Here is a 144,179-nt window from a genome sequence, read left to right on the forward strand (position 1 = left end):
CCGATGATGAAAACAACTCGCCCATTGGCTGGTGCTACTTGGCAATCATTTCTCAATTTTAGCGAACCTCAAAGCCAATGTGGATATAACAGGCATTAGTTCTGAGATCTGAACATTGCACCATGTAGAGATTCAAAGAGAGACATCACAAGGGTGAAAGGGAGAACGCGGGCGTGCCAGAGAGAGAGAGAGAGAGAGAGAGAGAGAGAGAGAGAGAGAGAGAGAGAGAGAGAGAGAGGGGGGGGGGGTGGAGTGTTTGGGGGAAAGGGAGAGGCTGACAGCGACAAGCAGGCTGACGCAGACCGGAGGGTGAGAAGGAATAGAGACGGGCGAGCAGACAGGAAACTCTCTCTGAAATATACAATTACGCTCAGGCGGAAGATGTAATGCTATTATTCAGTCTCACATTTATTCTCGCTAGAACCATGCAGACAAATGTCGATTGGGGTCCAGGCTATCATGTAGTATTCCTTTCTGTTTTCCAGCAGAATTCCATGTTGTGAGAAACGTGCGCAATAAAATGTTTTGTCTCTGCGGCTGTTTCCGACAATCCAAGTGGTTTTGATTTTCTACAGCAGCACTGACTTGCATTCCACACCTTGAGTGTCTCTTTCTCCTTTTCACCATCCTCCCTGTTGCTGTCCTCAAACATATGGCTTGTAAAATGGCCAATACTCTATGAGAAATCCCTTTGCTCAAAGGACCACATTCCCATCCAGTTTGCAAATAGGATTCGCGTATTTCCATATTTTTCGAGGACGAGAACCATTCCCTGGGTTCGGTTTATACAGAGCTTTGGTGAAATGCTTCCTGATGTTTGTCTGAACTCTCCCTTTTACCAGTCTCCACCTATGCCCCGGTGCCTTTGATGATGGATGAACAATGAGGTAGTTAATCTTTACTTGGATCAGCTTGGATCTTTACTTAAAACCTTACTGATTTTGACGACCTGTATCATGTCTCTTTTAATTATATATCTACCCAGGCTAAACGACTTAGTTCTCATGGCCGAGAGTAAGAATGGCCTCATATTTGGAGCAGCGCAGTTGTAATAATCTGTTTGCTCCTCTGTTCAGCCAAGGTAGCACGGAGAGGGTACTGTTTTGTGATATGAACTTCAAACATGTTTTGTTAACGAACTTCAAACATTTGGATGTTTGATAAAATCAGCTGGCTCACTGTGATTTCTAATTTGTCTTCTTCCTGCATAATTCCTCATATCTATTTGAAGGAAACATTTCTTTTCAGACAACTATTCAGATAATGAAAGTAAGACTTGGTTGACTAATGACAAGTCCACTGAACAAAGTTCAGGACTGTGAAGCACACACACAGCGATCCTGAGTTAGACAGGAAATAGATTTGTGAACTTTATAAATAATCAGCAATGCCAAGAAACAAAACCAGTTCTAAACTGAATCCCAGACTGGCTGTCCGCTCTGGCAGGGCTTAAATGCTGTAACTATTCTGCAAAATAAAGCAGCATGGTTGACCACTGCACATCCTATCCCAATGGATTTTACACATTCGTGCATGTTTTCAACAGAAAGGCTTTGGAATGTCATCACTTCCCCTAACAGTGCTCCTGAACCTACAGTCATCATTGCAGACCTCCTATAAGTCTCGAGACTGAACCCACAGAAAGCATCTGGACCTGGTGGGGGGGCCCTGTGGTCAGCATGGACAGACTGGGCCAAAAGGCCTTCATCCATGCTGTAGTACTCTGTAACTCTACAAGATTGTTGTGAGTGCTGAACTGAGCCACATGGACTCCAAACTCGTGAGACACAAAAGAACTTTATTCAACACAGCAGTTGAGGAAATCTGTATCTGCTCTCTCCACACACACAACAGCACAGTGATATTTTATACTTTGTAAGTAAAAACACAACAATGTTTGATTCACAGCATTTTAATAGCTGTTGTTACTTAACACTTAACTTTAATTTTGAAAATTGACAGTCAATTTTTGAAGAATTGCAGATTTACAATGGAAGCACATCAGAAATGAATGGCACATGTGAATGTTAATGTACTGGTGGTTTCTCCAATAGCATCTGAGTCATTAAGTGTCATTTAATATCACCATAGAACCATAGAACATTACAGCACAGAAACAGGCCTTTTGGCCCTTCTTGGCTGTGCTGAACCATTTTTCTGCCTAGTCCCACTGACCTGCACCTAGAACATATCCCTCCATACCACTCTCATCCATGTACCTGTCCAAGATTTTCTTAAATATTAAAAGTGAGCCTGCACTCACCACTTCAACTGGCAGCTCATTCCACACTCCCCCTACCCTCTGTGTGATGAAGCTCCTCATAATCATAATCATAACATGATCATAACATGATGAGTTTTTATCTACAATTTGAAGTGATCATAACATGATAAGTTTTTATCTACAATTTGAGAGGGATAAGGGCAGATCAGAGGTGTCAGTGTTGCAATTAAATAAAGGAGACTGTGGAGCCACGAGGGAAGAGCTGGCCAAAGTTAAATGGGCGGATTTAACAGTGGATCAGTGTTCAGTGTTCAGTGGACAGTAGATCAGCAGTGGCAGATATTCTTGGGCATAATACAAAAGATGCAAAAGCAGTTCATTCAAATGAGAAGGAAGGATTCAAAGAGAGGGAAGGGACCACAGTGGTTGACAAAGGAAGTCAGAGATTGTATAGCATTAAAGAAAAAGAAGTATGACAGGGCTAAGATGAGTGGGAATACAGATGATTGGGAAAGTTTTAAGGAGCAGCAGATCTTAACTAAAAAAGCAATACGGAGAGAAAAAATCAGGTATGAGCTCAGTCTAGCCAGGAATATAAAAGGGGATAGCAAAAGCTTTTTTAGCTATGTGAAGAGAAAGAAGATAGTTAAGAACAATTTTGGCCCCTTGAAGAATGAATTGGGAGAAATTGTTATGGGAAACAGGGAAATGGCAACAGAATTTAATGCGTACTTTAGATCTGTCTTCACCAGAGAGGACACAAGCAATCTCCCAGATGTATGGATGGGCCAGGGTAATAAGATATCAGAGGAATTGAGACAGATTGACATTAGGAAAGAAACTGTGATGAGTAGACTGGTAGGACTGAAGGCTAATAAATCCCCGGGTCCAGATGGTCTGCATCCGAGGGTTCTAAAAGAGGTGGCTCAGGAAATTGCGGATGCATTGGTAATCATTTTCCAATGTTCCTTAGATTCAGGATCAGTTCCTGAAGGTTGGAGAGTGGCTAATGTTATCCCACTTTTCAAGAAGGGAGGGAAGGAGAAAACGGAGAACTATCGCCCTGTTAGCCTAACGTCAGTCGTGGGGAAGATGCTTGAGTCCATTATTAAGGACGAAATAGTGGCACATCTAGATGGCAGAAATAGGATTAGACCAAGCCAGCATGGATTTACCAAGGGCAAATCATGCTTGACTAATCTGTTGGAGTTTTTTGAGGGTGTAACAAGGATGTTAGATGAGGGTAAGCCAGTGGATGTTGTATACCTAGATTTTCAGAAGGCATTCGATAAGGTGCCACATAGGAGATTGGTGAGTAAAATCAGAGCTCATGGCATTGGGGGCAGGGTTTCAACATGGATAGAAAACTGGTTGGCAGATAGAAAGCAAAGGGTAGCAGTGAATGGGTGTTTCTCGGACTGGCTGGAGGTGACTAGTGGGGTACCAGAGGGCTCTGTATTGGGACCACAGCTCTTTACGATTTATGTCAATGATTTAGATGAGGGCATTGAAAACTATATCAGCAAGTTTGCTGACGATACTAAACTGGGTGGCAGTGTGACATGTGAAGAGGACGTTAGGAGAATACAGGGAGACTTGGATAGGCTGGGTGAGTGGGCAGATACTTGGCAGATGTCATTCAATGTGAATAAATGTGAAGTTATCCACTTTAGAAGCAGGAACAAGAGGGCAGAGTATTGTCTGAATGGTGTAGAGTTAGGTAAGGGAGAAATGCAAAGAGACCTAGGAGTCCTAGTTCACCAGTCAATGAAGGTGAATGAGCAAGTGCAACAGGCAGTGAAGAGGGCAAATGGAATGTTGGCCTTTGTTACAAGGGGAATTGAATACAAGAGCAAGGATGTCCTTTTGCATTTGTACAGGGTCCTGGTGAGACCACACCTGGAATATTGTGTACAGTTTTGGTCTCCAGGTTTAAGGAAGGACATTCTGGCAGTTGAGGAAGTGCAGCGTAGATTCACTAGGTTGATTCCTGGGATGGCAGGGCTGTCTTACGCAGAGAGATTGGAGAGATTGGGCTTGTACACGCTGGAATTGAGGAGATTGAGAGGGGATCTGATTGAAACGTTTAAGATAATTAAAGGATTTGATAGGATTGAGGCAGGAAATATGTTCCAGATGTTGGGAGAGTCCAGTACCAGAGGGCATGGATTGAGAATAAGAGGTCAGTTATTTAAAACAGAGTTGAGGAAGAGCTTCTTCTCCCAGAGAGTTGTGCAGGTGTGGAATGCACTACCTCGGAAGACGGTGGAGGCCAATTCTCTGGATGCTTTCAAGAAGGAGCTAGAAAGATATCTGACGGATAGGGGAATCAAGGGATATGGGGACAAGGCAGGGACTGGGTATTGATAGTGAATGATCAGCCATGATCTCAGAATGGCGGTGCAGACTCGAGGGGCCGAATGGTCTACTTCTGCACCTATTGTCTATTGTCTATAATGTTCCCTTTACACTTTTCCCTTTTCACACTTAACCCATGTCCTCTGTTTTTTTTTTTCTCCCCAAGCATCAGTGGAAAAAGTCTGCTTGCATTCACTCTATCTACACCCATCATAATTTTATATATATCTATCAAATCTCCCCTCATTCTTCTACGCTCCAGGGAATAAAGTCCTAACCTATTCAACCTTTCTCTAACTCAATTTCTCAATTACTGGCAACATCCTTGTAAACCTTCTCTGCACTCTTTCAATCTTATTAATATCCTTTCTGTTATTAGGTAACCAAAACTGCTTGCAACACTCCAAATTCAGCCTTGCCAATGTCTTATACAACCTCACCATAACATTCCAACTGTTATACTCAATACTTTGATTTATAAAAGCCAATCTGCCAAAAGCTCTCCTTACAACCTATCTACCTGTGACGCCACTTTGAGGGAATTATGTATCTGTATTCTCAGATCCCTCTGTTCTACTGCACTCCTCAGTGTCCTACCATTTACCTTGTATGTTCTACCTTGGTTTCTCCTTCCAAAGTGCAATACCTCACACTTGTCTGCATTAAATTCCATCTGCCATTTGTCAGCCCTTTTGCCAGCTGATCCAAATCCCTCTGCAAGCTTTGAAAACCTTCCTCACTGTCCACAACACCTCCAAACTTTGTATCATCAGCAAATTTGCTGATCCGATTTACCACATTATCATCCAGATCATTGATATAGATGACAAATAACAATGGACCCAGCACTCATCGCTGTGGAACACCACTATTCATAGGCCTCCACTCAGAGAAGCAATCCTCCACTACCACTCTCTGGCTTCTCCCATTGAGCCAATGTCTAATCCAATTTACAACCTCACCATGTATTCCTAGCAACTGAATCTTCCTAACTAACCTGCTATGCGGGACCTTGTCAAAGGCCTCAATGAAGTCCATGTAGACAACATCCACTGCCTTCCCTTTATCCACTTTCCTGGTAACTTCCTCGAAAAACTCTGATAGATTGGTTAAACATGACCTACCACACACAAAGCCATGTTCATTCTCCCTAATTAGTTCCTGTCTATCCAAATACTTGTAGACCCTATTTCTTAGAACTGCTTTCAATAATTTACCTACTACTGAAGTCAAACTTACCAGCCTATAATTTCCCGGATTACTTTTACAACCTTTTTTAAACAACGGAACAACATGAGCTACCCTCCAATCCTCCGGCACCTCCGCCGTGGATATCGACATTTTAAATATATCGGCCAGGGCCCCTGGAATTTAACACTAGTCTCCTTCAAGGTCTGAAGGAATACTCTGTTGGGTCCTGGGGATTTATCTACTCTGATTTGCCTCAAGACAGCAAACACCTCCTCCTCTTTAATCTGTATAGGTTCCATAACCTCACTACTTGTTTACCTTATTTCCATAGACACCTTGCCAGTTTCCTTAATAAATACAGATGCAAAAAACCTATTTAAGGTCTCCCCCATTTCTTTTGGTTCCATACAGAGCCGACCACTCTGATCTTCAAGAGGACCAATTTTATCCCCTACAGTCCTTTTGCTCTTAATATACCTGTAGAAGCTCTTTGGGTTATCCTTCACCTTGACTGCCAAAGAAACCTCATGTCTTCTTTTAGCACAATTCATCTATTGTCTTACCTGAGGTGTACAGAATCAGATGTTGCAAAGCTCAGTATGGAGAAGCAAAACCTTATATTCTGTTTGGGTAGTCTAAAACCTGATGGCATGAATATCAATTTCTAATTCCCACTCAGAAAAAAAATCCCTGTCATTGCCCTCTTTTTCTATTCCCCACTCTGTTCTTTAACCTATTCTCACCTGCCTATCAACACCCCTTGGTCCCCTCCTCCTTCCCTCTCTCCTCTGGCCCACACACCTCTCCTTTCTTTTTACAATATATTTATTCAGAAGAAAAAAACAAGATTTACAGATACAACACATAGATACATCTCAACATAAATAGTTTACATTCATATATTGTAATAAAATTGATCAAAATGTTATAGCATATCACATAAGGGTATACAACTCTGTAATCAAAAATTTAAAGATAGGTCATACATCATAAAATAATTTTTTTATATAAAAATGTCAACCCCCTACCAACTACCAAAGAAAAAAGCTGATGGATGATAATGGATAATTAGAAAAAAAAATATTTGCTTAAGAAGAGAAGATAGAAATATACATAAAAGTCTGTGCACTGTTAAACTTTATAAATTGGAAAAGTAATTTAGGAAAGGTCCCCAGATATCATAAAAAGAGTGTTTAGAATTTAAGACTGAGCAGCGGATCTTCTCTAAATTTAAAAAAGACATAATATCATGTAGCCATTGAAGATGTGTAGGAGGGGTAGACTCCTTCCATTTAAGCAACATTGCTCTCCTTGCTAAAAGAGAGGTAAAAATTAAACCTGTAGGTTTGGAGTATTTAAAGTTATATCTTCATTTGCATTAATACCAAACAAAGCTGTAAGGGGATTTGGGTCAAATTGGACTCTAAAAAGCTGTGAGAAGCTATGGAATACTTCCCGCCAAAACTTTTCAATTTTAGGGCAAAACCAAAACATATGAATTAAAGAGGCATCAGCAGAGTTGCATGTATTACATGGAGAAACGTTTGGATAAAAACTGGACAGTTTCTGTTTAGAAATGTAAGCTCTATGAACCACTTTAAATTGTAGAAGAGAATGACAGGCACAGAAAGATGATTTATTAACCCGTTTAAGAATTTTATTCCATCTTTCATCACAAATCTGACAATTTAGGTCATCCTCCCAAGCTTTTTTTAATTTTCCTGAACTCTACCATCCTTTTCCTGCCTCAATGGAACATACCTATGCAGTACTCCATGCAAATGTGACCTGAACATTTGCCACATTTCTACTGTGCATTTCTCTGAGAACATCTGCTCCCAATTTATGCTCCCAAGTTCCAGCCTAATAGCATCATATTTCCCCCATCCCCAATTAAATGTTTTCCCAAATTGTCCGCTCCTATACCTCTCCAGCGCTATGGTGAAGGCGATAGGGTTGCGTGTCACTATCTCCAAAATGCTCCCCATCGAGAGATCTGACACCTGACCAGGTTCATTTCCCAATACCAGATCAAGTATAGCCTCTCCTCTAGTTGGCTTATCTCCATATTGCGACAGGAAACCTTCCCTGAACACACCTTACAAACTCTACCTCATCAAAACCCCTTGTAATAAGGAGATGCCAGTCAATATTTGGATAGTTAAAATTTCCTGTCACAACAACCCTATCATTATTAGAAAAGATAGAAAATGTACAGCCGTGCTGAACATGTACTTCTTTAGAAATTACCTAGGATTACCCATAGCCCTCTATTTTCCTAAGCTCCATGTACCTATCCAGGAATCACTTAAAAGATCCTATCATATCCTATCCATCGCCTTTGCTGGCAGCCCATTCTATGCGGTCACCACTCTCTGCTTAAAAACTTACCCCGACATCTAACCTGTATCCTCTCATGTTGCCCAGTGTTCCAGAATCTGCCTCCCTGTCTGCTCCTCAATGTCACTGTTACTATTTGAGGGTCTTTTAAAAAACCCAGTAGAGTTATTGCCCCTTTCCTGTTTCTGACTTCTACCCACACTGACAGTAGACCATCCCTCAATGACTTCCCCCTTTTCTGCAGTCGTGACATTTCCCCTTATGAGCAACGCCACACCCCCAACCTCTTCTGCCTCCCTTTCTGTTCTTTTTGAAACATCTAAAGTCCAGCACACTCAGCAGCCATTCCTACTCCTGAGACAACCACGTTTATATAATGGCCACAACATCACAGTTCCACGTATTGATCCACACTCCAATTTCTAATATCTGGATTCCTGTCCTCCGTACAATCTTTCAGCCATACATTTATCCTCCACCTCATTTGATTCCTATACTCACTGTCGTGTGGTACAGGCAGCAATCCCGAGATCACTACCTTTGAGGTCCTGCTTCTCAACTTACTTCCTAACTCCCTATATTCTGGTTTGAGGACCTCTACCCTTTTTCTACTTATGTCGTTGATACCAATATGCACCACGACCTCTGGCTGCTCACCCTTCTATTTCAGCATATTGTGGACGCGGTCTGAAACATCACGAGCCCTGACACCTGGGAAGAAAACGATTATCCTTGTTTCTTTTTCATGTCCACAGAGTTGCCTATCTGTCCGCTAAATATAGAGTCCCCTGTTACCGCTGACCACCTCTTCCGTTCCCTACCCTTCTGAGCCACAGGGCCAGACTCAGAGCCAGAGGCACGGCCACTGTTGCTTTTCCCAGGTAGGTCGCTCCCCCCAACAGCACTCAAAAATGTGGACAGCCACAGGAGTGCTGTCCACTACCTGATGCCCTTCCTTCCCCCTACTGAAGGTCACCCACTTATCTGTCTCCTGTGACCCTGGGGTGACTACCTGCTTAAAGCTCCTGTCAATCTTTCCTCTCTCTCCCTAACAAGCTAAAGGTCATCGAGCTGCAGCTCCAGTCCCCAACTTGGTCCCCATGGTGCTGCGTCTCAATACAACTGGTGCAGATGTAGCTGTCAGGGAGGCTGGAAGTCTCATGGACATCCCACAGCCGATACCCAAAACAGAAAACGGGTCTCACAGTCATATCCAGTATTCTAATGCATCAATCTCATGAGACACTCCTTTTTTAAACTTTCCTCCTTGATCTGTGCAAAGATCTATCTCTCTTTCTTTGAATCAATTGGTCCGCTGCTAATGCGCCCAGCCCAGCAAAATGCTCCTTAAAAAAAAATTTCTTCCCCGACCTCTACAAAGCTCACTCTGTCATCAAATCAATTGGGCCAGACCAGACTTAAAATGATCCACCAGTCCTCCAGCTTCAGATCAGGACTAACAACCTTGACTGGTAAAACAAAATTGTTACAGAAACAGCAATGAAGATTCCCTCTATATCTGAGTGTGATGGTATTCTCGAACCTCTGCCCAGGATTTGCATGACTACCAGCAGAAAAAACTGAGAGGAAGCTACTGACATGATGAAGGAAACCCTGAACACCACCAGAGATGGAGGACCTGCACTGCTGCCCCAGACACAGCAGCGTAATGGGTAGTCACACAGAGATGATCTAGACTTAGACCCTCATTGCCAATGGAGAGGAACTGGAAAGCAGGGTTTACATAGAAACATAGAAAACCTACAGCACAATACTCTCGGGTCCTAAATTTGATTCCACGATTGATGTCGGCCAATGCACCGTACGCCTTCTTAATGACAGTCAACCTGCGCAGTTGTTTTGAGCGTCCTATGGACTCGGACCCCAAGATCCCTCTGATCCTCCACACCGCCAAGAGTCTTACCACTAATACTATATTCTGCCATCATATCTGACCTACCAAAATGAACCACCTCACACTTATCTGGGTTGAATTCCATCTGCCACTTCTCAGCATAGTTTTGCATCCTATCAATGTCCCACTGTAACCTCTGACAGCCCTCCACACTATCCACAACACCTCCAAGCTTTGTGTCATCAGCAAACTTACTAACCCATCCCTCCACTTCCTCATTCAGGTCATTTATAAAAATCACGAAAAGTAAGGGTTCCAGAACAGATCCCTGAGGCTCTCCACTGGTGACTGACTTCCATGCAGAATATGACCCATCTACAACCACTCTTTGCCTTCTGTGGGCAAGCCAGTTCTGGATCCACAAAGCAATGTCCCCTTGGATTCCATAACTCCTACTTTCTCAATAATCCTTGCATGGGGTACCTTATCACATGTCTTGCTGAAATCCATATCAACTACAACTACTGCTCTTCCTTCATCAATGTGTTTAGTCACATCCTCAAAATACGCAATCAGGCTCATAAGGTATAACTTGCCCCTGTCAAAGCCATGCTGACTATTCCTAATCATATTATGCCTCTCCAAATGTTCATAAATCCTGCCTCTCAGGATCTTCTCCATCAAGTTATCAACCACTGAGGTAAGACTCACTGGTCTATAATTTCCTGGGCTATCTCTACTCAGTTTCTTGAATAGGTTTGTGAAAGAAGCAGATCAGGATAAGCTTGACAAAGTAATTATGTGGATAGATTAAGGCAGAAGAGTTACACTTAGTGGCCACTTCATTCAGAACATCTTTGCACCTGCTCATCAGAGTAAATACCAAATCAGTTATGCGGCAGCAATTCGATGCAGGAAAGCATATGTGTCGGCGTGTTGTGCATTGAGAGGTGTTCTTCTGCAACATCTGTTGTAACAAATGTTATTTAACTTACTGTCAATTGAACCTCTTGTTCATATCTACATGCTTTTATGCATCGAGTTGTTACATGACTGGCTGATCAGATATTTTCATTGACAAGCAGGTGTATAGGTGAACTGAATAAAGAACATAACTCTTATGCCTCAATCTAGCCACATAACTACTTTTTCAAGCTTATTCCTCATCCTGTGGAGTAGCAGGAGAGAAAGCTTTCTGTTTGGGCTTTGCCCGATGGGTTTGAAATTTGATATCTGCATCGGTGATGTTATCCACATCAGTAACGGAGTGGACTGCTGTTGATTTCCTTTTATATTTCACACCTGCATACACAATTCCAGTTCCTTCTTTTGCCGAGTGGGCAGCTGTCTGTTTGTTTCGAATATGGTGTAGATCTGTATAAACAACATTTTCTTCCAACGTGGCCATTTTCTGAAAGAAAAAATGATATTCTGAAATCTGCTTTATGACTGATGAATATGAAATCTGAGTTTGTGAAAAGCTACAGGGAAAAGGCATCATAACAGTTGAGAGGGAAAATAAATCAGCTGTGATTGAAGGACAAAATTGTCTTAATGGGCCAAATGGTCTAATTCTGATCCTATACCACGTGGTGTCTCGTCTTAATTTCCTGGACTGTATTTTATTAAATATTTTATGTTTATATCCCAATTTCTACTCTCATGTGTAAGTGGAAACACCTTTATTCAATAAAATAGTTTGATACTCTTGCAGGCAACTACCAGATCATCCTCAGTTTTCTTTCTTTAAATAAACCCTATCCTTTCAATCAGCTTGTAGAATTTCATTTCCCATAATGTTTGATAACAGCTTATGGCTCAGAGGCTGTGATCCTTAGTGAGGACCCGCTACTAACTGTGCAACAACAACAGCCACAGTACGTGCGTTTGCAACACTGTGAGTCAGGCAGAGTGGTCAGCAGCACTGGGGCTCCACAAGGGACCGTCCTGTCTCCCTTTCTCTTCACCATCTACACCTCGGACTTCAACTACTGCACAGAGTCTTGCCATCTTCAGAAGTTTTCTGATGACTCTGCCATAGTTGGATGCATCTGCAAGGGACTTGAGGCTGAGTACAGGGCTATGGTGGGAAACTTTGTCACATGGTGTGAGCAGAATCATCTGCAGCTTAATGTGAAAAAGACTAAGGAGCTGGTGGTGGACCTGAGGAGGGCTAAGGCACCGGTGACCCCTGTTTCCATCCAGGGGTCAGTGTGGACATGGTGGAGGATTACAAATCCCTGGGGATACAAATTTACAATAAACTGGACTGGTCAAAGAACACTAAGGGTGTCTACAAGAAAGGTCAGAACTGTCTCTATTTCCTGAGGAGACTGAGGTCCTTTAACATCTGCCGGACGCTGCTGAGGATGTTCTACGAGTCTGTGGTGGCCAGTGCTATCATGTTTGCTGTTGTGTGCTGGGGCAGCAGGCTGAGGGTAGCAGACACCTATAGAATCAACAAACTAATTTGTAAGGCTAGTGATGTTGTGAGGGTGGAACTAGACTCTCTGATGGTGGTGTCTGAAAAGAGCATGCTGTCTAAGTTGCACGCCATTTTGGACAATGACTCCCATCCACTCCATAATGCACTGGTTAGGCACAGGAGTACATTCAGCCAGAGACTCATTCATCTGAGGTGCAACAACACTGAGCGTCATAGGAAGTCAACCCTGCCTGTGGCCATCAAACTTTACAACTCCTCCCTCGGAGTGTCAGACACCCTGAGCCAATAGGCTGGTTCTGGACTTATTTCCACTTGGCATAATTTACTTAGTATTATTTAATTATTTATGGCTTTTATATTGCTATATTTCTACACTGTTCTTGGTTGTAATGAAACCCAATTTCCCTCGGGATCAATAAAGTATGTCTGTCTGTCTGTCATGTTGATTTACAACACCAACACACAAAGTTGGTAGTTTGTGTTTCAGAGGGGTTCACTGAGAGAAGAGGTTGAAAATAAATTTGGGAATTATTTGGGCAAATTACAATACTTTTAGGGTTTACAGTATCAGTGATTTGCTGTAGCAGGTTAATTGATCACTCGGGTGTAATTGGGTGGCTCATGGCCCAGAAGGACCTGTTACCCTGCTGTATCTCTAAAGAACAAACGTTAAGAGGTCGGAATTGCAGGCGTTCATGGAGTTAAGTTCAGTGTGTGGGATTTGGGCAGCTGAAGCTACTGACATTGGTGATAGGATTCAGAGACTGGAAGATGCACACGAGGAACACACAGTCCTTGGAGGGTACAGCTCTTGGAGGGAAAGTAATGCCCAGAAGGGAAAATGTACGGTTGCAACAGGATGAACAGAAGAGAAAGGAATAAATAACCAGAAGGATATGCCAATAGGATTGAATGAGAGGAGTGTTTATGGGTTTGTGTAAAATATTAATACTGGGCATGACTGGTGGGATGAATGATCTGTAAACTCCTATGAAATCCAAATTTTAAACATTCTGAAGCATTCAGACAATTTATACTTCATGTCCATACCTGGGTTTTATTGTTGCCTTTTCTGTGAGAAGTTTTGGGCTTCATTTCTGGAAAATATAACATTACTGCTCACAATTCCATGTCTGTTATGGACATAAACATTTATTCATTCATTTATTTATTGATACAGCACAGAGTCAACCCTTGCAGCCTTTGAGCTGAAACCCAGGCTGCAACACAATAATGATTCTCCACTCAGAGCAAACTTCTGCTCTGGTTCCTACACAATATTCAGAAAGGATCATGTTGTTTTATACCCTACCTGATAATAACACACAGATGATCATGATGCTCACAATTCTCTTCACTGGTTTACAAAGTCTATTTAAAGGACAAAGTGATTTCTTTACTGATTTATTTGGTGATACACCACAGAGTAAGCCTTTCCAGACCTTTGAGACATGCCAACACAGCAAACCCAACAAGTCTGATTAACCTAAACCTAATCATGGGACAATTTACAATGACCAAGTAACCTAGGGTCATTTAGTTAAGCACATGAATGTGAAGAAAATGAAAGGATATTGGCATTGTGTAGGCGGAAGGGATAAGTTTATTTGTCCATTTGATTACAATTTTAAATTGTTGAACACAACTTTGCTGGCCAAAATGTTCTTTAATGTTCTATTTGATTCTCCTTGCAATTTTTCTGCCCCACCAACCATCCAAATGCCCCTGGGGTCAAAAGCTTTCTTTACAACACTGTCAATCTGTGCAGCAACTTTGAGTGTCTTATCAACACGGACACCAAGATCTCTCAGATCCTCTGCATTACTGAGAATCTTAAGATTAATATTATATTCTGTCTTCAAATTGGACCTACCAAACCGAATCACTTCACACTTAGTTGGGTTGACATCCAGCTGCTCCTTCTCAGACCAGTACTGCATATTATCGATGTCCTGTAGCGATGTGCTACACACAGTGCTGAAATACCGACACGCAGTCGGTAAGCCGTTTCGAGATTAGGTAATTCAGATACTCCTGGCAACTACTGCTGGCTATAAGGACGTCGTCCAAATAGATGAACGCAAAGTCCAAGTCGCGTCCCACCGCATCCATTAGCTGCTGGAACGTCTGTGCGGCATTCTTCAGGCCGAACAGCATTCGGAGGACCTCGAACAGTGCTGTTTTGGGGATGTCTTCAGGGTGCACCGGGATTTGATGGTATCCCCGGACAAGGTCCACTTTGGAAAATATTCTTGCCCCATGCAGGTTTGCTGCAAAGTCCTGTATGTGCAGCAAGGGGTAGCGGTCTGGAGTTGTAGCCTTGCTTTGTCTGTGGTAGTCACCGCATGGTCTCCAATCTCCGGCTGCTTTGGGCACCATGTGCAGAGGGGAGGCCCATGGGCTGTCGGGTCTCCGTACTATCCCCAATTCCTCCATCCTCTTGAACTCCTCCTTCACCAGGCGGAGATTTTCCTGGGGTAGCCTTCGTGCGTGGGCGTGGAGGGGTGGTCCCTTGTGGTGCTGAACCTCTGACAACCCTCCAGACTATCCACAACAGCCCCAACATTTGTGTCATCAGCAAACTTACTAACTGACCCTTATACTTCTTCATCCAGGACATTTATAAAAATCACAAGGAGGAGGGGTCCCAGAACAGATCTCTGAGTCACTTCACTGGTGACTGACTTCCATGCAGAATATGACCCATCTACAACCACTCTTTGCCTTCTGTAGGCAAGTCAGTTCTGGATCCACAAAGCAATATCCCCTTGGATCCCATGCCTCCTTACTTTCGCAATAAGTCTTGCATGGGGTACCTTATCACATGCGTTGCTGAAATCAGTATAATCAACACCGACTGCTCTTCCTTCATCAATGTGTTTAGTCACATCCTAAAATATTCAATCAGGCTCGTAAGGCATGACCTGCCCCTGTCAAAGCCATGCTGACTATTCCTAATCATATTTTTCCTCTCCAAATGTTCATAAGTCCTGCCTCTCCGGATCTTCTCCATCAACTTACCAACCACTGAGTTAAGTCTTACTGGTCTATAATTTCCTGGGCTATCTCTACTCCATTTCTTGAAAAGGTTTGTGAAAGAAGCAGATCAGGATAAGCTTGACAAAGTAATTATGTGGATAGATTAAGGCAGAAGAGTTAAACTTTGTGGCCGCTTTATTCAGGACATCTGTGCACCTGCTCGCGAGAGTAAATACCAAATCAATTATGCGGCAGCAATTCGATGCAGGAAAGCATGCGTGTCGGCGTGTTGTGCATTGAGAGGTGTTCCTCTGCACCTACCATTGTAATAAATGGTAATTTAACTTACTGTCAACTGAACCTCTTGTTCATATCTACATGCTTTTATGCATCGAGTTTATGCATCAGCCATGATTGACTGATTTGCATTAACGAGCAGGTGTACAGGTGAACTGAATAAAAAATGTAACTCTTATGCCTCGATCTAGCCACATAATTACTTTGTCAAGCTTATTCTTCATCCTGTGGAGTAGCAGGAGAGAAAGCTTTCTGTTTGGGCTTTGCATGATGGGTTTGAAATTTGATATCTGCATCAGTGGCATTGTCCACATCAGTAACGGAGTGGACTGCTGTTGATTTCCTTTTATATTTCACACCTGCATACACAGTTCCTTTTCCTTCTTTCGCTGACTGGGCAGCTGCCTGCTTCTTTCCAACGTGGCGTAGATCTGTATAAACGATATTGTTTTCCAACGTAGCCATTTCCTGAAATAAAAAAATAAATTCTGAAATCTACTTTATTACTGATAAATATGAAAGTTGAGGGTGTGAAAAGCTACAGGGAGAGGCAGCATAATACTTGAGAGGGAGAATAAATCAGCTGTGATTGATGGCCGGAACAGTCTTGATGGGCCAAATGGTCTAATTCTGATCCTATACCACCTGTGATCCTTGGTGAGGACCTGCTACTAAGTGTGCAACAAAAGCATGTTACTTTATACACAACACGCAAAGTTGGTAGATTGTTTTTCAGTGGGATTCACTGAGAGAAGAGGTTGAAAATAAATTTCGGAATTATTTGGGCAAATTACAATATGTTTAGGGTTTATAGTCAGAATGGTTTCTTGTAGTAGGTTAAGCGATTTGACGGGTGTAATTGGGTGGCTTGTGGGCCAGAAGGACCTGTTACCCTGCTGTATCTCTAAAGAATAAACGTTAGGAGGACAGAATTGCAGGAGTTCATGGGGTTAAGTCCAGTGTGTGGGTTTTAGGCAGCTGAAGCTACTGACATTGGTGGTGGGATTCAGAGACTGGAGGATGCACAGGAGGAACTCGCAGTTCTCTGAGGGTACAGCTCTTGGAGAGGAAGTGATGCCAACAAGGGTAAATGTATGGCAGAGCAGAATTCTTCAACAATCTCCATCCTGCAGTTACCAGGTATGTTGCATATTGTGGAATATATCACAAACAAAGACTGTTGATAACAGACCTAAGAGATAATAGACTATTCATACTTGTGTCAGGATTGAGGGGCAGAGTGAGAAAGTGGGTGGGTGAGGTCAGCACAGAACAGATATTTACTTATTTAGAGATACAGCATGGAAGCAGGCCATCCTGGTCCAACAAGATTGCATCAACCAATTAAACACATGTGACCAAATTAACATACTAATATCTTTGGAATGGGGGAGGAAACCCACAAGGTCACAGGGAGAACATGTGAACCAGTTTGTTACCAAGCCACTACGTTACCGTACCACCCCCTCTTTATTATTCTCATCAGATCTGTCCTAATTTTTTCTGATTTCACGTCTGAGTTTGAAACTCAGAGGGAATTTCTGAAATAAAAACTGTAAAGTTATTGAACCTGTTATGAGTGCTAAACAGACCTGATGGAAAATGGGGTCCAGAGTTAACTCCTCCCCCCCCCCCCCCCCGGGAACTATGCTGCTATTGAGGGTGAGAGATAAAGAACAGAGGTAGAGACATCTGCTACAGATAAGAGAGAGAGAGACAATTTGTTTTATGTATTTTGGCTCTTCACTGATTATATACCTTTTGTTGCAAGGACGTTTCTTTGCTCGTTAACATTCCTGAGGAAAGAGCAGGAGTGGCCTAGTTTGATGGACATAGACATGTTTAGTTGATGGATGGCTGATACCCCGTCCATGGGAATAAAAGCCAGGTCTGGGGAGACACCCCTCAGATACACCAGTGGACACTGAAAGAGTGTTGTGCACCCTCAGGAAGGTGGGGGCTTAGAGAAATTAATCGGGAGATGGGTCACATCGCTCACAGTGTGACGGCAGGGCTGGCGGGGGCTTGTGTGTGTGTCCACTCATGCTAGAGTGACGAGTCCACCACGGAAGAACAGTCTAGCTCTGAACGGAGAGGTCATAACCGAATGACCACTACAGTACAACGGAATAAGAAGACAACAGAAGGTTTGCCTGCTGCAGCTGTTACATCTCGCTCACTCTCTCTGTCTGTCCAACATTGCAACACAACAATTAACTATCTCAGCCCGAACTGAACTGAACTTTATATTCGTCTATGACAATTAAATTACCCCTAGACATTGATATAGCTTGTTTCTTATTATTGATTATTAGTCCTACACTTCTATGTTTATTATTGCTCACCTGTGTTATATGTATATTGGCATTTTTGATACTGTATTGTTTAGTTTACTAATAAACACCATTAGTTACAGTACCATCAGATTCCAACGGATCCTTCCATTTCTGCTGGTCTGTTAACCCAGTTACGGGGTACGTCACAAATTGCGGGCTCGTCCGGGATTCTACAAAAAATTGTGGGGGCTCAGTGAATCGGGATAGAAGTCCCTTACTTGATCTGGTTGTGTGGATAACCAGATGCGAAAATAGAAGAGATGGAGGTTGACAAATTTTTAAAAGACCCAACTTCTGCGGCAGGAATTGCTGCTGCAGCTCTATACTGCAGTCATTGAGTCTGTCCTGTGCACCTCCATCACTGTGTGGTTTGGAGCCGCCACCAAGCAGGATAGAACCAGACTACAGCGCACAGTGAGGACTGCTGAGCGCATCATTTGAGCCTCCCTGCCCTCTATAGTGGACCTGTATTCTTCCAGGTTGAAGAAGAGGGCAGGGAACATCATAAAGGACTCCTTCCATTCTGCGCACAGATTGTTTGAACTGCTTCTGTCTGGTAGGCGCTTCAGATCCCTCCAGACTAAAACTAATAGGCACTGGAGAAGTTTTTTCCCTACTGCGGTCACTTTGCTGAACAGTTGACTGCCGGTTAACTGTCGGCTAACTATTACTTGGATTGCACTACTTGTATGTATAATCTATATTTTCATTTATAGTTATCATGATTATTGTTATGAGCAGAGAGGCAACATCTGCCGGAAGTAAATTCCTTGTATGTGTACAGGTACTTGGCGATTAAAGTCTGATTCTGATTCTGATTCAGATTCTGATTAGAGGATGCCAGATGGGTGGAATTGTTGGATATTGTGGGACAACAGAATCCCTCGGAGGTGAAACCGGTGATGAGAAAGTTGGAGATACAGAGAGCAATAGCTGTGTATTATGTATCCCTGGAGGTGTTCTCGTCGGAGGTATTGGAACTGTTCCCTGAGAGGAAACCAACCAAGAGTGAGCTTCAGTTACAGTTGGAAAGATTAAGGTTGACTGAGGAGGATAAGAAAAGGGAGCATGAGATCTGGTTAAGGCAGCTGGAGGCAGAGAGAGAGGAGAGAGGTGATTGCAAGGTGTAGAAAGGATGCTGAAATGGAGAAGGAAGAAGCTGATAGGCAGAGTGAGGAAAGGGAGAAAGAGAGACAGTTTGAGCTGGAAAAGGAAAAGTTAAAGGCATCAAGGGGAGGGGACCAGGCAGCAGATTCAAACAAGGGGTTCAAGGTTGGTTAGGAGATTTAAGTTGGTACCCCCATTTGAGGAAATGGATGTTGATAGGTACTTCCTCCATCTTGAGAAAGTTGCTATGAATTAGAAGTGGCCTAAGGAGAAGTGGGCTGTTCTGTTACAGAGTGTAATTAGGGGGAAGGCTCAGCAAGCCTATTCGGCATTGTCTATGGATGAGGCTAAAGATTATGATGAAGTTAAAAGCGCTATATTGAGAAGTTATGAGTTGGTTCCAGAGGCATACCGGCAGAAGTTCCGGAATTTGAGGAGGCCGTGGGACCGCACGTATTTAGAGTTTGCCCGTGAGATGCAAATGTATTGAAATCGGTGGTGTGCCTCAAAAAGGATTAATGGAAATTTTGATAGGCTGCAACAGCTGAGCAATTTAAAAGTTGTGTCCCCGAGGGTATGAGGATGTTTTTGGACGAGAAGGAGACAGAGACTGTCTGCGATTGCCAAGTTAGCAGACGAGTATGCCTTAATCCACAAGATAAATTTCCCCCAAATAACAGCTATCAGGGAGGCAGTAGGGACGGTAGAGAAAACCCACCGGCTAAGGCAGAGAATAAGCTGGGGAATACCGGAAAAAGCAAGGAGGAGGAAAATCAGGCTGGCAAGAAGGTTCCCAGCTTTACGTGTTATAATTGTGGGAAAGCTGGCCACATAGCGTCTAAGTGCTTTGCTCTGACAGGAAAAGGAAAGACGGCAACTCCGACTGGTTGCATTGAGCCAGTCAACAGACCGATGAGGAAGGCGAGGATTGATAGAGCCCAAGAGGGGCGTGAGAGGTTCATTCCAGAAGGGAAGGTATCTGTGAAGGAAGGAGAAACCCCAGTACCCATGCGTATCTGGAGAGATACGGGGGCTGGTCAGTCATTGATTCTAAGGAAGGTGTTAGACTTTGGTGCTGAGATGGAGACAGGAGAGGTAAATGTGTTAAAAGGTATCGGAAAAGGGATTGAGGCCGTACCTTTGCACAGGATTTTTCTGAAATGTGACCTGGTATCTGGTCCAGTAAATAGCGGTGCGGTTGGAACTACCGATGGACGGTGTGGACATCCTACTCGGTAATGATCTTGCAGGTGGTGAAGTGTATTCAGCAGTGAAGCTGACAAGCAAGCCTGTAAGTGCTGAGGACCCGCCCATAGATTCCAAGATTTATCCCGCCTGCACAATAACTCGCAGCATGTCTAGAAAGGCGGCTGAGACAGGAACCAGTTTAAATGAGCCCAGTGTTGATTTAGCAGAGATGTTTTTACCAGCCCTGTACCAAGAGGGGTTAGAGGATGGTAAAAAGGAGAATGGTGGAGCTAAGGAAAATAAGGGAGATGAAACAGATTTAGTGTGGTCAAGGAACGAAATTTTGAACCTTTCCCATAAGATACCCCCTAGGTGAACATTTTGGAGTGAGAAAGGAATTTATGGAGGCCCAGAGTAAAAATGAGAAACAGATGTAGCAGTTAGAAGGTCCAGGTTGGGACACTGGTGCTTTATGTAGCTTGACACAACTAGTTGCAGTTGAAAAATTTAAGTGTGTTCCCAATGATGTGAGGGCAGTCCTAGATGAAAAGGATGCCACGACCTTGAGGGAGTCTGCTGGGTTAGCAGATGAGGTTGTTTTAACCCCCAAGGTTGAGTTTACTCCAGATAGGAGTTGCCTAGAGAGTAACTCTAGGATCAGGGGTACATGGAATTTGAAATGGGGACTGGTATTGAAAGCCTAGAAGAGGCAGATGTCCTGTTTGCCTGTGTTCAGGTTGTGAAAGTACCTGTGGAGTCACAGGGTACTGAACCTTGTGTTGAAACTCAGAAAGGGTCTGAGATGTCTGATTTGGTTGAAAAGGAATGCAGTCCTTTTGGGTCAGATTGACTTGGTTCAGTGAAGAAAGGGTTAACCTTGGCACCAGTGGAAACTGAGAATTCTCAGTCACTTGTGTTAAAAGTTAGTGATGAGATGAAAGATGGTGAGATGAATATTATTGAAGGAAAAGGGAAAAGTATTGTTACTAAACTTTTCAATAAGGAAAATTTTAAGTCTGGATTTGACCATGCTGAAGGGACAATGGTCTGTTAACAAGGTGTCTGCTAGTCAATTACGATTTGTTTTGAAATTTAAGGATAAACAACTTGATGTTGTTCAAGTATGTGATTTGGAGAGGCAAAATTTGAAGTGTTATTTTGATCAAGAGGGATCACCTGCAGGTGTTAAACTGGAAACTAATAGAATTAAAGATCCTGAAGATAAAATTAATGACTTGCTTAAAATTAATGAGTGGTGTGAAAGTTCAGCAAATGGGCTTAGTTTGGAAAACATTGATGATAAGCTAGCTTATCTGTGAAGTCTGTGTCTGTGAGTCTGTGAAGGCCTAATTTGGCCTGGTAAGCCAGCGAACCACTTGAGAGTTAAGTGGAAAAGAGACAATGGTTGACCAAATGTCACCTTGAATAACAGGATCTGGTTTTGTGGGAATTTGACTTTTACTTGACAAAGCTCGTGAAAGATAAAGACAATATTGTAGCAGATTGACTAAATGTTAAATTTAAAAGTGAAATACAGATTAGTATTTGCACAAACTTCAGTAATGTACGATATTATAATCACACGTGTATTGGTTCACACTTTATACACCTAAGCTAAGAATTAATTCCACTGTAGAAAAAGAATTACTAGCACTTATCCTGGTGTTACAGCATTTTAAGGTCTACATTTGTTCGGCACAGAGACCCTTGATCATTTACACTGATCATAACCCCTCGGTATTTTTGGCTAGCATGAAGAATAAAAATAGGCCATTATTGAGGTGGAGTCTGGTGTTACAAGAATTTGATATTAAAATACATGTAAAGGGGACTGACAATGTAATTGCTGATTGTTTATCCATATGTTAATTTGAAAGTATGTCTGTGTTACTCTTGTAGTTAATGACCACTTCTGTATTATATTAGATTCTGTAATGTGATTTACTAGTTAATTTTCACCCGGTGAAAATTCCTGGAAGGATGGGGATGTTATGAGCGCTGAACAGACCTGATGGAAAATGGGTTCCAGAGTTAACCCCCTGCCCCGGGAACTACACTGCAAATGAGAGAGGGAGATGAAGAACAGAGGTAGAGATATCTGCTACAGATAAGGGAGAGAGAGAGAGAGAGAGAGAGAGACAGTTTATTTATGTATTTTGGCTCTTCACTGATTATTTACCTTTTGCGGCAAGGATGTTTCTTTACTCATTAACATTCCTGAGGAGACAGCAGGAGTGGCCTAGTTTGATGGACATAGACATGTGGAGTTGATGGATGGCTGATACCCTGTCCATGGGGATAAAAGACAGGTCTGGGGAGACACCCCTCAGACTCACCAGTGGACGCTGAAAGAGTGTTGTTCACCCACAGGAAGGTGGGGTCTGGAGGACCGAACCAGGAGATCAGTCACAAAGTATAATGGCAGGGCTAGTGGGGCCTTGTGTGTGTGTCCACTCATGCCAGAGTGACAAGTCCACCATGGAAGAATGGTCTAGCTAAGAATGGAGGGGTCATAACCGAATGACCACAACAGTACAATGGAATAATAAGACAACTGAAGGTTTGCCTGCTGCAGCTGTTACATCTCACTCACTCTCTCTGTCTGTCCAACATTGCAACACAACAACTAACTACCTCAGTCCGAACTGAACTGAACTTTATATTCTTCTATGACAATTCATTTACCCCTAGACATTGATAGAGCTTGTTTCTTATTACTGATTATTATTCCTGCACTTCTATGTTAATAATTGTTAACCTGTTTTATATGTATATTGGCATTTTTGATAATGTATTGTTTAGTTTCCTAATAAACACCATTAGTTACAGTACCACCAGACTCAAACAGATCCTTCAATTTCTGCTGGTCTGTTAATCCAGCTACGGGGTACACAACAAACCCAAAGAGAGATTTACACAATTAGATGCTCTATCTCTAACAGTAGAGAAAAGACCAATCTCACTTTTCACCATTCAGTAGTGATAACCAAGCCTGGAGCCACTTTGAAGAATAGTCATTTAAAATATTATGGATAGAATTAAGGCAAATCAGGATGAGCAGAAGAGAAAGGAATAAATAATCAGAAGGATATGCCAACTGGATTGAGTGAGAGGAGTGTTCGGAGGGATGTGTAAAATATTAATACTGGACTGGACTTGAGGGATGTCTGATCTGTAAACTCCCATGTAATCCACATTTTAAACATACTGAAGCATTCAGACAATTTATACTTCATGTCCATACCTGGGTATCATTGTTGCCTTTTCTGTGAGATGTTTTGGGCTTCATTTCTGAAAAACACAACATTACTGCTCACAATTCCTTGCCTGTTACAGACATAAACATTTGTTCATTTATTTATTTGTTGATACAGCACAGAGTCAGTCGTTGCGCCTTTGAGCTTCACAAACCCAGCAACCCCCGACAAACCAGATTAACCCAAACTTAATCATGGGATATTTTCTATTGATCAATTAACCAACCTGGTATGTCTTTGGACTGGGATGAAACTGGACGACCTGGAGTGTATCCATGCATCCCACAGGGAGGACATTCAGAGACTCCTTTCAGAACGGCACTGGAATTGAACTGCAAACTCCGGAAAGCCCGGAGCTGTAATAGCTTCATGTGAACTGCTAGGTTACTATGGCCCCCGTACTGAATCTCAGAACCACGGGAACCCAGGCTGCAACACACCTCTGCTCTGGATTACTACACAATATTCAGAAATGATCATGTTGTTTTATACCCTACCTGATAATAACACACAGATGATCATGATGCTCACAACTTTCTTCACCGGTTTATAAAGTCTATTTAAGGGAAAGGATGATTTCTTTAGGGATTTATTTGGTGATACACTGCAGAGTAAGCCATTCCAGCCCTTCGAGACACGCTGACACAGCAGCCCCGACAAGTCTGATTAACAACCTAATCATGAGACAATTTACAATGACCAAGTAATCTAGGGTCATTTAGTTAAGCACATGAATGTGAAGAAAATGAAAGGATATTGACATTGTGTAGGCGGAAGGGATAAGTTTAGTTGTCCATTTGATTATGATTTTAAATGGTTGAACACAACTTTGCCGGCCAAAATGCTGTTTAATGTTCTATTTGATTCTACTTGCAATTTTTCTGCTCCACCACCCATCCAAACGCCCCTGGGGTCAAAAGCTTTCTTCACAACACCGTCAACTTGTGCAGCAACTTTGAGTGTCTTACCGAGATCACTCAGATCCCCTGCATTGCTGAGAATCTTAACATTAATATTATAATATTCTGTCTTCAAATTGGACCTACCAAACAGAATCACTTCATACATATCTGGGTTGACGTTCAGCTGCCGCTTCTTAGAACAGTACTGCATACTATCGATGTCCCACTGTAACACCTCTGACAACCCTCCAGACTATCCACAATACCCTCAACATTTGTGTCATCAGCAAACTTACTAACCGACCCTTATACTTTTTCATCCAGGACATTTAGAAAAATCATGAAGGTCAGGGGTCCCAGAACAGATCTGAGTCACTTCACTGGTGACTGACTTCCATGCAGAATATGACCCGTCTACAACCACTCTTTGCCTTCTGTAGGCAAGTCAGTTCTGGATCCATAAAGCAATGTCCCTTTGGATCCCATGCCTCCTTATTTTCTCAATAAGGCTTGCATAGGGTACCTTGTCACATGCCTTGCTGAAATCCGTACAATCGACACCTACTACTCTTCCTTCATCAATGTGCTTAGTCACATCCTCAAGATATTCAATCAGGCTCATAAGGCTTGACCTGCCCCTGTCAATGCTGACTATTTCTAAACATATCATATCCCTCTCCAAATGTTCATAAGTCCTGCTTCTCCGGATCTTCACCACCAACTTACCAACCACTGAATTAAGTCTCACTGGTCTATAATTTCCTGGGCTATCTCTACTCCATTTCTTGAAAAGGTTTTTGAAAGAAGCAGATCAGAATAAGCTTGACAAAATAATTTTGTGCATAGATTAAGGCAGAAGAGTTAAACTTTGTGGCCACTTTATTCAGGACATCTCTGTACCTGCTCGTCAGAGTAAATACCAAATCAATTATGCGGCAGCAATTTGATGCAGGAAAGCATGCGTGTCAGCGTGTTGTGCATTGAGAGGTGTTCTTCTGCAACAACTGTTGTAATAAATGGTAATTTAACTTACTGTCAAATGAACCTCTTGTTCATATCTACATGCTTTTATGTATCGAGTTGTTACATGATTAACTGATCAGATATTTGCATTGACGAACAGGTGTACAGGTGAACTGAATAAAAAATGTAACTCTTATGCCTCAATCTAGTCACATAATTACTTTGTCAAGCTTATTCCTCGTCCTGTGGAGTAGCAGGAGAGAAAGCCTTCTGTTTGGGCTTAGCACGATGGGTTTGAAATTTCATATCTGCATCGGTGACGCTGTACACATCAGTAACAGAGTGGACTGCTGTTGATTTCCTTTTATATTTCACACCTGCATACACAATTCTGGTTCCTTCTTTCACCATCTGGGCAGTTCCCTGCTTCTTTCTGACGTGGTGTAGATCTGAATAAACGATATTGTTTTCCAACGTAGCCATTTCCTGAAATAAAAAAAATAAATTCTGAAATCTACTTTATTACTGATAAATATGAAAGTTGAGGGTGTGAAAAGCTACAGGGAGAGGGCAGCATAATACTTGACAGGGAGAATAAATCAGCTGTGATTGAAGGACAGAGCAGTCTTGATGGGCCAAATGGTCTAATTCTGATCCGATACCATCTGTGATCCTTAGTGCGGAGCCGCTACTAACTGTGCATGTTGCTTTATAACACCAACACACTAAGTTGGTAGTTTGTGTTTCAGTGGGGTTCACTGAGAGAAGAGATTCAAAATAAATTTGGGAATTATTTGGGCAAATTACAATACATTTAGGGTTTATAGTCAGAATGGTTTATTGTAGTAGGTTAGTTGATCAAACGGGTGTAATTGGGTGACTCGTGGGCCAGGAGGACCTGTTACTCTGCTGTATCTCTAAAGAACAAATGTTAAGAGGACAGAATTGCAGGAGTTCATGGTGGTGGGATTCAGAGAATGGAGGATGTACAGGAGGAACACACAGTTCTCTGACGGTACAGCTCTTGGAGGGGAAGTGATGCCCGCAAGGGAAAATGTATGGCAGAGCAGAATTCTTCAACCATCTCCACCCTACAGTTACCAGGCATGTTGCATATTGTGGAAAATATCACAAACAAAGACTGTTGATAACAGACCTAAGAGATAATAGACTATTCATACTTGTGTCAGGATTGAGGGGTTGAGTGAGAAAGTGGGTGGGTGAGGTCAGCACAGAACAGATATTTACTTATTTAGAGATACAGCATGGAAACAGGCCATCCTGGCCCAATAAGACCGCATCACGCAATTAAACACATGTGACCAAATTAACATACTAACATCTTTGGAATGTGGGAGGAAGCCCACAATGTCACAGGGAGAACATGCAAACTCTTTACAGACAGCAACCGGAATGAACCAGTTTGTGACCAAACTGCTAGGCTACCATGCCACCCCCAATTTATTATTCTGAATACACCTGCCCTATTTTTTCTGACTTCACGTCAGAGTTTGAGACTCAGAGGGAATATCCAAAATTTAAACTGAAAGTCATTGAACCCAAAGAGTAATTTACAACAATTTGAAGCTCCATGTCTAACAGTAGTGAAAAGACCAATCTCACCTTTCACCACTCAGTAGTGATAATCAAGCCTGGAGCAACTTTGAAGAATAGTCAGGTAAAATATAATGGATAGAATTAAGGAAAATCAGGCTGAGCAGAAGAGAAAGGAATAAATACCCAGGAGGATAGGCCAATGGGATTGAATGAGAGCAGTGTTCATGGTTTTTTTGTAAAATATTAATACTGGGCATGACTGGTGGGATGAATGATCTGTAAACTCCCATGAAATCCAAATTTTAAACATTCTGAAGCATTCAGACAATTTATACTTTATGTCCATACCTGGGTACCATTGTTGCCTTTTCTGGGAGATGTTTTGGGCTTCATTTCTGGAAAATACAACATGACTGCTCACAATTCTGTGCCTGTTACAGACATAAACATTTATTCATTTATTTATTTATTAATACAGCACAGAGTCGAGCCTTGCAGCCTTTGAGCTTCACCACCCCAGCAACCCCCCGACAAACCAGATTAACCCGAACCTAATCACGGGACAATTTACATTGACCAATTAACCTACCTGGTATGTCTTTGGACTGGGATGAAACTGGAGGACCCGGAGTGTATCCATGCATCCCACAGGGAGGACATTCAGAGACTCCTTTCAGAATGGCACTGGAATTGATCTGCAATCTCCGGAAAGCCCCGAGCTGTAATAGCTTAGTGCGAACTGCTAGGTTACCATGGCCCCCATACTGAATCTCAGAACCACAGGAACCCAGGCTGCAACACAATAATGATTCTCCACACAGAGCAAACCTCTGCTCTGGTTACTACACAATATTCAGAAAGGGTCATGTTGTTTTATAACCCACCTTATAATAACACACAGATGATCATGACACTCACAGTTCTCTTCACTGGTTTACAAAGTCTATTTAAGAGACAAGATGATTTCTTTACAGATTTATTTGGTGATACACCACAGAGTAAGCCATTCAAGCCCTTCGAGACACGCCGACACAGCAGCCCCGACAAGTCTGATTAACCTGAACCTAATTGTGGGACAATTTACAATGACCAAATAACATACCGGGTGTGTCTTTGGACTGTGGGAGGAAACTGGAGCGCCCCAGAAAAACCCACACATTCAATGTGGAGGACACAGTGACTCTTTACAGAATTTCACCAGAATTGACCTCTGAGCTCCAAAATGTCCTGAGGAATCATCACGTCACACTAACCTCTACGCTACTAGTGGGACCTATCTCAGGGTCATCTCAATAAAGCAGATCACTGACTTAATCTACAGCAACTTTTTCCAATCAAAGCAGGGAAGTATTAGATTGGTAAAAGATACACTTGATCTTTTTTTTTAAGATCCACACAAGTGTACGATTTTGCATATAAATTGTCTAAATAATTACATTTAATTGGAAGTTGTACTGAGGAACAGCTAATTGAATACACTTTCAAATACAACAGCTAATCCTCCAAAACTGAGTAGTACAGGTGAAACCATCTAAATCTATCTTCCACCCAACCTCTTGGTTCTCTAACATTCCACATTTGACGTGAGATTCCATCGCCTGATGTTTCAGGAATAATGGAGTCACCAGGTTACAGTGGAAACAACAGCATTCATTCATGTGTTGTAAACCAACACATTGGCACTCTAATCCTGGCTTTTTGTTGACTGCAACCACATCAAGTTCCTTAAGATTCAGCAGCTAGCTATCATATTCATCATGAAATAATTAAAGGAAAAAAGAAACCTACCCCTGTTTTTTCTCTTCAGGTAGCAAAGCAGACAAACGACAAATAATATGAGCAGAATCCCAATGACACTAGGCACAATGATGTAAATGAGCCTGTAGTAAAGAATTGGAAAGGGTCAGTCCTGGGTCATTACTTATTCTTGGCTATTTGTAAAATCTGTCATTTACACAACATCTTTCATTTTTTTTCTTTCAAGATAAACAGAAAAGAGAAAAAGAAAAAAATTATTACCCTAAGAAAAAGCTAAACAAACAAACTAACCACTAACTAATAAAGAAAAAAAAAGAAAAACAAAAAAATGGACTGTTTATTGTATCTATAAAAAGATAGTCCTCAGTGTCCCCAACTCCGATCTCCGATCCTCCCTCCCTCCCTCCTCTCTCTCTCTCTCTCTCTCTCTCTCTCTCTCTCTCTCTCTCTCTCTCTCTCTCTCTCTCTCTCTCTCTCTCTCTCTCTCTCTCGCTCTCTCTCTCTCTCTCTTCTCTCTCTCTCTCTCTCTCTATATATATATATATATATAAAATCAAAACCAGAAAAACAAATAGGATTGGAACAGGGTCAAATTACATCATGTGAAAATATTGAATAAATGGCCTCCAAGTATTTTCAAATTTAATAGAAGGGTCATATATGACACTTATAATTTTTTCCAAATTAGACAAAGCATAGTTTGAGAAAACCAATGAAATATGTTAGGGGGATTAACTTCTTTCCAAATCAACAAAATAGATCTTCTAGCCATTAATGTAAGAAATGCAATCATCTGACAAGCAGAAGAAGATAAATGAATTGACTCCATCATTGGTAAACCAAAGTCTGCAGTAAGAGGATGAGGTTGTAAATCAATGTTCAATACCATGGAAATAATATCAAAAATGTCTTTCCAATATTTTTTCAAAAGCGGACATGACCAAAATTTATGTGTTAAAGAAGCTATCGCAGAATGACATCTGTCAGATACAGGATTTATATGGGAATAAAAACAAGCCAATTTATCTTTGGACATATGAGCCCTGTGCACAACTTTAAACCGTATCAATGAATGTTTAGCACATATAGAGGATAAATTAACTAATTGAAGAATTATATCCCAATTCTCAATAGGGATAGTAAAGTTAAGTTCTCTTTCCCAATCATTTTTAATCTTATAAAAGGCCTCCGAATGTATTTTCATAATTATATTGTAAACATTTGATATTACACCTTTCTGAAAAGGATTTAGTTCTAACAATTTCTCCAAAATAGCCGAAGAATCAAGATTTGGAAAGGTAGGAAGTACAGTGTTTAAAAAATTCCTAATCTGTAAATATCTAAAAAATGAGATCTAGGCAAATTATATTTATTAGATAATTGTTCAAAAGACATAAAACAATTATCCAAAAATAAATCAGAAAATCATAGTATACTTTTAGTCTTCCAAGCTGAATAAGCTTGGTCCATAATAGAGGGATGAAAAAAGAAATTGGATACAATAGGAATAGTTAAAACAAATTGATTCAACCCAAAAAATTTCCAAAATTGAAACCATACACGTAAAGTGTGTTTAAATATCAGATTGTCAAGTCGTTTATGCAATTTAGAAAGAGCAAAGGGAAGAGAAGTGCCTAAAATAGAACCCAATGAAAATCCTTGTACAGATTTAATTTCCAGATTTATCCAGTGAGGGCTAGGAGATAAATCCAAATCCCTTAACCAACATTTCAAATATCGAATATTTATTGCCCAATAATAAAATCTAACATTAGACAATGCCAATCCACCTTCCTTCTTTGATTTCTGTAAATATTTTTTTACCTAATCTAGGATTTTTATTCGGCCATATATGAGGAAATTTTTGAATCAACATCGTCAAAAAAGGATTTTGGAATAAAAATTGGAACTGCTTGAAATATATATAAGAACTTAGGTGAAATAATCATCTTAATAGCATTAATCCAACCTATCAGAAAAAAAGACAACGGTGACCATTTAGTGAACAAACAAACATTTAATCTGACCAATTAATGGTAAAAAATTAATCTTGAATAACTCCCTATGATTTTTTGTAATTTTAATCCCTAAATATATCAAAAAGTCATTAACTAATTTAAAAGGTAAATTTCCATAAATTGGAACCTGTGTATTTAAAGAGAACAATTCACTCTTATTAAGATTCAATTTATACTCGGAAAAATTACTAAACTGAGCCAACAATGATATAACTGCAGGAATGGATTTCTCAGGATCAGAAGTGTATAATAAAAAGTCATCTGCGTATAATGATAACTTGTGTATATCCATCCCATGAGTAATGCCGAAAAAGTTAGGTGATTCTCTAATAGCAATTGCCAAAGGTTCCAGAGCAATATCAAATAATAATGGACTAAGAGGACAATCTTGCCTGGTACCCCAAAATAAATGAAAAAAGGGAGATCTTTGATTGTTAGTAAAAACTGAGGCTACTGGAGTATGATATATCAATTTAATCCAGAATATAAATGTTGGACTAAAATTAAACTTCTCAAGCACAGTAAATAAATATGGCCATTCAACTCTATCAAATGCTTTCTCCGTATCTAATGAAATGATGCATTCTGAAGTGCTGCATAAAGGAGTATAAACAATATTCAATAATCTCCTAATATTGAAAAAAAGAATAGTGATTTTTAATAAAACCAGTTTGATCCTCTGAGATAATTTGAAGTAATACCTTATCCAGCCTGGTCGCCAGTAACTTGGAAAAAATCTTGGAATCTACATTCAATAAGGATATTGGTCTATAGGATGCACAGTCAGTAGGGTCTTTATCATTTTTCAATATTAAAGAAATGGAAGCTCCATAAAAAGATTGTGGTAGTTTACCTAGTCTAATTGCTTGCTCAAAAACCCTGTATAACCAAGGAGAAAGAGTAGAGGAAAAATGCTTTAAAAATTCCACTGTATACCCATCTGGACCTGGTGCTTTCCTGGAATTTATAGAGGAAATAACACTTTTAATTTCTGCATCCGTAATAGAAGTTTCTAATATTAAAAGTTCTTCTGATGATAATTTTGGAAAATTCAATTTCCCTAAAAATTCATGCATGGTATTATGATCATAAGGAAATTGAGAATGATACAGGGAGGTATAAAAATCTTGAAAAGATTTGTTTATCTCATCATGATTAACTGTCAGTTCACCATTCTGTTGACAAATCTTAATAATTTGACATTTAACTGAAGCATTCTTCAATTGATTAGTTAACAGTTTACCCAATTTATCACTATGTATATAATAATCACTTCTGGTTTTCATTAATTGATTTTCAATCAAAGATTTAAGTAATAAACTGTGTTCCATTTGAAGCTCAACCCTTTGTTTGTAAAGCTCCTTACTAGGAGCAATCGAATATTTCTTGTCAATTTCTTTAATCTTATAAACCAATAAAAGAGTTTCCTGTTTAATACGTTTTCTCAAACCAACAGAATAGGAGATAATCTGTCCACGTATGTATGCTTTGAAAGTGTCCCAAAGTGTTCTGCAGGAAACTTCATCCATGGAATTAGTTGAAAAGAAGAAATCAATCTGTTCCTTCATAAATTTATTGAAATCCGGATCTTGCAGTAAGGTAGAATCAAATCGCCATTGCTTAGTACTAGAAGCTGTGTCCATTAATTTAATAGGAAGTTTCACTGGAGCATGATCAGAGATGGCTATAATGTCATAATTACAACTAATTACAGAAGGAATAAAATGAGAGTCAATGAAAAAATAGTCAATTCTCGAGTATGAATGATAAACGTGAGAAAAATGAAAACTCTTTGTCCTTAGGATGCAGAAATCTCCAAATATCAAAAATTCCATTATCAGTCAAAAAAGAATTGATGTAACTGGCTGACTTATTTGGTAAAGTGTGAGTGGATATAGATCTATCCAGCAAAGGATTTAAACAACTGTTGAAGTCACCACCCATTATTAACATATATTCATTTAGTTTAGTTAGAGAAGTAAATAAAGACCTAAAGAAATCAGGATAATCCACATTTGGAATGTAAATATTAACCATAGCAACCTTCTTATTAAAATGTAACCCAGTAATTAACAAAAATCTACCATTCGTATCCGAAATAATTACTTTGGGTAATAATTATTTTGGGTGGATCTTTTTCCTCCTTTGTATATTTGGAGTCACCTGTTGAACAAATGTAATAGAGGAGTCAATAAAAAATTGAAACTCCTTTTACTTTGACATTCGAATTTGAATGGCGCTGTTGGTCCATCCAAAACCTAAAAAAACGTTGATTATCCTCTTTCCTCACATGAGTTTCTTCTGTAAAAATAATATGCGCATTCAGTCTTTGGAACATCTTAAAAATCTTTTTCCATTTAATCGGATGGTTTAAGCCATTAGTATTTCAATAGACAAAATTAATGGTCTGAGACATATTTCTAAAATCAACCCTTTGGTATATAAAGAGTTGACCAAAGTATGAACTCATGCACCTGGAAGAGGAACACAAATACGGGGAGGAACTGGAAATGACGACACAGTGGACATTTTAGTAGTTTGAAATCAGCCCAAATGAAAAAACTAGAATAACTAATAAAAAGCCCAATAGAATTAGAAAGGAAACCTCAGCCCACCATCCACTAAAAAAAGACTCTCCTGAGCCTAGAGGCCAGAAAAAGGAAGAATGACACTAAATCTACCCCCATGTCTCCAGAAAGTGACTCCAAATATACAAAGGAGGAAAAAGATCCACCCAAAATCCAAGAAAGTAATTAACACTATACTAAAACAGACTTCTTAATATAATTTCTAGTAAAAAGAAAGCAAAATGAATATGAACACTGGTAACTTATATGTCTGGTTAAAACCTGAACAAATAAAAGTTAGGATGTGATAAGAAAGGCATTATAGGAAGAAGACGACAAAAAAAATGGCGAAATCAAAAAAAAAGCAAGAAGTATTTTGGAAAAGAAGCCACCATCTTAGTTACACAAAAAATGAAAAAAAAGATATATATCAAAATGTTAAAAAAAATTCACCTTCAAAGGATTATAATAATGACCAAAAAATAAAATATAATAGTTAAAATAAGTAAATTAAAAAGATTAGTACGTCGATAAAGAAAAACTTTAATTGGAATATAAAATGTAAAATAAACCTACACCAATAGCTAGAAACAAAATCTGGTTTTGGAAACAAAAATTGTCCTGTAACGATCAAAACCATATATTTATTAGAGACGAGAATCCGAAGCAGTAAGATAATTCTCATCCAGAAGCTTTCAGCATCAGATGTAGAGAGAAAAACACGCCGTGGTGCGTTCAAAGGCGAGATTCTAAGTTTCGCAGAGTATAAAAGTGCTGGTTTTAGGTTTTTCTGGTAACATTCAGACATCAAAGGTTTAAAAGTGAGCCGTGCCTTCATCACTTCTGGGCTAAAATCCTCCACAAGCCAGAATTGCAATTCACACAATTTAACCATCCCTAAACAACGAGCCAAATGAATAAGGTGCTCTTTAAAATGCACATAATGAAATCTAACAATTAAAACAGGTGGTTTAAATGAATAACTTGGTGATCGGCGCATAATCCTGTGGGCATGATCACGTAATGGAGGACTGTCTGGGAATACAGAAGGGAATGCATCCTTTAAAAGCTGAGCGAAATACTTCGAGGGGTCCCCTTGTTCGATAACTTCCGGGAGACCAAGTATGCGTAAGTTCTGTCTTCGAAATAGACACTCCTGATTTTAAGTATGTCCAACTGTTTAATCGCCGAAGATCATTTCTGCTCCAGATTTTCAATTTTCAAGTCTCGCTTCCTAGCGTCCTCTTGCAGAGTTGCGATTAAAGTTTCATGCTGTTTAACTTCATGACCAATCTTATCCAGAGAACCCTGGAAAGCCTTTAAATCATCTTTGAAAGTTTGTCGTTGTTCTCCAAATTTTTAATTTAAGAGCTCCAATAACGTATCATAAGTCAATTCAGTCTGCTCAGGATCAGTCTTTTTTTCTTTCCATTGCCGTTAGAATCTTTCCCAGGGACTCACTCTTTAGATCTTAAAGCCAGGTCTGTATTCATTTCTTCAAAATTCACAGTACACACTTAAAGATAAATCCAAAAAAGTAACAAGAATCTTCTGGTGTAGGTAAAAATAAGATAAATAAGGGTGATCATTGGTTAAAAAAGTAAAGGTTATGGAGCAAATCTAAAACAGTGCTCACTCCATGCGCATCTCCTGGTGACCTCACACAGCATCTTTCATGAGCTCAGGAGGTCTGCAGCTCAGAAAATGAACTTTAGACCCTGTTGACAGTGTGGGAACTTGATAAAGCCAATCGGCTCACAGCAAGGTCTCCAAGTAGAAATGTGATCATGGCCAATGATAGTGATGTTGGTTGAAGAGTAACTATTGTCCAGGCCACCTGGGAACCCTCCCATGTTCTTTTCAAACATTTCATCAGAACTGTTGCATTGGAAGATTGATTGGTGGCTTCTTCTCTGACGGACAGCATTGCTGACCAGGTAGCCATATCGATTCTTTGAAAGGCCTCCATGGTTTTCTTTATTTCGTGGCTGTCTGCACTCTTGTTTGATTGGGATGAGTCAGGCTGAGGGGCTTGTTTTTCTAATATATAACAATGACCGTATAACTCAGAACATGAGCTTCAACTGCATAACTTAAATTATTAAATATCTTGGGTAAGAAGATTATCTTTTTTTAATCAAGGCATGATTGCACAGGTGCGTGGACATCAGCAAGTTAGACCAGCAGGAAGAATTTAAAAAGAGAGTGTTTTTTCTTCAGTGGTTTGATCGAGGCACAACTGCAGGTACGTGGATGCCAACAAGTTAGACTGATGGGAAGAATTTAAAAAGAAGACAGCAATATAGAGCGTGCGGGTTAGAGGGAGTCAGAGTAGGAGGGCTTTGGCTCAATGGGGCATCAGAAATAGTCGGTTGAGAGGAGGTAAGTTACTTGTAAAGAATATGAATAGGAAGGATGTCTGTGAGGCCAGTGTTCTGTCCTGAGTGTCAGATGTGGGATGACTCCCAGCCTCCCGGATGGCCACATCTGCACCAGGTACATCCAGCTGCAGCTCCTTAGGGACTGGATTTGGGAACTGGAGATGCAGCTCAATGATCTTTGTCTGGTCAGGGTAAGTGAGGAGGTGATAAAGAGGAGCGATAGGCAAATAGACACACCGGGGCCTCAGGAGACAGATAAGCAGGTTACAGTCAGGAGTGGGAAGGGCAAGAGTCAGATACTAGAGGATACCCCTGTGCCTGTCCCTCTTAACAATAAGTACTCTTGTTTGTGTACTGTTGGGGGAAGCAACAGTGGCTGTGCCTGTGGCACAGAGTCTGGCCCTGTGACACAGAAGAGTAGGGAAAGGAAGAGGATGGCATCAGTGATAGAGGACTGTATTTTTAGGGGTGCAGACTGGTGATTCTGTGGACACAGGAAAGAAACACGGATGGTAGTTTGCCTCCCAGGTGCCAGGGTCCAGGATGTTTCTGATCGTGTCCACGATATCCTGAAATGGGAAGGTGAACAGCCAGAGGTCGTGGTACATATTGGTACCAATGATATAGGTAGGAAAAGGGAGGAGGGACTGAAAACAGACGACAGGGACTTAGGAAAGAAACTGAGAAGCAGGACCTCAAAGGTAGTCATCTCAGGATTACTGCCTGTGCCATGCAACAGTGAGTATAGGAATAGAGTTAGGTGGAAGATAAATGTGTGGCTGAGGGACTGGAGCAGGGACACGGATTCAGATTTCTGGATCATTGGGACCTCTTTTGGGGCAGGCATGACCTGTACCAAATGGACAGGTTGCACCTGAATCCCAGGGGGATCAATATCCTAGCAGGGAGGTTTGCTGGGGCTGTTGGGGATAGTTTAAACTGAAATTGCTGGGGGTGGGAACCGAACTGAAGAGATGGAGGAAGGGGAGGCTGGTTCACAACTAGAGAAAGCTTGTAGGCAGTTTGAGAGGGAGGATAAGCAGGTGATAGAGAAGGGATGCACCCAGACTGATGGTTTAAGATGTGTCTATTTTAATACAAGGAGTATTATGAACAAAGACGATGAGCTTAGAGAATTGATCAGTACTTGGAGATATGATATTCTGGCCATTGCAGAGACTTCAACGGCTCAGGGGCAGGAATGGCTACTTAGAGTGCCAGGCTTTAGATATTTCAGAAAGGACAGGGAGGGAGGCAAAAGAGGTGGAAGTGTGGCACTGCTGATTGGAGATAGCGTCATGGTTGCAGAAGAGTAGGAGGTCATGGATGGATGGTCTACTGAGTTGCTGTGGGTGGAAGTTAGAAAGGAAGGGGTCAATAACTCTGCTGTCTGTTTTTTATAGACCACCCAATAGTAACAGGGACATTGAGGAGTGGATAGGGAGACAGATTCTGGAACAGTGCAGTAATAACAGGGTGCCGTGATGAGAGATTTTAATTTTCACAATATTGATTGGCATCTCCCTTGAGTGAGCATTTTAGATGGGGTGAAGTTTGTTAGGTGTATTCAAGAAGGTTTCCTGACACAATATATAGATAAGTCCACAATGGGAGAGGCTGCACTTGATCTGGAATTCAGAAATGAACCTGGTCAGGTGTCAGATCTCTCAGAGGGAGAGCATTTTGGAGATTGGGATCACAATTCTATCTCCTTTTCCATAGCATTGGATAGGGATAGGAACAGACAAATTAGGGATGTGGTTAATTGGAGTAAGGGGAAATATGAAGCCATCAGACTGGAACTTGGAAGCATAAATTGGTAGCAGATGTTCTCAGGGAAATGGACAGCAGAAATGTGGCAAATGTTCAGGGGATATTTGCATGGCATTCTGCACCGGTATGTTCCAATAAGACAGGGAAAGGATGGTAAGGTACAGGAACTGTGGTGTACAAAGGCAGTTGAAAATCTAGCCAAGAAGAAAAGAAAAGCTTACAGAAGGTTCAAAAATCTAGGTAGTGATAAAGATCTAGAAAATTATAAGGCCAGCAGGAAGGAGCTAAGAATGAACTTAGGAGAGCCAGAAGGGGCCATAAGAAGGCTTTGGTGACCTGGATTAAGGAAAACCCCAAGGCATTCTACAAGTATCTGAAGAGCAAGAGGATAAGACATGAGAGAATTGGACCAATCAAGTGTGACAGTGGAAATGTGAGCATGAAACCAGAGAAGGCTGCGGTGTTAATTAATGAATACTTTGCTTCAGTATTCACTCTGCTATATTTCTTCTCTAATCTTGGTTGGTGCAACTGTAACAAAACCCAATTTCCCTCGGGAACAATAAAGTATGTCTGTCTGTCTGTAAAAGGACTTGGCGATTGTATTGATGACTTACAGAGGACTGAAAAGCTTAAGCATATGGACATTAAGGAAGAGAATGTGCTGGAACTTTTGAATAGCACCAAGTTGGATAAGCCACCTGGACTGGACGAGATATAACCCAGGCTACCGTGGGAAGCGAGGGAGGACATTGCTGAGCCTCTGGCAATGATCTTTGCATCAGTAATGGGGACGGGAGAGTTCTGGAAGATTGGAGGGTTGCAGATGTTGTTCCCCTAATCATGAAAGGAAGTAGAGATAGCCCAGGAAATCATAGACCGGTGAGTCTTACTTCAGTGATTGGTAAATTGATTGAAAAGATCCTGAGAGTCAAGATTTATGATCATTTGGATAGGCATAATATGATTAGGAATAGTTAGAATGACTTTCTCAAAGGCAGGTTGTGCCTTACGAGCCTAATTGAATTTTATGAGGATATGACTAAAGACATTGATGAAGGAAGAGCAGTAGTTGTAGATTATATGGATTTCAGCAAGTTATTTGATAAGGTACCCCATGCAAGGCTTATTGAGAAAGTAAGGAGTCATGGGATCCAAGGGGACCTCGCTTTGTGGGTCTAGAGCTGGATTGCCCACAGAAGGCAAAGTGTGGTTGTAGACAGGTCATATTCTGCATGGAGTTTTTGTGACCAGTGGTGTGTCTTAGGGATCTGTTCTGGGATCCCTTCTGTTCATGATTTTTTAAATGGCCTGGATGAGGAAGTGAGAGATGGGTTAGTAAATTTACTGATGACACAAAGGGTGTTGTGGATAGTGTGCAGAGCTCTCAGAGGTTACAGTGGGACATCAATAGGATGCAAAATTGGGCTCAGACTTGGCAGATGGATTTCAACCCAGATAAGTGTGAGGTGGCTTATTTTGGTAGGTCAAATATGATAGCAGAATATAGTATTAATGTAAGACTCTTGGCAGTGTGGAGTATCTGAGGGATCTTAGTGTCCAAGTCCATAGGACACTTAAAAGAAAATTATAAATTCTGCTAATAGAATCTCTCACTAAAGGATTCAACTTCAAAATGGTATCCAACAAATCAGATTCTTGAAAATATGGAAACTTAGATAAATATTGTTGTGAAAAACGTTTAACCTGAAGATATTGCAGAAAATGTGTATGATCAAGAGAATAGTTGTTAAATTAACTCTTCAAAAGTCAACAATCGACCATCAGAACATAAATCTGTAAAAGAACGGATCCCTTTATTTCTCCATAGGAGAAAAATAGGATCAGTTATTGAAGGTTTAAATGAAAAGTTTCAATATAAAAGACGAGACAACTTAAATTGTTTAAAATTTAAAATATTGCGAAACTGAAACCAAATCCGTAAGGACTGTTTAAAAACAGGGTAAAAATTTAAATTTGGAATTTTAGAGAGTTGTAGAGGTAATGGAGCTCCTAATATTGAAGTTAAATTGTTTAACAGCTTTTAGTTCCAAATCAAAATTGGGTCTTGTCGAGCCAATAAAGCCAAAAACATAATTGTCTAATATTTACAGCCCAGTAATAGAGTCTTAAATTCGGAAGTGCAAGTCCACCATCTTTTTTAGATTTTTGTAAATGATACTTATTAATTCTTGGTCTTTTATTGTTCCAAATAAAGGAAGAAATAAGAGACTCAGTTTGATCAAAAAATTAGTTAAAAAGATAGGTATATTTTGGAAAATATGTAAAAATCTAGGTAAAATCATCATTTTCACGGCATGGATATGGCCTATTAAAGAGAGAGTAATTGGATTCCATCTAGAAAATTATTGTTTCATGAACTCCATTAAAGGAACTATATTAGCTTCATAAAGATCTTCATATTTTTAATAATTATAATACCTAAATATTTAGAAGTATTAGCAATTCTAAAAAGGAATATCATCATATATAAAAACAGGGGCACTTAATGGGAACAATTCACTTTTATTCAAGTTAAGTTCATATACTGAACATTTACCGAAGTTTTTTAGTGTTTCCAAAAGATTAGGAATTGATTCCTCAGGATTTGAAATAAACACCAAAAGATCTTCTGCATAAAGAGAAATGTTATGCATGGCTCCATTCATAGAGATGCCATGAATATTTTTGGCTTCATGTGTTGTTATAGCCAAAGGCTCCAATACAAGATTAAATAATAAAGGGCTTAATGAACATCTCTGTCTAGTACCACGAGAAAGCAAAAAAAAAGACCAGAAATTATTAGTAATAACCCTGGCAATATGATTCTTATAAATCATTTGAATCCACCTATTAAAATTATTACCAAAACCATAGGATACTCAAAGTTGCTGCGCAGTTTGACTCTGTGATTAAGAAGGCATACGATGTGTTGGCCTTCATCAACCGTGGGACTGCGTTCAAGAGCTGAGAGATAATGTTACAGCTATATAGGACCCTGGTCAGACACCACTTGGAGTACTTTGCTCAGTTCTGGTCACCTCACTACTGGAAGTATGTGGAAATTATAGAGAAGGGTCACAAGAGATTTACAAAGATTGTACCTGGATTGGTGAGCATGTCTTATGAGAGTAGGTTGAGTGAACTCATCCTTTTCTCCTTGGAGTGGCGTAAGATGAGCGGTGACCTGATAGTGGTGTATAAGATGATTAGAGGCATTGATCGTGTGGATAGTCAGAGGCATTTTCCCAGGGCTGAAGTGATGAACACAAGAGGACACAGTTTGAAAGTGCTTGGAAGCAGGAACAGAGGAGATGTCAGGGGTAAGTTTTTTTACGCCCAGAGTGGTGGGTGCAGGGAATGGGCTGCTAGCGACAATGGTGGAGGCAGATACACTAGGGTACTTTAAAAGACTCCTGGATACATACATGAAGCTTAGAAGAATATAGGGCTATGGTTAACCCTGGGTTATTTCTAAAGTAAGTACATATTCAGCACAGCTTTGTGGGCCAAAGGGCCTGTATTGTGTTGTAGGATTTCCTAGGTTTTCTATGTTCTATCTTTGTTCTCAGGCCTGTCGCCTGACAAGTAAACCAGGAATACTCAGTTTCCAACACATGATTTCATTGCAGTTAATCATCTCAAATGTGTTTAACACCAGCTAAAGGGAAACAAATTTCCCTCCCAACTGGCTCTATTTGGAAGGAGCAGCAGTGAAACCAGCCTTAGATAGAAACTTATACTTTACATTTTATTTGATGAAGATTGTTCTCCTTTTGCAGTTGTCATAGTTTCTGTCACAGTATTTTCAGAGAAATGAATTGGCTCTGTGAAAAGAAAATAAAATCCAATTTTATCTGCCTTGTACTTGCAAAAACAAGAGAGCAAGATTGTTAGACCAGTAGGAATTGATCATGGTGATCATGATCAATGTTTGCCAACAGTGGTGGGAATTGGACCCCGATCACTGATCACAGAGTAATAATATTACGCTAATTGTGCACCCAATTACATTTACATTTGCATTCTTTCCCATATTCAGGCACTGGAGGTGTGAAGATACTGCTGGGGAAGTGGAAGGACTTGGAATGAGGGAACTGTAATCCTATTTAAGCATGTGTAATCATAAGGTGTAATCACCATCAAACATGACTTTCAAAAGAAATTTGTGAATCTATTAAATCCCAGGAAATGTGTCATGTTCAGTTAAAGCAGCAAAGCTGAGTATTAGAAGTAGTTTAGAATTTAAAACAAAATAATCGATTAAAACATTGAAAATATAGAACATGAGCAATTTTGAAGGAATTATATGTAATGCCCGGGATCATATTTTTACTGTTACTGTTTGTATTTCATTTTCTGCTGTTCTGTGGGAGCTGCTTCTTTTCAGCTTATATTTAGGTTATTGTTGAAGATAAGAGATGAGGTGAAACCTGTGCCATCCAATTAGGATGGTCGTGTTGAAAGGGAGGTTTATCTGGTGAGGGACACTAAGGTTGTGCTTGGGGCTTTTTTTGTTGGAGAGGAGATGAGGAGGGAAGATGCTGGGGAGAACCGGTCATAGCGTATGATCCGGTGGGAGACTGTTCGAGATGGATTGCGAGCGACATTTGGAAGGTGGTGTGTGTTTTCACGTTGACCGAGGGCCCAGCGCGTGAGTGAAGGTGAAGTACAAGATGAGCTCCAACTTGTGCGCATCTGACTGTTTAATTAGAATGGGCCCTTTTGTTTTAATTAGTCTTCACTAACTCTTCAGTTAAGATTCATAAATATAATTCCTTTAATCGTATGCAGTGTACAGTCTGTTATTTCATGGCATTAATTTGTAACAGGGTAGCAAATGACACAGAATCCACACAAACCGGGGTTTGTGGTGGGATCGAGGGCACCTCAATCTCATGATTTTGCCGGGGCCGGAGGTTGTCTTTCCAAGATTTATGCAGCCAAGGAAAAAAGGGTGTTTCATATATACCTCCCTGAAAACTTAAGTTGCTATGTGAGAGAGGATTAATTAAAACAAATGCAGGATATCTAACAGACAGAAATGGAGGAATTTATAATGGACACAAAAAAACACAAGACCAATTCAATACATTGATATTTTTTCCTTTTGTCCATTTTCACCACATTTCCTTGTACCAATGTCAGGCCAATTGTTCTATAATTTCCTCTTTTCTCTCTACCTCCTTTTTAAAATAGAATGGTTAGCCTCTCTCCAATTCATTGGAATTAAAAATAGCCAGCAGTGCATCTATTATTTCTTGTGCCAATTCAAGTCAAGTCAAGTCAATTTTATTGTCATTTTGACCATAACTGCTTTTACAGTACATAGTAAGAATGAGACGACATTTTTCAGGACCATGGTGTTACATGACACATTACAAAAACTCGGCTGAACTACGTAGAAAAACATCACAGAAAAAGAAAAACACACAACTACACTAGATTAGAGACCTACCCAGTACTGCATAAAGTGCACAAAACAGTGCAGGCATTACAATAAATAATAAACCAGTCAAGGTGTCAGGCCAGGCGCTGGGTATTGAGGGGTCTGATACCTTGGGGGAAGAAACTGTTATATAGTCGGTTTGTGAGAGGCAAAATGCTTTGGTGCCTTTTCACAGAGAGCAGGAGGGAGAAGAGATTGTATGAGGGGTGTGTGGGGTCCTTCATGATGCTGTTTGCTTTGGGATGCAGTGTGTAGTGTAAATGTCCGTGTTGACGGGAGAGAGACCCTGATGATCTTCTCAGCTGACCTCACTATCTGCTGCAGGGTCTTGCGATCCAAGAGGGTGCAATTTCCGAACCAGGCAGTGAGGCAGCTGCTCAGGTTCCTCATGTTCTCTGGGATGTAGAGTATCACAACCTGGAGATTTATTGGTTTCAATCTCATCAGTTTTCCCATCACCATTCCGATATTATTGGTGAACACCGACAAACTCAGTGTTTTGCTGTGGTCAGGTCGCTTTCGGTGTGTGCTGCGTCTGTGAGGCTGGGTTTGATGGAGTTTTCGGTGCTAGCTGCGTCTGTGAGGCTGAGTCAGGCGGCGCCATGGAAGTCCATAGGGGGGTATTCCCTACTGCCACTGGAGTGGGATGGCAAGTCTGTCGGGACCCTGGGGACTTGTGGAAACTGTGTGGTGATTTCTTTTGAACTTATAGTCCTTTAACATCTTTGGACTATTTTTACTGCACCCATAGTTTTTTTTTTGTTTTATCAATTATGCTATTGTTTGCACTGTTGTAACTATATGTTGTTTCTTTTCTTTCTAAATCTTTTTATTAATATTAGTAATATGGACAGAATACAAATGATATATTGATAAAGAAATTACCAACATACAAATTCCATTACATATGAAAAAAAAACATACATAATAGTTACAATATAAATGAGTTTACCAAGTCATAAGCCATAAAATATATGTATGGACATAGTAAGTCTAAATATTTCATAATGTATAATATAAAGAAAACAGAAAAAAGAAAGAAAAAAAAGTTATATAATGCAAAACTAACTAATCTAATCTAATAACTATAACTAATAAGTAATATAGAAGAAAAAAGAAGCAAAAAAAGAGAGAAGGAAAAAAAAAGGGGACTGTTTATAATATCTCACAAAAATAAGTATTCATCAATGCCGTCACTTCCGGTCCTCTCAACATACATAAGCTAAAAGCTGGGAAATCAAATTAAATTGGCACAGGGTCATATTACATCATATGAAAATGTTGAATAAATGGTCTCCATAACTTTTCAAATTTAATAGAAGTCTCAAAAGTACCACTTCTAATTTTTTCTAAATTTAAACATAACTTAGTTTGAGAGAACCAATTAAATACAGTGGGAGGATCAATTTCTTTCCAATTCAACAATATAGATCTTCTAGCCATCAGAGTTAGAAATGCAATCATTCGACGGGCAGAAGATAAATGCAGTGAGTCTAACATTGGTAAACCAAAAATTGCGGTAATAGGATGAGGTTGTAAATCGATATTCAAAACCGCAGAAATATTATCAAAAATATCTTTCCAATATTTCTCCAAAAATGAACACGACCAAAACATATGAGTTAAAGACGCAATTTCAGAATGACATCTATCACAAATAGGACTAATATGAGAGTAAAAATGAGCTAATTTATCCTTGGACATATGGGCCCTATGTACGACCTTAAATTGTATTAATGAATATTTGGCACATAACGATGATGTATTAACTAATTGAAGAATTCTATCCCAATTCTCACTAGAAATACTAAAACTAAGCTCTCTTTCCCAATCCTTTTTAGTCTTATAAAGAGGCTCTGAACGTATCTTCATAATTATATTATAAAGTTTTGAAATAAGCCCTTTTTGAAAAGGGTCTAATTCAAATCAACTCTCCAAAGTATCTGAAGGCACAAAATTTGGAAACGTAGAGAGTACAGAACTTAAAAAATGTCTAATCTGTAAATATCTTAAAAAAATGAAATCTCGGCAAGTTATATTTGTTGGATAATTGCTCAAAAGACATGAAACAATTCTCTAAAAATAATTCAGAAAATCTTAGTAATCCCTTAGTTTTCCAAGCCGAATAAGCTTGATCTATAATGGAAGGGTGAAAAAAACAATTAGATACAATAGGACTATTTAAAACGAATTGAGTCAACCCAAAAAATGTCCGAAATTGAAACCATATACGCAAAGTATGTTTAACTATCGGGTTGTCAATTCATTTCGGCAATTTAGAAAGAGCAAAAGGGAGAGAAGTCCCTAAAATAGAACCCAGAGCATAAGCTGATACCGATTTAGTTTCTAAACTCACCCAACAAGGGCCAAAAGATCAACCCCCATCTTTCAACCAACATAACAAATATATAATATTAACTGCCCAATAGTAAAATCTGAAATTAGGTAACGCTAACCCGCCTTCCTTTTTTGTCTTCTGTAAATATATTTTACCTAACCTCGGATTTTTATTCTGCCATATGTATGAAGAAATTTTAGAGTCAACATTAGCAAAAAAAGATTTCAGGATAAAAATTGGTATCGCTTGAAAAATATATAAAAACTTAGGTAAAATAACCATCTTAATAGCATTAATCCTACCTATTAGGGATAAAGACAAAGGTGACCACTTAGTAAACAAACCTTTAATCTGATCAATTAAGGGTAAAAAATTAAATCTAAATAAATCGTTATGGTTTTTTGTGATTTTGATCCCTAAATAAGTAAAAAAGTCATTAACTAATTTAAAAGGTAATTTTCCATAAATTGGGACCCGTTTATTCAATGGAAACAATTCACTTTTATTAAGATTTAACTTATGTCCAGAAAACTCACTAAATTGAGCCAATAATGATAAAACTGCTGGAATGGATTTCTCCAGGTTAGAAATGAATAGTAACAAATCATCTGCATACAAAGATAACTAATGAATATCTGTCCCACGATTAATACCCAAAATATCCTGTGATTGTCTGATGGCAATTGCCAAAGGCTCTAAGGCAATGTTAAATAGTAATGGACTAAGAGGACATCCCTGTCTAGTGCCCCGAAATAGGCGAAAAAAGGGAGATCTTTGATTATTGGTAAACACTGAGGCTACTGGAGTATGATAAATCAATTTAATCCATGATATAAATATCGGACTAAAATTAAACTTCTCCAACACATTAAATAAATAAGGCCATTCAGCTCTATCAGATGTTTTCTCTGCATCTAATGAAATCACGCATTCTGAAGTGTCATGTGAGGGAGTATAAACAATATTCAACAATCTCCTAATGTTAAAAAAAGAATAACGATTTTTAATAAAGCCAGTTTGATCATCTGAAATAATTTTGGGTAATACCTTCTCCAATCTGGATGCCAGTAACTTGGAAAAAATCTTGGAGTCTACATTCAATAAAGATATAGGTCTATAAGAAGCACAGTTAGTAGGGTCTTTATCTTTCTTCAATATTAGAGAAATAGAAGCTCTATAAAAAGATTGTGGCAAATTCCCCAATCTAATGGCTTCCTCAAAAACCTTACCTAACCAATGGGAAAGAGTAGCGGAAAAAAATTTAAAAAATTCAACTGTATAACCATCTGGACCCAGTGCTTTCCCAGAATTCATTGAGGAAATAGCCCCTTTAATTTCTACATCCGTAATAGGAGTATCCAATATCAAAAGATCATCAGATGATAATCTTGGAAAATTTAATTTTCCAAGAAAATCAGACATGGTATTATAATCTTGAGGAAATTCATATTGATACAGGGAGGTATAGAAATCTTGAAAAGCCTTATTTATCTCATCATGATTAACTGTCAGATTCCCATTCTGCTGACCAATCTTAGTGATTTGACGTTTAACCAAAGCATTCTTCAATTGACTAGCTAACAGTTTACCAGATTTATCACTATGTATATAAAAATCAGATTTAGTTTTCATTAATTGATTTTCAATCGAGGATGTAAGTAATAAACTATGTTCCATTTGAAGTTCAACCCTTTGTTTGTAAAGCTCCTTACTAGGAGCAATCGAATATTTCTTATCAATCTCTTTAATTTTATCAACCAATAAAAGAGTTTCCATCTTGATATGTTTCCTCAAACCAACAGAATAAGAAATAATCTGTCCACGTATATAAGCTTTAAAAGTGTCCCAAAGTGTTCCGCAGGAAATATCATCTATAGAATTAGTTGAAAAGAAGAAGTCGATCTGCTCCTCCATAAATTTTATAAAGTCAGAGTCTTGCAACAAGGTGGAGTCAAATCACCATTGACTAGCATTAGAACCTGTATCCATAAATTTCATAGAAAGTAATAATGGAGCATATAATATCTTAGTTACAACCGATTACCAGTGGAATAAAACAAGAGTCTACAAAAAAATAATCAATTCCTGAATAAGAGTGATAAACATGTGAGAAAAAAGAAAACTCTTTGTCATTAGGATATCGGAATCTCCAAATATCAAAAACTCCATTGTCAGTCAAAAAAGAGTTAATACAAGTGGCCGACTTATTAGGTAAAGTCTGAATAGGTAAAGATTTATCCATCAGAGGATTTAAATAATAATTAAAGTCACCACCCATTATTAACTTATATTCGTTTAGATTGGTTAAAGAAGTAAATAAAGACTTACAAAAGTCAGGACAATCCACATTTGGAGCATAAACATTAACCAAAGCAACCTTTTTATTACAAAGTAAACCCGTAATTAACAAAAATCTGCCATTCGGATCCGAAAAAATATCATGTTGAACAAATGAAATAGAGGAGTCAATAAAAATTGAAACTCCTTTTACTTTAGCATTCGAATTTGCGTGATACTGTTGACCCCGCCAAAATCTAAAAAAACGAAATTTGTCCTCCTTCCTCACATGAGTTTCTTGTACAAAGATGATATGAGCATTAAGTCTTTGGAATACTTTGAAAATCTTCTTTCATTTAATTGGATGATTTAAACCATTAGTATTCCAAGACACAAAATTAATGGTCTGAGCCATAATTCTATAATCAACCCTTTGGTATAGAAAGGGTCAACCAACTTAAAAACTCATGCACTCGGAAGAGGAACAAAATTAGTGAGAAGACCCGGAAGTGAAGAACACACAGACATATTTGAAGTTCAAAAACAGCCCAACTAAAAAAACTAACACAAACTGGTACAAAAAAAATAGAGTTAGAAAACAGACCATCCCCCCTCCCCCCAAGAAAAAGAGAAAAAGCCAAAATATGACTTAAAAAGAGAAAAAGTAAGACTAATCCTACCCCCCTGTCAGCTGAAGAACACTCCATATAAAAAGGATATATATAAAAGAATCACCCCAACTTTAAAAATTAAAATCGCTATAATAAAAACCATATTTCTAAGTATAGTTAGTTGTAAAAAGAATAAAAATATAATCACTAAAAAATTATAAATCGGGCTCTAGCCCAGACAAAACAAAAAATATTTAATCTAAGATAAGCGATGCATTGTAAGGAAGAAACGTGAAAAATATAAACATAACGCCATCTTAAGCAAAACCAAAAATCTTTTTCAAAAAACCACCATCTTAATGAAAGAAAAATTCACCTTCAAAGAATTAAAAATACACCTTCGAAGGAACAAAGTTAATAGACAAGTATGTAGTTAAATGATTAAAATGTATAAGGCAAAACAAATAATATGACACAAACACACTTTAACTTAAGTTAAAGGATGAACCTACACCAATAACCAGATTTTAATTCTGGTTTAAGAGATCGAGAACCATCTTACACGATCAGAATCATTCATTTATTAGAGACTGGTGTCTGTAGCAGTAGGGAAGTTCTCCTCCAGATATTTTCTCGCTTCTGAAGTTGAAATGAAAACCTGTCGTGGAGCATTCAACGGAGAAATTCGGAGCTTCGCAGGGTATAGAAGCACAGATTTCAGATTTTTCTCATAACATTCAGCCATCAACGGTTTAAAAAGAAGCCTTCTTTTTAAAATGTCAGAACTAAAGTCTTCGATCAGGCGGAAGCAAAAATCTTTGAATTTAATCAATCCTGCTCGATGAGCTGCTCTTATAAGTTGTTCTTTGTCATGTACATAATGGAACTGGACAATTACCACTGAAGGTTTGTCTGTAACACTCGGTGATCGACGCCGAATTCTATGTGCCCTATCCAATAAAGGGGGGTTATTCGGGAAAATCGTCGGAAACGCTTCTTTTAAAAGTTGAGCAAAATATTTTGAAGGATCATCTTTTTCTATGCCGTCTGGAAGACCAAGTATACGTAAGTTCTGTCTTCTGGACCGATTTTCAAAATCGTCACTCTTAGCTTTAAGGGCTTCCATCAGCTTAATGGTCAAAATTAAATCCTGTTGCAATTTTCCAATAGTCAAATCTCGCTTCCGAGCATCATCTTGCAGAGACGCAATAAGATCTTGTTGCTGTTTAACTACTACATCCGTCTTAACCATGTACTCTTGAAAAGCCTTTATGTCTTCTTTAAAAAATTGTTGTAGTTCAGCAAATTTTTTATCCAAAACCTCCATAAACAATTCAAAAGTTAATTGAGTTTGTTGTGTCGGAGCCTGCTTTTTTCCGTTCGGATTACGTCCGGGATCCCGTCCCTTAGACCTGAGAGACATTTCTGTTTGCATATCTTCAAAAGTTCACAACAAACTCTTGGCAGTAAATCCCAAAAAAAAAATAATAAAGAAACTTTCGGTATAGGTAAAAATAGGCTGATCAAAGGTTAAACAAAGTAATGGTTATGGAGCGAATCCAAAAGAGTACTCACTCCATGAGCGTCTCCAGCTGACCTCTGTCCTATATGTTGTAACTATGTGGTTTTGTGCACGTCTTGTTGCTTAAGTTTTTGGTCTTGTTTGTCTGGTGGATTTGGAGCTCCTTTCCGGGGAACGCTCTAAGACGGTAGTGTGAAATTAATATGCAGCAGCCTCTCCGGACACTGGATAGGGTATTGCCAAACATTATGTGGATTTTCTAGTGTAGTCTGTTTTGTCATATGCTTTTGTGACATCATTCTGGAGGAACGTTGTCTCATTTTTTAACTGCATTGCATTGGTGGTTTCTAAATGACAATAAACTGAATCTGAATTTGAATCTGTCTAATTGCTTACTATAATTGTTTGAATGATTTGCTTATTTTCTGCACATTGCATGTTTGACAATCTTTTTCTAATGGGTTTAATTGGGTTTCATTTTTTGTGGTTGCCTGTAAGGAGACAAATTTCAAGTCTGTATACTTTGATAATAAATATACTTTGAACTTTGTACTTTATTTCCAACTGATAAAGTCCCTGTAACATTATAGTGTTTTATGCTTGTTACTTTATTCAAATCTTCTCTCTGCAAGTCTGAATACAATTTGCATTCTTTATGTCCTGCTGCATCTGCATGTTTACCTTCAGTGAAATATATGCAAGGACACCCAAAACTCATTATATTCCTCCCTTTTCTAGACTATATCAATCCAGGTAATTATCTACATTGTTTTTATTGCCACTGTCTCAAAATATTAATTGTTTTTGTCCAAGTATTTCTGATATGCTGAATTTGGGAAATAGTAAGACCCAATTCAACTTATCCAGGCCCCCAGTGGTTTAGTGGTTGAATGGTTCCAATTTAACCCTAACGGGTACCATAATGTCTCTGGCCTTGAAACGACTCATTATAGGATTCCTTTGAGCTCAATCATTTTACACTTCTACTTGGAGACTCAGTGAACTTGGATTCACAGATTTTAGAGGTCACATCTCACAATTCCATCCACTAGGAAAAGATATTTTGGTTTCCAGGACACAGACTCTCACAATCCATGTGATTTCAGCACATTTTATCAAGATACAACTGTTTTGATTTTATGACTCAGCACATTTTCTATTAAATACAGAACAGATAATTGTTTATAAATTCAAGCAGAGCAAATATGGACAAAAGTCTACAAGGAACATTGCCATGAGAAAGCAGCATCTATCATCTAGGACTGCGACCATCCAGGCCATGCTTACATCACGCTGCTGCCATTGAGGAGGTGGTCTCACCCCACCAGGTTCAGAAACAGCTATTTCCTGAACCAGCATGGATATCTTCACTCACTTCAACTGATTCCACTACCAGTGGACACTTTCAAGAACAGTATAACTTATGTTCTCAATATTATTATTTTTTTACTTATTAATAATTTGTTTCTTTTCTATTTGCACAGTTTGTCTTCTTTTCAACATTGGTTGTTTATACATTTGAATGTATGTAGTTTTTATTGATTTTGTTTTATGAATTTGTATTGCCTCTGAATGTCTGCAAGAAAATGGATCTCAGGATAGTATAAAATGACAAATATTGGCTTCGACAATACATTTACTTTAAACTTTGCAGCAGATTATCCCAGAAGGACTCTCTTAATTAATGGCAGAAATATTACCAGATGAGACCCATTCACACCCAGCAGATGGTAGCAGATCAGAGGCAGAAGACCCTGTGCTGAGTGACTCATGTTTGAACTGCTGTGCTGAAAGCTTTTCATTCTCTGAAAGGTGGTGACAACATACACTCCATGCTCCTGAGTGAAGTTCCAACAACACAATATCAAGCACACATCAGTCATTCAGTTGTACTCCATCAACCATCATAAAGAATCAAACCCTGCACCACTTACCCATGCTGTTGACTTCAATCACATTTCTACAGGTGCTGACACTATTGGAGATGGACACGTTGACCATTTCACTGGACTTTTCTCCTTGATTATTTGAGGCTTTGCAATAATACAGATATTTTTTGTATTTTAAGGATTGACAATGTAGATCCAGTTTGTTGGTGTCAGAGATCTTTGAATCCCCAGATGGCGTCTTTTCATACCATGAGTACTGAATGGGAAGGGATCCATTGACAGACTCGCAGGACACAGACATGCAGTCCCCACAACTTAAGCCACTTGTTGGTGGTGAAAATCGAACCAAAGGAACAGATGGGGGTTCTGTGGAAAAGAATCAGTGAACATCTGAAAATCAAACACTCTGAAGATTTCAGCAATTCTGTATCTCAATCAGGACTGACCAGTTTGGAATCTGAGCAGCTCATCAACCTCTCTGAGTCTCTGAATCCTCGCAGCTGCCTGAACTGCCGTGTCTGCCATTATCCCAGAACACAACATATCGATATGAAGCCAATAAGAAATCGTATGTGACTGGAGAACTAGAAAGACCATAGGCCATAAGACAATAAGATATAGCAGTGGAATTAGGCCATTCAGTCCATTGAATCTGCTCCACCATTCAATCATGGCTGCTTTATTATCCCTCTTTATCTATTCTCCTGCCTTCTCTTTCTATCCTTTGATGCCCTGCAGAATCAACCTCTGCTTTAAATATACCCAATGATTTGGCCTCCACAGCTTGCTGTGGCAATGCATTCCACAGATTCACCAGCTTTTGGCGAAACAAATTCCCCCTCAATTCTCTGTTCAAGGACATCCGATACAGAGTCTGTGTCCTGTAGTCCTAGATTCGCGCACTGTAGGAAGCCTCCTCTCCACACCCACTGGGCTTTTCAATGCTCTATAGCTTTCCACAAGATCCTCCCTCATTCTTCTAAACACAAATGAGTACAGGCCCAGTGCCTTCAAATACTCCTGATGCATTAGGGAAGATTGACTTCATGTTGAATATAATTTCCAGTTTTGATATACGGTCCAAAGACCTACTAGTTGGTAGGTTAATTGATCACTGTAAATTGTCTCATGATTAGGCTAGGGCTAAATCTGAGGATTGCTGTGTGGCAATGCTTGAAGGGCATAATCCACGGTATATCTCACTCAATCAATCAATAAAACATAGTTACCTGGATTGGAGTGTATTAGCCATGGACAGAAGTAGGAAAAACTTGGATTCTTTTTGCTGGACTGTAGGAAGCTGAGGGAATTCCTGATAGAAGTTTATAAAATCATAGAAGTCAGAGATAGGGAGGTCAGCGGGAGATGCTCATGGAGTGAGTACTGTTTTAGATTCGCTCCATAACCTTTACTTTTTTTAACCTTTGATCACTCTTATTCAACTTATTTTTACCTACACCAAAAGACTCTTGCTATTTTTTTGGACTTATCGTTAAGAGTTTATTGTGAATTTTTGAAGATATGCAATCAGAAATGGCTTTTAGATCTAAAGGACGGGAACCTGGGCCGAACCCAAATGGTAATGGAAAGAAGCAAGCTCATCCGCAATGCACTGAATTAACTTATGAACTGTTTTTGGAGGTTTTGGATAAAAAATTTGATGAACTACAACAAATTTTTAAACAAGATATGAAGCCTTTTCAAGATTATATGGATAAGACGGATTCAGTAATTAACCAGCAGCAAGTTCTTATCACATCTCTGCAAGAAGACAGTCGGAAACGAGATTTGATAATTGAAAAATTGCAACAGGATTTAATTTCGACCACTAAACTGGTGAAAACACTTAAAGCCAAGAGTGTCAACTTTGAGAATCAGTTCAGAAGACAGAACCTATGTATACTTGGTCTCCCAGACGGCATAGAACAAGGCAACCCTTCGAAATACTTTGCTCAACTTTTAAAAGATGCGTTCCCGTCTGTATTTCCAGATATCCCCCATTACTTGATCGTGCACATAGAATTATGTGTCGATCATCGAGTGCTCAGCTAAACCTTCGGTTGTAATTGTCCGGTTTCATTACGCACATGATAAAGAGCAACTTATTCATGTGACTTGGCAGGTAGGAATGGTTAAATTTTAGGATCACAATTTCAGTTTGTTAGAAGATTTTAGTACTGAAGTAATGAAGGCTAGGCTTCTTTTTAAACCTCTGATGTCTGAATGTTATGAGAAAAATTTAAAACCTGCGCTCTTATACCCTGCGAAGCTTAGAATCTCGCCGCCGAATACACCACGCCGAGTTTTCCTTTCTACATCTGAAGCAAGAAGTTTTCTGATTGAGAACTTCCCTACTGCTATGACTTCTCATTCCTAATAAATGAGGATTTTGATCGTGTCAGATGGCTTTTGATTCCTCAAACCAGACTTTGTTTCCGGCTATTTGTGTAGGTTTATTCTATACTTTATATTCAAGTTAAAGTGTTCCTTCGTCATATTAATCGGTCTGTTTTATACACTTTAACCATTATACTATATTGCTGACTATTATTTTTGTTCCTTCAAAGGTGTATTTTTACCCCTTCAAAGGTGAATTCTTTTTTACTAAGATGGTGGTTTTTTGGAAAAATATTTTTGGTGCTTTTTTAAGATGGTGTTATTTTTTTTCTCTCGTCTTCTTCCTACAATGCATCGCTTATCATAGTTTAAATACTTTTAGATTTGTTTGGGTTATAACCCGATTTATAAGTTTTTAGTGATTATATTCTTATCGTTTTTTTTTACAACCAAGTATATTAAGAAGTTTGGTTTTGGTATAGTGATCATAATTTTTAAATTCTGGGTGGATTTTTTTATATATATCCTTTATGTATGGAGTGGTCTTCCACTGATATGGGGGTAGATTTAGTCTCATTTTTTCCTTTTTCCAAACGAATTTTGGCTGTTGTTTTTTTTTTCTCTTTCTTGTGGGGGTGGGGAGTGGTCTGTTTTCTAACTCTATTTTTCTTTTACCAGTTTGTTTTAGTTTTTTCATTTGGGCTGTTTTTGAACTACAAATATGTCTAGGATGTCATCACTTCCGGGTCCGCTCTCTATTTTTGTTCCTCTTCCGGGTGCAAGAGTTTATAATTTGGTTAACCCTTTTTATACCAATGGGTTGATTTTAGAAATATGGCTCAGACCATCAATTTTGTGTCTTGGAATACTAATGGTTTAAATCATCTGATTAAACGAAAGAAGATTTTCAAAGTATTCCAAAGACTTAATGCTCATATCATTTTTGTACAAGAAACTCATGTGAGGAAGGAGGATAATTATCGCTTTTTTAGGTCTTGGTGGGATCAACAGTACCATTCAAATTTGAATGCCAAAGTAAAGGGAGTTTCAATTTTATTGACTCCTCTATTGCATTTGTCCAACACGATATCTTTTCGGATCCGAATGGTAGATTTTTGTTAATTACGGGCTTACTTTGTAATAAAAAGTTTGCTATGGTAAATGTTTATGCTCAAAATGTGGATTGTCCTGATTTTTTTCAGTCCTTATTTACTTCTTTACCTAAGCTAAATGAATATAAATTGATAATGGGTGGTGATTTTAATTGTTGTTTAAATCCTTTGATGGACAAATCTATATCTACTCAGACTTTACCCAATAAGTCAGCTACTTGTGTCAACTCTTTCATGACTGATAATGGACTTTTTGATATTTGGAGATTTTGGCATCCTAAAGATAGGGAGTTTTCTTTTTTCTCACATGTTTATCGTTCTTATTTGAGAATTGATTATTTTTTTTATTGACTCTTGCTTGATTCCTTGGGTAACTGGTTGTGATTATGATATCATAGCTATTTCTGACCATGCTCCATTAAAACTTTTTATTAAATTTATGGATACAGTTCCTAATGCTAGACAATGGCGATTTGACTCTACCTTATTGCAGGATCCAGACTTTATTAAATTTATGAATGAACAGATTGACTTCTTCTTTTCAACCAACTCCACGGAACATATTTCTTATGGAACATTTTGGGACACTTTTAAAGCATGTATACATGGACAGATTATTTTTTACTCTGTTGGTCTGAGAAAACGCATAAAGAAGGAAGCTCTTTTATTAGTTGATAAAATTAAAGAGATTGACAAGAAATATTTGATTGCTCCTAGTAAGGAGCTTTACAAGCAAAGGGTTGAACTTCAAACAGAATATAGTTTATTACTTACATCTTCAATTGAAAATCAACTGATGAAGTCCAGATCTGATTTTTATATACATAGTGATAAATCGGGTAAACTACTGGCTAGTCAATTGAAGAATGCTTTAGTTAAACGTCAAATTACTAAGATGGTTATTTTACCTAAATTTTTTATATATTTCTCAAGCGGTACCAATTTTTATTCCGAAATCTTTTTTTACTAGTGTTGATTCAACAATGTCCTCATATATATATGGCAGAATAAAAATCCCAGGTTAGGTAAAATATACTTTCAGAAGGCAAAGAAGGAAGGTGGGTTAGCATTGCCTAATTTTAGATTTTATTATTGGACAGTTAATACTAGATATTTGATATGTTGGTTGAAAGATTGTGATGGATCTTTTAGCCCTCATTGGGTGAGCCTGGAAATTAAATCAGTACCAGGTTATGCACTGGGTTCTATTTTCTATTTCTTTTCCTCTTTCTAAATTGCCGAAACGAATTGACAACCCGATAGTTAAACATACTTTACGTATGTGGTTTCAATTTCGGAAATTTTTTTGGTTGACTCAGTTTGTTTTAAATATTCCTATTGTATCCAATTGTTTTTTCCACCCTTCAATTATAGACCAAGCTTATTCGGCTTGGAAGACTAGGGGATTACTACGATTTTCTGATTTATTTTTGGAAAATTGTTTTATGTCTTCTGAGCAATTTTCTAATAAATATAATTTGCCTAGATTTCATTTTTTTTAGATATTTACAGATTAGTCATTTTTTAAAAAACTGTACTGCCTACTTTTCCAAATTTTGTGTCTTCAGGTATTTTGGAAAGTTTGTTTGAATTAAACCCTTTTCAAAAAGTGCTTATATCAAAACTTTATAACATAATTATGAAGATATGTTCAGAGCCCCTTTATAAGACAAAAAAATGATTGGGAAAGAGAGCTTAATCTTATTATTCCTATTGAGAATTGGGTAGAATTCTCAATTAGTTAATACATCATCTATATGTGCCAAACATTCACTAATACACTTTCATCATCTATATGTGCCAAACATTCACGAATACAGTTTAAGGTCGTACATAGGGCCCATATGTCCAAGGATAAATTGGCTCATTTTTATTCCTATTTGTGATAGATGTCAATCTGAAATAGCATCTTTAACTCATATGTTCTGGTCGTGTCCGCTTTTGAAAAAATATTGGAAAGATATTTTTGACATTATCTCTGTGGTATTTAACATCAATTTACAACCCCATCCTATTACTGCAATTTTTGGTTTACCAATGATGGAATCTCTTCATTTATCTTCTTCCGCCTGTCAAATGATTGCATTTCTTACTCTAATGGCGAGAAGATCTATTTTGCTGAATTGGAAGGAAATTAATCCTCCCATTGTATTTCATTGGTTTTCTCAAACTATATTAAGTTTAAATTTTGAAAAAATTAGAAGTGGTGTATTTGATACTTCTATTAAATTTTAAAGATATGGAGACTATTTATTCAATATTTTCATATGATGTAATATGACCCTGTTTCAAGCCTATTTGATTTTCCAGTTTTGATTTTGTATATGTTGAGAGGATCGGAGTTGATGACACTGATGATTTTGTATTCTTGTGAGATATTATAAACAGCCCATTTTTTTCCAGTTTTTCTTTTTCTCTTTTTCCTTTTTTGTTTTTTTTCTTTATTGTTATTAGATTATTAGATTAGTTTTTTTGCATAATTTTTTTTTCCTTTTTCTTTTTTCTGTTTTTTTTAATATATTATGATATACCTAGATTTGCCTTGTTTATTTATATATTGTATCATCCATGATTTGGGAATACTCATTTATACTGTAATCATTGCTTATGTGTTCTTTCATGTGCAGTTGAAATGTGTATGTTTGTAATCCAATTATCTATTTATCAATTGTATTTTGTTGATATCAATAACAATAATAAAAAGATTGAAAAAGAAGTCAGAGATAGGGAAGATAGGCAGAATCTGTTTCGTGGGTGCTGGGGAGTGGATTCCTGGAGCGCATTCACAGAGACAAAGAGAGTTAGCGTGTGGGGGAGGGGGGAGTGACTGATCCATGAAGCAGGGATGAGTGGTGGAAAAGTCTGCTGTGGGAGAACTGAATGAAGTCTGTTTAGCTCTGGAACTGATTCCCTTTTTATGGATTTCAAGCTATTCACACCATGAGAAACACACGTTTGTTATCAACCTATTAACATCAGACCATTTGCTTTGGTCTGAATTCAAACCTCTGACACTGTGAAATTTTACACAGTTTAGTGGCAGGAAAATGCACTGAGCCTCCAACTGAAAATCGGTTTCCCATCAGTGGATCAGACCCCGCACTGAATGAGAGAATCATGAGAGGGGTTTCCCCGTTCCTAGCCCACAACCCACAGGACTCTGCCTCACTGTGGAGCCTCCGGATATCCGTGCTGCCCCCACTCCAACCAGAGAAAATATGAATCAGACATTTCAGTGGAGACATCAAGACAATATACAAGAAACCTACCGCTAGAAATGTCTACAACAATCTCAAAGGTTGGATCATTGCCTGATGTTGTAATTCCACATAGGTAAGCTCCTGAATCTTGAGGGACAGGATTCTCCATAGTAACAGTAAATATTCCCAGGGATGTGTTATCTCTGATTGTCATTCTTCCATGAAGCTCATTTTGCCCATTTGCATTCACTGACAATGTCCATTGGTGATCCGACTTTGGGTACCAGTACTTTGTGTGTGAACGGTACATTAGTGCATAGTGACAATCGATTGTGACCGCTCTTCCCACAACTCCTCTTGCTTTATCTTCTGCCCATAAAGTACCTGAAACTGAGAGAGAAGTTCTTCAGAAAATGGACAGATAAAATAAAATTTACACAAGCAGATTCAAGATTGTTTAATCTTACTTCCTGTACACAAGTGTAAAGGAGAACAAAATCATTGTTACTCTGGATCTGATGGAGAACAATAAAAACACAATATCAAGAACAGAATAAAATTCAATATGTTTTATTTAAAGCTGTCACTGTGTTCTAAGGAATCTGCGACACTATCAATTGGTACAATTGAATTCCACATGGACTGAGAAGACAACAGCATCATCCCTCATCACGTGCTCACAGCTCTTCACAAGTAATGATTTTTATTTGATTGGAGTCATCATTGTCACTGCCCACTAATGTCTCGGTGTGTTTCCACATTTCTAAGTCAATAGATTACTGATCCAGTCCCATTCCAGACAGGTGAGCCCAAGGTCAGTGGTGGGTGACTTACTGGAGCCGATTGTGTGAGACAGGATCTGCCTTAATTTGAAAAGGCAAGATCTGGGATAGTCAACATGATTTTGTGCATGGGAAATCTTCTCTCCAAAAATATGACTTGAGTTTTTTGATGATGGAAGCAGTCAGATTGTGATGGTGAGGAGTTGGCTTTCTGACAACACCAGACTTTATCACCAATGGTGTGCCATTGGGATCAGTGCTGTTATTTGTTAACCACTGTTATTTGTCATCGATATGAAAGTTTGTAATTATAATGTAGGTAACATGATTAATAATGTGTGGATGACACTGTAGTGCGGTGGACAGTAGAAAGAGTTGTCCAAGTTTACAAAGGGTCCTGGAAAATGATCTGGTGTTCAGCCCCTTTACTCTGTGCCAGCAACGACCCCCAGTTGGGCCTGTTCCATCTGCCTGCATTTGACCCGTCTCCCTCTCTTGTCGTTACTACCATCAGGTGGGAGGTGCCAGAGTCCTGGGGCCCACACCACCAGGTTTGTCAGCACTTGGTGATCTGCAGCTATCGGGTTCCTGGATTGGCTTCACTCATCTCAGTGCTGAACTGACTCCGCAGCTCTGGACTCACTTTCAAGGAACCTGTGTCTCATGTTACATGTATTAATTGTTTACATATTTTTATTATTTGCACCATTCATCCTCATTTGCACATTAGATGTTTGTCAGTCATTGTTGTGCGTGGTTTGTCGTGGATTCTATTGTGTTACTTTGTTTTGTGGGTATCTGCGAAAAGATGAAACTCTAGATTGTTTATGGTATACATAGTTTGGTAATAAAATTACTTTGAACTTTGAACTAGGAAAGTGACCAATGGAACAGGTGATGGAATTGAACACAGGGTGTGTGAAGTGATGCATTTTGGGAAATTAAACAAGGACACAACTTACACTGTTGGGAATGAGGCGTGCAACTACATTGGGCCCTGAAAGTGACAACACAGGTGGACAAAGTGTTGAACAAGGAGTATGGCCGGCTTGCCTTCTTTGGATGGGGCATTAAGTATAGTTGGAATGACATGTTACAACAACAAAGGATGTTGACCAGACCTCACCTTGTCTACCCTGTGCAGTTCCAGTGGAAGAGTGTGATTCAATTAGAGAAGGTACAGAAAACATTCACAAAGATGCTACTGGGACTGGAGGGTTTGGGTTATTGATAGGCTGGGGCAGTTTTCCCTGAAGTGAGCACAGCTGAGCGGTGACCTGATAAATGTTTACAAATTAAGAAAGGCAAAGGTATGGTTTATAATCACGGTCTTTCTCCCAGGTTAGGGAAGTTGGAAACTAAAGAGCCTCGGGTTAAGGTGAGAGGGGAAAGTCTTGGAGGGGGTGGAGTTTTCCACACAGAGCAGTGTGTACGTGGAAAAAGCAGCAAAAGGAAGTGCCAGAGGTGGGTACACATCCAATGTTTCAAATAGATTTGGACAAGTTCATGGACAGGAAAGCTTTAGAAGGATACCAGCCAATTGAGAGGAAATGGGTGAAGCTCAGGAAGACACTGGGGTCAGCATGGACGATTTGGGCCGAAGCTCCTGTTTGCTTAACCAATATTTCTGTCTTTCTTTTCTTTCTAAATCTTTTTATTATTATTAGTAATATGGACAGAATACAAATGATATATTAATAAAGAAATTACAAACATACAAATTCCATTACAGATGAAAAATAAACATAAACAATAGTTACAATATAAATGAGTTTACCAGGACATAAACCATACAATATATGTATGAACATGGTAAGTCTAAATATTTCATAATATATGATATAAAAAAACAAAAAAGAAAGAAAAAAATATAATGCAAAATTAGCTAATCTACTAATCTAATAACTAATAACTAATTAAGAAGAAAAAAGAAGCAAAAAAAGAAAAAAAAGAGAAAAAAGGGGGCTGTTTATAATATCTCACAAGAATAAATATTCATCAATGCCGTCACTTCTGGTCCTCTCAACATACATAAGCTAAAAACTGGGAAATCAAATGAACCTGGAACAGGGACATATTACATCATATGAAAATGTTGAATAAATGGTCTCCATAACTTTTCAAATTTAATAGAAGTCACAAAAACACCACTTCTAATTTTTTCTAAATTTAAAAATAACATAGTTTGAGAGAACCAATTAAATACAGTGGGAGGATTAATTTCCTTCCAATTCAACAATATAGATCTTCTAGCCATCAGAGTTAGAAATGCAATCATTCGATGGGCAGAAGAAGATAAATGCCATGAGTCTAACATTGGTAAACCAAAAATTGCGGTAATAGGTTGAGGTTGTAAATCAATATTCAAAACTGCAGAAATAATATCAAAAATATCTTTCCAATATTTTTCCAAAAATGAACAAGACCAAAACATATGAGTTAAAGATGCAATTTCAGATTGACATCTATCACAGATAGGATTAATATAAGAGTAAAAATGAGCTAATTTATCCTTGGACATATGGGCCCTATGTACGACCTTAATGAATGTATTAATGAATGTTTGGCACATATCGATGATGTATTAACTAATTGAAGAATTCTATCCCAATTCTCACTAGAAATAATAAGGTTAAGCTCTCTTTCCCAATCCTTTTTGGTCTTATAAAGGGGTTCTGAACGTATCTTCATAATTATATTATAAAGTTTTGAAAGAAGCCCTTTTTGAAAAGGGTCTAATTCGAATAAACTCTCCAAGATATCTGAAGGCACAAAATTGGGAAACGTAGGGAGTACAGAACTTAAAAAATGTCTAATCTGTAAATATCTAAAAAAATGAAATCTAGGCAAATTATATGTGTTGGATAATTGCTCAAAAGACATAAAACAATTGTCCAAAAATAAATCAGAAAATCTTAGTAATCCCTTAGTTTTCCAAGCCGAATAAGCTTGATCTATAATGGAAGGGTGGAAAAAACAATTAGATACAATAGGACTATTTAAAACGAATTGAGTCAACCCAAAAAATCTCCAAAATTGAAACCATATATGTAAAGTATGTTTAACTATCGGGTTGTCACTTCGTTTCGGCAATTTAGAAAGAGCAAAAAGGAGAGAAATCCCTATAATCGAACCCAGAGCATAAGCTGATATAGATTTAAATTCTAAACTCACCCAACGAAGGCCAAAAGATCCACCCCAATCTTTCAACCAGCATAACAAGTAGCTCATATTAACTGCCCAATAATAAAATCTGAAATTTGGTAATGCTAACCCGCCTTCCTTCTTTGTCATCTGTAAATATATTTTACCTAACATGGGATTTTTATTCTGCCATATATGTGAGGAAATTTTTGAATCAACATTAGTAAAAATAGATTTCGGAATAAAAATTGGTATCGCTCGAAAAATATATAAAAACTTAGGTAAAATAACCATCTTAATAGCATTAATCCTACCTATTAGACATAAAGATAATGGTGACCACTTAGTAAACAAACCTTTAATCTGATCAATTAAGGGTAAAAAATTAAATCTAAATGAATCTTTATGGTTTTTTGTGATTTTGATCCCTAAATAAATAAAAGAATCATTAACTAATTTAAGAGGTACACTTCCATAAATTGGGACCTGTCTATTCAAAGGAAACAATTCACTTTTATTAAGATTTAACTTATACCCAGAAAACTCACTAAATTGAGCCAATAATGATACAGCTGTTGGGATAGATTTCTCCAGGTTAGAAATGAATCGTAATAAATCATCTGCATACAAAGATAACTTATGAATGTCTGTCCCACGATTAATACGCAAAATATCCTGTGATTGTCTGATGGCAATTGCCAAAGGATCTAAGGCAATGTTAAATAGTAATGGACTAAGAGGACATCCTTGTCTAGTACCCCGAAATAGGTGAAAAAAGGGAGATCTTTGATTATTGGTAAACACTGAGGCTACTGGAGTATGATAAATCAATTTAATCCACAATATGAATATTGGACTAAAATTAAACTTCTCCAACACATTAAATAAGTAAGGCCATTCAACTCTATCAAATGCTTTCTCTGCATCTAATGAAATCACGCATTCTGAAATGTCATGTGAGGGAGTATAAACAATATTCAATAATCTACTAATGTTAAAAAAAGAATAGCGATTTTTAATAAAACCGGTTTGATCTTCTGAAATAATTTTGGGTAATACCTTCTCTAATCTGGATGCCAGTAACTTGGAAAAAATCTTGGAGACTACATTCAATAAAGATATTGTTCTATAGGATGCACAGTTAGTAGGGTCTTTATCTTTCTTCAATATTAGAGAAATGGAAGCTCTATAAAAAGATTGTGGCAAATTCCCCAATCTAATTGCTTCCTCAAAAACCTTAAATAACCAAGGGGAAAGAGTAGCGGAATTTTTTTTAAAAAATTCAACTGTATAACCATCTGGACCCGGTGCTTTCCCAGAATTCATTGAGGAAATAGCCCCTTTAATTTCTACATCCGTAATAGGAGTATCCAATATTGAAAGATCATCAGATGATAATCTTGGAAAATTTAATTTCCCAAGAAAATCACACATGGTATTACGATCCTGAGGAAATTCAGATTGATACAGGGAGGTATAGAAGTCTTGAAATGCCTTATTTATCTCATCATAATTAACTGTCAAATTCCCATTCTGTTGACAAATCTTAGTGATTTGACGTTTAACCAAAGCATTCTTCAATTGACTAGCTAACAGTTTACCAGATTTATCACTATGTATATAAAAATCAGATCTATTTTTCATTAATTGATTTTCAATTGAGGATGTAAGTAATAAACTATGTTCCATTTGAAATTCAACCCTTTGTTTGTAAAGCTCCTTACTAGGAGTGATCGAATATTTCTTATCAATCTCTTTAATTTTATCAACCAATAAAAGAGTTTCCGTCTTAGTACGTTTTCTCAAACCGACAGAATAAGAAATAATCTGTCCACGTATAAACGCTTTAAAAGTATCCCAAAGTGTTCCGCAGGAGATATCATCTGTAGAATTAGTTGAAAAGAAGAAGTCGATCTGCTCCATCATAAATTTTACAAAGTCCGAGTCTTGCAATAAGGTAGAGTCAAATCACCATTGTCTGGCATTAGAACCTGTATCCATAAATTTCATAGAAAGTAATAATGGAGCATGATCAGAGATAGCTATAATATCATAGTTACAACCGATTACCAATGGAATAAAACAAGAGTCTACAAAAAAATAATCAATTCTCGAGTAAGAGTGATAAACATGTGAGAAAAAAGAAAACTCTTTGTCGTTAGGATGCCGAAATCTCCAAACATCAAAAACTCCATTGTCAGTCAAAAAAGAGTTAATACAAGTGGCCGACTTATTAGGTAAAGTCTGAATAGATAAAGATTTATCCATCAAAGGATTTAAACAACAATTAAAGTCACCACCCATTATTAACTTATAATCATTTAGATTGGGTAAAGAAGCAAATAAGGACTTAAAAAAGTCAGGACAATCCACATTTGGAGCATAAACATTAACCAAAGCAACCTTTTTATTACAAAGTAAACCCATAATTAGCAAAAATCTACAATTCAGATCTGAAAAAATATCGTGTTGAACAAATGGAATAGAGGAGTCAATAAAAATTGAAACTCCTTTTACTTTAGCATTCAAATTTGCGTGATACTGTTGACCCAGCCAAAATCTAAAAAAATGAAATTTGTCCTCCTTCCTCACATGAGTTTCTTGTACAAAAATGATATGAGTATTAAGTCTTTGGAATACTTTGAAAATCTTCTTTTGTTTAATTGGATGATTTAAACCATTCGTATTCCAAGACACAAAATTAATGGTCTGAGCCATAATCCTAAAATCAACCCTTTGGTATAGAAAGGGTTAACCAACTTGTAAACTCATGCACCCGGAAGAGGAACAAAAGTAAAGAGAGGACCCAGAAGTGACGACAACACAGACATGTTTGAAGTTCAAAAACAGCCAAAATGAAAACACTAACACAAACTGATGCAAAAAAATAGAATTAGAAAACAGACCATCCCCCCACCCCCCAAGAAAAAGAGAAAAAGCCAAAATATGACTTAAAAAAGGAAAAAATGAGACTCATTCTACCCCTATGTCAGTGGACGAACACTCCATATATAAAGGATATATATAAAAAAATCACCCCAGATTTAAAAATTAAAATCGCTATAATAAAAACCATATTTCTAAGTATAGTTAGTTGTAATAAATAAGAATATAGTCACTAAAAAAACTTATAAATCGGGCTCTAGCCCAGACAAAACAAAAAATATTTAAGCTATGATAAGCGGTGCATTGTAGGAAGATGACGAAAGAAAGAAAAAAATAATGCCATCTTAAGCAAAACCAAAAATCTTTTTCAAAAAAACCACCATCTTAATCAAAAAAAATTCACATTCAAAGAGTTAAAAATATACCTTTGAAGGAACAAAGTTAATAGACAAGAATGTAGTATAATGGTTAACGTGTATAAGGCAAAACAATTGATATAACGAAAACACATTTAAGTATAAAGTATAGGATAAACTTACACCAATAACCAGAGGTTAATTCTGGTTTAAGAAATCGAGAACCATCTTACACGATCAGAATCATTCATTTATTAGAGAGTGGTGTCTATAGCAGTAGGGAAGTTCTTCTCCAGATAATTTCTCGCTTCTGAAGTTGAAAGAAAAACATTGGCGTGGAGCATTCGACGGAGAAATTCGAAGTTTCGCAGGGTAGAGGAGCGCAGGTTTCAGATTTTTCTCATAACATTCAGCCATCAACGGTTTAAAAAGAAGCCTTTTTTTTAAAAGATCAGGACTAAAGTCTTCAACCAGACGGAAGCAGTAATCTTAGAATTTAACCATTCCTGCCCGACGAGCTGCACGTATAAGTTGTTCTTTGTCGTGTACATAATGGAACCGGACAATCACAACCGAAGGTTTGTCTGTAGCACTCGGTGATCGACACCGACTTCTATGTGCCCGATCCAACAAGGGAGGGTTATTCGGGAAAATAGTCGGAAACGCTTCTTTTAAAAGTTGAGCAAAATATTTCGAAGGGTCATCTTTTTCTATGCCGTCTGGAAGACCAAGTATACATAGGTTCTGTCTTCTGGACCGATTCTCAAAATCATCACTCTTGGCTTTAAGGGCTTCCATCAGCTTAATGGTCAAAATTAAATCCTGTTGCAGTTTTTCAATAGTCAAATCTTGCTTCCGAGTATCTTCTTGCAGAGATGCGATAAGAGCTTGTTGCTGGTTAATTACTGAATCCGTCTTAACCATGTACTCTTGAAAAGCCTTTATATCTTCTTTAAAAAATTGTTGTAGTTGATCAAATTTTTTGTCCAAAACCTCCATAAACAATTCATAAGTTAATTGAGTTTGTTGTGGCGGAGTCTGCTTCTTTCCATTACCGTTCGGATTACGTCCGGGTTCTCGTCCCTTAGACCTGAGAGACATTTCTGTTTGCATATCTTCAAAAGTTCACAACATACTCTTGGCAGTAAGATCAAAAAAAAAATTAACAAAGAAACTTTCGGTATAGGTAAAAATAAGCTGAATAAGGGTGATCAAAGGTTAAAAAAAAAGTAAAGGTTATGGAGCGAATCCAAAACAGTACTCACTCCATGAGCGTCTCCCGCTGACTCTGTAACCAATATCTCTATGACTCTGTTGCATCCTCTCTAAACTGTAACATACTTTTCAAAGGTTAATATCAGAATTCTATTTTATTGCATTGGTGTGACAGCTTATTGGATCACAGCCAATCATATTGCGGTTCAATTTCAAAATTCAAAGTACATTTAATGTCAAAGTATGAATACTATATACAGCCTTCAGATTTCTGTTTACAAACAGCTGCAAAACAAAAAAAATATAGAATCCATTAAAAAAACTGTCAAATGCACAATGTGTCGTAAAAAAAATAAACCATGCAAAAAATAAAAGTGAGTAAGTAGATTTGGAACTGAAATTCACAAATGTGAGTCCACAGCCATACAACCAGTCATCACGGCAGCCAGTGAAGGAGCCGTTAATTACTGTACAGGCCACCGGCTCAGTTCGGCACAGAGACAGGTTAACCTCGTGGAGCAGCAAGCTGAAGACTTGCCCATCCTTCACATAGGACTGACATTCCCACACAGTTTTGCATGAATTTTGAAAGCTTATTATCCTGTTCACATCCATGAAATGCAGCAGACTTGTTCATATCTGTACATAGACTCAAATTCCCTTCCCATATCTCAAAGTGAGTGAGGTATTTCAATCAGCTGTCTGAAACTCAGTTTCAGTGGCCAATAATTTACTTCGACTGTTCACGAAATTCTAAAGCTAGTGAAGACCATAAGACACAGGAGCAGAATTAAACCATTTTTCTCGTAGAATCTGCCCCACTATTCCATCATGGCTGAGTTATTATCCCACTCAATCCCATTCTCCTGATTTCTCCCTGTAACCTCTGATGCCTTTACTAAACATGAAACTATCATGCTCCATTTTCAATACACCCAATGATTTGGCCCCCAAAACCGTCTGTGGTAAGTAATTCCGCACATTCAACACCCTCTGGCTAAATAAATTTAGCCTACTCTGCTCTCTATTGATAAATAAATCAAAGAAAAGGACGTCCTTGCTTTCTGAGGCTGATTTTTCAGACAAGATTTCCCCATATGGAAACCATGTTTTATCAAATACCTCCAAGTACCCCAAAACCTTCTTCTTAACAATGGACTCGGAGGGTGGAGCAAAGTCAAGATGGTGCTAAATGGCAACTGCCTTGAAAGATGGAAACATAGAAATCCTACACCACAATACAGGAACTTTGGCCCACAATGCTATGCTGAACACATACATACTTTAGAAATTACCTAGGGTTACATGCAATGCAATGTGTAGCTTCTACAGATGTAAATTCCTTACCCTCACTGGAAGTACAAGAGCAGCAGTAATACAGTAATGAAAATAAATATTTAAATGTTTCCTCCCTTGGAATTAGAACTTACTGGTGCCATTGATTTCTGTCACATAACTGCAGATCTCTCTGTTGTTGAAGACTGTCACATTAACCATTCCACTGGATTTTGCTCCAAGCCGATTTGAGGCTCTGCAGTAATATTGATGGTGCTGCTGGTTGAATGATTGACAATGCAGAGCCAGTTCATTGGTGCCTGATACCTTTCGATACCCAGATGAGGTTTGTTCATGCCAGCTGTACTGAATGGGAAGGGATCCCTGGAGGGACTCACAGGAAACTGACACTGAGCCCCCGAGACGCGAGACCTTTGCTGGTGACAGATATCGAAGCACAGGAACGGACACGGGTTCTGTGGGAAAGAATTAAACATTCTGACACTGAAAATACATCTGAAAATCAAACACTCTTCTGCCACTTTATTAGATACACCTGTTCACCTGCTCATTAATGCAAATATCCAATTAGTTAATCATGTGGCAGCAATACAGTCCATATAAGGAAGCAGACATAGGCAAGAGGTTCTGTCTTTGTTTAGATCAGACATGAGAATGAGGAAGAAAGGTGATCTAAGTGACTTTGAAGATGAAATAATTGTTGCAGCCAGATGGTGAAGTTAGATAATCTCAGAAAGTATTGATCTTCTGGGATTTTCACCCACAACGGTCTCTGGAGTTTACAGAGAATGGTGTAAACAACATTAAAAAATCCAGTGAGCAGCAATTCTGTGAACAAAAATACCTTGTTTATGAGAGAGATCAGAGGAGAAAGGCCAGGATGGTCCAAGCTGACAGAAACATAGAACATAAAATAGTACAGCTCATTACAGGCCCTTCGGCCCACAATGTTGTGCCGATGTTCAAACCCTGCCTCCCATATGGTGACAGGAATTCAAATAAACGTGTGTTATGACAGTGGTGTGCAGAAGAGCATCTGAAAATACAACATATCGAACCTTGAAGTGGATGGGCCACAGAAGCAGAAGACCAGGAATATCCAATCATTGGCCACTTTATGAGGTACAGGACGTACCAAATAAAGCAGCCCCTGCTTGTTTTAAGACAGTAATGCGAGATAACTGTCACATGTGACAAAAATGACAAATATATCACAAATGGCCTGTCTTGGTCTAACCAAGCAGAGTCCACTGCCAAGAAGGCCCACCAGCGCCTTTACTTCCTGAGAAAGCTGAAGAAATTTGGCCTGTCCACTAAAACCCTGACTAATTTTTGTAGATGCACCGTCGAAAGCATTCTTCTAGGGTGCATCAAAGCCTGGTATGGAAGCTGTCCTGTCCAAGACCAGAAGAAGCTGCAGAAGATCGTGAACATAGCCCAGCACATCACACAAAGCAATCTTCCATCCTTGGACTCACTTTATAACGCACACTGTCTGAGCAGAGCTGCCAGGATAATCAAGGACATGACCCACCCAGCCAATACACCTTTTGTCCCTCTTCCCTCTGGGAGAAGGTTCAGGAGCTTGATGATTCGTACGACCAGATTTGGGAACAGCTTCTTTCCAACTGTGATAAGACTGCTGAACGGATCCTGACCCATATCTGGGCTCTACCTTCCACATATCTGTACCTGACTTACACTAACTTTCTTTCCCTTTTCTATTTTCTAATTATGATTTATAATTTAAATTTTTTTTATATTTACTTTGACTTGTACTTCAGGGAGCACGAAGTGCAGAATCAAATATCGCTATGATGATTGTACACTCTAGTATCAATTGTTTGGTGACAATAAAGTAAAGTAGTAGTAGTAGTGTTTGCTGTCTTTCAGAAGAAAATGATATTGTGACTGGGTTTAGTGATGGAAACATGTGGCATTGATGTTAATGCAGAGATAGTGAGGGATGGACAGGGTGGGGACAGAGATCATGAGACATTTACTTTACTTGTAGATGTAAATTAAATCTCCTATTAAAAACTGCTCATAATTCCACAGTAATGTGAGATATCTGTTTGGTGGCTTTCAGGAGATAATTAATTTGTGACTGGGTTCAATGACCTACCGTATAGAAGAGAACATTTGACACTGATATGAATGTGGAGATAGTGAGGGATGGACAGAGTCTGGACACTTACTTTATGAAAAGTACAAAGTCAATCCCTGAGAAACCTACCATCAGATACTTGTAGATGAACATTAAACATCGGATCGTTCCCTGGTGTTGTAATTCCACAGCTGTACCATCCTGTATCTCCGGAGTGAAGATCCTCCATAGTAACAGTAAATTTTTTCTTGCTCAGGTTCTGTTTATCTGTGATTGACATTCGTCCACTCCGTCCGTGTTGCCCTTTTGTTTCCACTAAAACTGAACATTGACGAGTCCGTCCATGGCACCAGTACTTTGCCTGTGAGTGGTAATGTGTTTCATAGTGACAATCGATTGTGATCGCTCTTCCCACAACTCCTCTTACAGATTCCTCTGCCCGCAATGCATCTGAAACTGAGGAGATTTGAGGAGAAAAGAATAACACAAGGCAAACAAATATTTTTGAACATGGTGGAGGAAGATCAGATTCCAGCAATGGTAGACCTGATGAATCCACTGAAGGGGATTTCTCCAGCTGGATGTATTCTTCCCTCAGCTGCATTTCTCCCCTTTTCTCCTGATCTGTTTCAACCTCTTACACACCTCCAAACTCCACTCTCTTTCTTCCCCATTCCATCTGGATGTTGTGCTTCACCTCTCCTCAGTCCCTAACCACCTAATGGACCCAGTCTCACACCTCTTCCACTCCTTTCTACTTTATCTCATTCTCCACTCACATGATGCAGGGTTTTGATCCAAACTATTGACATTTCCCCTCCCCTTGACAGATGGTGTTTGACCTGTTCAATTCCTCCAGGAGTGTATTCCGAACTCCAGTTTCCGACATCTTTAGTGTCGACAGGTATTCAAGCACTGTTGTGGAAAGAGTGAACATTCCTCAAACCAACATTGATTATGCAAATGTCCAGTCCTGTCTGTCAATCACAGGGGAGGAAATCAATCAAAACAAGCAAAGTCAGCAGCATTTTATTCACAGAGACCCGGTCAGGACTTCTCCTCCAAAGACGACCAGGCCGCAACTATGGAACAGATTACAATGGATGTTTTGGGCTGAGATCTTTCATCAGGAGTGAAGAAAAAAGATGAGGAATCAAAGATAAAAGTTGGGCTTAGGGCTGGAAGACACACAAGATGATAGGTGTAACTGGGGGGAGGGAGAGTGTGTGAAATAAAGAGCTGGGAAGTTGTTTGATGAAACCTATACAGGGCTGGAGAAGGGGGAATGTAACAGGACTTGTCTATTGACATGATAGAAGGCCATGGAAGAAAGAAGAGGGGGAAGAGCACCAGAGGGAGGTGATAGGTAGGTAAGGAGATAAGGTGAGAAGGGAAAGGGGAATTGGGAATGATGAAAGGGGGCAGGGAAATACAGGAAGGTAGAGAAATCGATGTTCATGCCATCAGGTTGGAGGCCACACAGATGGATTATAAAGTGTTGTTCCTCTTATCTAAGTGTAGCCTAATTATGACAATGGAGGACGCCATGGCTTAACATGTCAGAATGGGAGTGGGAAGTGGAAGTAAAATGGATGGGAACAGGGAGATCCCACTTTTTCTGGCAGATGGAGTATAGGTGCTCAGTGAGGCGGTCTCCCAATCTACGTCAGGTCACACCAATATACAGGAGGCTGCACCGGGAGCACCGGATTCACAGGTAAAGTGTTGCCTCACCTGGAAGGACTGTCTGGGGTCCTGAATGGTAGTGAAGGATGAACTGCAGGGGCAGGTGAGGCATTTGTTCTTCTTGCAAGAATAAGTGCCAGGAGGGAAATCAGTGGAGAGGGATGGATGGACATGGGAGTTGCATAGGGAGTGATTGTTGTGGAAAGCAGAAAGTGGGAGAGAGGGAAAGATGTGCTTGGTGGTGAGACCCCATTGGAGATGATGGATGTTACAGAGAATTATGTGCTGGACACGGAAGCTGGTGGTTGGTAAACCTTGAGTCTCTGCGTCCAGCACATAATTCTTTGTAACTTCTGCCATCTCCAATGGGATCCCACCACTAGGCACATATTGCCCAACCCACTTTCTGACAAAGTCCTATAAGTGCACAGTGGAGACTACTCTTATTGACAGCATCATGGCATGGTATGAAAACATCAATGCCTTGAACAGAAAAACCACAAAAGATAGTGTGTACAGCCCAATCCATAACTGGTAAACCCCTCTTCATTGCTGAGCACGTTGCTAAACTAAAAACAACATCCATCATCCAGGCCTTGCTCTCTTCTTCCTGTGGCCATCAGGAAGCAGGTACAGGAGCCTCATATCCCACACCACCAGGTTCAGGACCAGATATTACCCCTTAATCATCGGGCTTCTGAACCAGAGTGGATAATTTCACTGATCACTAAACTGATTTCACAACCTATGGACTCACTTTTAAGGATTCTACAGCTCTAGTTCTCAAATATTACTTAGTAACTATTTACTTATTATTATTATTATTTTGCTTTTCTTTTGTTATTTGCACAATTGTTTGTCCTTTACACATTTGTTGTTTGTCTGTCTTTGTTCATGGGTGGTTTTTCATTGATTCTATTGTGTTACTTTGTATTTACTGTGATTGACCAAAAGTAAATGAATGTAAGGATAGTATGTGGTGACAAATGCAATGTGTACTTTAATAATAAATTTAAGTTTCGTTTCTGAGAATGATGCAATAATTTGATCAACATAACACAAAAAAATGATTGAAATTGGGTACATTTCTAGTCAATTTTCAAAGGTCTTAAATATGAGTGAACAATGGAATTAAAAGTTGTGTAATGGACAAAATGAGTGTTTGCAGCTTGATGCAGTTTGCAATGGTCAGTGGGGTGTGAATCTGCAAATAGAAACTGCTACTTTTTCCAGAGTTGACATGTAACTGGAACCCAAGGTGTACAATCAGCCTCGGAGCTTCTACATGAAGGGAGCTGCAGTAACTCTGCTATCTCCTCCAGCTCCGTACACATTTCCACTGTCACACTTGATCGGTCCTATTCTCTCACGTCCTATCCTCTTGCTCTTCACATACTTGTAAAATGCCTTGGGGTTTTCCTTAATCCTGCTTGCCAAGGCCTTCTCTTGGCCCCTTCTGGCTCTCCTAATTTCATCCTTAAGTTCCTTCCGGCTAGTCTTGTAACTTTCTAGATCTCTATCATTACCTAATATTTTGAACCTTTCACAAGTTTTTTCTTTTCTTCATGATTAGATTTTCAACAGCCTTTGTGCACTGCAGTTCCTGTACCCTCCTATCTTTTCCCTGTCTCATTGCAACATAGAATGTGCAACGTCAAACAAATATCCCCTGAATATTTGGCACAGTTCTTCTGTACATTTCCTAAGAACATCTGTTCCCTATTTATGCTTCCAAGTTCCTGCCTGATAGCTTTGTAACACTTACCCAACAGGCTGGTATATGTCTATGGGAAAAGGAGATCCAGCCACACACCAATCCCACCGCCCATACACGCAGGTGCTGTGAGAATCGAGTTTATGCCTCGCGCCCGCCCACAGTATCAAACCCACAACCAATACCGTTATGAAATACACTTTAAAGAGTTTACTAAAATTAAAAGAGTATTAGACAATACAATATATATGCAAAGGAAAAAAACAAAAAGGCACCAACTTATCTAAGTTCAGTCAGTTTAGTGCACATCGTTGGAGCTCCAACATCGAACCATTCGATCCATCGTCGCTTGCTTCCGACCTCCACGTCTTCGCACCTCGGACCACGCCCGGTGGTCTTCCGAGCAGTGCAGCGCACGTCCACCTTCCTCGACGTCTTCCTCCCGCTCTCTACCAAAAGCCCGTGAAAACCCCTCCCCCAAGTTCCCAGCCTCTCAAGACAAAATAACATTCCCCATTGGTTAACAAATGAATACAATTACCATATCAACAAGCATAAAGCAAAACAACTGCGAGAGAAACACTTATCAAAGAAGCATTCCTACTCTTAACAAACCAAAAAACCCATTTTGAGTAACATACACAAAACATTGTACATTCTCTCCCCACCAGCAAATGTCATTCCCTCATGGCATTACCAGAGTTCCCCAATGCTTCTTGCAACACACAAAACCCAACCCAGGTGCAGAAAACAGTGACATAACTACCCAGAGCAGTAGAAATCACACTCGGTTCTCCTGGCACCACATATGTCAACCGCTCCGGGGGCACCTAATACTCTGAGATCTCCATACTCCTTCTGCCTCACTGGGCTCCCTCTTCACCTGCGAATCCACTGTCTCGGACTCCCCAGGTCTACCTGACAGACCCTCATCCCCTTCTTCACGGTGGTCCTCCCTCACCTGAAATCTCTCCGGCTCACGCTCAGGTTCCACCCTCTTTCCCCCCAATGTTGGCTGCCTCTCCATCTGACCCTCAATTCCCTCCTCTCACCCAACTCAGTATGGGAAGGGCCAGGAGCCTCCTCTTCTGGTACTGGAGCACCAGTGAATGGGAACAGGGCCTACTCATCTGGGTCGTTCTCTTCTGAATCGGTAGCCATTCTTGGGTGAGAGACCTGTCCCCACTCTTCAGCAGCGGGTCTTCCCTTTCTCCGCGCCCTCGCAGAGTCCTCGTACTAGGCGTAACCTCCCTCTCGGGCTCCTTATCCACCTGCACCGCTTGACCCAGGGGCAGCAGGTGATTCCGATGGAGTACCTTGATAAGCCCTTTCCCATCCTCAGGTTTCACCCGGTAAACTGGCAGGTTCGGCATCTGGCTCTCTATTACATAGGGGCTGGCCGCCCATCGATCGGCCAGCTTGTGCTTACCAGGGAGTCCCAAATTCCGTAAAAGGACCCGGTCGCCCGGCAATAATTGGACAAACTTCACCTTTCGATCATACCGCATCTTACTTCTCTGGTTTTGTTTGGTAGCCGCCACCTCGGCCAACTCGTACGCCCGCTGTAACTCCCCCGTCATGTCGGACACATACTTTAGATAGGACTTCCCGGGTAATTCACCCACTTCACCCCCAAAACACAAGTCAATTGGCAACCTCGCTTCCTGCCCGAACATCAGATAATAGGGCGAGTACCCTGTAGCATCATTGAGAGTACAATTGTAACAGTGAACCAATTGTCCAATATGATGACTCCATCTACTTTTCTGCCCAATCTCCAGCATCCCGAGCATATCCAACAGGGTCCTGTTGATCCTCTCTGGCTGAGGATCTCCCTGTGGGTGATAAGAGGTAGTCCTGGATTTCTCAACCCCAAGCATAGTCAGTAATTCCTGGATAAGGCGGCTCTCAAAGTCCCGCCCCTGCTCACTGGGAAGGCCGTAATGAACAAAATACTTCTCCCATAACACCTTCGCCACTGTCGTCGCCTTCTGATCCTTAGTGGGAAATGCCTGAGCATAGCGAGTGTAATGATCAGTGATGACCAAGGCATTCACGGTGTTGTTGGTGTCAGGCTCAATCGACAGGAAATCCATACATACCAAGTCCAGAGGTCCCACACTCCACAAGTGCTAAAGTGGAGCCACCGACGCTGGCAGGGTCTTCCTCCGGATGCAACGACTGCATCCCCTACAGTATTCTTCGACTTCCCCCCTCATCCGGGGCCAGTAGAACTGGTCTCTGAGTAATCCACAAGTCTTTTCCACCCCCAAGTGTCCAGAATTATCATGTAAGGCCTGGAGTACAGCCTGTTGATACTCCTCCGGCAGGACCAGTTGCCAACCGTGGGGTTGGTCCGGAGATGGCGTTACCCGGCACAAGATTTGGTTCTTTAACTTTAACCGAGACCACTCCTTCAATAACAGAGGCACGAATGGGTGTTTCGCTTTCTCAGCCAACGCCACATCCCCCTTCTCGACCGCTCTCCACACTGTGCCAATGCCTGGGTCATTTTGCTGAGCAGCTGCCACTTCCCCCGGACTCAGTTCCGGCAACTGTTTAGTCCGCAGTGCAGTCAGGTCACAGTAAGCTAGGGGTATGGAGTCGTCAAAAACCCCCAAGTGGTCCACGGCTCTTTCCATCCTCCCTCTTCCCTCAGCCTTCACAGTGATAGCAAACTGACACATCGCCTTCACTCCAGGGGCAGGGACACTCTCCCACTCCTCGTCCTTCTCCTGTTCCCCCGGCTCCCGACGTGACAAAGCATCCGCATCGACATTCTTGCTTCCGGGGCGGTACCTCAGGCTGAAATCATATACAGACAAGGCCACCAGCCACCGATGTCCTGTGGCATCCAGCTTCACCAAAGTCAAAATATAAGTGAGGGAATTGTTATCCGTTCTCACCTCAAACTTGGCTGGGTACAGGTAATCACCCAGCTTGTCCACCACCGCCCACTTCAGCGCCAGGAACTCCAACTTGTGAGTGGGATAGTTTCTCTCAGATGGCGACGAGCTTCGGCTGACAAGGGCTACCGGCCTCAATGCTTTGCCATGCTCCTGGTACAGAACAGCCCCTAGACCCTCTCGGCATCCGTGTGCAGCACATAGGGCTTCTGGGGATAGGCAAAAGCCAACACCGGGGCCTGGGTCAGTGCCCTTTTCAAAGATCGGAACGCCTCTTCACATCGATCATCCCATCTCGAGCCAAAAGGTTCCGCCGGGTTCCAGTATCCTCCGGTATCCTGTCTCTGGTCCCCCGTCCTTTTCTTTCCCACCGGGGGATAGCCACACAACAGCTGAGTCAACGGATGACACACTTTTGCGTATCCCTTCACAAAATCGGCGGTAATACCCACAGAACCCCAAAAATGAGCACAGAGCACCCACTTTCTGGGGTCTCGGCCAGGTGGTCACGGCCTCTATCTCGGTTGGATCAGTAGCCACTCCCTCTTGCGAAATATGGCCAACGCAGCTAACCGATGACCTGCAGAACTGGCATTTGTCTAGGGAAAGCTTCAACCCTTCTTCATTAAGCCGGCCCAACACCTTCAACAGCCTCTCCTCATGTTCCTCCAAAGTCAATCCGAAAACTATCAAATCGTCCAGGTACACCAGCACCTCTAACAGATTAATATCCCCCACAGTTCTCTCCATGAGCCTCTGGAAAGTGGCTGGGGCTCCCGATATGCCTTGGGGCATTTGTTCGAACTGAAAGAACCCCAGCGGGCAGATAAAAGCGGTCTTCTCTTTATCGGCCGCACTCATCGGGATCTGGTAATACCCACTTCTTAAATCCAGCACACTGAACCACTTCGCATCACTCAGGCAGGCCAACGCATCCTCGACTCTTGGGACAGTATATTGATCAGGGACAGTTTGCCGATTCAAAGTCCTGTAGTCAACACACATGCGCATCCTCCCATTCTTCTTCCGTGCCACCACTATTGGGGACGCATAAGGACTTCGGGACTCAGCTACGATTCCGGCCTCCTTCAACTTGCACAAGTGCTGCCGCACATCCTCAACATCTGCCGGAGCCAGCCGCCGGGATCTCTCTTGGAACGGGGTGTCCTCCGTCACCCGGATGGTGTGGCGAGTGCTTTTGGAGCAGCCAGCATCAAACTCGCCCCGAGAAAAAACAGCTTCCATCTTCAGCATCTTCTCCACTAGCCTGCATTTCCACTCCGGCGACACTGGGGAATCCCCGAAGTTAAAGGCTTCAGCGGTCAGCTCCCTTCGATGCTCCGATCCCTCCCCGTTAGGGGTCCGCACTGGTGCGCTGGACATTACCGTCACCGGGAACAGATGTGCCAGCGGCATTCCCCTCTTAAAGGTGATTTCTCTTGCCGTGGTGTACCTGACACTTATAGCTATACGCCTCGCATGTACCACCCCTGGTCTCTGCACTTCGGGCCTCACCAGTGCCCCCGCCGGAAATCGTGTTTCCCCTTCAAGATCATCCGGGGCGTCTACTAACAGGGCTTCACCCGTCGGCACTCCTGGGAATCTGGGGGTCCCCATCACTAGGGCTACCTCCCCGGGTCGGATCACCTTGGGCCTCGCCTGCGTACACCACACCGTCCCTCGTTTACACTCCGGGTCCAGCCCTTGGGAGGCAACCCCTTCTTCGAACACCGCTCAAAACACTGGATGCACCGAGAGGGTCTCCAGAAAGTCTTCCCCCACTTTCTCCTTACAAGCTCCCAGGAGCCGTCGCACAACGGGGGAGTTAGTGCCCACCAGGAGGGCAGCACCACCGGTTTCCACCAGGTCAGGACACACCGACACCAACGTCTCAATAGCTTCAGACACTCCCACATCGCCCTCCGAGAACTCCAATCTCACCGATAGGTACCCATTGTACGGGTAGTCACCCTCGCTCACACCCCAAATCTGCAGGGCGTCAAATGGGGTTACGGCCAAATGCTTTAGATATTGATTGTAGAAAGACCGGTACAATAAGGTCACCTGCAATCCCATATCAAGAACGGCTTTTGCGTAAACTCCCTCTATCCGTAGACCCACACTGGCATGGGGTCCTACCAGCCCATCCGGAATAGAGGCGTGAGCACCCGGTGGTCTTCCGGCTGATCTCTGGGAACGTGTTCCTCCAGAGGCTCCCTCACTGAGCCTCTCCTAAGTTTCCCCGACACCTCTCCCTTCTTAGTCGCAGGGGGGCTTGTCCTCTGCGGGACTCCTTGTCTCTCACAATCCCACCTAAAGTGTCCCTCCTCTCCACAGCTATAGCACACCCTCGGCCGCCCACAGCCCCGCCTGAAATGCCCCTCTTTCCCACAGTTAAAGCACACGCTGCCTGCCGCCCCTCCTCTCCCAGGATGGCTCCCGCTCCCAACCCACTGCACTGGTCGCCCCCGGGAGTGGGTACCTCCCCTGTCCCTCCCCTCCAGAGGGGGTACCCTACTCCCCGGGGGGTTGTCAATCCTCCACACAGCCACCACTTCCTGTATCGCTGAAGATCGCTCCCGTAGGCCCGCGCCCCTTTTCCGCCCCAACGCTCTCTCTTCCTCCCGCACCTCTCTAATCAGATGCCCAAACGATGGAGGGGGGCCTTTCCTATAAGACTGCCGGATAGTCCACGCCACCTTGTCCTCCTCCAGAGAGCCACTGAATATCTGACTCATCCGCACACTAACCACGTCAGGCGCCTTCACTACCCCCCGGCGCTGCAATCCCGTAAGCATCCCCTCCATCCGAAATATGTACTCGGGGAGCTTTTCCCCTCTCTGTTGTTCCAGGCATTGGAACTCTGCTAAAAGCAGCCAGGGTTCCCCTGACAACCCAAACGCTCCCTCCAAAACTTCTAGTCATTCCTCCACTGAGGCTCCAGGCTTCTCAGCTTTCAACTCCCGGACGATTTTGGCTGCTAAACCCCTCAAACTTCCCACCCATCGCTGCCTCTTCTCCTCCTCCGAGCCTGGCCACTCCTCTAACATCAAAGACGTATGCTCGATCCAGGTCTCATAGTCCACCTCCCCGTCCGGAGTAGTCTTGGCTCCGGAGAACACCCCCAGCTTCAGCCGTGGCCTCTCAGCCACTCCCACCAGGGAGTTAAGTGCGGCTGCCAGCTCTGAGGCTTCCACCCTACCTGGGGAGCGGGGCCTAGTCACGACTCCCTCCTCCCACCACCCATTACTAGTGCCAGGCACCTTGCTAGGGTCCACCTCTAGCTCTAGTTCCTCAGCCTCATCCTCGGAGAGGGTGTGGAGCCCCCACGGCCCCTCCTCCCCCGGAACACTGACCGTCGCCGGCAGTTCCAACGTCCTGACGTCAGCACTCGTACGAACCAACACCCAGCTAGACTCTACCTCCTTACCACACCGTCTAGCTACCAATTCTACCTGCCCAAAACCCTTCACCGAACTTAAGCCCCGCACTATCGCGTCTCCCGAAACTCGAAAATCCACTACGCTCACTACGCATGCGTACTGTACTGGTACATCTTCAAACTGGCACCAACAAAAGATCTTATCTCTGTCCATCTCCGCTCTGCTGCCTGCGCGATTCCACAGCCCCTGACAATCCAATCCGGGACGCGCACCCCAGAAATGTAACACTTACCCAACAGGCTGGTATATGTCTAGGGGAAAAGGAGATCCAGCCACACACCAATCCCACCGCCCGTACACGCAGGTGCTGTGAGAATCGAGTTTATGCCTCGTGCCCGCCCACGGTATCAAACCCACAACGAATACCATTATGAAATACACTTTAAAGAGTTTACTAAAATTAAAAGAGTATTAGGCAATACAATATATATATATACAAGGTAAACAAACAAAAAGGCACCAACTTATCTAAGTTCAGTCAGTTTAGTGCACATCGTTGGAGCTCCAACATTGAACCATTCGACCCATCGTCGCTTGCCTCCGACCTCCACATCTCCGCACCTCGGACCACGCCCGGTGGTCTTCCGAGCAGTGCAGCGCACGTCCACCTTCCTCGACGTCTTCCTCCCGCTCTCTACCAAAAGCACGTGAAAACCCCTCCCCCAAGTTCCCAGCCTCTCAAGACAAAATAACATTCCCCATTGGTTAACAAATGAATACAATTACCATATCAACAAGCATAAAGCAAAACAACTGCGAGAGAAACACTTATCAAAGAAGCATTCCTACTCTTAACAAACCAAAAAACCCATTTTGAGTAACATACACAAAACATTGTACAGCTTCATATTTCCCCTTACTCCAATTAAATGCTTTCCAAACTTGTCTGTTCCTATCTCTCTGCAATCCAATTCCATGGTAAAGGAAACAGAATTATGATCACTTTCTCCAAAATCCTCTGCCACTGAGAGACCTGACACTTTACCAGGTTCTTTTCCCAAAAACAGATCAAGTACAGCCCCTCCTCCTGTAGGCATATCTACATATTGTATTAGGAAACATTCCTGAACACACTAACAAACTTCACCCAATCTAAACCCCTTCCTCTAGGGAGATGCTGATCAAAATCTGGGAAATTAAAATCTCCCACCACCACAACCTTCTTATTATTACACCTTTCCAGAATCTCTCTCCCTATCTGCTCCCCGATATCCCTGTTACTGTTGGGTGGTCTACAAAAAAAAACACCCGGTAGAGTTATTGACCCCTTCCTGTTCTAACTTCCACCCACAGAGACTCCATAGACCATGCCCTCACCTCTTTTTCCTCCCTCCCTTTCATTCTGAAACATCTAAAGCCTGGCACTCTACGTAGCCATTCCTGCCCCTGAGCCCTTCAAGTCTCTGTATTGGCCACAACGTCATAGCTCCAAGGAGTGATCCATGCTCTAAGCTCATCTGCTTGGTTCATGATGCTTTTTGCATTAAAATAGTCACATCTCAAACCGAATGCATCCCTTCTCCATCTCCTGCCTATCCTCCCTCTCACACTGTCTACAAGCTTTCTCAATTTGTGTGCCAACTGTCCCTTCCTCCGTCTCTTCAGTTTGGTTCACAACCCTCAGCAATTCTTATTTAAACTCTCACCAATAGCCTTAGGAAACCTTCCTGCCAGGATATTGTTCCCCATCGGATTCAAGTGCAACCCGTCCTTTTTGTACTGGTCACGACTACCTCAGACGAGATCCCAATGATCCAGAAATCTGAATCCCTGCTCCCTGCTCCAATCCCTTTGCCATGCATTTATCCTCCACCTCACTCTACTGCTATACTCAGTCATGTGTCACAGGCAGTAATTCCAAGATTACTACTTTTGAGGTCCTGATTCTCAGCTTCTTTCCAAACGCTCTGTGGTCTGTTTTCAGGACCTCCTCCCTTTTCCTACCTCTGTCGTTGGTACCAATGTGTACCACGACCTCTGGCTATTCACCTTCCCACTTCAGGATATAGTGGACATGATCAGAAACATCTCAGACCCTGGCACCTGGGAGGCAGACTACCATCCGTGAGTCTTTCCCGAGTGCAGAGAATCGCCTGTCTGACTCCCTAACTATAGAGCTCCCTATCACTGCTGCCATTGTCTTCCTTTCCCTTCCCTTCTGAGCCACAGGGCTAGACACTGTGCCAGAGGCACGGCCACTGTCGCGTCCCCCAGGTAGGTTGTCCCCCCTAACAATACTCAAACAGAAGCACGTATTATTAAGAGTGACAGCCACTGGGGAACTCTAGTATCTGACTCTCGCCCTTTCCTCTCCTGACTGTTACCCACTTATATATCTGCCGAGGCCCCGGTGTGATTACTTGCCTACAGCTCCACTCTATCACCTCCTCGCTTTCCCTGACCAGGCAAAAGGCATTGAGCTGCATTTCCATTTCCCTAACCCACTCCCTAAGGAGCTGCAGTTCGACGCACATGGTGCAGATGTGTCCGTCCAGGAGGCTGGGAGTCTCCTGGACAACACACTTCTGACACCCAGTTCAGAACACCAGCCTCACAGACATACTTCTTATTCCTCACAAGTAACTTACCTTGCTTCGACTCCTGATTGCCTAAGCCCACTGAGCCAAAGCCCTCCTGCTCCATCTCCCTCTACGCAGTGCCCGCCCTATAAAGCTGTCATCTAGAATATAAGCAGATGAACTTCTTCTTCAGCCCCTCTAAAGGCTCCACATACTTCCTGTTATGCAGCAACCAGAACTACCCACATCCTCCAAATGTGGATTAAGCAAAGTTTCATACAGCCACTACATGCTTTTCTGACATTTTTCAATCTGAAGTCCAGACTGAATCCTGTTTTACCACTGATATTATATCTGTTGGCGTTGCTGCCTTCACAGATTTATAGATTTTCACTCCAAGATTTGTATGTCTTTCTGGATCTGTCTTGGTGATAATTCAATCGAATCTGTTTTGGAGAACCCGCTATTGAGGAAATAACAAAGCAGGGAACAGATGTGATGTAAAAGGGGATTTTTGTGCAAACTCAGCATCCAATACTTGGCTTCATTCCCTCTGAAGGCTGTGTCAGTTCCTTGAAGCAAACTTTAAAATTCACCTCTTCTGAAATACATTCCATTGGTCAGTGCAATTTCAAGAGCTATGTTGGGATTTCACTTTACATCAGTTCAATATTAAGGGGGGACACAGCTGATTGGAATTACACATTCAAGCACTGGTGACATGGAGTTTATCACAGTGGTAAGATCCATGTCAGCTCTGTTCTTGAGCCAAATCAAATCCATTTTGTCAGGAAATGCTCTGTGTGAGTCACTTAAGTATTTCTCATAGAATGATACTGGATTAAATTTGAACAGGTCACATATACAGTATATCTCCCCCTAAGGTCTCCCTTGCCTCTAACTTGAATCCCTTTACTCACCTCCTCAGCTACTGGAAGTTCCCATTTCCACAATACATGGACAGAAGAAATTCTGCAGATACTGGAATTCCAAAGCAACATACACAAAATGTTGGAGGAGCTCAGCAGATGAGAGAATCTATGGAACTGAATAAACAGTCGAATATTTGGGCCAAGACATGTCTTCAGGATTGGGCAGGAAGGGGGAAATAAAATGTTGGGGTGGGGAGGGAAAGAAGGATATCTCGAAGGTGATTGGTGAAACCAGGTGGGTAGGAAAGACAACGGACTGAAGAGGAGAGCATCTGATTGGAGAAGAGAGTGGACTCATAGGAGGAAGGGGGTGGGAGGGAACCCAGGGGGAGATGATAAGCAGTCAAGAAGAGGTGAGAGGCCATATTGGGGAATAGAAGAGCTGCTGAGGTAGAGGAAGTTTTTCAAAATATATCACAATATTTCATGATTATCCAGTTCTGAAAAAGTGTCTCTGCCTGAAACCTTAACTGCTTTTTAATTTCCATAGATACTGTGTGACTGGCTGAATTCCTGCAGCATTTCTGTGTGTTGTTCTGGATTTCCAGCATCTATAGATACTCTGGGATTTATAAATCCACATCATCATTGTTTACCTGGTTAGAACTTTAGATGTTATTTGAAGTAGGATCTATCCAGATTGTGCTGTGTGATTCTCCGCTGCAGATAAAATCTCAGCACAAGTGATAACAGTTTAAATAAATTTACACGTATTGGAGAAGTAATGCATTCTGTCTAATTATCATGGTGATTTCATTGTAGTGTGAAAGTTGATGTGATCTGAAAAAATAGTTTATTTATATTCACTCGAAATTTGAGGGCAATGTGCAAGTACTATATATGTAGAAAACATTAAACCCTAAAATAATCCTCACACTTTCTGGTTTTGCAACTTAGCAAAAAAGGACACTGACATATCTCATCAGAATTTCCTGTAAATAAAAATAAAATACCCAGTTCCACTTCTGCTTTCCTGGTCACGATCATAGAATTTCTGACATAGGAGGCTGTTCTGCCCTTCAATCGTTACTGGTCGAAAAAGCTCTGAATGTTCTGGTCTTCCCTGGGTCCTCTGCCTGGCAGGTGACACCTCTTCAAATACACCTTCCAGGCTCTGTTGTTGTGCTGATGGTTCCTGCTTCTACAAACCCTCCAGGAAGTGAGATCCAGAAATGCACCACTTCCTCACTTCTCCGTGGATTGTCACCTTGTCATGGCGGAGAGACTTGTGAGTGATGTTGTCCAGAGTGTAGCCCCTGGTCAGTTCTCCATTGGTGGAAAGATCAATGGGGGGGGGGGGGCTCCAGACAACAAGCGATCCAAGTAAGACCTCAAAGTGTTGACTAATGGAAGATGATGACATCACAATGGCAGAGAAGGCGGAGGAAGGCTGAAGCAGTGAAGCGTCTCTCAGTCATCTTGCATTCCATGCTATTGGACCCAAACCCAAATCTGTCAAGGACCAAGTTGTGGCTGCCCACACATCAGTCTCCCTACATTAAACAAGATCCTGCACAGGCGTCCTCCATTAAGGAAATCCACCACAACGTGCCAGATTGACACAGCAAGTGGTGTAGGGGTCAGAATTGTGATGATGTGGATACTACAGCCACCAATAGACACACATCAGTCAAGTTACTACTCCTACGTGGGAGAAAAGTGTTCTCCTCATTCTCCCTCTAATCCTAACAACAGTTAACTTTTAACCCAAGACCCCTATTTTTAACACCTCGTCTAAGTGATCAAAATTATTCCTGTTCATATTTCTGATGCCCTTTATAATTTTTCACAACTCAATTAAGTCTCCTCTTTGCCTCTTTAGTTTCAGACAAATTAACCCCAGCCCATCCAGTCAATCCAGCGAGTGAATCACTCAGTCCCAGGCAGCAGTCTCCCCAGTACTTTCTTGTCTCTCTGGTAATGTGGTGACCACAAATGACTACAGTGTTCAAGCCATGGGCAGAACCACACTGTCTCTATATCCTTGGAATCTGCAAATAAAGGAAACTGTTATGTCTGCCTTTCTAATCACCTTATCTACATCTTCAGTCACACTCAATGATCAGTTATCATAAGACAGAGAGACAGAGAGAGAGATTATGTGCTTCATTGCTTCAGTAGCTTCACACAGAACAGAGTCAATCGCCTGTACCTTGTCCCCTGCCTGACCAATGAAGCTCAGGGCCAAGGTGAGATGTTTTCACTCTCTGCTGGGTCCAGTTTTGGTGGTTTGAGACTTGCTTGTCATAAGAGGGACATTGGGAGAGGACCCAAAAGCAAGAAACAGACACTGGAAAACTAGGGAGAGGACTAGGTGTATTAAGGAAGCAAGGAAAATGGGGAAGAGAGGACGCTTGACATGACACAGGCCCTGGATGAGACAAGGATTCTGGGCTTAGGCTAGGACTTGACTAGGATAGCAAAACCAGGACATGGAGCTGGGAACTAGGAACCTGGGTTTGGACTCCTAGCCGGAGACTGGGCAAGGACCCAGAACCTGGGGCTCAGACTCCAGAAGTAGGCAAGGACAAGATGTGGCTACAGGACGAGGAGATGCAACAGGTCTGGACGTGAGACTCCTGGACAAGACAAGGGAACCCCAACACTGGGCTGGGAAAGGTACTTCTGGGTTAGGCAAGGCACATGCACAAGACAAGAACACAAATCCGTGGCTTGGACAAGACAAGGTTCTTGTACATGGCTAGGACTGGACGAGACCCCAAAGCCTTGACTTGGTCGAGAAAGAGACAGAGACACAGAGCCTTTGTCGAGGGAGAGACAGGAACATAGAACTCAGAGCCACAACTCCTCCATGGAAACAGGACGTAGGGCCAGGACTCATTAAACAAAATGCAGAATAGGACAAGAAGGTTCCCAACACAACATAGTGGCAGAAAATCAGACCTACATAGGGAAGGCAAGGACACAAAGCCAGTTCCTTATTTGGCTCCGGTGGTTGATCTTGACAGCAGTGAAGGCAAGGCTTCAGGCGAGGCAAGGCTCAAGGAGAAGGTGAAGGGAAGGGATACAGACCAGGGGTTTGAAAAGGAACAATCCAGCTGCCAGAGGCTCTCTGTCTCTCTCTCCGTCTTGTTTTATGGCAGTTGGCACCCAGATTAATGGTGCATTACTGCCACCTTCTGCTCCGGAGTATGTGACGGACTCACATTCTAAATCCCTTCACCCAATCGCATATATACACATACCCTAACCTACACTTTATCCTCCCCATCCTAGTACCCTATTGTTGTTTATCCATCATGTCATATAAAAAACCCCAGTACCCCTTAAGAAAGCTAAAAATACCCTGACCTGTGTTCTCTTACCCATGCCCTGCAACCCTTTTAATGTGAATTCCTGCACCCCCAATTCCCTTAGATTAATTCTCATCATCTCTCTCTGTAGCCCATGCTTCCTGCAACTCAGAACTACATGTTCTACTGACTCCTCTTCCTGACATTCCTCACACAATCCTGTCTGGTGTTTCCCTATCAATTTCAATGTTTGGTTTAATGCACAGTGCCCCAGCCTTAACCTGGTTCACACTATTTCCTCTCTTCTGTATCTACTTCCTACCCTAGTACCTGCAACACTTTTTTGTATTTGATATAAATGCCTCCCTTTCCCCTCCCTGTCCCATCTTTCTTGCCACATTTGGTTATTTTTTTCCCAGATTACACATGTAACCTCTGCTTTACTGATACTAATATGCATTTCTATATTTTCTTTCTTTATTGCTCTCTTTGCCAACTCATCCACCCTTTCATTGCCCTTCACCCCTACATGAGCTGGAACCCATAGAAATTTAACCTGACCTCCCTGATTTGCAACTCTTGTGACTGACTGAAGGACTTCATGAAGTACATCTTGCCGACTGTTTGAGTGAGAAGACCTTAAACTTGCCAGAACTGAAGATGAATCTGAGCATATCAACGCTTTGACTGGTTTAGTTTTCTCCACCCAACGCAACACAACCAACACTGCCATCATCTCCACTGTATACACTGCTAACTTAACAGATGTTCTTCTGCTGATTGCAATTGCTTTTGCTGGTATAGCCACCACAAACCCTGTCACTCCTGTCTCAGGTTCCTTAGCACCTTCAGTATAGACCAGAGTATAATCACTATATTTTTCCATAGCATGACAGTTAAATGCACTTACCAAATCAGTTTTATACTTTCCTTTCCTTTTTACCTCTAACAAATGCCAGTCTACGTCAGGCCATCCCAGCTTCCATGGAGCTACAACCGGATAAACTACTGAAGGACTTATCCTTAGATCAAACACTCCACATGATCTAGCAATATCATTCCCTACCCGACTAAAGTTGTCCCTCTGAGACCTCCCATTTTCCCAGGACTCCTGCAACACTCCTTTAGCAGGGTGAGAATCATTGTGTCCCTGCAAATTAACCCAGTAGTTTGCCATCAATTGCATCCTTCTGAATTCCAAAGGCATTATTCCCATTTCTACCCACAGGGCTGATACTGGTGATGTTTTGAAAGCCCCACTGCACACTCTCAAAACCTGAGCCTGAATCACATCCAGTTTCCTTATAAGAGACCTAGCTGCTGATCCATATGCTACACTTCCATAATCCAACACAGATCTTACTAAAGCCACATACATTCTCTTCAATCCTGAACAACTTGCTCCCCATTCCCTACCAGTCAAACATCTCATCACATTTATTATTTTTTTAGATTTCTCCTCAACTTTCCTGATATGGTCTGCCCATGTTAATCGTGAATCAAATATAACTCACAGAAATTTAAATGATCCAACCCTTTCTAATTCAATCCCAGACATGCTTAACTTCTTCCCTACCTCAATTCTTTTCCTAGTGAAAAATACAGTTTGAGTTTTTTCCACTGAAAATCTACATCCCCAATCATAACCCCTCTCTACCACTTCATCAATTGCTCCTTGTAGTTTCCTGATTATATGCTCCGTGTTCCTGCCTCTTTTCCACAAGGCCCCAACATCCCCAAACAGTGACCTACCTATATCCACTGGTACCTTTGTGAAGACATCATTGATCATAATGATGAAAAGTAACGGGCTAATCACACTACCCTGAGGTGTGCCATTTCCCACTATGTACTGTTTTGATAATTCTGATCCAATCCGAACTTGAATGTTTCTACCAATCAAAAATCTTTAATCCAATTAAAAACTCTCCCCCCAACCCCCATCTTGTTCAGTTTAATTAATAATCCTTCCTTGCACATCATATCATAGGCTTTTTCAATGTCAAAAAACACTGCAACTGCTGATTCTTTATTTGCCTGGGCCTTTCTTATTTCAGTCTCTAACCTTATTACTGAGTCCATGGAATTCCTTCCCTTCCTAAAACCACTGATAACTTGCCAGCATTCCTCTGTTCTCAAGATCATATGATAACCTTTCTGCTATCATCCTTTCCATTACCTTACATCTATTTGATGTTATTGCTGTTGGCCTGTAGCTAGTGGGTTTTGTCGGATCCTTGCCAGGTTTCCTTATTGGAATTACTACTGCTTCTTTCCATGCACATGGTAATCTTCCCTCCTCCTACACTCTGTTATAAAAATGCAGTAACTTCAAGAGTGCTCCTTCTCCTAGATTTTTTAGCATAACATAGCATAATAGATCTTTCCCTGGGGAGGTTGGTCTCGATCTCTTTATTGTTCTCACCATTTCTACCAAAGTAAAAGGATAATCAATTATCTCATCTGTTTCTTTCCTCCTGTTTAACACACCTGGGTATTGACTCATTGTTCTTTCCCTTCTCCTTCTCCCTTCTACAGACAAATTTTCTGAACTATACATCTTTACAAATGACTTGGTCACGATCTCAGCCTTATCTCTGCTGGAGACTGCTGTTTCCTCCTCAGATATCATTACTGGATACTCCCAATCCCTTCTATCTTCCCCCATCCTCTTAATCATTCCCCATACCTCTCCCACAGGCGTTGTTCCGCATTCCCCATACCTCTCCCACAGGCGTTGTTCCCCATTCCCCATACCTCTCCCACAGGCGTTGTTCCCCATTCCCCATACCTCTCCCACAGGCGTTGTTCCCCATTCCCCATCCCTCTCCCACAGGCGTTGTTCCCCATTCCCCATACCTCTCCCACAGGCGTTGTTCCCCATTCCCCATACCTCTCCCACAGGCGTTGTTCCCCATTCCCCATCCCTCTCCCACAGGCGTTGTTCCCCATTCCCCATCCCTCTCCCACAGGCGTTGTTCCCCATTCCCCATCCCTCTCCCACAGGCGTTGTTCCCCATTCCCCATCCCTCTCCCACAGGCGTTGTTCCCCATTCCCCATCCCTCTCCCACAGACGTTGTTCCACATTCCCCATCCCTCTCCCACAGGCGTTGTTCCCCATTCCCCATACCTCTCCCACAGGCGTTGTTCCCCATTCCCCATTCCTCTCCCACAGGTGTTGGTGCCCATTCCCCATACCTCTCCCACAGGCATTGTTCCCCATTCCCCATACCTCTCCCACAGGCGTTGTTCCCCATTCCCCATCCCTCTCCCACAGGCGTTGTTCCCCATTCCTCATCCCCGTCCCACAGGCTTTGTTCCCCATTCCCCATACCTCTCCCACAGGCGTTGTTCCCCATTCCCCATACCTCTCCCACAGGCGTTGTTCCCCATTCCCCATCCCTATCCCACAGGCGTTGTTCCCCATTCCCCATACCTCTCCCACAGGCGTTGTTCCCCATTCCCCATACCTCTCCCACAGGCATTGTTCCCCATTCCCCATCCCTCTCCCACAGGCGTTGTTCCCCATTCTCCATACCTCTCCCACAGGCGTTGTTCCCCATTCCCCAAACCTCTCCCACAGGCGTTGTTCCCCATTCCCCATACCTCTCCCACAGGCGTTGTCCCCATTCCCCATTCCTCTCCCACAGGCGTTGGTGCCCATTCCCCAAACCTCTCCCACAGGCGTTGTTCCCCATTCCCCATCCCTCTCCCACAGGCGTTGTTCCCCATTCCCCATCCCTCTGCCACAGGCGTTGTTCCCCTTTCCCCATCCCTCTCCCACAGGCGTTGTTCCCCATTCCTCTCCCACAGGCGTTGTTCCCCATTCCCCATCCCTCTCCCACAGGCGTTGTTCCCCATTCCCCATCCCTCACCCACAGGCGTTGTTCCCCTTTCCCCATCCCTCTCCCACAGGCGTTGTTCTTCCTATTTCATTGCAAAAACTCCTCCAACTTGCCCTCTTAGCTTGACGTATCGTTCTTCTCACCACTGCCTGTGCCTTCTTATATTGAATCAAATGCTGCATATTATGGGTTCTTTTAACTAGCCTGAATGCTCTGTTTCTGTTTTTTACAGCCTGACAACACCCCTCTATCCATCATGGCACTATTTTACTCTTCATCCTACTTTTACTCCAGGGTATAGATCCTTCTGCTGCCATAATGATTGCTGAAGTCACCTGTCTGTTTAATTCATCTATATCTCCAGAAATGTCAATCTTTGTCAATGCTTCTTCACTTAACTTCTGGAACTTACCCCAATCTGCTTTTCCAATCACCCACTTTGGGACTCCCCCACCTGCTCTTATTTCAACTCTTTCACCTACTGAACATAAAACTGGGTAGTGATCACTGCCTACTGTTGAAGCAGTCGAAACTCCCCAGTTACTGATGCCAGCCAAGACATTAGACACTAACGTAATATCTAATACTGACTCAGTTCCTGTTGTTATGTTTATCCTTGTTCCTCTACCATCATTCATACATACCAAATCCCTTTCTTCCATCAAACCTTCAATTACCATTCCATTTGAATCTGAAATCGGATCCCCCCCATATTATGCTTTGAGCGTTGAAATCTGCACACCACACTACTTTATGTCCATTTTATCCTTGTATCCTTAGTAGGCTGTCCAAATCCAACCTTTTACATGGATTGTAGTAGTTAATTATAACCACTCCCTCCCCTCTCTCCCATATTTCCATCACTATGGATTCCTGATTGTCTCCTTTTTCCAGTACTCTATACAGTATACCTTGCTTGATTAACATAGCACAACCTCCTCCTCCCCCTAGATTTCTATGATTCCTTATCATTGTATAATCATGTACCACAAAGTCCTGGTTTCAACCAAGTTTCCTGAATACACACTACATCCAGTTTTACAACCATTTCCTTAATAAAGTCTTTAAATTCCTGGCCATTGGCCAGTAAACTCCTTGCACTCCATTGCAAAAGAATCACCCTAATGAGTACTAACCAACCTATGACACTTCCTGGCTTGACTGATTAGTGAGGTTCTCCCTCACTTCTTCCCATTTCAGTCCTACTAACCCTAAATGGTTTACTGCTGCTTTGACCACCAGCTGAATTTTGTCACTTTTTGACTTTACCTCTGCCGTACTATTAATGTCTCCTGCAATGAATGTTACTAGAGCTTTTTTTCCCACATAAATCCTGTCATTTACTCTTCACTGCATCTCTTGCATCCCTTTTTCTCTCTGGTCATTAGGAGCATTATTCTGTACTCTTGACATTCTTATAGCTTCTGCAAAAGTGATCTTTCTTTTCACTCTTGTTTCTTGAATTTTATTCTGGCGTCTCATAACCTCACACCCTCTATACGCCACAATATGAGCTCCTCCACAATTACAGCATTTTGGTTGCACTTTTGTTCCGCACTTTCCATATTCATGATCACCCCACATCTAGCACATCTCCTCTGCCTTTTACAGTTTTTATCTATGTGTCCAAACCTTTGACAATTATAGCACCTCAATGGCTTTGGCACATATACCCTTACTGGGTAACTCATGAAACCCAGGAACACTTTCCTTGGCACTCTTTCTTCTTCAAATTCAATCAATACTGTTTCACTTTCCTTTTTCATTCCCTCCTTTGTTGTTTTCAGTCTTAGAACATTAATTACTTCCCCCCCTTTGATAGTCCTCTTCATCTCCTCCATGTTTATACTCATTGGTACACCCATGATCACTCCTTTACAACCACCATTTCATGTTCCCACCCTCCCTGTATATTCCACCTTGCATTTTCCTATCTCTTTTAGCTTGAGTGCTCTCTCAAGTTGTTCCTCATTCACACATCTTACCAATAGATTGCCATCATTAAGGAATTTGCAAATACTATTTCTCCTATCTTATTTGCCAGTTGTTGTTAGCACAAATGGGTTAATTTTCTTCATGTGTCCTTGCACCTTCTCATTAAACCTAATTATGACAACACCTCCTCTCTGAACTTGTTCATCTTCCTCACTTTCAGAACTCTCTCCACTGTCATTTCTTATTCTTTTATTCCCTTTGTCTCAGCTTTCATTCATCCATCCCCTCACAATCTCCTTATTCCTTTTATTTCTCCCTTCACAATAATCCATTTCTCCCCAGCTGCCTACCTCTGATCCCAAATCCCTATCCCACTCCTTCTCCACTCTCTTTCCCTCAGCCCCTCCTCTCACCTTGTCTGCCATTACCAGACACAGCCAACTCCCTCCCAGCAATTCCCACTCCTTCCCCACTCTCTTACCCTCAACAAGTTCCAAACCACATTCACACATGCACCACCCCTTCTCTGGCCAGCCTCTCGCCTCTCATCTCTCACCTCTCACCTCTCACCTCTCACCTCTCACCTCTCACCCCTCACCCCTCAGTCGGCCCCTCCACAGCCAGAGGCTGAATCCTGAAGCTATTTATGAAGCCAGCCCATATGAGAATCAGCTGCCTCAACAGAAACCGGGGAAACCAGGAAAAACCTGGAATAAGGAACCTGGACCTGACTGTGAACAGGAATGCAGATTTCATGGATCGGACCATGACATTGCTGTCATGATGTTTGGAAATGGTCGAGGTGCAGAGGGAGAGAGAGACACTGAAGCAGGTCAGTAGTTCACAGACTTTAACGCAAACAGGATTTTAAGGGAACAGAAAACAACAAACATGAGGCCAAACAGTGCCATTTACTAAACCTCTCAAGTGGAAAACTAGATGCCAACACCACGGCTGAAAGGAGTATCTAAATATACAATGAATATTGCTCATCTCCAGCATCTGAATACTCCACTTTCTCAAGCAAGAGCCACCAAACCCTGGGCATGTTCAAACGTAGACTGTGCAGGTCCACTGGACAGTCAGATGCCATTGGTAGTCTTCGATGCGCATTCTAAATGGAATGATGCCAAAGTGGCGATGACTTCGATCAGGCACGACGATAAACATTTTATGCTACTGTTAGGTACACATATAATCCTCGATACTGTGGTCTATGATAATGGTCCAATGTTCACAAGTGAGGAATTCAAACTATTTTTTACAGGACACTGGAATTTGATTGCAACATTAGCCCCCCTGTCACCCATCATCAAACGGTATGGCTGAGAGAGCTGTTCAGACTGTCAAGCAGAGGATACAAAAGTTGAACACACACCAGCATCAACAGTTTTTTTCAGGTACCCGATAACTCCACAAACCACCACTGGTTTCATCTGGTTTCATGTTGTTGGGCCGCAGGTTGCATTCCCAATTGGATTTATTGTGCCTTGATCTGGAAAACCGAGTAAGACACAGACAACAGAACGAAAGTGCGATATGATTCAAATACAGAACATCGGAACTTTGAGGTGGGAGAGCGAGTTTATGTTCACCCAAATCCTGAGAGCTGAACGTGCATGAAAGGAGAAGTTGTGGTGAAAGAGGGCCAATAGGTTACTTCAGCGCATCAGGAAACAGCAAGAATATCCCTTGTTGCCGAACAAGCTGGAGAACAAGATGAGTTAGCCCCAACAGGTTAACCCCACAACCTCTCACAGTGGAATCCCCGTTTGAATGCACCGAATCTGGACCAACACTTGATCCTGGAGTTTCTGGATTGCGTTGATCAGAACGGAACAGGAAACCAGTGAAATATTATCAAACTGTTTTCTCCTAAAAGTTTACAGGTGGGGAGGTGTCCTTTCCTCTGAGTTACTGTTTATTGGTCTGCCATGAGACATCACGGGATTGGTCAATTTCGTCAGCTTGTCCATCTATCAATTAAAGTCTGACCTACTGATTCTGTACTTGTGAACGTGTTCATTGTTTCTGGGTGACTATGAATCAAGCAGACTTATTCTGCGACACTGTATGTGATAAATGTTCTTTCATTGTAAGAGACTGTGGATGATGAGGGAGAGGGTGAGGAAAGAGAGTGATCAGACCATAAGAAACTTGAGAAATTTTTTTCTCTGCGTCACTCGGTTACCGGGTCGTCAAAGCAAATAGCCAAATTAATCAGGTCATCCAGACTATCCTGCTTGTCACAATGTTCTGCTGGACCCCTGTGTTCAGTCCATTTAGGAAGGCCGTGATGAGAGATCTCTTATTCCATCTCGTCTCTTCTGTAAGTGTGCTAAACATTTTCCAAATTATTTCCAATAATACTGGATGCTGATGAGTAAAACAAATGTTCACAATTCGAGGAAAAGAATGAGAAGGAAGTAGATTCTGAGTACAAGTTTAGCCCTCAACCCACACAGAACTGAAGAACAATAAATTTCAATAACAGGAACAGCTGTCTATCGGAGACATCTTACTTTTCACGTATAATTCCTATGCCGATTTTAGTGAGTACAAGGCAGCATGAAAATGATGTTTCATGGATGGAAAGGGAGCCTTTGCACTTACATCGGCAAACCTTTCCAAATTAATGTTCCCTGGGCAGGAACACTCTCTGCCAAGATTATACAAAACACTGGTGCCTGAGACCAAGATGTGTCCTCAGCTCCCTTCTCTCCTCCCTGCACACTCACAACTGCAGGCTGGGTTATGTTTCTTTCTTCCCCCACCCACCCACACTCCCCCCAGCCCCCAAACAGTGTCTCCAGCTGGAATACCTTTTGCCTCTATAGATGCTGCTGGACCCTTACAATTCATCCAGCATTGTGTCTGTGGTTCCACACCCCAGTACTGTTGAACCTGTTTATGGAGTATTTTCTGTCTTTACATATCAGCACATACTTTACCATCTCTTCTACAGAAACGGTGCACTAGAGCCAAATTAACACAGATCATTCCAATGAACAAGTAAATAGCAGATGGTGGAAATTTGAGACAAAAACAGAATGTGCTGGATATACCTCGTATGTCAGGCTGGATCTCTGGCAAGTGAAACAGAGTCAAAGGGTCTTGGGTCTGAAAATTTTACTGTTTCCTTTTCCACGGGTACAGCCTGACCTGCTGAGTGTTTCCTGCATTTACCATTCTCTGTAACATCCCACACTGGTCGTCACTCACCCGGCAGTGAACAGATGAAAAGAACCAGAATCCACATTGTTCAACTGTAGTGAACCTGTTAGCAGTAGTCCATCGCTTAGCTCGCAGCTCGAAGATCTAAATAGCTGACGATGACAAATAGGAAGTTGAATGAGGAAGGAGGCGGCAGGAAATTCAGTTATGAAACCACAGTGAGCTGGACGCTATAATCTGATACCTTAGAATCTGAGTCCCTCTCAGTTGAGCTGACTGGACAAATTGAAATGAATTTTCATTATCTGATGGAAATGATGTAGATTAGTTACTGTCAGCAAAACTATTAATAACAGCCTGACTGAGAAGTCAGTGGTGACTGTGATAAAAATATTGCTTTCACTCCAGTCAAGTACGATGCTCTCCTTATTCCCTTTATGGAAAAATGCCTGTGCATAACTTTGTTTAACATGGGGAATCAGATGGCGAAAGTCCCTGACAGATCAGGGTCAATGTCCTGTGGCATGAAGTGCAAGCCATCTGTGGAGATTCTCTGCTGCATCCTTCCTCCATCTTCACTACCATTCTGATGTATCACCATGTTCTGCCAGCTCTACCTTTGATGACTTTGTTGGATTGTTCTTTGTCTGGAGGCTCCCATTTGACCATGCCGCCATGCGTGACCTACCAGGAGTTAAGCTCAGACAGCAACACTCCCGGGATCTCAGGAAGTCACAAGCCAGTCCACCACAACAGGGATCCACTGAGAAGGGTACCATGTTCAGTGGGTGGGGCTTGCTTCGATTGGCAATCCTCCAAAGAACTTACTTGCAGCTTGCACCAAATTGAGGACATGTTCTGCCTTGCCAGGCCTTCCTGAGCCTCTCCACTGGGGCAACGTCAGGCAGTTCTGCTTTGGTGTCTTCAAGCTCACACACGCACCAGGGTGCTGCGTGGGGCAGAAATAAAGTCCATAACTTAACTTGGAACTCGTTCAGTTACAGACTGAGTGAGTAAATTGACCGGGTGTTATTTCATTCACTTTTACTCACCCCAACACTGAACTGCTCCCACAACTGATGGAGATATGTTCAAGGACTCTTCGTCTCCTTTTCTTGATATTTATCGCTGACTTATTTATTGTTATTATTTTTTTTGTATTGTCTCAGTTTGTTGCATTTTGCACTTTGGTTGTTTGTCTGCCTTGGGTATAATTTTGCATTGACTGTGTGGTGTTTCTTTGTATTTCCTGTGAATGTGTCATGACCAGGAGTTTTTTACAAAGAAGAGGAAGTGTTTTTTTTTCATTTGTAATTTGGTCTGTGTTTTCAGGGTGTAACCTAGGGGATTTTGATGACACCATAACCTTAGCTTACTGTGACCTGACCGCACTGCGGACTAAACAGTTGCTGGAACTGAGTCCGGGGGAAGTGGCAGCTGCTTGGCAAAATGACCCGGGTCTTGGCACTGTGTGGAGAGCGGTTGAGAAGGGGGATGTGGCATTGGCTGAGAAGGTGAAACACCCGTCCGTGCCTCTGTTATTGAAGGAGTGGCCTCGATTAAGGTTAAAGAACCAGATCTTGTACCGGGTCATGGCACCTCAGGACCAACCCCGCCTTTGGCAACTGGTCATGCCGGAGAAGTATTGGCAGATTGTACTCCAGGCCTTGCATGATGATTCTGGACACTTGGGGGTGGAAAAGACCTATGGATTACTCAAAGACCGGTTCTACTAGTCCCGATTGAGGGGGGAGGTTGAAGAATACTGTAGGGGATGCAGTCGTTGCATCCGGAGGAAGACCCTGCCAGCGTCGGCGGCTCCACTGTCGCACTTGTGGAGTGTGGGACCTCCGGACCTGGTATGCATGGATTTTCTGTCAATTGAGCCTGACACCAGCAACACCGCGAATGTCTTAGTCATCACCAATCATTACACTCACTATGCTCAGGCATTTCCCACTAAGAATCAGAAGGCGACGACAGTGTCGAAGGTGTTATGGGAGAAGTATTTTGTTCATTATGGCCTTCCCAGGCGAATCCATAGTGATCAGGGGCAGGATTTTGAGAGCTGCCTTATCCATGAATTACTGACTATGCTTGGGGTTGAGAAATCCAGGACTACCCCTTATCACCCACAGGATGATCCTCAGCCAGAGAGGTTCAACAGGACCCTGTTGGATATGCTCGGGATGCTGGAGATTGGGCAGAAAAATGAGTGGAATCATCATATTGGACAATTGGTCCACTGTTACAATTGTACTCGCAATGATGCTACAGGGTACTCACCCTATTATCTGATGTTCGGCCGGGAAGCGAGGTTGCCAATTGACTTGTGTTTTGGGGCTGAAGTGGGTGAATTACCCGGGAAGACCTATCTAAAGCATGTGTCCGATATGAAGAGGGAGTTACAGAGGGCGTACGAGTTGGTCGAGGCAGCGGCTACCAAATGAAATCAGAGGAATAAGATGAGATATGATCAAAAGGGGAAGTTTGCCCAATTATTGCCGGGCGACCGGGTCCTTTTACGGAATTTGGGACTCCCTGGTATGCACAAGTTGGCAGATTGATGGGCGGCCAGCCCCTATGTAATAGAGAGCCAGATGCTGAGTCTGCCAGTTTACCGGGTGAAACCAGAGGATGGGAATGGGCCTATCAAGGTACTCCATCGGAATCTGCTGATGCCCCTGGGTCAAGCAGTGTGGGTGGACAAGGAGCCAGAGTGGGAGGCTGTGCCTAGCACGAGGATTCTGCCAGGGTGCAGAGAGAGGGAAGAGCTGGGAAGGGTCCTTAACCTGGGAATGGATACCGATTCGGAAGATGACGACTCAGATGAGTGGCCCCTGCTCCCATTCACTGGCGTTTCAGTACCAGAAGAGGAGGCTCCTGGACCTTCCCCTATTGAGTTGGGCGAGAGGAGGGAAGGTGTTGATGGTCAGATGGAGAGGCAGCCAGAATTGGGGGGGAGAGAGGGTGGAACCTGAACATGAGCCAGAGGGTTCTCAGGTGAGAGGGGAACCCCGTGAGGGAGGGAGTGAGGATCTGACAGGTAGACCTGGGGTGTCCGAGGCAGTGGGTCCATAAGTGAAGAGGGAGCCCAGTGAAACAGAAGGGTCGGCAGAAGGGGTACACAGATCTCAGAGGTGTAGGCGCCCCCCCCCCCCCCCCCGGAGCGGTTGACATATGTGGTGCCAGGAGAACCGAGTGTGATTTCTACTGCTCTGGGTAGTTATGTCACTGCTTTCTGCACCTGGGTTGGATTTTGTGTGTTGCAAGAAGCTTTGGGGAACTCTGGTAATGTCATGAGGGCATGACATTTGCTGGTGGGGGGAGAATGTACAATGTCCTGTGTATGTTACTCAAAATGGCTTCTTTGGTTTGTTAAGTGTAGGAATGCTTCTTTGTCTGATAAGTGTTTCTCTCGCAGTTGTGTAGCTTTAGACATGCTGATATGGGGATTATATTCATTTGTTAACCAATGGGGAATGTTATTTTGTCTTGTGAGGCTGGGAGCTTGGGGGTTTCGCCCTCTTTTCAGCAGAGGCGGGAAGGAGACGCCGAGGAAGGTGGACGTGCACTGCACTGCTCGGTCGACCACTGGGGGTGGTCCCAGGTGCGAGGACTTGGAGGTCGGAGGAAAGTGATGAGGAGTCGAATGGTTTGATGGTTGAGCTCCAACGAAGTGTACTAAACTGACTGAACTTTGATAAGTTGGTGCCTTTTACTTTATTTTCTTTTCCTTCATATATACTGTATTGCATAGTACTCTTTTAGTTTTAGTAAAATCTTTAAAGTGTATTCTGTAACAGTATCTGGTGTGAGTTTGATATTGTGTGTGTACGCGCGGCATAAACTTGATTCTCACAGCACCTGCATGTACGGGAGGTGGGGTTGATGAGTGCCTGCATCTCCTTTTCCCCTGGACATATACCAGCCTGTTGGGTAAGTGTTTCATGGGTGTAAACTTGTGGGTATGTGGTGTCCCTTGGATTGTTCACCTTTATGAATAATTGTTTGTCTTTGGACTCGTTCTGCGTTTTTTACTTTGTTATGCAGGTGTCCCATTTAGGACCATGGGGATTTTTAAGCTCTCTTTGTATTCCTCAGTTTTATTCAATTTGGGAAAATTTATTTAGCATAATTTGCATTGTAATTGTTGCCTTTGGGGATTATTGTTTCATCTGGACACCTATGTTGTTTGATTGGCACTGAGTTCCAGTGTGTTCCAGGGTGTATTTTTGGGGTGAATGCCAATCTCTCTTTGCTCTGTCATTGTGGATCCTTGGCTGATGAAACTCAAACTGAATTCTTCTGTGTATTGTGAGTGAATTCAGTTCTTCAAATTCTGTAGACCTCACTTGAAATCTAGGTAGTTTTGCTGGTTAATTTCTATAATAAATCTTTGGATTGAGTTGCTGAAGTCACTGTGATTTCAGCACTTGAATTCACTAGTGAATCTTACAGAGTACCTATGAGAAAATTAACCTCAGTATTGTGTATGGTGACATGTATGTACTTTGATACTAAATTTATTTTGAACATTCAAATCTATCTCATTTGAACAGTTTGAACATTTGAACATGGGAACACCTCTGATATCCAAAGCTCAGAAACCCCAGCCACCAGAACAAAGCTGGACAATGAGACCAAGCCCCACTCACAAGCAGGACCTAGGCCCCGCCCATACCTACCGTTTTCTCCCATCATAAGCCCCACCTGTGCTCTGTACCCTGCCCCTCAGAGAGGCAGGTGTGTGTCTGTGCAGTCTGCCACAGGGATCTCTGCAGCCAACTTGCAGCATTCAAATGGCAGAGCCACCGTCAGGAATGGTCAACATCAGGGAATCACCTGGTGGGTTTGAACAGTCTGTGCCCTGCTGAGGTTACATTTTGCATGTAGCAATTAGCATAACAATATTACTGCAGCAGTGACCCAGGCTCAATTCCCACTACTGTCTGTAAGTAGCTGATACTTTCTCTCCATGACTATGTGGGTTTCATCTGGGTACTCCAGTTTCCTCCCACATTCCAAGGACCCACAGGTTAGTAGGTTAATTAGGCAGTTGATTCTTGTTGGGTCAGAAATGCTATCTCTCTAAATACAATTAAACAAAATAAAAATTATTCAGGTGAGAGTTGGCAGTGACGCTTCAGACATTAGAAGTCCTGCTGGTGGTTTTGAACCTTCCCATTGAATGGGAACGGTTGGACTTGAATCCCAGAGGGACGAATGTCGAAGCGGGGAGCATTGCTAAGGCTACTGGGAAGAGTTTAAACTGAATTTGTTGGGGATGGGAACCGAACTGAAGAGAGTGTGGAAGAGGAGGTTGGCTCAGAAATAGAGAAAGCTTGTAGACAGTGCGAGAGGGAGGACACCATGGAGGAATTGTCTACAGAGTCTCTGTGGGCAGAGGCTAGGAACAGGAAGGGTTCAATAACTTCACTGGGTGTTTTTATAAGCCGCCCAATAGTAAAGGGATATCGAGGAGCAGATATGGAAACAGATCCTGGAAAGGTGTATTAATAACAGAGTTGTTGTGTTGGGAGATTTTAATTTCCCAAATATCGATTGGCATCTCCCTAGAGCAAGAGGTTTGGAAATGATGGAGCTTGTTAGGTGTGTTCAGGAAGGTTTCTTGACAGAGTATGTAGATACGCCTACAAGAGGAAGGGCTGTACTTGATCTGGTATTGGGAAATGAACCTGGTCAGGTGTCATATCTCTCAGTGTGAGAACATTTTGGAGATAGTGATCATAATTCTATCTCCTTTACAATAGCATTGGAGACATATAGGAACAGACAAGTTTGAAAAGCATTTAATTGGAGTAAGGGGAATTATGAGACCATCAAGCAGGAAATTGGAGGCTTAAATTGGAAACAGATGTTCTCAGGGAAAAGTACTGAAGAAATGTGGAAAATATTCAGGGGATATTTGTGTGAGTTCTGTATAGATATGTTCCAATGAGACAGGGGAGTTATGGTAGGGTACAGGAACCGTGGTATATGAAGGCTGTAATAAACTTAGTCAAGAAGATAAGAAAGTGCTAGGTAATGTTAGAGATCTAGCAGATTCTAAGGCTAACAGGAAGGAGCTTAAGAAGGAAATTGAGAAGGCCTTGGCGGGCAGGATTAAGGAAAACTCCAATGCATTCTACAAGTAGGTGAAGAGCAAGAGGATAAGACATGAAAGAATAGGTCCTAACAAGTGAGATAGTGGGGAAGTGTGTAAGGAACTGGAGGAAATTGCAGAGGTACTTAATGAATACTTCACTTCAGTATTCACTATGGAGAATGATCTTGGTGTTTGTAGTGATGACTAGCAGCAGACTGAAAAGATTGAGCATGTTGATATTAAGGCGGAGGATGTGCTGAAGCTTTTGGAAAGCATCAAGTTAGGTATGTCACCAGGACTGGATCAAATGTACTGCAGGCTACTGTGGGAGGCAATGGAGGAGTTTCCTGAGGCACTGGCGATGATCTTTGCATCATCAATGGGGATGGGAGAGGTTCCAGAGGGTTGGAGGTTTGCAGATGTTGTTCCTTTATTCAAGAAAGGGAGTAGAGATAGCCCAAGAAATTATAGACCAGTGAGTCTTACCTCAGTGGTTGTTAAGTTGATGGAGAAGATCCTGAGAGGCAGGATTTATGAACATCTGGAGAGGCGTTATAGAATTAGGTATAGTCAACATGGCTTTGTCAAAGGCGGGTCATGTCTTACTAGCCTGATTGAATTGTTTGAGGATGTCACTAAACAGATTAAGAAGGAAGAGCAGCAGATGTAGTGTACATGGATTTCAGCAAGGCATTTGATAAGGTACCCTATGCAAGGCTTATTCAGAAAGTAAGGAGGCATGGGATCCAAGGGGACATTGCTTTGTGGATCCAGAACTGACTTGCCCACGAAAGGCAAAGTGTGGTTGTAGATGGGTCATATTCTGCATGGCGGTCAGTCACCAGTGGAGTGCCTCAGGGATCTGTTCTGGGACCATTACTCTTCGTGATTTTTATAAATGACCTGGATGAGAAAGTTGAAGGATCGGTTAGTAAATTTGCAAATGACACAAAGATTGGAGGTGTTGTGGATAGTGTGAAAGGCTGTCATAGGTTACAGCGGGACATTGATAAGATGCAAAACAGGACTGAGAAGTGGCAGATGGAGTTCAACCCAGATAAGTGTGAAGTGGTTCACTTTGGTAGGTCAGATATGATAGCAGAATATAGTATTAATGGTAAGACTCTTGGCAGTGTGGAGGATGAGAGGAATCTTGGGGTCTGAGTCAATAGGACACCCAAAGCAGCTGCATAGGTTGACTCTGTGGTTCAGAAGGCTTACGGTGTATTGGCCTTCATGAATTGTGGAATTTAGGAGCCGAGAGGTAATGTCGCAGCTATTTATGACCCTGGTCAGACCCCACTTGGAGTACTGTGCTCAGTTCTGGTCGCCTCACTACAGGAAGGATATGGAAGCCATAGAAAGGGTGCAGAAGAGATTTACAAGGATGTTCCCTGGATTGTGGAGCATTCCTTATGAAAATAGGTTGTGTGAACTCGGTCTTTCCTCCTTGGAGTGATGGAGGATGAAAAGTGACCTGATAGAGGTGTATAAGATGATAAGAGGCATTGATTGTGTGGATAGTCAGAGGCTTTTTCCCAGGGCTGAAATGGTGATTTTTCCCATGGCTGGGAGTAGGTACAGAGGAGATGTCAGGGGTAAGTTTTTTACTCAGAGAGTGGGGAGTGCGTGGAATGGGCTGCTGGCAACGTTGGTGGAGGCAGATACAATAGGGTCTATTAAGAGACTTTTAGATACGTACATGGAGCTTAGTAATATAAAGGGCTATCAGTAAGCCTAGTAATTTCTAAGGTAGGGACATGTTTGGCACAACTTAGTCATTGACCTTTCATCAGGACTGAAGAAAAAAGATGAGAAATCAGAGATAAAAGTTGCGGTGAGGGGAGGAAGAAACACAAGATGATAGGTGAAACTGGGGGGAGGGGTGATGTGTGAAATAAAGAGCTGGGAAGTTGTTGGGTGAAACCTATAAAGGGCTGGAGAAGGGGAATCTAATATGAGATGATAGAATGCCATGGAAGAAAGATAAGGAGGAAGAGCACCAGAGGGAGGTGATGGGTAGGTAAGGAGATAAGGTGAGAAGAGAAAGGGGGCAGGGCAATACTGGAAGCTGGAGAAATCGATGTTCATGCCATCAGGTTGGAGGCCACACAGATGGATTATAAAGTGTTGTTCCTCTAATCTAAGTGTAGCCTAATTAAAGAGTGGAGGATGCCATGGACTGATATGTCAGAATGGGAGTGGGAAGTGGAAGTTAAATGGGCGGCCACTGGGAGATCCTGCTTTTTCTGGCAGTTGGAGTATAGGTGCTCGGTGAGTTGGTCTCCCAATCTACGTCAGGCCACAACAATATACAGGAGGCTGCACCGGGAGCACTGGATTCAGTTGATGACCCCAGCAGATTCACAGCTAAAGTGTTGCCTTACCTGGAAGGTCTGTTTGGGGTCCTGAATGGTAGTGAAGGTGGAATTGCAAGGGCAGGTGAGGCAATTGTTCTTCTTGAAAGGATAAGTGCCAGGAGGGAGATCAGTGGAGATGGGTGGATGGGCAATGGAAGAACGGTTGTTGTGGAAAGCAGAAAGTGGGGGAGAGGGAAAGACGTGCTTGGTGGTGAGATCCCATTGGAGATGTCTGAAGTTACAGAGAATTATGTGCTGGACATGGGAGCTGATGGGTGGTAAGCCTTGAGTCTCTACGTCCAGCAGATAATTCTTGGTAAATTCGGCCATCTCCAACGGGACCCCACCACTAGGCACATAATGCCCTCTGTACTTTCTGACAAACTTCTCCAGTTGCACAGTGGAGAGTATTCTTATGGACTGCATCATGGCATGGTATGAAAACATCAATTCCTTGAATGGAAAAACCACAAAAGGTAGTGCATACAGCCCAATCCATCACCGGTAAACACCTCTTCATTGCTGAGCATGTTGCTGAACTAAAAACAGCATTCATCATCCAGGCCTTGCTCTCTTCTTGCTGTTGCCATCAGTAAGCAGGTACAGGAGCCTCATATCCCACACCACCAGGTTCAGGACCAGATATTATCCCCTAACCATAAGGCTTCTGAACCAGCGTGGATAATTTCACCGATCACTGAACTGGTTTCACAACCTATGGACTCACTTTTAAGGACTCTACAACTCATGTTCTCAAATATTATTTAATACTTATTTACCTATTATTAGTATCATTTTGCTTTTCTTTTGGTATTTGCACAATTGTTTGTCTTTTACACGTTTGTTGTTTGTCTTTGTTCATGGGTAGTTTTTCATTGATTCTATTGTGTTACTTTGTATTTACTGTGAATGATCTGAAATAAATGAATGTAAGGATAGTATGTGGTGACAAATGCAGTGTGCACTTTAATAATAAATTTATATAACCATATAACAATCACAGCACGGAAACGGGCCATCTTGACCCTCCTAGTCCGTGCCGAACCCTTAATCTCACCTAGCCCCACCTACCCGCACTCAACCCATAACCCTCCACTCCTTTCCTGTCCATATACCTATCCAATTTTACCTTAAATGACACAACTGAACTGGCCTCTACTACTTCTACAGGAAGCTCATTCCACATAGTTATCACTCTTTGAGTAAAGAAATAACCCCTCGTGTTTCCCTTAAACTTCTGCCCCCTAACTCTCAAATCATGTCCTCTAGTATGAATCTCCCCTACTCTCAATGGAAACAGCCTGTTCACGTCAACTCTATCTATCCCTCTCAAAATTTTAAATACCTCGATCAAATCCCCCCTCAACCTTCTATGCTCCAATGAATAGAGGCCTAACTTGTTCAACCTTTCTCTGTAACTTAATTGCTGAAACCCAGGTAACATCCTAGTAAATCGTCTCTGCACTCTCTCTAATTTATTGATATCTTTCCTATAATTCGGTGACCAGAACTGCACACAATATTCCAAATTTGGCCTTACCAATGCCTTGTACAACTTTAGCATTACATCCCAACTTCTGTACTCAATGCTTTGAGTTATAAAGGCCAGCGTTCCAAAAGCCCTCTTCACCACCCTATCTTCATGAGACTCCACTTTCAGGGAACTATGCACAGTTATTCCTAGATCTCTCTGTTCCTCTGCATTCCTCAATGCCCTACCATTTACTCTGTATGTTCTATTTGGATTATTCCCGCCAAAATGTAGAACCTCACACTTCTCAGCATTAAACTCCATCTGCCAACGTTCAGCCCATTCTTCTAACCGGCATAAATCTCCCTGCAAGCTTTCAAAATCCACCTCATTATCCACAACACCTCCTACCTTAGTATCATCGGCATACTTACTAATCCAATTTACCACCCCATCATCCAGATCATTTATGTATATTACAAACAACATTGGGCCCAAAACAGATCCCTGAGGCACCCCGCTAGTCACCGGCCTCCATCCCAATAAACAATTATCCACCACTACTCTCTGGCATCTCCCATCTAGCCACCGTTGAATCCATTTTATTACTCCAGCATTAATACCTAACGACTGAACCTTCTTAACTAAACTTCCATGTGGAACTTTGTCAAAGGCTTTGCTGAAGTCCATATAGACTACATCCACTGCCTTACCCTCGTCAACATTCCTCGTAACTTCTTCAAAAAATTCAATAAGGTTTGTCAAACATGACCTTCCACGCACAAATCCATGCTGGCTACTTCTAATCAGATCCCATCTATCCAGATAATTATAAATACTATCTCTAAGAATATAAACAATGGAACCACATGAGCAATACTCCAATCGTCCGGCACAATCCCCGTTTCTAATGACATATTAAAGATCTCCATCAGAGCTCCTGCTATTTCTACACAAACTTCCCTCAAGGTCCTGGGGAATATCCTGTCAGGACCCGGAGATTTATCCACTTTTATATTTCTTAAAAGCGCCAGTACCTCCACCTCTTTAATTGTCATAGGTTCCATAACTTCCTTACTTGTTTCCCACACCTTAGACAATTCAATATCCTTCTCCTTAGTGAATACCGAAGAGAAGAAATCATTCAAAATCTCTCCCATCTCCTTCGGTTCCACACATAGCTGACCACTCTGATTCTCTAAGGGGCCAATTTTATCCCTCACTATCCTCTTGCTTTTAATATAACTGTAGAAACCTTACGGATTTACTTTCACCTTATTTGCCAAACCAACCTCGTATCTTCTTTTAGCTTTTCTAATCTCTTTCTTAAGATTCCTTTTACATTCTTTATATTCCTCGAGCAATTCCTTTACTCCATGCTGCCTATATCTATTGTAGACATCCCTCTTTTTGTTGAACCAAATTTCTAATATCCCTTGAAAACCATGGTGCTCTAAAACCTTTAACCTTTCCTTTCACCCTAACAGGAACATAAAGATTCTGTACCCTCATAATTTCATCCTTAAATGACCTCCATTTCTCTATTACATCCTTCCCATAAAACAACTTGACCCAATCCACTCTCTCTAAATCCCTTCGCATCCCCTCAAAGTTAGCCTTTCTCCAATCAAAAATCTCAACTCTAGGTCCAGTCCTGTCCTTCTCCATAATTATATTGAAGCTAATGCTATTGTGATCACTGGACCCGAAGTGCTCCCCAACTCATACATCTGTCAGCTGACCTATCACATTCCCTAACAGGAGATCCAACACTGCCCCATCTCTAGTTGGTACTTCTATGTATTGTTGCAAAAAACTATCCTGCACACATTTCACAAACTCTAAACCATCCAGCCCTTTTACAGAATGAGCTTCCCAGTCTACGTGTGGAAAATTAAAATCTCCCACAATCACCACCTTGTGTTTACTACAAATATCTGCTATCTCCTTACACATTTGCTCTTCCAACTCACGCGCCCCATTAGGTGGCCAATAATACACTCCTATCAGTGTTACTGCACCTTTCCCATTCTTCAATTCCACCCAAATTGCCTCCCTAGAGGAGCTCTCTAATCTATCCTTCCAAAGCACCGCCATAAGATTTTCTCGGACAAGCAATGCAACACCTCCTCCTCTGGCCCCTCCTACTCTATCACACCTGAAGCAACTAAATCCAGGAATATTTAGTTGCCAAACACACCCTTCCTGCAACCATGTTTCACTAATAGCTACAACATCATAATTCCAGGTATCAATCCACGCTTTAAGCTCATCCACCTTTCTTACAATGCTCCTAGCATTAAAATGGATACATTTAAGATACTCTCCATCTCCTCCTCTCTTTCCATCCCTAACAATGCATTCAAATTTATTATCCTTTTCTTTCTCCTCCCCTACATCTTCGGGCTGAGCACATCCCTTCTCCATCACCTGCCTTTCCTCCCTCACACACTGTCTAACCTCCTCTCCCATAGTCTCCTCAAATAGTCTCCCGCCCCCCCATCTTACTAGTTTAAAGTCCGCCCTGTAGCCCTAGCAAACCTCCCCGCTAGGATATTGGTCCCCCCACGATTCAAGTGTAACCCGTCCTTCTTGAACAGATCACTCCTGCCCCAGAAGAGGTCCCAATGATCCAGAAACTTGAATCCCTGCCCCCTGCTCCAATCCCACAGCCACGCATTCATCCTCCACCTAATTCTATTCCTACTCTCACTGTCGTGTGGCACAGGCAGTAATCCCGAGATTACTACCTTTGCGGTCCTTCTTCTTAACTGCCTTCCTAACTCCCTATACTCTCGTTTCAGGACCTCTTCCCCTTTCCTTCCTATGTCATTGGTACCTACATGTACCACGACCTCTGGCTCTTCACCCTCCCACTTCAGGATATCTTGGACGCGATCAGAAACGTCCTGAACCCTGGCACCAGGGAGGCAAATTACCATCCGGGACTCCCGGTCACCTCCACAGAAACGCCTGTCTGAGCCCCTGACTATTGAGTCCCCTATTACTATGGACCTTTTTCTTCTAACCCTACCCTTCTGAGCTACAAGGCCGTCCTCTGTGCTGGAGGCTCGGCCACTGTCACTCCACCAGGTAGGCTGTCCCCCCCAACAGTACTCAAACATGAGTACTTATTGTCAAGGGGTACAGCCACTGGGGTACTCTCTAGTACCTGCCTCTTCCCCTTCCTGACTGTAACCCACCTATCTGCCTCCCGTGGTCCCGGAGTGACCACCTGCCTGTAACTCCTCTCTATCACCTCCTCACTCTCCCTGACCAGGCGAAGGTCATCGAGCTGCAGCTCCAGTTCCCTAACTCGGTCCCTCGAGCTGCAGTTCGGCGCACCTGGCGCAGATGTGGACGTCCGGGAGGCTCGGAGACTCCAGGATCTCCCACATCCTACACCGAGAACAACAAGCTGCCCTCACACTCATACCTCCCAAATAACTGAAAATACAAGAACTAAAAGATAAGCCTACTGTGCCCTCTTCCGCCTAAGCCCTCTGAGCCCAAGCCCTACACTCTGCGCCCGGCTCACTCCGCTGCCCGCAAACGAAGCAAACTTAAAAAAATTTAAGTTTCTTTTTTGAGAATGATGCAACAATTTGATCAGCATAACATTCAAAATGATTGAAATTGGGTACATTTCCAGTCAATATTCAAAGGTCTTAAAAATGAATGATCAAGGGAATTGAAAGTTGTGTATTGGACAAAATGAGTGGTTACAGCTTGATGCAGCTTGCAATGGTCAGTGGGGTGTGAATCTGTAAACACAAGTTGCTACTTTTCTCAGAGTTGACAAGTAACTGTAACCCATGGATGTACATTTAGTCTCGGAGCTGCTACATGAGGGGAGCTGTTTGCAAATGTGAGAATCAACACTACATGATAACAACATTAGAAATATTAGAAGATTCTTTGCATTTGTGTAACAATTTGGTATAGCACAAATTTCTTCACATAGTGGATGAGGCAGAGAAGAAATAAGCCCAAATGCTGCATTTACATGAAAGACTGTGGCAGGTCACTGCAACACAAGTTTCAACATGGGACAAAACTTTGAGCGAGTTTTAATTGTATATCTTTTACCATTGATCAAGATGGCGTCATTTTCTTTGATAAATATGATTTAGAGGATTCGCATTTTAAGGTGTCAAGTTTCAGTAACTAACAGACTGTAGTTTCAAAATCAGGCTCCTGAATCAGCATGGATAACTTCACTCTCTCAACACTGAACTGATCACTGCACACAACGTATAGGCCCACTTTCAAGGACTCTACAACTCATGTCCTCAGTATTTATTTGTTTGGAAATTCAGCACAGACCTGGCTCTTTCGGCCCGATGAGCAACAACACCCAGTAACCCACCCATTTAACCCAGCCTAATTCCAGCACAGTCTTTGCTAATTTCATTTGATGCAAGAAGATACATTTTTCTGTATGTTTCGATGTTTTCATGGACATGTGACAAATAAAAAGCAAATCTATCTAATAAAACTGAATATACAAGCAATATTTTCATCCTGTCTATGTAGCCCATTTGTTTCCACTGAAAATTAATATTGGTGACCAATATGCCACAGCACCAATACCGGTATGTGACTGATTTACGGTCGCAAAGGGACAATTGATTGTGATTGCTTTTCCTACAACTCCTCTTTCCCCATCTCTCCATCGACACAACTTCATCTCCTTCTTAGCAGAAGAAAACCGAATGTAAAAGCGTAATTCTTGAGGATCTGAATTCAGAAATGGAGCACAAGAGGTTTAGAAACAACACGATAGAGATGTACAAAATGACCAGAGGCATAGTTGAAGTGGCTTCCAAAGTATATCTTAAGGCAGAAATGGCCACAGGTTCAGGAACAGTTAATACCCTTCACTGATTACAATCCTGAACCAAGGTGGATAATTTCACTCACCTCAACTTTGAACTAATTTCACAACCCATGGACTCAGACTCACTTTGAAGGATTTTACATCTCATAATATAAATAATATATGAAAAATTTTTTTTTTGCACTCTGTCTTCTTTGAACATTGGTTGTTGGCCAGTCTTTTGTCTGGGTGCAATTTTTTCATTGATTCTATTGTATTTCTTTTTTGTACTGTGAATATCAGCATGAAAATGTGTCTCCAGGCAGTATAGGAAGAAAAATCTACTTTGATAATAAATATACTTTGAACTTTGAAGTCCAGCTGGAAAGGAGATGCTGCTTTCAAATCAGATGCCTTCCAGCTACTCAAATGCACACAACGATCACTCACTAGTGTTTCATTAAGAGAACTCCCAGCCATATTGGCTACATTTTTAATTTAAACAACACTGGCCTTGATTTTTTCAGATGGCATTTGGGTGTAGGGATCAGTGGAATCCCTTGTTCCTCATAGTACTGTCAACCATCCATCTGTCCACTCATCAGTGAAGCTGATGGTACCTCATGTGTGAAGTCAATCCCTTGCAGGTCTCCCTCCAATCTACTAGAACCCGGAAAGCCAAGCCCAAAATATCAGTGGGCACCCTCCTCTTTCCTTATTTCCTGCTCCCTTGAGAATTTTTAGCAAGCTAGTTTCTGAATGATGAGAGTTTGAAAACAGAGAGAAACTCAAGTGTAGCATGCAGTCTGTGGACCATTTTGGGACTTGGCAGAGCAAACCAAATGCATAGATCCACAAAGTCTGCTTTGCCTCTCCTGCCTGTTATTTGATCAAATGATTCCAGTGGATTGGGAAGGGTAAATTTCTCCTGAAGGAAACAATGTTGACTTTGGCCTATTTTATCACATGCCTCCAAGTACTCTGAAATCTCATCCTTAATAACAGATTCTAACATCTTACCAACCACTGAAGACAGGCTAATTGTCCTTTAATTTCCTGCCTTTTGTCTCCCTCTCTTCTTAAAGAAATGAGTGACATTTGTAATTTTCCATTCCTCTGGAAGAATATTTGAAAGATCACTACAAATGCCTCCACAATCTCTTCACATACCTCGTTCTGAGCCCTGGGGTACAGTCCAGGTAACCAATCCTGTTTCACAATGCCCTCTCTCCTGTTTACACCATCTTCCCCCTCCACTCAGATTCAGTGCTGGGTCTTGACCCAGACCATTGACAATCCCTTCCCCCTCATTGATGTTGCTCGACCTGCTGAGTTCCTCCAGGAGTTTTCTCTGAACTCCACATTCCGACATCTTTAGTGTCTACATATATTCACACACTGTTCTGGAAATGATGCACAACCCTGAAACCAAAACAGATAATGAGAATATCCCATGTTGGATGTCACTCACCATGTAGGATACTAATTAGAAGAATCGAAATCCACATCATTTAATTCACATGGACCCAGTCCACACTTGTCCGTTCACAGGGAGAACTAACTGTCAAATTAAAATGAGGAGGAAGGGGTCAGGAAGTCCGATCATGAAACCAATTTATGTGTGATGTTTGATCTTATGATTATGTGATCATACTTCAAATACAACTTCAAATTAGTTGGGGAGAAAATAAAGTCTGACATAGTAGTATTTCAGTGCAGTAAATGAAATTACAGTGGAATGAGAGAGGAGTTGTCTGAAGTAAATTGGAAGGAGATGCTGCGGGGACGACAGCGGAGCAGCAATGGCTTGAATTTCTGGGATAAGGAGGCAGGAGCAGGATAGATGTATTCCAAAAACAAAGAAATACTCAAATTGTATTAGCAAAATAGTTAAACCACGGCTGACAAAGGAACTCAAAGCTAATGGAAAAACAAAAGAGAGGGCATACAACAAATAAATTTAGTGGCAAAATTGAGGAGTAGGAAAGTTTTACAATCCTACAGAATGCAACCAAAAGAATCATTGGGTGGGGAAAGATGAAACATGAAAGCAAGCTAGCAAACAATATCAAGGTCGATAGAAAACGTTTTTTCAAGTATTTACAAAAACCAAAGAGGATGAGAGTGGATATTGAACTGCTAGAAAATGAAGCAGGAGAAATTGTAATGACAAGGAGATGGCAGATGAACTGAATGAGTATTTTGCACCAGTCTTCACTGTGGAAGACACTAGCAGTGTGCCAGGTGTTGAAGGGTGTGAGATAAGTGAAGCAAATGCAGTTACTATTAGAAGGGAGAAGCTGCTCAAAAAGCTGAAAGACCTAAAGGTACACAAGTCACTTGGACCAAATGAACTGCACACTTGGGCTCTAAACGAGGTAGCAATAGAGATTGTGGAGGCAATAGTAATGATCTTTCAAGAATTATCGGACTCTGAAATGGTTCCAGAGGACTGGAAATTTGCAAATGTCTCTTTACTCTTGAAGACAGGAGGAATGCAGCAAAAGGGTAATTATAGGCCAGTAAGCCTGACCTCAGTGCTTGGGAAGATGTTGGAGTCATTGGTAAGGATAAGGTTCAAAACTATCTGTTGATGTAGGACAAGATAAGACAAGGTCTTCATGGTTTCCTTAAGGGAAAATCTTGTCTGGTGAACCGTTTGGAATTTTTTGAGCAGATTACAAGTAGGATAGTTAAAGGGGATGTAGTGGATGTTGTATATTTGCATTTTTGAAGGCCTTTGACAAGGTGCCACACAAGAGGCTGCTTAGCAAGTTAAGGACTCATGAGATTACATGAAAGTTACTGGCACGGTTAGAGCATTAGCTGATTGGTTGCAGGCAGTGAGTGGGAATAAAAGCATCCTTTTCTGTTTGGCTGCCAGTGACTAGTGGTATTCCGCAGGGGTCTGTCTGTGTTGGAATTGGATTTTTATGCTCTGTATATGAATGATGTAGATGATGGAATAAATGGCTTTGTTGCCAAATTTAGAAATGATATGAATATTGGTAAAGGGCAGGTAGCATTGAGAAAACAGAAAGGCTGCAGAAGGTCTTAGACAGATTAGGAGGATGGTTAAGAAAGTATCAAATGAAATATAATGTTGGAAAATGCTTGGTCATGCATTTCCTTAGAAGAAAAAAAATGTGCAGACTGTTTTCTAAATGGGTAGGAATTCCAAATATCAAATGTAAAAGGATTTGGGAGTCCTTGTGCACAGCACCCTAAAGGTCAACTTAGAGGTTGAATCATTGGTGAGGAAGGCAAATTTAATATTAACATTCATTTCAAGAGGTGTGAATATAAGAGCAGGGATGTGATGCTGAGGATTTAAAAAGCACTAGTGAGGCCTTACCTTGCATATTGTGAACAGGTTTGGGCTCTTTACCTGAGAAAAGGTGTGCTAGCATTGGAGAGGGTTCAGAGATGGTTCACAAGGATGAATCTAGGAATGAAAGTGTTCTCACATGAGGAACATTTGATGGCTTGAAGCTTGTATTCACAGGGATTTAGAAGGATGAGAGGTGATCTCGTTGAAAGCATTCAAATGTTGAAAGGCCTAGACAGAGTAGATGTGCAAAGGATTGGGAAGTTGGGGACAAGAGGGGACAGTCTCAGGAAAGAGGGGTGTCCATTTAAATCAGAGATGCAGAGACATTTTTTCAGCTAGAGAGAAGCAAATTCATGAAATTTGTTGTTGTAGGCAACTGTGGAGATCAGGCCATTGGGTGTATTTAAGGCAGAGATTGATAGATACCTGTTTAGTCACAGCATCAAATGTTAAAGGGAGAAGGCCAGGGTGTGGTGTTGAGGTGACCGAGAAAAGGATCAGCCATGACTGAATGGTGGGGCAGACTCGATGTGCCAAGTTCTGCTCCCATGTGTTATGGTCTTATGAAAAACAATGCACAGGAAATTCTGGAGAAATTCAGCAGGTCAGACAGCACATACAGAAATAGTCAATGTTTTGGGCCAAGACACTGAAAAGGAAGACTTCAGAATAATAAGCTGGGGTGAGGGGACAGAGGACAGTTGTCAGTTTATAGATAAGGCCAAGTAGGGAGGTGAGGCAGAGGGCTGGAGAGGAAGTGCAGAGTGGACAAAAGGAGAAACAGAAAGAAGATGAAATACAAGGGGAATGGACAGGAAGGTGAGAAGAGGCAAAAGGCCAGAATATCTAAGTTCTTAATTACACTTAACAAAATAACAGACAATTATGACTGATAGATATGATAAGAAAAGTTGAATTTTCAGACACCAGCAACAGGAGATGTTATAGTCTGGAGCAAAAATACATTGCTGGAGGAGTCAGGAAACAGGGGCTTAATCTAAACTGTTAATAACTCTGCAGCTGTAGATGCTATCTGACTCCCAAGTTCCTCCAGAAAATTTTTTTCTTGCTTGAGTGAAAATGTCAGCCACCGTGAGTCATTGAGTTTCATGGCAAAAGGTTAGCTGAGGAAGAGAAAAGAATGAGAGGAAGAGAAAAGACATGGTCAAGAGGTTCTATCGTTATTCAGAACAAACATCAGAATGGGGATGAAGTGCAATCGAAATGACTTTGTTTGTGGAATGACTGTAGATGCCAGATGGGGTTCTCTGAATCTCTTAGAAACTGCTGGTCTCCTGTGATTGGCACACAAAACGGTTTCTAGAGTTTAGAGAAAATGGTGCAAAATATATGTATATATGAGTGGCAGTTCTGTGTGGTAAAATGCCTCATTAATGAGAAAGATTAGGGGAGAATTGTCAGACTGGTTCAAACTGACAGGAAGGCTTCAGGGAACCAATTTTCCAAAGCTCCGTTGCAATGCTAGCCATGGGGAGTGAGCAGGAATTGGGAAACTTCTCTAATGTTGCTCTCACCCATTGTGGGGTCTGACCCACTGACTGGACACTGATTTCCAGTGGGAGACTCAGCATGTTTTCCTGACTCTGAACTGTATGAAATGTCATCCTGTCTAGGTTTGTACTCACACTAAATCTAATAATCTGATATTAACAGATCAATGAGAAACAAAGGATTCTCATGGTGTAAATACCTTGAAATTCATAAAAAAGGAATCAGTTCCAGAGCTAAACAAACTTCATTCAGTTCTCCCACAGCAGGCTTTCCCACTACCCATCCCTGCTTCATGGATCAGTCACACCCCCCCTCTACCCTTTGTCTCTGTCAATGTGCTCCAGGAATCCACCCTCCACCACCCACTGACCTTCTACTTCCCAGCAGCCAGCCTCTACACCAGCCCAGTCCTGGTGAGAAATAGAGCAATGGAATTAGAGAGAACTTGGGACACAGTCCAGCACAAGAATAGACTCTTTGGTTCACTGACCATGATTCCGTCATATTGCATTGGTCCGTATCCCTTCAATCACTCCCTTTTCATGTCCTCATCCAAAAGCTTCTTAAATACTGTGGTAGCATGCTGCAGATGTAGTCCTTGGCCAGCCTCAAGGCATTTGTTTATTATTGAGGTGAGTGTGATCGGACGCCATTCGTTCAAAATGTAGAATGAAGGCAAATGTGCTGAATGCTTTCATTACTATTATACCTGCTTGTGTTCCCACTTTCAGGGAGCAATGGACTTGAACTCCAAGAACTCTGAGTACATCAATTCTAAAGGGATACAGATATTAAAGTTAAGGTGAAATCAATCTTCCCTAATGTATGAGGAATATTTAAAGTCTCTGGGCCTGTACTCACTGGAGTTTAGTATAAGGGAAGGTCTCATGGAAATCTATCAAGTAATGAAAAGCTTAGTAGATGTGGAGAGGATGTTTCCTCAGACTGGAGGGCACAGGCTGAGAATAGAAGGATGTTCTTTAAATCAGCCGTGATTGAATGGTGGAGCAGACTCAATGGACAGAATGGTCAAATTCTGCTCTTATATCTTATTGGTCTTATGGCTCATGGTCCTTCTAGTTTTCCAGTCACATATAATTCCTTGTTGGTTTCTTATCTATACCAATACTCACGGGTTCCTTTGCTGCTGTCATAATCACAATTACACCCTCTCCCTAATGTCACCATTTATTTTGTACCTATCTGACCATTACCTACTTTCACATAATGGTGAGTTTTCCAGGACACACGCAAGTGTTGCTTTCCAAAGTCAAACTGTTAGATGCAGCTTCAGACTGTCTCCTTGCTGCTGAGTGAGATAGAAACTTCTGATTTTCACATTGACACGTTCTCAGTGTCATCACTGCTGTCCTGATCAGGAGTCCTGCTGCGTTCTGGGATAATGGCAGTTCAGACAGATGCAAGGATGCAGAGACTCAGAGGTAGATGAACTGCTGAGCTGGTGGGTTCCAGTTGCGATTCAAAACTGCTGAAATATTTAGTGTGCTTGATTTTCAGCTGTTCACTGATCTTTTCCCACAGAACCTGTGTCTGTTCCTTTGCTTCCATTTTTATTGAACATGTCCAAGATGGTGGTGTGACGCAGCTTGCAGCAGCCACTCTGAAGCTGATTATCTGTTATTTGTGAAGTGGGGTGCTGTGCGCAATCATAATCGATTGAAAATGGATGTGGGAGCACGGAGGAACATCTGGAAATCTCCAGGTAGACCTTCTTCGTTGCTGCTGCTGCTGCTGCTGAGAGGTCTGGGACTCTGCCGGGAAGAACAGGCCCCCAGTCCTCGGTGTCGTGATGCTGATGGCTGTTGGTGGGGCAGTCTTAATACGCTTAGCAGAGGATGGTGCTCAGAGAAGCTGTGCCGGAGCGAATGGTTGTTGGCTCGGAGGTTCGACGGACTCGGTGTCCGCTGTGGTCAGGTCACTTTCATTGTGTGCTGCGTCTGTGAGGCTGAGTCAGGTGGCGCCGTGGAAGTCCATAGCGGGGGTATTCCCTTCTGCCGCCAGCGTGGGATGGCAAGTCTGTCGGGACCCTGGGGACTTGTGGAAACTGTGTGGTGATTTCTTTTGAACTTACAGTCCTTTAACATCTTTGGACTATTTTTACTGTGCCCATGGTCTGTTTTTAATCAATTATGCTATTGATTGCACTGTTGTAACTATATGTGGTAACTATGTGGTTTTATGCAGGTCTTGTAGCTTTAGTTTTTGGTCTTTGTTTTGTCTGGTGGGTTTGGAGATCCTTTCTGGGGAAAGCGCTAAGATGGTAGCGCGATATTAATATGCAGCAGCCTCTCCGGACTCGGGATTGGGGATTGCCAAACGTTATGTGGATTCTCTGGTGTAGTCTGTTTTGTCATATGCTTTTGTGATATCATTCTGGAGGAACATTGTCTCATTTTTTAACTGCATTGCATTTGTGGTTTCTAAATGACAATAAACTGAATCTGAATCACAAACAAGTGGCTCAAGTTGTGAGGACCCCATGCCAGTGTCCTGTGGGTCTGTCCATGGGTCCCTTCCCATTCAGTACTCGTGGTATGAAAAGATCCCACCTGTGGATTCAGAGGTCTCTGATATCAATAAATTGGATCTACATTGTCAATCCTTACAATACAAAAAATATCTACATTATTGCAAAGTCTCAAATGCTAATGGAGAAGAGTCCAGTGAAATGGTCAGAGGGTCCATCTCCAACAGTGTCTGGATCTGCAAAAGTGTGACTGAAGTCAACAGCATGGGTAAGTGGTGAAGGGTTTGATTCTTGATGTTCAATGGAGTACAACTGAATGACTGATGCGTGTTGGATATTGTGTTGTTGGAACTTCACTCAGGAGCATGAAGTGTATATTGTCACCACCTTTCAGAGAATTAATAGCCTTTTGGCCATAGCAGTTTAAATATGAGTCACTCTCCGCAGGGTCTCCTGTCATAAAGGGGGGTGAAGGGAGTGGACCCAAAGGCAAGACACAGACATTGAACTACCAGGAACAGGACTAGTCATGAGAAGGAAGCAAGGGAAGTGAGGAAGAAGGGATGCTGGACATCACAAAGGCCCCAGACAAGACAAGGATTCCGGGACTTGACGAGGATAGCAGAACCAGGACATGGAAGTGGGAATGAAGAGTCTGGGCTTGGACTCCAAGCCAGAGACTGGACAAGGATCCAGAACCTGGGTCTTGACTCAGGCTTGGACTCCAGAAGTAGGCGAGGAGAAGACGTAGATACAGGATGAGGAGAGGCAGAGGACTGGGCGTGAGACTCCTGGACAGGACAAGGGAACCCCAGCACCAGGCTGAGCAAGGTACTCCTGGGATGGGCAAGGCACATCGACAAGATGAGTATACAGAGCCTGGGTTGAGGGAGAACAGGAACATAGAACACAAAGCCTGGGTCGAGGAAGAGACAGGAACATGGAACACAGAGCCAGGACCCCTCCTTGGATACAGGACATAGGGCCTGGACTCATTACACAGAACACAGAACATGTCAAGACAGTTCCAAATGCTAGGTAGTGGCAAAACAGCTGGACTTACCTAGCAAAGGCACGGTCACAGAGAGGCAGTTCCCAACACTAGGTAGCAGCAAAACAGCCAGACCTAACTAGCAAAGGCATGGTCACAGACAGATAGTTCCAAACAGGGCAAGGCTCCAGGCACAGGTTGCAGGCAGGGCTTCAAAGGAAAGGAAGGGAACAGTCCAGCTTCAGGGAAACAGCAATGACAGCCTGACTTACCCAACAGAGGCAAGGACCAGGAGGGACAGATCCCACCATAGGGTAACAGCAAGGACAGCCTGACTTACCCCACAGAGGCAAGGACAGGATACCAATGGGACAAACCTCACAGAGGCGAGGACAGGATACCAATGGGACAAACCCCACAGAGACAAGGACAGGATACTGACAAGACAAACCATCTCCCAGCCACAAACCCAGGGCCACTTATATGCCTGGCCCCAAGATGCGAATCAGGTGCCTATGATTAAGCCCAAATGAGACAAGGGAACACCGGAAGACCCGGAATCTGGAGTCCATGGACCAGACCGTGAGCCAGAACGCGGACTTCATGGACCGGACCATGACATCCCATGCTTCTGATCTGCTCTTATTGGCTGGGTGTGAATGCATCTCATCTGAAAATACTTCTGCCATTAATTAAGTCCTTCTGAGATAAACTCCTTCAAAGTTTAAAGTAAATTTATTTTTCAAGGTACATATTTGTCACCATATTCTACCCTGAGATCCATTTTCTTGCAGATATTCACTGGCTTGATGATAACGATATGGAGATAGAATGACTTATTTCCAAGAAGGGGAAAACCTTTTGTACCTGGCATAATGATATCAGCAGCAACACCAAAGGAGAAGCTTAATCCAGAGCCAAAGCTAATGTCCAGCGCAAAGTTAGGAGCTAAACAATTGTTGGTGGAATGAGAAAGCCCTGGAAATCCTGGGACTAGCAGAGACTCGTGTAACGAAAGGCTTCCTCAGTGGCACCAAATCAGACTCTAGTCTAAGTTACTGTGGATGAAGGCTCCTGTGCTCGATGGATGAGAAGTACTTGCTAAAGTATTTTGCCAGTTGCTGGCAGCTCATTCCACACTCTCACAGCTCTGTAAGTAATGTTCCCTTAAACTTTTCACCTATCACCCTTAACGCATGACCTCTGGTTACAGTCCAACACAACCTAAACGGAAAAAGTCTGCTTGCATTTACCTTATCTACACCCATCATAATTTTGTATACATCTATCAATCCTCCTCTCTGTCTTCTACGTTCTAAAAGAATGCAGTCCTCACCTATTCAGTCTTTCTTTATAATTCAGGTCCTCCAGACTTGGCAACATCGTTGTAAATTTTCTCAGTATTCATTCAAACTTGGTTACATCTCGAAAAGTTAAAAAAGAGATATCAAAGATGGAAATAGAGCTGTTTCGGAAAATGCAAGCAAAGGAGTTGCTGCTTAGCACCATCTTGACTTAACTCTGGCCCTCCGAGGTTGCCCCTTTTAATTACTTCTCATGTTCCTTCAGCATCATCCATTTAGGTTATTAAAAATTTACGATAGATACACATAATCTTTTTCCTCAAGGAAAGTGATTTTTTAAAAATCCAGATTTTAAAAAAGTTCTCCTGATTGCATTATGCTGGGTGCAGATATTGTCCTGATGAGGACTGGCTAGTTCAATATCAAGACTAGTTTCAGTCAGTGACGCCTCCTCAGATCTGGAATAAAAATGGAAGACTGTCAGTTTAGAAAGCAGATCTGGTTAAAGCCCTCCCCTCCAATGTGCACATCTACAAAGGAGTGCTACCCCAAGAAAGCAGGATCCATCCACCAGACATAATCTCTTCTCGCTGCTGCCATCGGGAAGTAGGATAACGAGCCTTATGTCCCAAACCAGCAGGTTCAGGAATAGTTCAGCCATCAATCTACTGAAGCAATGTGGATAACTTCACTCACCTCAACGCTGAACTGCTCACTGAACACAACCCATCATTCACTTTATAGGTCCCCATAACTCATGTCCAAATCTTATTTATTTACTTACATAGAACAGAGAAATCTACAGCACATTACAGGACCTTCTGCCCACAATGTTGTGCTAACCATTTAACTTACTCTAGAAACTGCCCAGAATTACCCTAAGGCTTAGCCTCTATTTTTGTAAGCTCCATATATCCGTTGTATCTGCCTTCCCCATCATGGCTGGCAGTGAATTCTATGCACCCACCACTCCCAGTGTGAAAAACTTATCCCTGACATCCCCTCGGTACCTAGTTTCAAGACGCTTAAAACTATACTCCATTGTGTCAGCTATTTCTGCTGTGGGAAATGCACATGATCAATGCCTCTCATCATCTCTGTCAGGTCACCTCTCATCCTCTGTCGCTCCAAGGAGAAAAGGACAATTTCACTCAATTTATTCTCATAAGGCACACTCTGCAATGCAGGCAGCATCCTTGAAAAGCTCCTCTGCTCTCATTATATAGTACCCACATCCTTCCTGTAGTTGGGTGACCAGAATTGAACACAGTACTCCAAGGAGGTCAATCTAAGGTCTTATATACCTGTAACATTACCTCATTTTTCTTGCACTCAATCCCACAGTTGACACCATAAGCCTTCTTAACAACACTGACAGCCTGCGCAGCAGTTTTTGTGATCTATGGGCACAGAGTCCAACATTTCTCTGATCCTCCAGACTGCCAAGAGTCTTACCATTAATACTATATTCTGCCATCAAATTTGTTCTACCAAAATAAACCACTGCGCACTTATCTGGGTTGAACTTCATCTGCCATTTCTTAGAGCCGTTCTGTATTGTATCAATGTCCCTCTGTCACCTTTGAGAACCCTCCAGACTATCCACAGCACTCTCAATCCTTGTGTCATCAGCAAGCTTACTAGCTCACACTTATACTTCTTCATCCAGTTCATTTATAAAAATCACAAAGAGGAGAGGTCTCAGAACAGATCCCTATGGAAACCACTGGTCACTGACCTCCGTGCAGAATACGAAACATCTACAACCACACTTTCCCTTCTTTGGGCATGTCAATTCTGGATCCACAAAGCAAGGTCTCCTTGGATCCCACACCTTCTTACTTTCGGAATGAGCTTTGCATGGGGAAACTTAATTATGTCTTTAATTTATTTTGTATTTGCGCCGTTTGCCTTCCTTTGCAGATTGGCAGTTTGTCAGTCCTTGTGTGCAGTGTTTCATTGATTCTATTGTAATTCTTTGAAGAAATGTAAGAAAATGAATCTCAGAATAGTATTTGCTGACTTTGATAATAAATTACAATAAAGTCTCGTAAATATTGATAAGGTGAATGATTTCTGACCTTTTGTAAAAAAATGTGTAGAACTGGATTGAGAAGGAGACACTGCATGAACATTTCCGGTTACTGTACAAAGTTCTGAAAGTAGAACCAGCATTGGCCTTAAAAGTTGGGTGCAGCATAGAATGAGTGAGCTGCAAATTATTGGCCCTCAGGGCGTGAATCTACACATAGAAATACACACAACTAAATTAACCTGAAAATTGGTGTGTAGATAGCAGTTTTATTCCATGTTGTAAATTGCTGCATAATATTGACCTGTTTTTTTAATGTAAAGGCAGCCTTTGGTGATATTTCTTCTCTTGCTGTTCCACTGTGTGAAGAAATTTACGTGAAACCACATTATTATCTGATTACAAAGGATCTTTGAATATTTCTATCTATGTTATCATGTAGTGATGATTTTCACATTTGCAAAAAGCTCCTTTCAAGTAGCAACTCTGAGGCTAAATGTACATCCACGGGTTACAGTTACGTGTCAACTCTGAGAAAAGTAGCAACTTCCATTTGCATATTCACACCCCACTGACCATTGCAAGCTGCATCAAGCTGTAAACATCCATTTAATTCAACACCCAACTTTTAATCCATTGTTCATTCATCTTAAGACACTTGATTGGAAATATATGCAATTTCAGTTTGTTGTTATTTTATGTTGATCAAATTATTTCTTCATTCTCAGAAAGAGGCTTAAATTTATTATGAAAGTAAATACTGTATATGGCTCCATCTGCTGTCCTGACTTTCATTTACTTCTGGGCATTCAGTGTAAATACAAAAAAACACAATAGAATCAATGAAAAGCTACACATGGACAAAGGCAGAAAATTAACAAATGTGTAAAAGAAAAAAAATTGCAAATACCAAAAGAAAAACAAAATAATAATAAGAATAGGTAAATAAGTACAAAATAATATTTGAGAACATGAGTTGTAGAGAGTTTGAAAGTGAGTCCATAGTTTGTGGAATCAGCTCAGTGATTGGTGAAGTGATCGACTCTGGTCAGTTGCCTTATGGGTGAGGGGTAATATCTGTTCCTGAACCTGGTCATGTGGGACACAGACTCCTGTACCTGCTCCTTGATGGCAACTGGAAGAAGAGAGCATAGCCCGGATGATGGATAATGTTTTCAGTGGAACAATGTGCTTAAAATGAGCAGGAGTTTATCTGCGAAGGACTGGGCTGTGTCCACTACTTTGTGTAGCTTTTTCCATTCAAGAGCATTGGAGTTTTTATCCCATGCCAAGATGCAACCAATAAGCACTGTGCATCCATAGAACTTCATCAAAGTTTTAGATGACATTCTGATCTTCACAAAATGCTAAGCAAATAATGTGCTGCCATGCTTTCTATGTAATGACAGTTATATGCTGGGCCCAGGACAGATCCTCTAAAATGATAACACCAACGAATTAAAAGATATGGACTCAGTCCACCTCTGATTCCCTGATGAGTTCTCCCTCATGGACCTCTGGATGCCTCCTCCTGTAGACAATAATCAACTGTTGCTGAAGTTGAGTGAGAGATAGTTGTTATGTCAGCATTCAGCCAAATTTGCAATCTTCCTCCTACATGCTGATTGAACACACACAAATGCTGGAGGAACTCAACAGATCAGGCAGCATCTGTGCAAAGGAATAAGCAGTGGATGTTTCAGGCTGAGACCCATCCTTGAATCCGGTTTAAGGTCAGGAACTCCTCCTCAGATCTGGATTAAGTGTGGAGATCTCGTTTACAAAGCAGATCTGGTTGGAGGAATGATGTGTAAGATAAAGACCATAAGATAATAAGACAAAGGAGCAGAATTAGGCCATCTGGCCCATCGAGTCTGTTCCGCCATTCAATCATGTCTGATGCTTTTTTCCCCTTCTGAACCCCAGTTCCCAGACTTCTCCCCGTAACCTTTGATGCCATGTCCAATTCACAAGCTATCAGTTACTGCCTTAACTAGTTCCAATGATCTGACCTCCACAGCTACATATGGCTACAAATTCCACAGATTCTGCACCCTCTGGTTAAAGAAATATCTCTGCAGCTCTGTTTTGAAAGGGCTCCCCTGTATTCTGAGGCTGTGCCCTCTTGTCCTAGACACTGCCACCATTCAAAAGGTTTCAATGAGATCCCCCTCATTCTTCTGAATTCCAGCAGGTATGGACCCAGATCCATCAAATGTTCCTCATATGATAATACTCTCATTCCTGGAATCATCCTTGTGAACCTCCTCTGGACCCTCTCGAATTCAAGCACATCTCTTTTAAAATGAGGAGCCCAAAACTGTACCAGAAAAGATGATAGGGTCCTGATTTATGGACACTTCTACATATGAACAAGCTTCTGTAATGTTACTGAATTCAAAAGCGCAATGCATGAACATACATTTACATAAGACACAAAGATTGTCGGTGCTTTGGATGGTACAGAAGGTTGTTGTAAGTTACAAGAGGATATTGATAGGATGCAGTAGTGGGGTGGAGAAGTGGTAGATGGAATTTATCACTGACAAATGTGAAATGATACACTCTGGGTGATTGAACTCGAAGGAAGATTACAAGGTTAATGGCAGGGCATTCAGCAATGTGGTGGAACAGAGGGATATTGGGGTCCAGGTCTAGATTCCTCTAAGTTTCTCTACAAGCTGAAAGGGTGTGAAAAAAAGTGGAGAATGTGCTGAACGTCACTCATTCAGGAGACAGAGCTCAAGAGCTATGAGTTAATGTTACAGTTCTATAAAGCTCTGGTTTGAATACATTTGGAGTATTGTGGAGTATAAGGCATCGATTAAGTGGAAAACAACCACCTCTTCTCATGCTGATAATATCCAATATGTGAGGGCGTCTCCTTAAGTTGAGTGAAAGGAAGTTTAGGGGAGATATAAAAGGTAGATTTTTTTTTACACAGTGAGTGATGTGTCCCTGGAACACACTGCAGTCATGGTGGTAGGGACTGATACAACAGAGACATTTCAAGGTGTTTCGATAGGCACATACATGTATTTATGAAAATACAGGGTTATATGCTGTGTAGGATGGAAGGATTAGATTGATCATAGACAATAGATTAGCACCACACTGTGGGCCGAAGGGCCTGTTCTCTGCTGTACTGTTCAATGTTCTATGTTCCTACAAATAACAGAACTAGTTTAATTTCCCTCCACTTTTCAGAATTACTCTTTCTTCTCAGTTTTATATGTAGTTGATGTCAATCACTCCAATACCATGTAGGAGTGGATAAAATATTGTGTGGTGTTTGTGTGTTATCTGATTTATGAGCAAGTTGGACTTACAAGCTTCTGTGGAAACAGAATCCATTCTTTGCTCAGAAACTGTCTGTATGAAGACTGTTTAAGACTGATCAGTTGATGGGTAAAGCCCTCCCTTCCAATGAGCACATCTACAAATGAGCACTGCCACAAGAAAGCAGGAACTATCATTGATGACCCCCATCAACCCGACATGATATCTTCTCACTGCTGCCATCAGGAAGGAGTTAAAGGAGCCATAGATCAGAAACCAGCTGGTTCAGGAATAGTTCAGCCATCAGGCTCCTGAATCAGTTTGGATAACTTCGGTCACCCCAATATTGAACTGCTCACTGAACACAACCCATGATTCACTTTAAAGGTCCCCATAACTCATGTCCCAATCTTATTTATTTACTTACATAGAACAGAGAAATCTACAGCACATTACAGGACCTTCTGCCCACAATGTTGTGCCGACCATTTAACCTACTCTAGAAACTGCCTAGAATTACCCTACGGCTTAGCCCTCTATTTTTGTAAGCTCCATGTATCCGTTGTATCTGCCTTCCCCATCATGGCTGGCAGCGAATTCTATGCACCCACCACTTCCAGTGTTAAAAACTTAACCCTGACATCCCCTCTGTAACTAGATTAAAGAAGCTTAAAACTATACCCCATTGTGTCAGCTATTTCAGCTGTGGGAAAAAGCTTCTGGCTATGCACATGATCGATGCCTCTCATCACATCTGTCAGGTCACCTCTCATCCTCTGTCGCCCCAAGGAGAAAAGGACAAGTTTACTCAATATATTCTCATAAGGCACACTCTGCAATGCAGGCAACATCCTTGAAAAGCTCCTCTGCTCTCATTATATAGTACCCACATCCTTCCTGTAGTTGGGTGACCAGAATTGAACACAGTACTCCATGGAGGTCTATCTGAGGTCTCATATACCTGTCACATTACCTTGTGGCTCTTGCACACAATCCCACAGTTGACACCATATGCCTTCGTAACAACACTGTCAACCTGCGCAGCAGTTTTTTGTGATCTATGGGCACGGAGTGCAAGGTTTCTCAGATCCTCTACACTGCCTTACCATTAATACTATATTCTGCATTCAAATTTGTTCTACCAAAATGAACCACTGCACACTCATCTGGGTTGAACTCCATCTGCCATTTTTTAGCACAGTTCTGTATTGTATCACTGTCCCTCTGTAACCTCTGAGAACCCTCCAGACTATCCACAGCACTCCCATTCCTTGTGTCATCAGCAAGCTTACTAGCTCTCAATTCTACTTCTTCATCCAGTTCATTCATAAAAAGCACAAAGAGGAGGGGTCTCTGAACAGATCCCTACGGAAAACCACTGGTCACTGACCCCCAAGTAGAATGCAAAACATCTACAACCACACTTTCCCTTCTTTGGGCATGTCAATTCTGGATCAACAAAGCAAGGTCTCCTTGGATCCCACACCTTCTTACTTTCGGAATGAGCTTTGCATGGGGAACCTTACTTAAGTCTTTAATTTATTTTGTATTTGCACCGTTTGCCTTCCTTTGCAGATTGGCAGTTTGTCAGTCCTTGTGTGTAGTGTTTCATTGATTCTATTGTAATTTGATGAAATGTAAGAAAATGAATCTCAGGATAGTATTTGGTGACTTTGATAATAAATTACAATAAAGTTTTTTAATTTTGATAAGGTGAATGATTTCTGACCATTTGTAAAAAAAATGTGTAGAACTGGAGTGAGAAGGAGACACTGCATGAACATTTCCGGTTACTGTACAAAGTTCTGAAAGTAGAACGAGCATTGGCCTTAAAAGTTGGATGCTGCATAGAATGAGTGAGCTGCAAATTATTGGCCCTCAGGGCGTGAATCTACACATAGAAGTACACACAACTAAATTAACCTGAAAATTGGTGTGTAGATAGCAGTTTTAGTCCATGTTGTAAATTGCTGTATAATATTGACCTGTTTTTAATGTAAAGGCAGCCTTTGGTGATATTTCTTCTCTCACTCACTGTGTGAAGAAATTTATGTGAAACCACATTATTATCTGATTACAAAGAATCTTTGAATAATTCTAATTATGTTATCATGCAGTGATGATTTTCGCATTTGCAAAAAGCTCCTTTCAAGTAGCAGCTCTGAGGCTAAATGTACATCCACGGGTTACAGTTACATGTCAACTCTGAGAAAAGTAGCACCTTCCATTTGCAGATTCACACCCCACTGACCATTGCAAGCTGCAACAAGCTGTAAGCATCCATTTTATTCAACACTCAACTTTTAATCCATTGTTCATTCATCTTAAGACACTTGATTGGAAATATATGCAATTTCAATTTGTTGTTATTTTATGTTGATCAAATTATTTCTTCATTCTCAGAAAGAGCCTTAAATTTATTATGAAAGTAAATACTGTATATGGCTCCATCTGCTGTCCTGACTTTCATTTACTTTTGGGCATTCAGTGTAAATACAAAAACACACAATAGAATCAATGAAAAGCTACACATGGACAAAGGCAGAAAATCAACAAATGTGTAAAAGAAAAAAATTACAAATACCAAAAGAAAAACAACATAATAATAGGAATAGGTAAATAAGTACAAAATAATATTTGAGAACATGAGTTGTAGAGAGTTTGAAAGTGAGTCCATAGTTTGTGGAATCAGCTCAGTGATTGGTGAAGTGATCGACTCTGGTCAGTTGCCTTATGGGTGAGGGGTAATATCTGTTCCTGAACCTGGTTGTGTGGGACACAGTCTCCTGTACCTTCTTCTTGATGGCAACTGGAAGAAGAGAGCATAGCCCGGATGATGGATGATGTTTTTCGTGCGACAATGTGCTTAAAGTAAGCAGGAGTTTATCTGTGACAGACTGGGCTGTGTCCTCTACTTTGTGTAGCTTTTTCCATTCAAGAGTATTGGAATTTTCACCCCATGCCAAGATGCAACCAGTAAGCACTGTGCATCCATAGAACTTCATCAAAGTTTTAGATGACATTTTGATCTTCACAAAATGCTAAGCAAATAATGTGCTGAAATGCTTTCTATGAAATGCAGTTATATGCTGGACCCAGGACAGATCCTCTAAAATGATAACACCAACGAATTAAAAGTTATGGACTCTGTCCACCTCTGTTTTCCTGATGAGTTCTCCCTCATGGACCTCTGGATGCCTCCTCCTGTAGACAATAATCGACTGTTGCTGATGTTGAGTGAGAGATAGCTGTTATGTCAACATTCAGCCAGATTTTCAATCTTCCTCCTACATGCTGAGTGAACCCACACAAATGCTGGAGGAACTCAACAGATCATGCAGCATCTGTGCAAAGGAATAAGCAGTGGATGTTTCAGACCCTTCCTTGAACCCGGTTTAAGGTCAGGAACTCCTCCTCAGATCTGGATTAAGTGTAGAGATCTCATTGACAAAGCAGATCTGGTTGGAGGAATTATGTGTAAGATAAAGACCATAAGACAATAAGACAAAGGAGCAGAATTATACCATCTGGCCCAATGAGACTATTCCACCATTCAATCATGTCTGATGCTTTTTTCCCCCTCCTCAACCCCAGTTCCCATCCTTATCCCCGTAACCTTTGATGCCATGTCCAATTCAGAAGCTATCAGTTACTGCCTTAACTAGTTCCAATGATCTGGCCACCACAGCTACACATGGCTACAAATTCCACAGATACTGCACCCTCCGGTTAAAGAAATTTCTCTGCAGCTCTGTGTTGAAAGGGCTCCCCTGTATTCTGAGTCTGTACCCTCTTGTCCTAGACACTGCCACCATTCAAAAGGTTTCAATGAGATCCCCCTCATTCTTCTGAATTCCAGCAAGTACGGACCCAGATCCATCAAATGTTCCTCATATGATAATACTCTCATTCCTGGAATCATCCTTGTGAACCTCCTCTGGACCCTCTCCAATGCAAGCACATCTCTTTTAAGATGAGGAATGCAAAACTGTACCAGAAAAGATGATAGGTTCCTGATTTATGGACACTTCTACATATGAACAAGCTTCTGTAATGTTACTGAATTCAAAAGTGCAATGCATGAACATACATTTACATAAGACACAAAGATTGTCGGTGCTTTGGATGGTACAGAAGGTTGTTGTAAGTTACAAGGGGATATTGGTAGGATGCAGTAGTGGGGTGGAGAAGTGGTAAATGGAGTTTATCACTGAAAAATGTGAAGTGATACACTCTGGGTGATTGAACTTGAAGGAAGATTACAAGGTTAATGGCAGAATTCTGAGCAATGTGGAGGAACAGAGGGATATTGGGGTCGAGGTCTGCAGATTCCTCTAAGATTCTGTACAAGCTGAAAAGGTGTGAAAGAAAGTGGAGAATGTGCTGAACGTCACTCGTTAAGGAGACAGAGTTCAAGAGCTATGAGGTAATGTTACAGTTCCATAAAGCTCTGGTTTGAATACACTTGTAGTATTGTGGAGTATAAGGCATCGATTGAGTGGAAAACTAGCACCTCTTCTCATCCTGACAATATCCAATACTAGAGGGCGGCTCTTTAAGTTGAGTGAAAGGTACTTTAGGGGAGATGTAAAAGTTAGATTTTTTTTTACACAGTGAGTGATGTGTCCCTGGAACGCACTGCATTCATGATGGTAGAGACTGATACAACAGAGACATTTCAAGGTGTTTCGATAGGCACATACATGTATGTACAAAAATACAGGGTTAGATGCTGTGTAGGATGGAAGGATTAGATTGATCATGGACTATAGATTAGCACAAAACTGTGGGCCAAAGGGCCTGTACTGTGCTGTACTGTTCTATGTTCTATGTTCCTACAAATAACAGAACTAGTTTAATTTCCCTCCACATTTCAGAATTACTCTTTCTTCTCAGTTTTATATGCAGTTGATGTCAATCACTACAATGCCATGGAGGAGTGGATAAAATTTTGAGTGGTGTTTGTGTGTTATCTGATTTATGGGCAATCTGGACTTAGAAGCTTCTGTAAAAACAGAATCCATTCTTTGTTCAGAAACAGTCTGTATGGAGACTGTTTAAGACTGATCAGTTGATGGGTACAGCCCTCCCTTCCAATGAGCACATCTACAAATGAGCCCTGCCACAAGAAAGCAGGAACTATCATCGAGGACCCCCATCAACCCAACATGATATCTTCTCACTGCCATCAGGAAGGAGTTAAAAGAGCCGTAGATCAAACAATACCTGGTTGAGGAATAGTTCAGCCATCAGGCTCCTGAACCAGTTTGGATAACTTCCCCCACCCCAATATTGAACTGCTCACTGAACACAACGCATGATTCACTTTAAAGGTCCCCATAACTCATGTCCCAATCTTATTTATTTACTTACATAGAACATAGAAATCTACAGCACATTACAGGACCTTCTGCCCACAATGTTCTGCTGACCATTTAACCTACTCTAGAAACTGCCCAGAATTACCCTACGGCTTAGCCCTCTATTTTTGTAAGCTCCATGTTTCTGTTGTATCTGCCTTCCCCATCATCACTGGCAGTGAATTCTATGCACCCACCATTCCCAGTGTGAAAAACCTAACCCTGACATCCCCTCTGTACATAGTTTCAAGAAGCTTAAACGATACGCCATTGTGTCAGCTATTTCAGCCGTGGGAAAAAGCTTCCGGCAATCCACAAGATCGATGCCTCTCATCACCTCTGTCAGGTCACCTCTCATTCTCTGTCGCTCCAAGGAGAAAAGGACAACTTCACTCAATCTATTCTCATAAGGCACACTCTGCAATGCAGGCAACATCCTTGAAAAGCTCCTCTGCACTCATTATATAGTACCCACATCCTTCCTGTAGTTGGGTGACCAGAATTGAACACAGTACTCCAAGGAGGTCAATCTAAGGTCTTATATACCTGTAACATTACCTCGTGGCTCTTGCACTCAATCCCACAGTTGACACCATACGCCTTCGTAACAACACTGTCAGCCCGCGCAGCAGTTTTTTGTAATCTATGGGCACAGAGTCCAACATTTCTCTGATCCTCCAGACTGCCAAGAGTCTTACCATTAATACTATATTCTGCCATCAAATTTGTTCTACCAAAATAAACCACTGCGCACTTATCTGGGTTGAACTTCATCTGCCATTTCTTAGAGCCGTTCTGTATTGTATCAATGTCCCTCTGTCACCTTTGAGAACCCTCCAGACTATCCACAGCACTCTCAATCCTTGTGTCATCAGCAAGCTTACTAGCTCACACTTATACTTCTTCATCCAGTTCATTTATAAAAATCACAAAGAGGAGAGGTCTCAGAACAGATCCCTATGGAAACCACTGGTCACTGACCTCCGTGCAGAATACGAAACATCTACAACCACACTTTCCCTTCTTTGGGCATGTCAATTCTGGATCCACAAAGCAAGGTCTCCTTGGATCCCACACCTTCTTACTTTCGGAATGAGCTTTGCATGGGGAAACTTAATTATGTCTTTAATTTATTTTGTATTTGCGCCGTTTGCCTTCCTTTGCAGATTGGCAGTTTGTCAGTCCTTGTGTGCAGTGTTTCATTGATTCTATTGTAATTCTTTGAAGAAATGTAAGAAAATGAATCTCAGAATAGTATTTGCTGACTTTGATAATAAATTACAATAAAGTCTCGTAAATATTGATAAGGTGAATGATTTCTGACCTTTTGTAAAAAAATGTGTAGAACTGGATTGAGAAGGAGACACTGCATGAACATTTCCGGTTACTGTACAAAGTTCTGAAAGTAGAACCAGCATTGGCCTTAAAAGTTGGGTGCAGCATAGAATGAGTGAGCTGCAAATTATTGGCCCTCAGGGCGTGAATCTACACATAGAAATACACACAACTAAATTAACCTGAAAATTGGTGTGTAGATAGCAGTTTTATTCCATGTTGTAAATTGCTGCATAATATTGACCTGTTTTTTTAATGTAAAGGCAGCCTTTGGTGATATTTCTTCTCTTGCTGTTCCACTGTGTGAAGAAATTTACGTGAAACCACATTATTATCTGATTACAAAGGATCTTTGAATATTTCTATCTATGTTATCATGTAGTGATGATTTTCACATTTGCAAAAAGCTCCTTTCAAGTAGCAACTCTGAGGCTAAATGTACATCCACGGGTTACAGTTACGTGTCAACTCTGAGAAAAGTAGCAACTTCCATTTGCATATTCACACCCCACTGACCATTGCAAGCTGCATCAAGCTGTAAACATCCATTTAATTCAACACCCAACTTTTAATCCATTGTTCATTCATCTTAAGACACTTGATTGGAAATATATGCAATTTCAGTTTGTTGTTATTTTATGTTGATCAAATTATTTCTTCATTCTCAGAAAGAGGCTTAAATTTATTATGAAAGTAAATACTGTATATGGCTCCATCTGCTGTCCTGACTTTCATTTACTTCTGGGCATTCAGTGTAAATACAAAAAAACACAATAGAATCAATGAAAAGCTACACATGGACAAAGGCAGAAAATTAACAATTGTGTAAAAGAAAAAAAATTGCAAATACCAAAAGAAAAACAAAATAATAATAAGAATAGGTAAATAAGTACAAAATAATATTTCAGAACATGAGTTGTATAAAGTTTGAAAGTGAGTACATAGGTTGTGGAATCAGCTCAGTGATTGGTGAAGTGATCGACTCTGGTCAGTTGCCTTATGGGTGAGGGGTAATATCTGTTCCTGAACCTGGTCATGTGGGACACAGACTCCTGTACCTGCTCCTTGATGGCAACTGGAAGAAGAGAGCATAGCCCGGATGATGGATAATGTTTTCAGTGGAACAATGTGCTTAAAATGAGCAGGAGTTTATCTGCGAAGGACTGGGCTGTGTCCACTACTTTGTGTAGCTTTTTCCATTCAAGAGCATTGGAGTTTTTATCCCATGCCAAGATGCAACCAATAAGCACTGTGCATCCATAGAACTTCATCAAAGTTTTAGATGACATTCTGATCTTCACAAAATGCTAAGCAAATAATGTGCTGCCATGCTTTCTATGTAATGGCAGTTATATGCTGGGCCCAGGACAGATCCTCTAAAATGATAACACCAACGAATTAAAAGATATGGACTCAGTCCACCTCTGATTCCCTGATGAGTTCTCCCTCATGGACCTCTGGATGCCTCCTCCTGTAGACAATAATCAACTGTTGCTGAAGTTGTGTGAGAGATAGTTGTTATGTCAGCATTCAGCCAAATTTGCAATCTTCCTCCTACATGCTGATTGAACACACACAAATGCTGGAGGAACTCAACAGATCATGCAGCATCTGTGCAAAGGAATAAGCAGTGGATGTTTCAGGCTGAGACCCATCCTTGAATCCGGTTTAAGGTCAGGAACTCCTCCTCAGATCTGGATTAAGTGTGGAGATCTCGTTTACAAAGCAGATCTGGTTGGAGGAATGATGTGTAAGATAAAGACCATAAGATAATAAGACAAAGGAGCAGAATTAGGCCATCTGGCCCATCGAGTCTGTTCCGCCATTCAATCATGTCTGATGCTTTTTTCCCCTTCTGAACCCCAGTTCCCAGACTTCTCCCCGTAACCTTTGATGCCATGTCCAATTCACAAGCTATCAGTTACTGCCTTAACTAGTTCCAATGATCTGACCTCCACAGCTACATATGGCTACAAATTCCACAGATTCTGCACCCTCTGGTTAAAGAAATATCTCTGCAGCTCTGTTTTGAAAGGGCTCCCCTGTATTCTGAGGCTGTGCCCTCTTGTCCTAGACACTGCCACCATTCAAAAGGTTTCAATGAGATCCCCCTCATTCTTCTGAATTCCAGCAGGTATGGACCCAGATCCATCAAATGTTCCTCATATGATAACACTCTCATTCCTGGAATCATCCTTGTGAACCTCCTCTGGACCCTCTCGAATTCAAGCACATCTCTTTTAAAATGAGGAGCCCAAAACTGTACCAGAAAAGATGATAGGGTCCTGATTTATAGACACTTCTACATATGAACAAGCTTCTGTAATGTTACTGAATTCAAAAGCGCAATGCATGAGCATACATTTACATAAGACACAAAGATTGTCGGTGCTTTGGATGGTACAGAAGGTTGTTGTAAGTTACAAGGGGATATTGGTAGGATGCAGTAGTGGGGTGGAGAAGTGGTAGATGGAGTTTATCACTGACAAATGTGAAATGATACACTCTGGGTGATTGAACTCGAAGGAAGATTACAAGGTTAATGGCAGGGCATTCAGCAATGTGGTGGAACAGAGGGATATTGGGGTCCAGGTCTAGATTCCTCTAAGTTTCTCTACAAGCTGAAAGGGTGTGAAAAAAAGTGGAGAATGTGCTGAACGTCACTCATTCAGGAGACAGAGCTCAAGAGCTATGAGTTAATGTTACAGTTCTATAAAGCTCTGGTTTGAATACATTTGGAGTATTGTGGAGTATAAGGCATCGATTAAGTGGAAAACAACCACCTCTTCTCATGCTGATAATATCCAATATGTGAGGGCGTCTCCTTAAGTTGAGTGAAAGGAAGTTTAGGGGAGATATAAAAGGTAGATTTTTTTTTACACAGTGAGTGATGTGTCCCTGGAACACACTGCAGTCATGGTGGTAGGGACTGATACAACAGAGACATTTCAAGGTGTTTCGATAGGCACATACATGTATTTATGAAAATACAGGGTTATATGCTGTGTAGGATGGAAGGATTAGATTGATCATAGACAATAGATTAGCACCACACTGTGGGCCGAAGGGCCTGTTCTCTGCTGTACTGTTCAATGTTCTATGTTCCTACAAATAACAGAACTAGTTTAATTTCCCTCCACTTTTCAGAATTACTCTTTCTTCTCAGTTTTATATGTAGTTGATGTCAATCACTCCAATACCATGTAGGAGTGGATAAAATATTGTGTGGTGTTTGTGTGTTATCTGATTTATGAGCAAGTTGGACTTACAAGCTTCTGTGGAAACAGAATCCATTCTTTGCTCAGAAACTGTCTGTATGAAGACTGATCAGTTGATGGGTAAAGCCCTCCCTTCCAATGAGCACATCTACAAATGAGCACTGCCACAAGAAAGCAGGAACTATCATTGATGACCCCCATCAACCCGACATGATATCTTCTCACTGCTGCCATCAGGAAGGAGTTAAAGGAGCCGTAGATCAGAAACCAGCTGGTTCAGGAATAGTTCAGCCATCAGGCTCCTGAATCAGTTTGGATAACTTCAGTCACCCCAATATTGAACTGCTCACTGAACACAACCCATGATTCACTTTAAAGGTCCCCATAACTCATGTCCCAATCTTATTTATTTACTTACATAGAACAGAGAAATCTACAGCACATTACAGGACCTTCTGCCCACAATGTTGTGCCGACCATTTAACCTACTCTAGAAACTGCCTAGAATTACCCTACGGCTTAGCCCTCTATTTTTGTAAGCTCCATGTATCCGTTGTATCTGCCTTCCCCATCATGGCTGGCAGCGAATTCTATGCACCCACCACTCCCAGTGTTAAAAACTTAACCCTGACATCCCCTCTGTAACTAGATTAAAGAAGCTTAAAACTATACCCCATTGTGTCAGCTATTTCAGCTGTGGGAAAAAGCTTCTGGCTATGCACATGATCGATGCCTCTCATCACATCTGTCAGGTCACCTCTCATCCTCTGTCGCCCCAAGGAGAAAAGGACAAGTTTACTCAATATATTCTCATAAGGCACACTCTGCAATGCAGGCAACATCCTTGAAAAGCTCCTCTGCTCTCATTATATAGTACCCACATCCTTCCTGTAGTTGGGTGACCAGAATTGAACACAGTACTCCAAGGAGGTCTATCTGAGGTCTCATATACCTGTCACATTACCTTGTGGCTCTTGCACACAATCCCACAGTTGACACCATATGCCTTCGTAACAACACTGTCAACCTGCGCAGCAGTTTTTTGTGATCTATGGGCACGGAGTGCAAGGTTTCTCAGATCCTCTACACTGCCTTACCATTAATACTATATTCTGCATTCAAATTTGTTCTACCAAAATGAACCACTGCACACTCATCTGGGTTGAACTCCATCTGCCAATTTTTAGCACAGTTCTGTATTGTATCACTGTCCCTCTGTAACCTCTGAGAACCCACCAGACTATCCACAGCACTCCCATTCCTTGTGTCATCAGCAAGCTTACTAGCTCTCAATTCTACTTCTTCATCCAGTTCATTCATAAAAAGCACAAAGAGGAGGGGTCTCTGAACAGATCCCTACGGAAAACCACTGGTCACTGACCCCCAAGTAGAATGCAAAACATCTACAACCACACTTTCCCTTCTTTGGGCATGTCAATTCTGGATCCGCAAAGCAAAGTCTCCTTGGATCCCACACCTTCTTACTTTCAGAATGAGCTTTGCATGGGGAACCTTACTGATGTCTTTAATTTATTTTGTATTTGCACCGTTTGCCTTCCTTTGCAGATTGGCCGTTTGTCAGTCCTTGTGTGTAGTGTTTCATTGATTCTATTGTAATTCTTTGAAGAAATATAAGAAAATGAATCTCAGGATAGTATTTGCTGACTTTGATAATAAATTACAATAAAGTCTTGTAAATATTGATAAGGTGAATGATTTCTGACCTTTTGTAAAAAAAAATGTGTAGAACTGGAGTGAGAAGGAGACACTGCATGAACATTTCCGGTTACTGTACAAAGTTCTGAAAGTAGAACAAGCATTGGCCTTAAAAGTTGGATGCTGCATAGAATGAGTGAGCTGCAAATTATTGGCCCTCAGGGCATGAATCTACACATAGAAATACACACAACTAAATTAACCTGAAAATTGGTGTGTAGATAGCAGTTTTATTCCATGTTGTAAATTGCTGCATAATATTGACCTGTTTTTAATGTAAAGGCAGCCTTTGGTGATATTTCTTCTCTCACTCTTCCACTGTGTGAAGAAATTCATGTGAAACCACATTATTATCTGATTACAAAGGATCTTTGAATATTTCTAACTATGTTATCATGCAGTGATAATTTTCACATTTGCAAAAAGCTCTTTCCAATTAGCAGCTCTGAGGCTAAATGTACATCCACGGGTTACAGTTACGTGTCAACTCTGAGAAAAGTAGCACCTTCCATTTGCAGATTCACACCCCACTGACCATTGCAAGCTGCATCAAGCTGTAAACATCCATTTAATTCAACACCCAACTTTTAATCCATTGTTCATTCATCTTAAGGCACTTGATTGGAAATATATGCAATTTCAGTTTGTTGTTATTTTATGTTGATCAATTTATTTCTTCATTCTCAGAAAGAGGCTTAAATTTATTATGAAAGTAAATACTGTATATGGCTCCATCTGCTGTCCTGACATTCATTTACTTTTGGGATTCAGTGTAAATACAAAGAAACACAATAGAATCAATGAAAAACTACACACGGACAAAGACAGAACAACAAAAAATGTGTCAAAGAGAAAAATTGGAAATACCAAAAGAAAAACAAAATAATAAGAAGAATTGGTAAATAAGTACAAAATAATATTTGAGAACATGAGTTGTATAGAGTTTGAAAGTGAGTCCATAGGTTGTGGAATCAGCTCAGTGATTGGTGAAGTGATCAACTCTGGTTCAGTTGCCTTATGGGTGAGGGGTAATATCTGTTCCTGAACCTGGACATGTGGGACACAGGCTCCTGTATCTGTTTCCTGATGGCAACTAGAAGAAGAGAGCATAGCCTGGATGATGGATGATGCTTTTAGTGCAGCAATGTGCTTAACAGTGAGGAGGGGTTTATCGGTGATGCACTGGGCTGTATCCACTGCTTTGTGTAGCTTTTACCATTTAAGAGCATTGGAGTTTTCATCCCATGCCAAGATGCAACCATTAAGCACTGTGCATCCATAGAACTTCATCAAAGTTTTCGATGACATTTTGACCTTCACAAAAGGCTAAGCAAATTACATGCTGCCATGCTTTCTATGTAATGGCAGTTATATGCTGGAACTAGGACAGATCCTCTAAAATGATAACACCAACGAATTAAATGTTATGGACTCTGTCCACCTCTGAATCCCTGATGAGTTCTCCCTCATGGACCTCTGGATGCCTCCTCCTGTAGACAAATAATCAACTGTTGCAGAAGTTGAGTGAGAGATAGTTGTTATGTCAGCATTCAGACAGATTTTGAACCTTCCTCCGACATGCTGATTGAACACACACAAATGCTGGAGGAACTCAACAGATCAGTCAGCATCTGTGCAAAGGAATAAGCAGTGGATGTTTTAGGCTGAGACCCTTCCTTGAACCCGGTTTAAGGTCAGAAACTCCTCCTCAGATCTGGATTAAAAATGCAGGAATTGGTTTAAAAAGCAGATCTGGTTGGAGGAATGATGTGTAAGATAAAGACCATAAGACAATAAGACAAAGGAGCAGAATTAGGCCATCTGGCCCATCGTGTCTGTTCCACCATTCAATCATGTCTGATGCTTTTTTTTCCCCTCCTCAACCCCATTTCCCAGTCTTCACCCCGTATCCTTTGATGCCCTCTCCAATTCAGAAGCTATCAGTCCCTGCCTTAAGTAGATCCAATGACCTGGCCCCCACAGCTACACGTGGCAACAAATTCAACAAATTCACCACTCTCAGTTTAAAGAAATTTCTCTGCAGCTCTGTTTTGAAAGTGCTCCCCTACACTCTGAGGCTGTGCCCTCTTGTCCTAGACACTCCCACCATGGGAAACATCCTTTCCATACCTACTCTGTCTAAGCCTTTCAATATTCAAAAGGTTTCAATGAGATCCCCCCTCATTCATCCGAATTCCAGCAAGTACGGACCCAGATCCATCAAATGTTCCTCATATGATAACACTCTCATTCCTGGAATCATCCTTGTGAACCTCCTCTGGACCCTCTCGAATGCAAGCACATCTCTTTTAAGATGAGGAGCCCAAAACTGTACCAGAAAAGATGATCGGGTCCTGATTTATGGACACTTCTACATATGAACAAGCTTCTGTAATGTAACTGAATTCAAAAGTGCAATGCATGAACACATGTTTATGTAAGACACAAAGATTGTCAGTGCTTTGGATGGCACAGAAGGTTGTTGTAAGTTACAAGAGGATATTGATAGGATGCAGTAGTGGGGTGGAGAAGTGGTAGATGGAGTTTATCACTGAAAAATGTGAAGTCATACACTTTGGGTGATTGAACTTGAAGGAAGATTACGAGGTTAATGGCAGGTCTCTGAGGAATGTGGAGGAACAGAGGGATATTGGGGTCCAGGTCTGTAGATTCCTCTAAGTTTCTGTACAAGCTGAAAGGGTGTGAGAAAAAGTGGAGAATGTGCTGAACGTCACTCATTCAGGAGACAGAGTTCAAGAGCTATGAGGTAATGTTACAGTTCTATGAAGCTCTGGTTTGAATACACTTGGAATATTGTGGAGTATAAGGCATCGATTAAGAGGACAACTAGCACCTCCTCATGCTGACAATATCCAATACCAGAGGGCGTCTCTTTACGTTGAGTGAAAGGATGTTTAGGGGAGATGTAAAAGGGTGATTTTTTTTTTACACAGTGAGTGATGTGTCCCTGGAATGCACTGCATTCATGATGGTAGAGACTGATACAACAGAGACATTTCAAGGTGTTTCGATAGGCACATACATGTATGTACAAAAATACAGGGTTATATGCTGAGTAGGATGGAAGGATTAGATTGATCATGGACTATAGATTAGCACAAAACTGTGGGCCGAAGGGCCTGTACTGTGCTGTACTGTTCTATGTTCTATGTTCCTACAAATAACAGAACTAGTTTAATTTCCCTCCACTTTTCAGAATTACTCTTTCTTCTCAGTTTTATATGTAGTTGATGTCAATCACTCCAATACCATGTAGGAGTGGATAAAATATTGTGTGGTGTTTGTGTGTTATCTGATTTATGAGCAAGTTGGACTTACAAGCTTCTGTGGAAACCGAATCCATTCTTTGCTCAGAAACTGTCTGTATGAAGACTGTTTAAGACTGATCAGTTGATGGGTAAAGCCCTCCCTTCCAATGAGCACATCTACAAATGAGCACTGCCACAAGAAAGCAGGAACTATCATTGATGACCCCCATCAACCCGACATGATATCTTCTCACTGCTGCCATCAGGAAGGAGTTAAAGGAGCCATAGATCAGAAACCAGCTGTTTCAGGAATAGTTCAGCCATCAGGCTCCTGAATCAGTTTGGATAACTTCAGTCACCCCAATATTGAACTGCTCACTGAACACAACCCATGATTCACTTTAAAGGTCCCCATAACTCATGTCCCAATCTTATTTATTTACTTACATAGAACAGAGAAATCTACAGCACATTACAGGACCTTCTGCCCACAATGTTGTGCCGACCATTTAACCTACTCTAGAAACTGCCTAGAATTACCCCACGGCTTAGCTCTTTATTTTTGTATGCTCCATGTATCTGTTGTATCCGCCTTCCCCATCATTGCTGACAATGAATTCTATGCACCCACCACTCCCAGTGTTAAAAACTTAACCCTGACATCCCCTCTGTACCTAGTTTCAAGAAGCTTAAAACTATACCCCATTGTGTCAGCTATTTCAGCTGTGGGAAAAAGCTTCTGGCTATCCACATGATCGATGCCTCTCATCACCTCTGTCAGGTCACCTCTCATCCTCTGTTGTTCCAAGGAGAAAAGGACAAGTTCACTCAATCAATTCTCATAAGGCACTCTCTGCAATGCAGGCAACATCCTTGAAAAGCTCCTCTGCTCTCATTATATAGTACCCACATCTTTCCTGTAGTTGGGTGACCAGAATTGAACACAGTACTCCCAGGAGGTCAATCTAAGGTCTTATATACCTGTAACATTACCTCATGGCTCTTGCACTCAATCCCACAGTTGACACCATACGCCTTCTTAACAACACTGTCAACCTGCGTAGCAGTTTTTTGTGATCTCTGGGCACGGAGTGCAAGATTTCTCTGATCCTCTACACTGCCAAGAGTCTTACCATTAATACTATATTCTGCATTCAAATTTGTTCTACCAAAATGAACCACTGCACGCTCATCTGGGTTGAACTCCATCTGCCATTTTTTAGCACAGTTCTGTATTGTATTACCGTCCCTCTGTAACCTCTGCGAACCCTCCAGACTATCCACAGCACCCCATTCCTTGTGTCATCAGCAAGCTTACTAGCTCACACTTATACTTCTTCATCCAGTTCATTCATAAAAATCACAAAGAGGAGGGGTCTCAGAACAGATCCCTATAGAAAACCACTGGTCACTGACCCCCAAGTAGACTGCAAAACATCTACAACCACACTTTCCCTTTTTTGGGCATGTCAATTCTGGATCCGCAAAGCAAGGTCTCCTTTGATCCCACACATTCTTACTTTCGGAATGAGCTTTGCATGGGGAACCTTACTTATGTCTTTAATTTATTTTGTATTTGCACCGTTTGCCTTCCTTTGCAGATTGGCCGTTTGTCTGTCCTTGTGTGTAGTGTTTCATTGATTCTATTGTAATTCTTTGAAGAAATATAAGAAAATGAATCTCAGGATAGTATTTGGTGACTTTGATAATAAATTACGATAAAGTTTCTTAAATTTTGATAAGGTGAATGATTTCTGACCTTCTGTAAAAATATTTGTAGAAATGCAGTGAAAAGGAGACACTGCATGAACATTTCTGGTTACTGTACAAAGCTCTGAAAGTAGAACGAGCATTGGCCTTAAAAGTTGGGTGCTGCATAGAATGAGTGAGCTGCAAATTATTGACCCTCAGGGTGTGAATCTACACATAGAAATACACACAACTAAATTAACCTGAAAATTGGTGTGTAGATAGCAGTTTTATTCCATGTTGTAAATTGCGGCATAATATTGACCTGTTTTTTTAATGTAAAGGCAGCCTTTGGTGATATTTCTTCTCTTGCTGTTCCACTGTGTGAAGAAATTTATGTAAAACCACATTATTATCTGATTACAAAGGATCTTTGAATATTTCTTTTTTTTTCTTTTTCTTTTTCAATCTTTTTATTGATTTTCATATATACATATAAAAAAACATAACATAATAATGAGTAAATTATGAATACAATAGACTTGAAGTCACGTTGATAATAAGATAACAATATCCTATTAAACATCAACAGAAAAAAATACCTTAATCAATCAAGTCCATATGATTATATATGAAAAAAAACAAAAATAACCATTAAAAGAAGAAAAAATTTGAAAATATGTGAAAAAAAGTATATATTAAGAAAAATAAAACACTAAACTAAACTAACATGGGCAATAATAATAGCTTACAAGTATATGATAGTGTCAAAAAACTCTAGAACTCCATACCTGAACATGAATAAGCAGAAAGGTCTGGAAAAGGCCAAATTAATTCAAATGAAAATGTCGAATAAACGGTCTCCAAGTTCCTTCAAATTTAATTGATGAGTCAAAAATAGTGCTTCTAATTTTTTCCAGGCTCAGATAAGAAATAGTTTGAGAAAACCACTGGAACGTGGTCGGAGGATTTACTTCTTTCCAGTTTTGTAATATAGACCTTCTGGCCATTAATGTTACAAAAGCAATCATTCGTCTGATTGAAGGGGAAAACTGATTACCATCTTCATTTGGTATGCCAAAAATTGCGGTAATAAAATGAGGTTGTAAATCTATATTCCAAATTGAGGAAATGGTAGTAAATATGTCCTTCCAATAGTTATGTAAAGTGGGACATGACCAAAACATATGGGTCAATGAGGCCACTTCTGAATGACATCTGTCACATTGAGGGTTAATATGAGAATAGAATCGAGCAAGTTTATCTTTAGACATATGAGCTCTATGTACAATTTTAAATTGTATTAAAGCACGTTTAGCACATATAGAAGAGGAATTAACCATTTGCAAAATTTTTTCCCATTTATCTGTTGATATATTATATCGAAGTTCTTTTTCCCATTCTTGTTTAATTCTAACTGATATTTCTGGTTGTATCTTCATAATCATATTATAAATAAAAGCTACTAATCCCTTCTGACAAGAGTTTAAGGTAAAAATCAAATCTGTAAAATCCACTAAAGTTGAATTAGGAAAAGATGGTAAAACTTTATGTAAGAAATTTCTAATTTGTAAATATCTGAAAAAATTAGATTTAGGTAATTCAAATTTGTTGGAAAGTTGGTCAAATGACATCAAAGTATCTTCAAAGAAAAGATCACGAAAACATTTTATACCTTTCCTTTTCCATATGTTAAAAGCTTGATCTGTCCAAGAGGGTTTGAAAAAGAAATTAAGTAAGATAGGGCTATCAAGAACAAAGCTTTTCAAAGTAAAAAACTTACGAAATTGAAACCAAATTCATAATGTATGTTTAATAACAGGATTAGATATTTGTTTATTAAAGTTAACTAAATCAGCAGGAAGACAAGAACCAAGAACAGAGAATAGAGAATATTCCTTTACCTCATTACATTCCAAATTTACCCACTGTGGGCACAATGGTGAATCCAAATCTAGTTTCCAATACATTAAATTACGAATATTATTTGCCCAATAATAAAATCTAAAGTTAGGTAAAGCTAAACCACCATCTTTTTTAGATTTTTGTAATTGCCTTTTACTTAACCTAGGGTTTTTATTTTGCCACACAAATGAGGAAATTTTTGAATCAATGTTATCAAAAAAAGATTTAGAAATAAAAATTGGTAAGGCTTGAAATAAGTATAAAAACTTCGGAAAAATCATCATTTTAATAGCATTAATCTGACCAATTAATGATAAAAATAAAGGAGACCATCTTGTAGCAAGTTGATGAATTTGATGAAGCATAGGTAAAAAATTCAGTCTAAATAAATCTTTATATTTCTTGGTAATTTTTATACCTAAATAGGTAAAGTTATCAGTAACAACTTTAAATGGTATCCTATCACTCAATAAAGTTTGTGCATTTAAAGGAAATAATTCACTCTTATCTAAGTTTAGTTTATAACCAGAAAAAATACCAAATTGAACCAACAAGGATAAAATA

At 41.2% G+C, this 144,179-nt stretch overlaps 1 protein-coding gene across 3 annotated transcripts; it reads right to left on the minus strand.

The window, feature by feature from the left end:
• Positions 1-6,760: 6,760 nt before the first annotated feature.
• LOC132381031 (uncharacterized) lies at positions 6,761-95,551 on the minus strand. 3 transcript variants are annotated; one of them, XM_059950141.1, is made up of 13 exons: positions 95,476-95,551; positions 70,148-70,474; positions 68,046-68,366; positions 58,302-58,622; positions 51,629-51,949; positions 41,246-41,324; positions 28,789-28,880; positions 27,349-27,395; positions 25,821-25,929; positions 23,566-23,612; positions 16,050-16,158; positions 13,465-13,511; positions 6,761-11,379 (listed from the first exon to the last, which is right to left on the minus strand). In XM_059950141.1, the coding sequence occupies exons 1-13, from the start codon at positions 95,510-95,512 to the stop codon at positions 11,125-11,127; spliced, it is 2,112 nt and encodes a 703-aa protein (XP_059806124.1). In that variant the 5' UTR covers positions 95,513-95,551; the 3' UTR covers positions 6,761-11,124. The 3 variants fall into 3 exon arrangements, with proteins under 3 accessions (XP_059806124.1, XP_059806123.1, XP_059806122.1); XM_059950140.1 differs by lacking the exon at positions 95,476-95,551 and adding an exon at positions 95,076-95,135; XM_059950139.1 differs by lacking the exon at positions 95,476-95,551 and having other exon boundaries at positions 70,148-70,671.
• Between the last annotated feature and the right edge of the window lie 48,628 nt (positions 95,552-144,179).

The sequence above is a fragment of the Hypanus sabinus genome, chromosome 25 (assembly GCF_030144855.1).
Source record: "Hypanus sabinus isolate sHypSab1 chromosome 25, sHypSab1.hap1, whole genome shotgun sequence".
Classification (NCBI taxonomy): domain Eukaryota; kingdom Metazoa; phylum Chordata; class Chondrichthyes; order Myliobatiformes; family Dasyatidae; genus Hypanus; species Hypanus sabinus.

Excerpts from the sequence above, each read along its gene's own strand:
- LOC132381031 (XM_059950139.1), bottom strand. The coding sequence starts at position 70,622 with ATGCAGCTGAGGGAAGAATACATCCAGCTGGAGAAATCCCCTTCAGTG. Across the intron at positions 27,396-28,788 it reads CCTGAAGAGAAAAAACAGGG|AAATGAAGCCCAAAACATCT; the intron begins GTAGGTTTCTTT and ends TGTATTTTCCAG. Across the intron at positions 11,380-13,464 it reads AAGGCAACAATAAAACCCAG|AAAATGGCCACGTTGGAAGA; the intron begins GTATGGACATGA and ends TTTTTCTTTCAG.